Genomic DNA, 118,022 nt, shown 5'->3' with positions numbered 1-118,022 from the left:
AGGGGACGCGGGGTCGCGCCCCGGTCCGGGAAGATCCCACGTGCCGCAGAGCGGCTGGGCCCGTGAGCCATGGCCACTGGGCCTGTGCGTCCGGAGCCTGTGCTCCGCAACGGGAGAGGCCACAACAGTGAGAGGCCCGCGTACCGCAAAAAACAAAAACAGATTGTCACCAGAAGAGCTCGGGGAAGCCATTTTTATGCTAAAAACATGAGGTAAGTTGCTGATCGAGGATTTGGAAGAGCTGGGTTGAAACTCTGGGAGCCTCTTGCCCCTGAACCTGCACCTGCAACTAGAATAGGAGGTTGGGTGCCTGCCAGCTCCTGATTCTGAACCTCTGCTTGGCGCCTGCGGAGCAAAACCAGCACCAAGGGCACGACTGGGAAGCATCGGTGTCCTGAGGATGAGCCAGTTACTGGGCTCTGAGGCACGTCGACAAGCAGCTGGAGGAAGGGTGCGGATCCCCGTCTCTGTACCTGGATTTGGGTGCCTGGTTTGGTTTGGGGGGACCTTTGGGGGAGCATGATGGCATCCCCAAGGAGCTCAGCCCCACCCTGTGCTGGAGGCCCCAGCTCTGAGCAGCAGCGCGCTCACTTCCTCGCATGGCCAGAGCTGCCGTCCACCCAGCAAGCCTGCTGGGCGGTGAGGGATCGGGCATAGCTTTCTCTTCAGGAGACGCAACTTGGGGGCTGCCACTGGGGCAGCAATGGGCGTGCCTGTGAGTGTAGGCTACTGCCATCTTAGGGACCCCAGGGGAGAGCTCCCCAGAAGAGGAGGCGGGGTGAGAGGCCCGCAGAGGACGGAGGGACTCAGTCTTGGCAGTAGAGACCACCTGATCGCTTCTCGGCCAGCAAGCTCAGAGTGTGGACTGCAGAGGCACAGAGAAAGGGGAGGGGCTGTTGCCGTGGTCCCAGCACCCAGGGCATCCTCCTGCTCAGGTGTCAGGAGCTCAGCCCTGTCACCTTGTGGTCCAGGGCCCTCAGCTGTCCCCGGTGGCTGTATGACCTGCATGGGTGGGCGCTTTCTAGCTCTGGGGTCACGTGAGGTGTCTGGCCACAGGGTTTGTAGGATATGGGCCCCCAGACTGTGGTAACCTGTCCCCAGGGTTGAATCTTGGTACAGGTGCTTCCACGTGCTTGTCTGTCATCCAAGAGGATGCCTCCCAGCCTTCCAGGGCAGACTGGGCCTCCCGCAGTTCCTTTCTCCTTCATCTGGGTGCTCTCCAAAAATCCAGAGAATTATACAACTTTAGGTCCTTTTTAGCTCCTTGTAAACTCAGCAAGACCTGGCTTTTCCTCCTCAAAGGCTACAGTGAAGGTAGATTCATTCTCAGAATGCTTTTGGGGTCTCCAGGACACCTCAGGAAAACCTGATGTGGGCACTACAGAATGGCAGTGGCAGTAAAACTTTGGGAAGGAGAAAGTTAAGGCTACATTCAAATGGATACTGTTCTGGTGTACTTGCCAATTTTAGAGACTCCAGCTTTGTAAAAGGAGGAAGTCTGTGTGCCTTGTAAAGGTCTGGAAGAGTTATTTCTTCACTCTGCTTTCTTCCCATGCTCTGCGTCTCGTACATCAGCAGGGGCTTCAAAACCATGGCTTAGTAACTACCAAACTAAATTATCCCCTCGGACTGTAATTTTATTACCTCAAGGGGCTCTTAAACTAATCTGTTTTTCTCAGTATCCAAGCACAGAGTGTAAAAAGTATGTGTCCTGTTTTCCAGAGGCATCCACCATTAAGTACCCTCCTAGGAAATGTCCATGCATATTCAAATGAGAATTTTCCACACAAATGAGAACTGTGTTTTACAATGAGTTTTACTCGGTGTATCTCAGAAATGTTTCTCTGTGGCCGCGTAGGCATCCACCGCGTGTTTTCGCAGTCCACTGCAGGACTGCCATGAGTGAATGAACCTTGCTCTGGAACGGGGATTATGTTTACAGTCACAGGTAACAGAAAACCCAGTTGAAACTGGCCTAAACAATGAAGGGAGGCTTTTGGCTCCTGAACCTGGAAAGTCCAGGGGTGGGGTGACTTTAAGGGTTTGATCCGAGTGACTCAGTGATGCCGAGGATCCGGTTTCCTTTCCCCTGTCTGCTCTGCCTGTCACAGTGTTCCCATCACCCAAGGCAGAGGGAGGCAAGACCCCACCAAGGACCGCCTTGAGCCTCTGGTGAGGACGGCATGGTGGTCCCATTGAGGGAAGCCCCCCCCTGCCCCAGCCCCCTGTGCTTGTCCATCCCGCTGAAACCACGTGGTGGGGAAACCAGGCTCCTATGGGAGGAGATGGACATGGGGAAGGCTGCCAACCACCCCCATTAACTCCTGTGGGTGGACGTTTCAGTTACGGGGTGTTTTGCTCTTACAAGGGCTTATGAGAACCCCACGGTATTTTGTTATTAGAATTACTTCCTAGAAGTTTTTATAAGAAAAACATGTTTTTAAACAAGTTCTCCAGGGAGGTGGGCTGGCTTCATAATGAGCGGCTACTCGGGGCTGGTGTGTGTGAGGGCGGCCTGAGCACCAGGGAGGTATGGGCTGTTTCTGGGCCAAGAGGGGTAGTTGGGAGTGGTGCGGTGACGTCTCCTCCAGTAGCCTGTGGCCTGCAACAGCACAGCTTCCATAGGGAGGCTCAGCAAGGTGGCCCTGCAGTCCGCCTTTGCCTTCGGAGATACCTGGTCATGTGGGAGAGCAGTGGTTTGGGTGGCATCCCTGTGTACCGATGAAGACATGCACTGGAGATCCAGTACCACCCCGAGGTTGCCAGGGAGGGAGCTGCAGAGCCCGGCAGACCAGCCTGCGATGGGGCTTTGGGGTCCAGACGGCTCACTGCCTGGTTGCTGGAGAAGGGCAGCACACTCGGGTGGGCTCTGCCTGCCCACGTGGCCACTTCCCCAGACAGGCAGCTATGTGCCTAGACAGTGAACCCAGGGTAAGTGGGGAAGGGAGAAGAGGGGGTGTTGGCCCTGTGGGGCTGCATTCCCAGGGAGACCGGGTGGGGTTGTGGTGTATCTGTTTCCTCTGTAGCACCAGGCAGACTGCTTTGGATTAAGGATTAAGTGAGGCCTGTGCTGCAGTGGGAAGAGCACTGAGCCTGAGTTTGAGCTGGGGCTCGAACACAAACAAAAATCACGCGCACACACGCGCAAACCCAAAACACCTTAGTGCCTCCATTTTTCATCTGTCAAGTGGAGATCATTTTATTTCTTTATTTCACAAAGTTTCTGGAACCATTTGATGAGTTCGTGTAGATGAGAGCTTGGTAAACTTGGCAGGTGTTACCGACTCCGCAGCCACCTACTGCTCACTAGCCTTGTGGCCTTTAGCAAGTTACTTAAACCTCTTTGAGTCTTTTTTTTTTGTAAAATTGGGGTAAAAACACCCCAACACAGGGTTGTTTCAAGGATTAAATGGGTTGAGGTGGGTAAAGCGTTTTGACATAGGTCTAGATTACTTAGTAGGCACCCCCCAAAATTACTGCTAATGCAATTATTGAAGAAATTTTATCTGGAACTACCAGTCCCCACCAGGCTTAGCTGCCTGGGTTATGTGAAATACAGCTCAAGTTCCCAGCCAGACTGAAATGAAAAGACCCACTTCCCTGTCCTTTCAGGAGCAAGGCTGAGATCTGTGGGGAGCTCAGCAGGCATCTAGAGTTCAAGGTCTGTTTGTTTGCTCTCTGTGTCATGGCGGTGGGGAGGGGGGAGAAGGGGTTTCTTCTTGCCTGGGGTGTGGATCCTGCCAGAAATCAACACAGCCTGAGAAGTCGTTCCTGGGGCCCCCAGGGGAAGCAGAGTGGTCCTCACCTGTTCAGGGGGCCAGGCCATCTGCAGAGGCTGCCCGAGGGAGCCAACAGAGGGCCACAGCCTGCCTTCAAGGGCTCCAGGGGGGATGATCTGGGGGAGAACAGGGGTTAGAGGAGCTTGGATAGGAAAGAAGAAAGGGCTGGAATAGATGCTCTGAAACCAGGAAGATGACCTGTTTGGACAGGATGGGGAGGGTCTTGGCTGGGGAGACCCCATCTGGTCCCACTCATGGTAAGAACAACAGAGGCTCAGGGAAGTGCTGGGACCCACCCGAGGCCTCAGAGTGAGGCGCTGAGTCCAGGAGGTGGTCTGTGCATCTCCCACCTCTGACGAGTGAGGGTGTGCATCCCCGAAGCAGGGCAGCCTCAGCAGGACTGGAAGTGTGTGTGTGTGTGTGTGTGGCATCCCCGAAGCAGGGCAGCCTCAGCAGGACTGGAAGAGTGTGTGTGTGTGTGTGTGTGTGTGTGTGTGTGTGTGTGTGTGTGTGTGTGTGTGTGTGTGTGTGTGTGTGTAAGACATGTGCATGGAGCCCTGCTGTGCTAGCCCAGGCCCCCAGGAGAAAATCTTTGTGTCTAAGACCATGTGGGTTTTATTCAGAGCCCCATGTCTCCGTACGCTCCTGCAGACGCGTTGAACTTGTCTTCTGTTCCTCCAACCCTAAATCCCAACCACACCCAGCCGGCTCCTCCCCGTCTCGCCCATCTCAGCTGAGGGGACCACCATCCACCCAGGGGCCAAATCCAGGAGTGTGGGTATCACCTGGGCTCTGAGGATGAAATCGGCTCCTTCACAGTCAACAGAACATCCAGTCACCTCTTCTAAAGGTTAAACCTTTCGTGTGCATTCAAATAACTGCATTTTGAAGGGAGCTTACCTCCCCTCTCTGCAGATCTCAAAACCATTCTTGGAAGCTGCAGGGCCTGGGGGTCTTTGTAGGATTCTCATATAAAAATGAATCTGTAATGATGTTCTAAGAAACTAGGGTGTGCGGCCCAGCCCCCAGCTGGTGAACTCCCCTCCTTCCTCCCTGCAACACAATTCTTACACCCCGCAAAGGTGCATTTAAAGTTTTTGATCGTGTGTGGGTTTTTTTTCCTACATCCCCACCCCCCCTTCCTCCACCCCAAGGCTGTGCCAGGATAGATGTCAGCCACTGACCTTGGAGGCAGCAATACAGGTGAGGCTGGAACGGGCTCATCTAGGACCCACGTTTGTTCCTGCTGTTCCAAGTATCTGCTACTGAAGTGCGACAGTCAGACAGCCTCATAAAAAACCTACTGTGGGCAACACTGCTGGGCAGGGGGGTGGTATTTTTGACACGAGAGGAAACGGGACTTGCCTGGTGCCACACAGCTGGTGAGGGGCAGAGCTGGGTTTACAGCCCAGGATGTCTACTCCAAGGACTGTTCTCTCTCCCTCTGAGGATACTAACTCAAAAGACACAATCAGTGAGCACAGAAGCGGGCAGGTGTGTGGGGGACATGCACTGATGTGGCACAGTGTGAAGGCAGCACAGTGCTAGTGAAAGAGCCAGGAACCTGGGACTGTTTCCTCTGTAAAGTGGGGATAGTGATTCTTACACTGCAGCTTGGCTGAAAGTGCAGTGGTTCTCAATGTGTGGCTCCCTGGATCGGCAGCCACCGTGTCACCTGGGAACTTGTGAAACATGCAAATTCTGTGGTCCAACTCCGGGCCCGTGGAATCAAAAACTCGGGAAGGGAGCTCAGCAGTCTCTGTTTGAACCAGCCCTTTGACGATTTGAATGCAAGCTCGAGTTAGAGGACCATTGCATTAGAGTCAGGATAGACTAACCATCATAGCAAATGTCCCCTAAACTTTGATGGCTTTGAAAAATAAATGTCTTTTGCTTACATCACAGTCTCTGGCGGAAGGCTGAGGGGCTGGGTTGGCAAACACTCTGCGCAGTCTTTCAGAGACCCAGATTCCCTCCATTTTGTGACTCCACCCTCTGGTAGGTCTTTGAAGTCTCTAGTCTAGTCAGCTGGTGGCTGGGGAAGAGGGTGAAGATCCCGGGAGGGAGAATCTTAGGAAAGAGGCCTGGATGGCTTGCACATCACTTGTGCTCACGTTCTGTTGGCCACAACTCAGAAGCCATGTCAAACTACCAGGGCTGGAAAAGGCCTCGCTGTGTGTGTGCAGGAGGAAGAGGCGAGGCCAGGTATCGGAGGGCACCAGTGGTCTGTGCCCCGAGACCCACAGCTTAGGGAAGTGAAGAGTGGGACTGGAATCCCCCTCTGTAGGGAACTGAGGGCCCAGCCTGTGGATGGGTGTGTGGGATACCATGGGGCTAGAGATGTGGTCTGTGAGCAGATGAGGGGGCAGACGGCACACGAACTCCTGTCTGTGCCCTCCAGATGTGACCACTGGGGAGGTAAGGCACCGCTGCGTGGCCCCAGAAGGGCTGTCCAGCTCAGAACAAGAGTCCACGGGGTGGGAGTGGAGGATGGGAGGGCAGGAACCTGTTAGGGCTCAGTAAGACTTGGGTTTAAGTCCTGGAGCATTAGCAGCTGTTTGACCTTGACAATAAAATTGACCTTGGCAGGGGCTTCCCTGGTGGCGCAGTGGTTGAGAGTCCGCCTGCCGATGCAGGGGACGCGGGTTCGTGCCCCGGTCCAGGAAGATCCCACATGCCGCAGAGCAGCTGGGCCCGTGAGCCATGGCCGCTGGGCCTGCACGTCCAGAGCCTGTGCTCCGCAACGGGAGAGGCCACAACAGTGAGAGGCCGGCGTACCGCAAAAAAAAAAAAATTGATCTTGGGATAATAAAATTGCCTGCTTCATAATCTTGTTCTGAGAATTAAGTAAGCTAGGAGAAGAAAGCCCTTGGCACAGTGCCTGCTGCCTCACGGTGGGTGTGTAGGAAATATTAGCAGTAATCTCTGGTTGCTCTTCTGAGGAGGGCCTGGGGATGGGGGGCCCAGGGCTCACTGGAGTTCTCAGCTGCTTACAGGGCAAGGGCACTGCTTCTCCTCTCTACCGGGCAGAACAGCCTTGGGGCCTGCTGGGGCTGGGCTTGTGGTCTGGAGGTGACTCTGCAGCTGAGAGGGGCAGCAGGCAGGGCTGGCCGACTGTGTGGTCTTTAGTAGGTGCCAGGGGACCTGGGGAGGGCTGTGTGGGGGGCTGCCAGCGTTGAAGCCTGTTTGCCGTCTGCAGCCTCAGAGTTTCCTCCTGCCCTTTGAGTTAATAAGAATCCGTCCTGGGCTGAGACTGAGTCAATCTGTTATACTTGTGCTGAGTGGCCTGGTTCCAGGGGAATTTGGACGGAGTAGAGTATTTTCTAATTAGCAGGACTGGGGCTCCTGGAGAGGTTTTGGGGGCAGGGGTGCAGGCGAGTATAGGTCATCTGTCTGCATCAGAGTGCCGGCTGATGGAGACGGGGGCGGCTGGCTCAATACTCCCTCCACCTGAGGACCCGGAGCTGCCTACTGCACCAGCTGTGTGCAGGCCAAAGGACTCAGCATCCTGTGAGCAGAGGACTGGCCTTCTCTGGAAACCTCCTTTTCTTTGCTGTGTCACTGGCTTCCCGGGGGAGGCGATGGAAGGGGTGTTGGGCAGCAAGGAGATGGGGTGGCTGCAATCAGAGAGAGATCGGGGCCCAGGAGGACCTCCTGTGGGAAATGGGCCAGCAGGAGGGGCCCTGAGAGAGGGTCTGGCCCAGGTCCTTAGTGTCACGTCGTGTCCACTTCCGCAGCATCCTTGGCAAGACAATTGGAGGGCGAGCCAAGCCACTGCGGTGGTCAGGACACGCCGGTTGCAATGACCTTAACTCAGACAAGGTTAAGCAGAAGGGGACTCCTATGACAGGGAGGGAGGGTGGGACAGTCACAGAGAGGAGCGGGGCATTGGGGGCTGGAACAGACTTCACACTGCCCAGTGTTTTCTTCTCTCCATCAGTGTCTCCGCCTCTCTTCAGCTTGGCCCATCTCCCCTACTACACACAGACCCTCACCCCTGTGGGGAGACGCAAGAGCCAGCAGCCCCAAGTTAGAACCGTAGCAGAAAATCAGCCGATTTCTGCCAGTGTTTGTGTATCAATCCCTGGCCCAGGGATTGTGCGGGACTCAGGACTTTTTCCTTTAAACCAGAAGGAGTCTGGGGACACAGAATTAGCTACCGGCACCCACAACCCCTGCCTAATATATTGACTCACCAAGTTAGTGAGGAACCAGGTCCCATATGAAGGAGCAGGAAACAACTCCCACTGTTACCTACCGTGAACCTGGCCAGATGATTCTGACAAAAGCCCTGTGCAGCACCCTGATTACTTGAGAAGCTCTGCCCAGGCGGTCAGACCTGGCTGGCTGCAACCCTGGGCTCTGAAGCTGAGCTCATAAACTCGTGTGTTCGTGCTCTTGTCTTTTTGTTTACAAATGTCAGCATTGGTGTCCTCACCCTGCACAGGTACTCCGATCCCAGCAATTCCATGGTGGGGAAAGCCCCAAGCCCTCTCCCACGAACTCTGCTAATTCCTGGAACTCGAGCCCCTGTGCCTCCCACTCCTATGTCCCTTAATGGTCCCCTTCATGTCCCTCATCTGTCCTGGCAGAATTGAATAAAGTTCACTTTTTTTCTTTTCTAAATAAGAAACCTCACAGCAAGCGTTTTGTGAGTTAAATCGTTTTGATAAAGACCTGGGGCAGGGTGGTCCACAGTCTCGGGTGTGTGGCTGTGCCCCTCGCTTCTTCCACTGCCATCTCTGGGCTCAGGAACCCTGATTTTCAGTCCTGTGTTACATGGAGTAACGCAGTTCACCTCAGCTTGGCCTCCCAAATATGCATACCCAAACCTAGCATGGTTTGCAGAAGTTCACAGGCCTTTTCTTTTAACAGGACCTGCTTACTCTCCTTAGAAGGCAGTGAGGGTTAAAATACTCTTTTTCCTGATACGTAAAACTGGGACTATCCTACACACGCTTTCCCCCAAGTAATACATCATGAGTACACTTTCATGCCAACGGATATTCTCAACATTAATTCCAATGGCTGTATAGTAGAATCACAAGTGATAGGCAAGGATCTATTAACCCAACTCTGTTTATTGAACAAATATCCATTCTCCCCCACCCCATTATTATTATTATGATTATTTTTGCGGTACGTGGGCCTCTCACTGTCGTGGCCTCTCCCGCTGTGGAGCACAGGCTCCGGACGTGCAGGCCCAGCAGCCACGGCTCACGGACCCAGCCGCTCCGCGGCATGTGGGATCTTCCCGGGCCGGGGCACGAACCCGCGTCCCCTGCATCGGCAGGCGGACTCTCAACCACTGCGCCACCAGGGAAGCCCCCACCCCATTATTAACTTTCTTTTGATCACATACGAAATAATTACATATGTATTTGGATCACTGTCTGGACTTTCTCACTTCAATCTACCTGTTTTTGTCAGAACCGAAATGTTTGTTTTAGAAGTCTGAATACTGGCAGTATGGAGTTCAATATTCCACAATATTTTCTAGGCCGTTCTCGTTCGTTCATTCTTTCAGTTAACTTGTGGATCATTTTATTAAGTCTCTCCTCCACGTCCCAATTAAATTTCAGGTTTGGCTCGAAATTGTATTAAACGGATGACTTCTTTGAGGTTGTATTAGTTACGCATTGCTGCATGACAGCACATATACATCGCACACTCTTTCTGAGGGTCAAGAATCTAGGAACAGCTTGGCTGGGGGATTCTGGCTCAGGGTCTCTCATGAGGTTGCACTGAAACTGCCGGCTGGGGCCGCAGTCTCCCCTGACCAGGTCCTGTGCCAACCGCACTCACGTAACTGTTGGCAGGAGGCTTCAGTTCCTTGACATAGGGGTCTCATGACATGGTCTCCCCAGAGTGAATGACGAGAGAGAGAGAGAGAGAGAGAGGGGGGAAGAGAGAGAGGGAGAGAGAGAAACCGAGGGGGAAGCAGAAAAGTCTTTGATAACCTAATCTCAGAAGTGACAGATCATCACTTCTGGCGTATCTTATTGATCACACAGACCAACCCGGATATGCGTGAGAGGGGCCACGCCAGGTCACAGCTGCCAGGTGGCGGGGATCATCGGGAACCATCTTGGAGGCTAAGTAACACAGAGGCGAATTGAACATGTTATGGTAATAGGCCTTCCTGACTGTGAATGTGGTGTGTCTCTATATCAACTTAAATCTTAGGTATGCTCTCAATGAGGATTTTTACTTTTCTTCATATAGGTCCCCCACAATATTTATCAAATTTATTCCCAGAGTTTTATATCTGGTTCCTATTGTGAACGGGATCTCTTTCACATCGTATTTTCTAAGTAGTTGTTGCACTCATACAGGGACACTATTGCTTTTTATGGCCATGATTCTTCCGTGGAGCTTAACGGGTGACAAAGCAGAAATTCCTCTAGACTTTCACTGAGCCCTTGGATCGCAAAACTGAGACCAGGTAAGATCCTAAATGTGCTCTTGGGACCAGCTTCCTCAAGTGACTGTGTGCCAGGGAGGCGGGGGGAACGTAAGGACGGCCTTCCTGCAGCCTATCTTTTCGCGGTGCCTGTGCTCTGGGCTGCCTGAGGCCGAGGTGACAGGGTCCTCTGGCCAACACGTGACCCTAACTTCGAGGGAGCCCTGTGGTCAGGGCATGGGGGGACAGCCAGGGGAGGCGGCCTGTGGCAGGGCCAGTCCACCTAATGCTCCACAGACTTAGCCCATCTGCCCACGACTTCCAGGTACGAGTCTCCAGCAACCTCTCTCCAGAGCCCTATTCCGGATGCCTCCCCAGCATTTGCACAGGCTCTGGTCAACTCCGGTATGAACGTTCCTTCATCCGTTCTTGTTTCCAGTAGCTACAGTATTTATCCAGCACCTGCTGCACGCCAGACAGTGCTCTTGAGGACATCAGCAAAGCACCTGCCCTTGTGGTGCTTGTTACAAGTTGGGAGAGAGAGACAAAACCAAACAAACTGTAAAATGGTATTTTACAAAGTGAGTGATACGGGAAGAAATAGAGCCGAATAATGGGGGATCAGGACTACGGAGGAGTTAAAAGTTTGAGCAAAGACTTGAAGAGGGTGAATGAGCTAGCCGGGTTCTGGGCAGACGGACAGCCAGCACAAGGAAGCGGGAGTGGTGGCGCCAGGGGCTATCTGAGGGGGTGGAAGGCAGATCCTGTGAGCCTTGGGCTTCTCTGAGTAAAATGGGAGCCACTGTAGGGTTTTGAGCAGAGGAGTAACATGATCTAAGTTTTAAAATGATTTTTGATGGAAGCAGAGACACCTGATAGGAGGCTCTGGGAGGAGGAAATGTCCCCCAATTCTGCCCTCTTGGTACCCACTGGCAATGCCACTACAGTCCTCATCACCTCCCTCCTAGACTCTGGCCAGACTCTGCTGACTCTTCTCCCCGCCTCCTGCTCCCCTGTCTCAGAGAAATGTCTCCGAGTCCTTCTCCAGTTTAGGAACTCTGGCAACATGAACGGTTTATCCCTGCCAACGCTGTAGCCTCCCAGGCTACGGAGGTCTGGCTTTGTCTGCATGTCCCTCTCTGGGGGTGGGTGCCAGTGTGGACGAGGCTGTGCACATCCTGCCCCACGAGTACTGAACTCCAGAGGCCAATTTTCTTGGGTCACGTTTTAGAACTTCTGAAATACATTTATTTCAGCCACGTGAATTATGTATCTTAGTCACTGCATAAAGCAATACAGAATTGTCTAAAGTGGGCTTCCTCCCCCTTCCAAGAAGAAAGAAACCATGTGTGTGTTCTTCCATATTTTTTCCTTTGCCCATACAAAAATAATCAAACATAGAATTTAAAAACTGGATTACACCGTGCACAATATTCTGCGTGTCGCCTTTTCATTTTCCTGCCCTGGACATTTTCCCCGGCCAAAGCAGACAGATGGACTTCATTCTCCGTGACAAATGTTAGTGTTCCTCCCCAGGGGCCCTCCCCGCCCCACCCCACTGAGGGACATTCAGGTGGTTTCCAGTCACTTTCATAACAACATTGCGTGCGTGTACCCCGCCCCCAGAGGGAACTGCTTTAGCATACAAAGTTAAACACATCACATCGGCCAATAAAAAATGAAAACAAAATAAAACCAGTTGGAAGGCGGCAGAAAAGCGTGTGTGAATACCCCGGGGCCCCTCATCTCGTTCGTTTGCAGTCGCCGGAAGCTGCCTGGGCAGGAACCGCCGCGGGCTCCTTTGGTCTGCGCGCCTCCCGGGCCGGGGTCCGGGCCCTGGACAGCCATCGTGTACCCGCCGCACCGCCGGTCCTCCCGCACCCAGATCCCGGCGCATCCCGGCGGGCGTAGCCGACCTTGTGCTGCTCCCGGCGCCCGGCTCTCCCACGTGCTGCCGCTCCCGCTCGGATCGGCCGCCAGGGGGTGCCACAGGCCGGGCTGAGCGGCCTCCTCAGCCGGGGGAGGGAGACGGGCGGGAGGACGCCAGCCCAGAGGTGGCGCCGATCAGGGCCAGGCAGCTCCCACCGGCGCCGGCCCTAGAGCGTCTTTCCGGAAACCGGATCCAGCCCGCGCCCCGGCTGCGCTGCGCACTCGCCCTCCTGCCCCACTGACCTGGGATTACCAGGGAGCGCTCCGCCGGCTGCGGCACAAAACGGGCAGCTAGCGGGGCCCTTCCCAGCCGGCCGCCACCCACCCTCTCTCAACGGTGTCACCACCGCAAGGATGACACCTTCACCGCTCAGCCAGAGGACTGGACCTCACACCCACAGCAGTCGTCCCATCCCTACGGCCCCGTACTGTGCTGTCTCTCCCCTCTTCTTGTAGGCATCTGGTGGACCCAGAAAGTAAGAAGCTGCCCGCGGGAAGCTAGACTCCCTTCGTGCCGTTCGTGCCCTTCCTCCCCTTGTTTCCTCTCTGGACGCCGGGCTCCCACCCAGCCACAGTTAGGACAAGGGAGATTAGAGCTGTGCCGGAGGCTCGGATGGCCTCAGTCTAAGAAACTGAGCGAGCCGGGACGCCGAGCCCTGAAAGGTCTTCGGTGGGGAGGAGAGAGAAGAGGGCGGGTGGGGTCCAGGGCCACAGCGCTGCATGGCAAGAGCCTCTGTGTGGAGTCTCCAAGGTCTGGGTCACCCGGGGACAAGCCAGCCAGACCTGGGGGAGGGGCAGCCTGGCCCTCCGCACTTTTTGTGACCCCGTGGGATTAAAGCTCATCTGAACCCGCTTAATCCTTACTGTTGTGGGTCTACCTTGCAGGAGAAGACCGCCCACTCACACCCGGGTTCCATCAGTTTTGGGTGCCTGATCCACCTTTAGTCCTCATGGGGAGGGAAGGGGACATGAAGGTCACCAGCCCAACTAGGCCACAGTGCTACAAACCATCAAAAGATTCACAGTACCCAGTGGTTGTCATATTTGAAAGTTGGATGGAGTCCCAGGGTGGGTAGCCATAGGCAAGTTGCTTACCTTCTCTGAACCCCAGTTTGAATACAGGGTCAGCTGGAAGTAGCTCTGAGCAGCTGGTAGGGTGAACTTTGGGTCTCAGCACGAGCAGCGCCTGCCCATCCTCACGGCCAAAGACAGGTGGGCTCCCTCCAAGCAGAAAGCAACATCCTGCTCTGTCCAGGGTGCTTCGCATTCAGGGCATGGAGACGACAGAGAAGACACACTTGCATTCTTTGTTTGTGATCATCTCCAGGTACTTGCAAACAACAAAAAGATAAGCAACAACGAAAATTGACCCCAAATTGAGGGTTAATCTGTCAGCACACGCATAGCCTTAGAACCTCATTATAGGGAGAAGGCAGAGGATGTCTGCCTCCTTCATGTCCTTGAATTCCATGATCAAGCCCCTCGGGTGGCCCTACTGGTTCTATTTTGCTTTCTTCCTTGGCTGCAACGCAGAAAGAAGGAAAGCTCTTTTCTCCTCCAAGGCCGAGTGTTAGAAGCATTACCTCAGTAGCCCAACGTCCTGGAAAAGAGGAAGCTTGGCAATGATGGAGCAGGTAGAGCGAGAGGCCGGGCAGCCTAGAAGCTCCTGGCTGGCTCCTCTGGCCTGTTTGACGTTGGCTCAAAAGACATGGAATTAATAGGCAAAGCTGCCTCCTCCTCCTCCTCTTACCTGTGGAGGAGAGATCGGTTCCCAGTTGGCTGGGGCAGTGTCATTGATATAGCTGGTGTCATCGTTACCTTCCATGAACAGATCACTCGACACCTGCCAGGGCCAGGAAGGGCCGGGCCTGGGTTTTGCCCGCAGAGCTGGAGGCTTTCACTCTCCCATTGTCCCAGAGCCCAGGGGAGGTCAAGACACAGGCTCTGCTGGGATGTGGCTCTTGGTGACCCAGTAGAAGGACTGGACAGCTCCTGGTGCTGGATCCCCCTTGCAGGTCCTGGCTGCCTCTTGGCTTCCTGCTGCCTGATCCCTGTGGCTGTCCTGAGCAGAGGAGATGAATTCGTGGCTGGCCGGGAGCTGAGGCCGAGCGATGGTGCTGCACACAGAAGAGGCTCTGGGAGTGACCCTGGCGTGAGGAGCCAGGGGCGAGGAGCGGCCTGGGGTGTCCCTCCTGGCGTGTGCATCCCAGGTGGCACCATGCTGCAGCAGATCCTGCACGACATGTACATCGACCCCGAGCTCCTGGCCGAGCTCAGTGATGTGCAGAAGCACATCCTCTTCTACAAGATGCGAGAGGAGCAGCTGAGACGCTGGAGGGAGCGTGAGGCTTGGGAGGCCCTGGCCCAGTTCGAGGGACTCAGGCCCCCCAAGGTCAAGCGAGGTATGTGGGTGGGAGTCACCAAGGGGCTGACCCCTGGCCTCCCGGGAGGTAGAAGAGTTATCGATGTCAGGCTATGTTCTTCAAAATGGGCACTGGTGTGATGAGGGCTGGGGGCTTGAAACCCTTGTTCTGTGAGCATCCCTTCCCATTAGCCTGGGCGTCTATCTTTTGACTAGGTCTGTAGGGCTCCAAGGCCGCACAGGGAACTGCCTGGGGACCCTGATGGCATTGGGGCACAGGGACTTGCTTTGTCTTGTTGTGGAGGGCCCAGGTTCTGGGAAGACACCACTGGGATCTCAGACTGTGCTCAGACCCTGTTGGTGACTGCCTGGTGGGTAGAAGCCATGTTCTTTTTTTTTTTTTTTTTTTTTGCGGTACGCGGGCCTCTCACTGTTGTGGCCTCTCCCATTGCGGAGCACAGGCTCCGGACGCGCAGGCTCAGCGGCCATGGCTCACGGGCCCAGCCGCTCCCGTGTCCCCTGCATCGGCAGGCGGACTCTCAACCACTGTGCCACCAGGGAAGCCCGAGGCCATGTTCTTGAACCTCACCGGTGGTTCCGGACAGAGGGCCAGGGTGCAGCAAAGACACATCGCCCGTCCCTCGCTTGCGTGTGCGGCATAGTGGTTCCAGCACAGTGCCCGTGCCCCTCCTCCCTGTCCTTGTGTGCGAGGATGCTTTGGGTTGTGCTGGAGCCCCAGCGGGCCTCTGGAGAGAGGGTGTCAGGGAATGTCCCGCGCTAAGAGTGACCAACCCCAATGGCGATAGCAACTGCAGACAAGAAGCAAGGGTTCAACCCACGTTTCCGGTGGTTATTCTGCAGTGACGTGCCAGTCAAGGCCGTCGCCGGGGCGCCTGTGAGTGACGGCGCACCTGACGCAGGCAGGCTGCTGAGTTGCTGCGGGACTCAAGGTCCTGCCGGGAAGGGCACTTTACGTGGATGCTGCACTTCACAGTTTGCAAAGCCCATTCATCTCTCTCGTTCACTCCCCACAGCAACCCTCCTCTTGGTCTCCATACTGTTGACCAGAGTGAAGTGCAGACTTGATCTGTTTGTAAGTTTTCAGTCCAGGAAAAAGTCCTGTTTCTGGACTGGACATACAGGCCCCTTGGTGACCTGGCTCCCTCTCTCTACTCCAGGCTCACTGCTAGACAGTGCCTGCCATGTGCCGTAGGCCACTCTGGCACCCATCTGGACACCTTGCTCTAGCCTCTGTCTTTACACATGTGAGTCTTCCCATTGGGAATGTTCTCCCGCCTTCGTCCTCCTGACAAACTCCTTCAGTTCTAGCCCCTGCCTCCTGGAGTCTCTTGGGGATGCTCCTGGCATAGGGAAGTACTTGCTCCTCGGCACATAGGACCCGTCTTTGCCCTAGCACTTGCCACACTGTCAGTGTCATGCATTGTCTGCTCACCTGGCTCTCCCAGGGGACGCAAAGCCACAGGAGTGAGCACATTCTCCATTCTGTCTTCCATCCTTGGGTCCAGCACAGAGCTGGCACAGAGCGCGGAATCCCCTTTTGAACAGGACACAGTAGGACCCCAAGGAGGGAGAGCTCTGACGTGACTGCGTGTGGCTGGTGCCAAGGGTGGGGCTGCACTGGCAGCTGCATCACTGAAAATGACAGGCTGCCTTTCCTGCCCCACCCGGCCTGAGCCCTGGGGCCTCATGCTGTCTGTCAGGTGGCTTTTCTGTGAGGAGGACAGACGCCTAAAGCTTTAACTGCAAAAATGTTTTTACAGTGATTTGTCACACGTTGACATCTACATTTTCGTGTATAAATTATACATTAAACTCATTCGGGTTTCTGGTGCAGAAGACTCTTTTCCAGATAATTAATTTTCTGATTTATAAAGCATGGATAAGAGGAGGAGTGTGTGTATTCCAGATCAGGATCCCGCTCAGATCTCAGCTCTTTGCTTCCGTCCTGGTGTGGAGCTGGGCAGATGGGGAAGCCCTGAGGGGCAGGCGCGGCCCCAGAGGCTGAAGAGCTTCTTAGTGTGGGCCTGGGGTGCACAGTGCCTGCTTCCTGTCCTAGGATCACAATGAAGGGTTGCAACAACCCTCCACCTGGTCTGTGACCTTTAATATTTACCCTGTGCCTGTCCTCACTGAATGCCCCCATAGCCCTGTGACCCCATCTCAGATGAGGAAGCCACTGCTCACAGAGGTGACACACTCCATCCAAAGTCACCTAGCTGCTAAGAATGGAGACGGGATGTCCCCCCGTGACTTTGACCTTGGTCCAGTGGCTGATGTTTTTCTACTCATTCACTCCTGAACTTGGGACTTCCATTCGATGGACGATCTGTTCATGTGTTCATTTGTTCATTCATTCATTTATTCATTCAGTCCCTTAGCCAACATTACTAAGCGCTGACCTTGGTGAACTGGACAGAGCTTTGGCCCTTGAGTCCGTGGGTAGACAGATCAGATCCCAGGGAACATGCCAACGGGAGTGACAGGAGGGTGGCCTGGGGCAATGCAGCCGCACAGCAGCTCAGGACAGGGTGTGTGGGGACAGACTCCATGGGCTGGATCTTTTCTCTTCCTTCCTTTCACAGGCACTTCCTCCCCAGCTTTTGCCTCCCTCCCTCCAATCTGTCCTGAGGAAGCATCTGCTGTGTCCTGATGTGTGTGCCAGCCCCTTGGGATCCCTGAGCACAGCTTACTCGGTTCCGGTCAGACTGGAATGACCTTGCACCTCCTCCTGTCCATCCATCTCCCCAGTCCTGCTTGTCCCCTGAGACCTCTCTGCCACCCTCTCTCTTCTGAGGACACTTCCCAGCTCCTAGCGGGCCTGACCTGAGGGCTTAGCAGGGCAAGGTGCACCCTGTCCCTGAAAACTTCTCTGCTTCTCCTGCAGAGGGTAGGTGTAAACACTGGTGATAGGGCTTATTCCACTTTACAGAACTTCAGGGGTTGTATTGGTCCTGAGACACACATTTGGGGTCCACAGAAGTAAGCTGGGGTGAAAGATGACGGTCGTGGCTGGGCACACGTCACTCCCCTGACCATGCAGGTGTGTCTTTTTGTTTTCACCTTATATTTTGCTGAGAAGCTTCTGGTCTTCGGCCGCATCATGGAAGATACAGACCCTCAGCTTACATTGTTTTCCCATCTGCCGTCATGGTTGCTGTTTGTCACATTTCTGACAACACTTGAGGTCCAGTGGGAATTTGTGTTGTTTGTTGAGACTCTGGGAAGGCGGTTATCACATTACATTCTCGCTAGATTTAAGCCACGCCCATCCAGCATTACCATGACCTTCAACATTGTTTCCCCTTTTCGTGCCCTTTTGCCACCGCAGGAACCCACACCCCGTGTGAGGAGCTGCAGCCTTTACAACCCTTGGCCCCTTCTGGGCTGGCCCAGTTATCCCAGCTTTTTGGGGCTGGAGCTGGGTGTTGCCTGGGACACAGGACTCAGGACACATGTGTTCCTACTGCTGTTGTGACCCAGGAAGCTTCCCTGCCTGGTCTTGCTGGCTCTGCTGTGATTGGCAGTCTCTGTCAGTGTTAAATTGGTTCCTCGGTAACCATCTTCTTATCCATCTGGACGTCATCTGCCTGGGAACAAGACCTCTTTCCCCACCCTCCTTCCTGCTTTCTTCTCTAACGTGGCTGACACTGGCCACGCCACAAACCAAACCTGCAGCCTCACGGAGGTGCCTTATTCTCACCCTCACAGCCAGCCCCGTGCCTGCCCCAGTCCAGCCAGTGGAGGGCTCTAAGTCCAGCTGTCCAGCCCTCACTGCTTCCATTCCCCACAGCTGGGGTCAAGAGGCACCTCCCACCTGCTAGGCCCGCCCCTCTCTGCCCGCCCAGCCTGTGGCGCTCCAAGCAGCCCTGACCTGGGGCGGGAGGGAGACACCCGATCCAGCATCCTGTCTCGGCTCTCAGCCACTCCCGCTGGGCGTCTGCCCTGGACTGGGTGCCCAGGTGGGGCTGGTCCATGCTCTAATGAAAGCTGTGTGACACAGTCCTTCTCACTGGGCATCTGCCTTCTCTCTGTTTCCTGGGAACCATCCAGTAACCACGGCAACCTTGCCCGCTGGGCCCAGGCCCTCCTAGCCTCGGTGTGTTTCCTTTCCGGGCGTGGGAAGCAGTACTTGCCTGCAGACATTCCCGGTGCACCCATGTTCTCAGTGGTCTCCTGCCTCAGGCTCACGTCCTATGACTTTTCTCCCCAGAGCAGCCAAAGTGTCCTTTTAACACACTGATTAGCTCAGGCATCTCCCTGCCTCCGTGGCGTCCACTGCACTCAAAGAAACACGAATGCTTTTCGGGTGCCTCTGCCTACTTTCCAACCCGATTTCCACCCTTTTGGGTCCCTCTGTGTGGAATGCTCTTTTCCCAAATCCTCATGAGGCTGGGTCCTCCCCCTCATTCGTTTCTCAGTTAAATGTTGAGCTCTTCACTAACTACCTGCTCTCAAGGACCCCACCCCAGTCTCTCTCTCTTACAACATCTGGCCTGATTCCCTTCAAAGCACTTACCACATCTGAAAGTATCGTGTTTTTTGTTGTTGTTTGTTTGCGGTAAGAAAACACAACATAAAATTTACCATTTGAACCATTTTAAAGCGTGCGATCCAGTGACATTTAGTACATTCAAAATGTTGTGCAACCACCACCTCTATCATTTCCATCACCCCAGAAGGAAAGCCCGTATCCTTTCAACGGTCCCTCTGCATCCTCTCCTCCCCCAGCGCCTGGCAACCACTGATGTGTTTTCTGTCTCTGTGAATTTGCCTTTGTGGTCGTCATCTTCCTCTTTTTTCATGTATCTGTTTGCCTGTTTATGGTCTGTCTCCTCCGTTAGTCTGCACGTGCCGTGACACCATGGCTGCGGCTGCTTTGCCTCCATCCCAGCGTCTGGAACAAGGCTGAGGGATATGGTTGGGGGGCAGTTGTGGGCAGGGAGCTGCTAAGACCGTTGCATGCGTGGTGTGTCAGTGGGGCTTGATAGAAGAGACGGGTATCAAAGGATTTCCCTTTTGAGTAGAAGACTGTGAGCTGCGCAGTGTGACCCCTTCCCTAGACCTTGAAAATCTTCAGTAAAAGTCTAAAAATCCCGGTATACTTGTGTTTTGGGATATATTGTAGAAGCTGAACTACAATCTATAATATGAAGGTAGTGGCAATTCTGTCACCTTGTCATTCGTACTTACAACTCATTTCTTTTTCATTTCTTGTGCTAGGATTTTGACTTAGATTTTAGTTTGATCAATGCTACTTTTTTCCTTTGCATCCACTTAGTGTACATTTCCCTGTATCTTTTCTTCCCCCTCACTCCGCCTTTTGATACCATTTTGTTTTAAGGGAGTCTATTGAAACATGTATATTAAATAGCATATGTTAGTTTAGAACTTATTTTAAAGATAGAGTTGAACCCATTTTCTTTACCTTTATCAGGAATGAAACATTATCTACTGAAGATGAGAAACTTAAGGATATTTTAATATCCGTCTCCATGATTTTGTTAGCATAATCAAGAATTTTAGATTTTTTTGTTTACTTATCTTTCAAGACATTTTTTTATGCCAATGGTGGTTTCATAATCAAATCATAATAACAGTAATTACTTGGACACTAGCTCCACTTTGTATTACTCGTACCCCACATTTTTCCCTCTGAGGGGAAAGTGAGAAACATTTCATTCCCCCTTTGCCCCTTTGTACGAATGCTTTGGCCAACCCAGCAGCACACCCCTTGCTGTTCGGATTCTCAGCATGTCACACAGAAGTTATTAAACATCAAGGGAAATCCACATTTGAAGCCGTGTCCTGCACCATCCCTGTTCTTGCTGTCATATGGTGGTAGGCATGCTGATTTTCTTCAACTCCCTTTGTGAATTTTTCTGTTAGTTCCAACAGTTTTCCAGTAGATCCACTTAGAGGGTGGTGACTGTGTAGGAACATTGGGGAATCAGGGGCATGGATGCCCTGGATTTCTGGACTGTAGCTCTTTGGAGCTGTTGCTCATGGCCTGGGCACAGTGGAACAATGCTTCTAGGACAGTGCCATGCGGGGCGGGGGCTGGGGAATCTAGCCCCCCTGTTTTCTTACGGTTCCGGATTATCCACCAGTAGTGTCCCATCCCTTCTGTCAAGAAGATGTTTCCTGTCCATATGCAAATATTCAAAGAACAATTCTTTGGGGAGGGAGAATGATCTTTTTCACAGAGTATATGTGATGGGGAGAGAAAAAGAGCTGTCTGGCGGTGCAGGAGGGTGTCCAGAGTCCTGTGCAAGGTAGACAAGAGGTAAAAAGTCCCCTGTGGCATGATAATTGGTAAATTGGGGCTGAGTGTGTGTCCGAGGGACCAGTGAAGGCAACAGATGAGCAATGGGGGTGCTGCCAGCTTCCCAGCGAGAGCCCTGGAGTCAGGCAAGAGGAACGTCATGAGAAGTGTATCTGTGGTGACACCAGGCCATCCAGCTGACCCCAGAGAGGTGTCCTAGTGTCCGTCACCTGTAGATAGGCACTGCAGCTCTCAGATCCTGCCTGCTCTTCCAGACTTCCACACCCGAAGGGATGCTCCATTAGCTCATTTCCTGAGGGGCTCAAGGGTGGGAAATGACAGTGTCACAGATCACTTCTCCACCTTTTGGTTGGGTTGATGCTATTTTCAACATATCTCTAGCTTGGTGGAATAGAAGCAAGTCCCCTGGATTGTCATCTTTGGTCTACTGGGTTGACCTTGGAACATCACCTGTGCAATGGGAATAATAACCCTTCCCCAGCAGTTGTTGGCAGGGTTCAACAAGCTTCTTCAACAAGTGGGAAAGCTCCCGCCACCATGCGGAGCACATAAGAGCCAAGCCACGTCCACCTCCTTCCTTTCCTCACTGCCTCCGTCTGCCTCTGGCGGCAGATGCCCTTGGAATCTGTGCAGCCTCTTCCTGAATGTTCCCATGGGACCCAGACTATGGGCCCAGCTCCACCACTGCTTGGCCAACCTCAGTTTTTCTGGAGTCTCAGGGATGAGGGTGGGGATGGGACTTTTCCCGTGTCTGTCAAATCATTCCTCCTTGTGTGGTTACTTCTTAGGGTAAATTGCAAGAAATTCAGTTTCTCCAGTAAAAGGAGACTCTTGGTTCTTGGGTGCTGATAACCTTTCCTACAGGTGAAGCAAAGATGTGGCATTATGGTGGGTGGGAGGACTAGTCCGTGGGGAATTGCACAGTGTGTGGCCTGGGACCACCCTGGCTGTGACTGTGCAGCTGGGTGTGGGACCCCTGAGGGCGTGGAGAGAGGGGCTAGGGGCCAGACCACTACCCCCGCCTGGACTCTGAGACCCAGTGTGGGCCTGGCACGCAGTTGGTGCTCTGCCCAGGTGTGTGGAATTGACCTTGAGGGGGAGAGCCCACTTTCTGTCTCCTCAGCCCTGTTCGGCCTCCATATGGTGGACAGAAGGGTGGGGCGGCAGTGCTGGTGAGTGAGGTCCTCCGTGTTACAGTCTCAGCATTGCTGAGGGCGTCACTCTGCTCCCCTGCAGCTCAGTTCCTTCTTCCGTGAAGAGGGAAGGGCTTTCTGGGTGGCTGTAAGACTGAAGGAGCCACTGTGCAAAGTTCCCACGCTGGCCCTGGCTGGGGGCCTCTGCAGCCCACCAGCTCACTTCCTTTCCTCCCTGCCTTCCCCCGGCCGGCGCTGTGGTTCTGGCCGAGGCAGCTCTGCCAGCATCCACGGCTCCCCATCTCCAGTGCCGGCATTTGCAGAAGCTGCAAAGCCCCAGACTCACCAGGCAGGCAGTGGGAGGAGCCAGGCAGAAGCTGCCATGAGAGCATGTGGGGCTCTTGGTGCCCAGCAGGTGTGGGTGTCCCCAGGGGTGAGAGTGCAGTTTTCTTGGCTCTGGAGGGAGATCAGCCTTATGTGGAGCCCTTAACTGTCAGCTCTGAGCATCCTGTATCTAGAAGGAGAGAACTGAAGGTGTGGCCTTGTCCAGCTGAAGGTCTTTGGTAGGGGAGCCTGGAGAGGTTCCCAGAGAGAAGGCTCAGGTTCTGGAAGCTAAGGGGGAAGGGCCAGGGCTGCAGGAAGAATGAAGCCTCAGAGCAGCTGCATTCTTTGGAATGAAGGAGAACTCACCCAGATGGAACGCCTTGCCTCCTGTGTGTCTGACCTGTCCTGGGCCCTTTAAGTGCCTGTTTATCCCACCCCCTTAGGGACCTGAGGTTGGGTCCTTTGTATTTCATGAAATCTAAGATGCCATAGCTTGAAAGACACACTATTTTTATATATTACTAAGAAAGCTGTAAATTAAACCATGATACACCATTGTTTGTAAGATACATCCTGGTTTCAGAAATGTTAAGGTGTGTGTCTTCAAATTAATGAAATATGTTATTATCTCCGTTTGAGTCGAGGTGGAGTTAGAATCGGGTCCAGGCCTGCTGGGGCTCCAGTTCCCCCCACTGCAGTGCACACATCTTCCTCCTCCTCACAGCTGCTCCCATGGTGAAATGACATATTCCAGGTGATTAAAGACCAGTGCAGAAAAAGCAAAAACAAAATCATAGAAGTAATCAAAGAAAATATGAGAGAATAGTGAGGAGAGCGAAGGTGTCCTTAAAATAAGATACAGCAATAAAAATAAAAGGAAAAATAAAGATAAATATGACTAGATTTTAAAAATCTTCTTGATAAAAGACACCGAACGGAGTTTAAAAAGAGAACAAAGCAGGAGGTAAATGAGAGAAAAATATCTGCAACATTTATAACAGGCAAAGGACTTGTATCCAGAGAATAAAGAAACTTCCTAAGTCAGTTAGCAGAAGACAAACAGTAGAAAAGTGGGGAATAGACATGAACAAGCCATTCACAGGAGTGCAACTTCGAGTCACAATGACCATGTGGAAAGGTGTTCATCCTCACTAGCGAACTATCAGTACGTCACTGCAAATTAAAACAATAATACTAGCAAAAGTTAAAGAAGTTTGCTAGTAGTAATGTTGATGGGGATCCAGAGAAAGAGATACTCTCTCTCCTGCATGGCTGTGGAGGGACAGATTTTCTGCAGGTTCCCGAGGAGCTTGGGCCCACGGGGATGGGGTTCTCCTGTCCCTGCAACTTTCTCCTGGCTGCTGCCAAAAGCCCATGGGCTGTGTATTATTATTATTTTTTAAATTTTTATTGGAGTATGGATGGTTTACAATGTTGTGTTAGTTTCAGGTGTGCAGCGAAGTGAATCAGTTATACTTATATCCACTCTTTTTTAGATTCTTTTCCCATATAGGTCATCACAGAGTATTGAGTAGAGTTCCCTGTGCTATACAGTAGGTCCTTATTAGTTACCTATTTTATATATAGTAGTGTGTATATGTCAATCCCAATCTCCCAATTTATTCCTCTCCCCCTTTCCCCCCTGGTAACCATGTTTGTTTTCTACAGCCCATGGGCTCTTTAAACAGATGGAGTTTTGCTCAGCTCTGGCTGGAGGGAAGCCCTTCTCCTGCCTGTTGCAAGGCCCCAGCTGGGGATGCTGGGCTGAGCTGCCCAGGTGTAATTTCCTCCCCTTGCTTCAGGGGTGATCATGCCTGCCACCTCCCTCCTTCCCTAACTGTCCACCTCACTGCTTCCCTTTGCACCTGGAGGTCAGCAGGGGCAGTTTCTGAGAAAGGCCACCAGCTGGTTATCTCCTGACTCCCTGTAACCTGACGCCAGGTCTCAGCCCCACTAAGGGGAGCTGGGCTGAAGCAGCAGGTTGCAGGCGGCTGCCTGCCCCTCTGTTATCTCTCCCAGTGGCTAGTAGCATCGCTGCTTTCAAGGTTTTTCTCACGTAAAAACTAGCAAAGCTTCCTAGGATTCTTGCATTTGGAACCAGATTTTGCATTCAACTTTGGGGTTTAAATTCTTTGGGTACATTTCCACACCTGTTTCCCTCATGTCCTTTCAAAATGACAGGACCTCAGGGAGCATTTATTTTTATCCTATCATCTCACAGATGTGCTTATTGTCTGGCCACCACGGTCGGGTTCTCAATACATACCATAACTGATTTCAAACATCTGAAATTGAATGGCTGAGAATGTAGTCAACCTTGTTTCTGTGTGCACTTGATAAAGAAAGTATTCTGCTGCAGTGTGGAGCGTTCTATAGACGTCAGTTAGGTTAAGTTGGTCACTGTGTTATTTAGACCCCTATACCCTAACTGATTTTTTTCCCTATAAATTACCTTATCATATAAATTACCAGGAGAGTTTTTGTTGTCACAAACAGCTTTATTGAGATATAATTCATATACCATACAAGTCACCCACTTAAAGTGTACACAAGTCACCCATTTAATGTGTGCAACTAAATGGTTTTTAATATATTCACAGAGATGTGCAGCCATCACCAGTCAATTTTGGAATATTTTCATCACCTCAAGAAAACCCATACACCTTGACTAGTAGCTGCCAGACCCCTTTCTCCCTGCTCCAGCCCTTAGCGACCACTAATCTACTTTTTTTTTTTTTCTGCACTGGGTCTTCATTGCTTCGAGTGGGCTTTCTCTAGTTGCGTCAAGCGAGGGCTACTCTTTGTTGCGATGCGCGAGCTTCTCATTATGGTGGCTTCTCTTGTTGCGGAGCACGGGCTGTAGGCGTGCAGGCTTCAGTAGTTGTGGCACGCGGGCTTCAGTAGCTGTGGCACGCAGGCTTAGTTGCTCCGTGGCATATGGGATCTTCCTGGACCAGGGATCGAACCCATGTCCCCTGCATTGGCAGATGGATTCTTAACCACTGCGCCACCAGGGAAGTCCGCTGCTCATCTACTTTATGTCTCTATGGATTTCCCTATTCTGGACTTTCATATGAGTGGAATAATAAAGTATTGGACTTTTGTGGCTGGCTTCTTACACTTAGCATAATGTTTTCAAGGTCCATCCACAATGTAGCATGTATCAGTATCATTCTTTTTTTATGGCCAAATAATATTCCATTATATGGATGTACCACATTTTGTTTGTCCATTTATCTCTTAATGGACATTTGGGTTGTTTTCACTTTTGGCTATTATGAATAATGCTTCTATAAACATTCACGTACAAATTTTTGTGTGGATGTATGTTTTCATTTCTATTGGGTGTGTACCTACGAGTGGCATTGCTGGATCATTTGATAACTTTATGTTTAATAACTTGAAGAATTGGCAGATTGTCTTCCAAAGCAGTCGCACCATTTTACCTTCCCACCAGCAGCGTATGAGAGGTCCAATTTCTCCACATTCTCACCAGTACTTGTTATTATCTATGTTTTTGGTTAAATCCATCCTGGGAGATGTGAAGTGTTATGTCATTGTGGTTTTGATTTGCATTTTGCTGATGAGTAAAGATTTTGAGCATCTTTTCTTGTGCTTATTGGACATCTATATATCTTCTTTGGAGAAATGTATATTTAGAGCCTTTGCCCATTTTTAGACCGGGTTGTCTTTTTATTATTGAGCTGTAAGAATTTTTATACACTCCGGGCACAAGTTCCTTATCAGATATATGATCTGTAAATATTTACTCCCACTCTTTGGATTGCCCTTTTACTTTCTTGATGGCATCCTTTGAAACACAAAAGTTTTAAATTTCAAATTTTGATGAAGTCCAAATTGTATTGATATATATTTTCTTTGTTGTTTGTGCTTTTGGTATCATATCTAAGAAACCATTGTCTAATTTAAGGTCATGAAGATTTATACCTATATCTATATTTTCAAATTTGTTAACACAGAATAGCACATGATATTCTCTTTTAATCAGTTCTTGTTTTACATTGTCTTCTTATTCCTAATGCCATATATATTATATATACTGTATACACATTCCATATATATATATAAACATATATATGACATATAACATATATATATGTTTTAACTTAATTTAAGCATGCTAGGTGGTTTCTTACTTTATTACACTTTTCAAAGAACAAATGTTTGGTTGTATTTATAATGTATATGCTTTGCATTCACTAATATTAGTTTTTTCATTAATTACTTTCTCCTGCTTTTATTTTATTGTTCTTCTTTTTATGTCTTAGATTGAGAACTTAGTTTATTCATGTTACATCTTTTTAAAAAATTTTATTTCATATTTTAAAAAATATTTATTTATTTTATTTGGCTGTGCCGGGTCTTAGTCACAGCATGCATGCAGGATCTAGTTCCCTGACCAGGGATCGAACCCGGGCCCCCTGCATTGGGAGTGCGGAGTCTTAACCACTGGACTACCAGGGAAGTCCCACATCTTTTTTTAAAAATAAAGCTTATAAAATATCTCATTATAAAATATTTAAACATATAGGTAAAATGGAAAATAATATAATAAGTACTTATGGACCCATAATGTCTTTATTAAGTGTTAACTTAGTGCCTTCTTTGTTTTTATTTAAGTACGTCATATACAGTTGAGACCCATTTTAATGCCTTTCTAAAATTTCACTCCCCATCTCCTTCCCCATAAGCAAGCCTATTATAAATTCAACATGTATCATCCTTATATCTTTTCCATACTTTAATATATATTTTGTAAGCAATAGGTTGCTTAATCATTATATGAATGACATTATACTGTATGCAATCTGAATTTAACTTAATTTATTGGTTCTGCATTTTTTAAGGAGATATGTTTGTGTTGTTCAAACCTATTTATTTTTCTTGCTATAGAGTACTGCATTATAAGAACATACGATAATTTATTTATCTGTTTTCCTTGATTAGTCATTTATGTTGTTCCTGATTTTTAATATTTTGGACAATGTTTCCATGAACCTTCTTGTTCAGGTTTCTCTGGGCAACGTGTGTACTTGGAAGTGCTATTCCTTGGTAAAAATGAGTAGCATGTTCAACTTCACTAAATATTTGCCAAATATCTTCAAAGTGGTTGTATCAGTGCCTTCAGCCATCAACAATTTATAAGAATTATCATTGCTCCATATCCTTTTCAACAATCAGAATTTGTCATCACACTTTTTTATTCTTTCCAGTCTTGTAGGAGTGAAATGACTGTATTTTTTCATCATCATACACTCACAGTAAAATTAATGATGGTTTCACTGCTTGATGAAACAGTAAACCTTATTCATTTTATTGTATGACAAAATGGAAGGATGCATAAAGCATTTCTGAAGTATGATGGGTGTCTTGAGGAAAGGCACTGTGTGATTTTTTGAGTTATGTGCTGAACTAGCCTCTTTACTCATGGAATGCCATTTTTACTTGAAAGAAGACTGACAAACTATGTCTTTTTTCAGACTTGGGTATTTGCAGATGAATAAAGTGAATCTGTCACTTCAAGGAAAACAATGGATAAAATTTATTCCAGTGATAAAATTCCAGGTTTCAAGCAAAAATTAGAATTTTTGGAAAACTTGTATCAGCTACAATGAACTTATTAGATTCCCAATACATAAAGGCTTTTCTCTGAGGTTCATAGTAATATTAACAAACAGTTTTATGATATTATAAAATAAAATAGGTATTTTATTTTATAATATCATAAATTTGGAAGATCTGCTTGATTCAGTGAACCAATATTTTCCAAGGACCAATGAGGAATGTTGCAAAACCACACATGAGTAAAAGATCCATTCAAAGTGCAAAATAAACCAATGGGTTTTATTTTTTTTATTTTATTTTTTTTTTGTGGTACGCGGGCCTCGCACTGTTGTGGCCTCTCCCGTTGCGGAGCACAGGCTCCGGACGCACAGGCTCAGCGGCCATGGCTCACAGGCCTAGCCGCTCTGCGGCATGTGGGATCTTCCCGGACCCGGGCACGAACCCGTGTCCCCTGCATCAGCAGGCGGACTCTCAACCACTGCGCCACCAGGGAAGCCCCTGGGTTTTAATTTTATTTTGCTTAAAAATCTTTAAACTTTTTATTTTGAAGTAACTTTTTTTTTAGGCCACGCCCTGTGGCATGTGAGATCTTAGTTCCTCGACCAGGGTTTGAACCCACGTTTCCTTCAGTGGAAATACGGAGTCGTAACCATTGGACCGCCAGGGAAGTCCCAAGTTGCTATTATTTTAAGTAAATATATATTAAAAATTTTCTCAGTTTTAATTTTGAATATGGTAAATATTGATAGATATAACCCACATAAACAAAAATTCTTTGAGATACTCAATATTTTTAAAGAATATAAAGGGGTCTTGAGAGCAAATTATTTGATAACAGATGCTTTAAAGGATACACTGTATGCAATGAGTTAGCTTTTCTACAATGCATCTAGACTAGTACTATCTATATTCCATTCTTGGGAGAACTGAGAAAAAAAAATGACCATTCAAATTATGTTTTATAGGGCTTATTTCTCTCACAGGACCCTAGTAGAGAAAGATTGTTCTAGACATTAATAAGTTAATACATGTAAAATATGTTGAACCATGATTAGCAGATAAGCCTTCTGTATATGTTAGCTGTTACTATTGCTTTTATTAATTGGTGCAATCGTTTGACAGTTATGTGTATTCAAGTATCTTCTCTCAGTTGGTGACTTGATTTTTAATTGTCTTTATGGCATTTTTTGTGTGTAGAAATTTTAAGCTTTAATCTGTATTCAAATATATCAACATTGTCTCTCATAGTTTATTTTTTTATGTCTCATAGAAGAAATTCTTCCCTTCCCCAAAGTAATAATGATATGCATTTATATTTTCCTCTAAGAGTTTCCAAGCGTCCAAATGTTCCTTTTCACAGACTTATAAAACCACCTTTGTCAAGGTCATTGGTGACTTCCATGTTGTTGAATCCAATGGTCAATTCTCAAGTCTTCATCCCAATGACCCATCAGTAGCCTTTGACACAGCTGACCTCCCTTTAATTCCTGAAATTCTTTCTCCACTTGGCTTCTGGGATACTGCTGTCTTTCGGTTGTTCTCCTGCCTCGCAGGCTTCTTTGTCCTCATCTCCTTGGGGGTCCTCCTCCTATCTAGGTGTTGGAGTGTGCTGGGCTTCAGTCCTTCGACCTCTCCTGTTGTCTGTCTACACTCACTCTCTACCTGCTCTCGTCCAGTTTTGTGGCTTTAAATATCTATACACTGATGCCTTCAAAAAATTATATTTTAGTTCCAGCCTCTCCTCTGAAGTCTGTTTTATTCAACTGCCTATTGGATGTCTAATAGACGTCTCAAACTTAATTTAGCCCGAACAGAAATGTTGATTTATCCAAGCAGTTTCTTTCATGTTACTCTTTTCAGTAATATGACCATCCATTCCATTGCTTAAGCTGAAAAGTTAGAGTTTTCTTGCTCTTTTTCTTTCACAACTCATATCCAAAATTTAAGCAAATATTGCTTTTTCCTTCAAAACTATGTTGAGTAAGAGTGGTGAGAGTGGGCAACCTTGTCTTGTTCCTGATCTTAGTGGAAATGCTTTCAGTTTTTCACCATTGAGGATGATGTTGGCCGTGGGTTTGTCATATATGGCCTTTATTATGTTGAGGAAAGTTCCCTCTGTGCCTACTTTCTGCAGGGTTTTTATCATAAATGGGTGTTGAATTTTGTCGAAAGCTTTCTCTGCATCTATTGAGATGATCATATGGTTTTTCTCCTTCAATTTATTAATATGGTTTATCACATTGATTGTTTTGCGTATATTGAAGAATCTTTGCATTCCTGGAATAAACCCCACTTGATCATGGGGTATGATCCTTTTAATGTGCTGTTGGATTCTGTTTGCTAGTATTTTGTTGAGGATTTTTGCATCTATGTTCATCAGTGATATTGGCCTGGAGTTTTTTTCTTTGCAACATCCTTGTCTGGTTTTGGTATCAAGGTGATGGTGGCCTCGTAGAATGTGTTTGGGAGTGTTCCTCCCTCTGCTATATTTTGGAAGAGTTTGAGAAGGATAGGTGTTAGCTCTTCTCTAAATGTTTGATAGAATTCACCTGTGAAGCCATCTGGTCCTGGGCTTTTGTTTGTTGGAAGATTTTTAATCACAGTTTCAATTTCAGTGCTTGTGATCAGTCTGTTCATATTTTCTATTTCTTCCTGATTCAGTCTTGGCATGTTGTGCATTTCTAAGAATTTGTCCATTTCTTCCAGGTTGTCCATTTTATTGTCATAGAGTTGCTTGTAATCTCTGATGATCTTTTGTATTTCTGCAGTGTCAGTTGTTACTTCTCCTTTTTCCTTTCTAATTCTATTGATTTGAGTCTTCTCCCTTTTTTTCTTGATGAGTCTGGCTAATGGTTTATCAATTTTGTTTATCTTCTCAAAGAACCAGCTTTTAGTTTTATTGATCTTTGCTATCATTTCCTTCATTTCTTTTTCATTTATTTCTGATCGGATTTTTATGATTTCTTTCCTTCTGCTAACTTTGGGGTTTTTTTGTTCTTCTTTCTCTAATTGCTTTAGGTGCAAGGTTAGGTTGTTTATTCGAGAGGTTTCCTGTTTCTTAAGGTAGGACTGTATTGCTATAAACTTCCCTCTTAGAACTGCTTTTGCTGCCTCCCATAGATTTTGGGTCGTTGTGGCTCCATTGTCATTTGTTTCTAGGTATTTTTTTGATTTCCTCTTTGATTTCTTCAGTGATCACTTCGTTATTAAGTAGTGTATTGTTTAGCCTCCATGTGTTTGTATTTTTTACAGATCTTTTCCTGTAATTGATATCTAGTCTCATAGCGTTGTGGTCGGAAAAGATATTTGAAACAATTTCAATTTTCTTAAATTTACCAAGGCTTGACTTGTGACCCAAGATATGATCTATCCTGGAGAATGTTCCATGAGCACTTGAGAAAAATGTGTATTCTGTTGTTTTTGGATGGAATGTCCTATAAATATCAATTAAGTCCACCTTGTTTAATGTATCATTTAAAGCTTGTGTTTCCTTATTTATTTTCATTTTGGATGATCTGTCCATTGGTGAAAGTGGGGTGTTAAAGTCCCCTACTATGAATGTATTACTGTCAATTTCCCCTTTTATGGCTGTTAGTATTTGCCTTATGTATTGAGGTGCTCCTATGTTGGGTGCATAAATATTTACAATTGTTATATCTTCCTCTTGGATCGATACCTTGATCATTATGTAGTGTACTTCTCTGTCTCTTCTAATAGTCTTTATTTTAAAGTCTATTTTGTCTGATATGAGAATTGCTACTCCAGCTTTCTTTTGGTTTCCATTTGCATGAAATATCTCTTTCCATCCCCTTACTTTCAGTCTGTATGTGTCTCTAGGTCTGAAGTGGGTCTCTTGTAGACAGCAAATATATGGGTCTTCTTTTTGTATCCATTCAGCCAATCTGTGTCTTTTGGTGGGAGCATTTAGTCCATTTACATTTAAGGTAATTATCGATATGTATGTTCCTATTACCATTTTCTTAATTGTTTTGGGTTCATTATTGTAGGTCTTTTCCTTCTCTTGTGTTTCTTGCCTAGAGAAGTTCCTTTAGCAGTTGTTGTAGAGCTGGTTTGGTGGTGCTGAACTCTCTCAGCTTTTGCTTGTCTGTAAAGGTTTTAATTTCTCCATCAAATCTGAATGAGATCCTTGCTGGGTAGAGTAATCTTGGTTGCAGGTTTTTCTCCTTCATCACTTTAAATATGTCCTGCCACTCCCTTCTGGCTTGCAGAGTTTCTGCTGAAAGATCAGCTGTTAACCTTATGGGGATTCCCTTGTATGTTATTTGTTGTTTTTCCCTTGCTGCTTTTAATATGTTTTCTTTGTATTTAATTTTTGACAGTTTGATTAATATGTGTCTTGGTGTATTTCTCCTTGGATTTATACTGTATGGGACTCTCTATGCTTCCTGGACTTGATTAAGTATTTCCTTTCCCATATTAGGGAAGTTTTCAACTATAATCTCTTCAAATATTTTCTCAGTCCCTTTCTTTTTCTCTTCTTCTTCTGGAACCCCTATAATTCGAATGTTGGTGCGTTTAATGTTATCCCAGAGGTCTCTGAGACTGTCCTCAGTTCTTTTCATTCTTTTTTCTTTATTTTGCTCTGCAGTAGTTATTTCCACTATTTTATCTTCCAGGTCACTTATCCGTTCTTCTGCCTCAGTTATTCTGCTATTGATCCCTTCTAGAGTATTTTTAATCTCATTTATTGTGTTGTTCATCGTTGCTTGTTTCATCTTTAGTTCTTCTAGGTCCTTGTTAAATGTTTCTTGCATTTTGTCCATTCTATTTCCAAGATTTTGGATCATTTTTACTATCATTATTCTGAATTCTTTTTCAGATAGACTGCCTATTTCCTCTTCATTTGTTAGGTCTGGTGGGTTTTTATCTTGCTCCTTCATCTGCTGTGTGTTTTTCTGTTTTCTCATTTTGCTTATCTTACTGTGTTTGGAGTCTCCTTTTTGCAGGCTGCAGGTTTGTAGTTCCCATTGTTTTTGGTGTCTGTTCCCAGTGGCTAATGTTGGTTCAGTGGGTTGTGTAGGCTTCCCGGTGGAGACGACTAGTGCCTGTGTTGTGGTGGATGAGGCTGGATCTTGTCTTTCTGGTGGGCAGGTCCACATCTGGTGGTGTGTTTTGGGGTGTCTGTGGACTTATGATTTTAGGCAGCCTCTCTGCTAATGGGTGGTGTTGTGTTCCTGTCTTGCTAGTTGCTTGGCATAGGATGTCCAGTACTGTAGCTTTCTGGTCGTTGCGTGAAGCTGGCTGCTGGTGTTGAGACGGAGCTCTCTGGGAGATTTTCACCGTTTGATATTATGTGGAGCTGGGAGGTCTCTTGTGGACCAGTGTCCTGAAGTTGGCTCTCCTACCTCAGAGACACAGCACTGACTCCTGGCTACAGCACCAAGAGCCTTTCATCCACACGGCTCAGAATAAAAGGGAGAAAAAGTAGAAAGAAAGAATGAGTAGAAGTAGAAAGAAAGAAAGAAGGGAGGGAGGGAGGGAAGGAGGGAGGGAGGGAGGAAGGAAGGAAGGAAGGAGGGAAGGAAGGAAAAAAAGAAAGAAAGAAAGAAGATAAAGTAAAATAAAGTAAGATAAAATATAATAAAGTTATTAAAATAAAAAAATAATTATTGAGGAAAAGAAAAACGGACGGATAGAACCCTAGGACAAATGGTGGAAGCAAAGCTATACAGACAAAATCTCACACAGAAGCATACACATACACACTCACAAAAAGAGGAAAAGGGGAAAAAATCATAAATCTTGCTCTCAAAGTTCACCTCCTCAATTTGGGATGATTTGTTGTCTATTCAGGTATTCCACAGATGCAGGTACATCAGGTTGATTGTGGAGCTTTAATCCGCTGCTTCTGAGGCTGCTGGGAGAGATTTCCCTTTCTCTTCTTTGTTCTCACAGCTCCCAGGGCCTCAGGTTTGGATTTGGCCCCGCCTCTGCGTGTAGGTCGCCGGAGGGCGTCTGTTCTTCGCTCAGACAGGACGAGGTTAAAGGAGCCGCTGATTCAGGGGCTTCGGCTCACTCAGGCCGGCGGGGAGGGAGGAGCACGGAGGCCGTCGTGACGTCGCACCAGCCTGAGGCGCGCCGTGCGTTCTCCCATTCTCCCAAGTTGTCCCTGGATCCCGGGACCCTGGCAGTGGCGGGCTGCACAGGCTCCCTGGAAAGGGGGTGTTGATAGTGACCTGTGCTCACACTCAGGCTTCTTGGTGGCGGCAGCAGCAGCCTTAGCGTCTCATGCCCGTCTCTGGGGTCCGCGCTTTTAGCCGCGGCTCGCGCCCGTCTCTGGAGCTCCGTGAAGCAGCGTTCTTAATCCCCTCTCCTCGCGCACCAGGAAACAAAGAGGGAAGAAAAAGCCTCTTGCCTCTTCGGCAGGTCCAGACTTTTCCCCGGACTCCCTCCCAGCTAGCCGTGGTGCACTAACCCCCTGCAGGCTGTGTTCACGCCGCCAACCCGAGTCCTCTCCCTGCGCTCCGACCGAAGCCCGAGCCTCAGCTCGCAGCCCCTCCCGCCCCGGCGGGTGAGTAGACAAGCCTCTCGGGCTGGTGAGTGCCGGTAGGCCCTGATCCTCTGTGCGGGAATCTCTCCGCTTTGCCCTCCGCACCCGTTGCTGCGCTCTCCTCCGCGGCTTCGAAGCTCCCCCCTCCGCCTCCCGCAGTCTCCGCCCGCGAAGGGGCTTCCTAGTGTGTGGAAACTTTTCCTCCTTCACAGCTCCCTCCCGCTGGTGCAGGACCCGTCCCTATTCTTTTGTCTCTGTTTTTTCCTTTTTTCTTTTGCCCTACCCAGGTACGTGGGGAGTGTCTTGCCTTTTGGGAGGTCTGAGGTCTTCTGCCAGTGTTCAGTAGGAGTTGTTCCACGTGTAGATGTATTTCTGGTGTATCTGTGGGGAGGAAGGTGATCTCCGCGTCTTACTCTTCCGCCATCTTCCCGGAAGCCCTCTAGGAGATATTTTCTTGATGGCTATTTTACTCCATTAATTTCTAAGTTTTGTATTATTATTTGAGGACGCGGTCTATAAAATTTTCTCATAATTGCAAGATCAGAAGAAGAAAAGTATATTGTCAATGTTTAAGGAGTAAAGTTCTGTAGTTCTTAAGTAAAATTTGTTGACTATATTATTCAAATCCTCTATATTATTAATTTTAAAAATCTATTTGGTCTACCAGCCTCGTAAATAAATATAGCGAAACTCTCCACCATGAGTATATATACATTTTGAAATTCTCATTGTGTTGTTAGGAGTTTTTGTTTTATGCAGTTGTCTGCTATGTTGTTTGTTGTATAAAGTTTTATGACTGTTATGTCTTCTTTGTGGGTTGCCTCTTTTATAATTACGTAATCTACTTTTTTGTCTTGTCTAACACATTTGTCCTTGAATTTACTTTGTCTGACATTGCCACTTCTGCTTTCTTTTTGCTTGCCTTTGTATGGTCTCTTGTTAACTAGATCTTTATTTTTAAACTTTGTCTTTTTTACATGTGTGTTTTATTTAAATAGTACAGAATTGGATTTTACTTTTTTTTCTCCATCAAGAGAAGGAAGGATTTATTATTATTATTATTGTTTTTCCATGATGGAGAAAACTTGGGAATACTTTATCTAACCTAAATTCAAAAATATAACTGGCGGGGCTTCCCTGGTGGCGCAGTGGTTGAGAGTCCGCCTGCCGATGCAGGGGACACGGGTTCGTGCCCCAGTCCGGGAAGATCAGAGCGGCTAGGCCCATGAGCCATAGCCGCTGAGCCTGCGTGTCCGGAGCCTGTGCTCCGCAACGGGAGAGGCCACAACAGTGAGAGGCCCGTGTACAGCAAAAAAAAAAAAAAAAAAAAAAAAAAAATATATATATATATATATATATATATATATATATATATATATATATAAAACTGGCAGCATTTTCTACGGACAGCTCTCATGTGAAACACCCTTATGCCCAGAATTACAGGGTTAGAATGTTCACCAGTAGAGATTTAATTTAGTGACCATTCTAGTGGAATTTTAATTTAGTAAAAGAAGAGAAAATTGACTCTGAAGCTATAATGAAATATGCCTTGTTAGAAGTAGGGTCAAAAAGTGATGACTTAATTAATGACATTAAATAGTGTGTTTTTACTTTTTTCCTTTCTTTTTTTTTTTTTTTGAATTTTATTTTTTTTATACAGCAGGTTCTTATCAGTTATTTATTTTTTACTTATTAGTGTATATATGTCAATCCCAATCTCCCAATTCATCCCACTACCCCCAAGGAAGGATTTATTATTATTTGCAGCCAGTAAGGAGAACATCTAGGGTTTTCCCAAAGCAGTGTTTATCTTTTACTTTTTATTTACATCTGACAGTCTCAGATCTTTAATAGGGAAATTAATTCTCTTCCCATTTTTGTGTTAATTAATATACTTAGGGTTTAGGGATTCTGTGTTATTTTTCATTTGTTATCTGTATCATTTAGGGATGTGCTTGGCCATAAGTAACAGAATGCACGATTAATAGTTGCCTAATTAAATAAATCTTTCATATTTATTTATATTACCACATTTCATTGAATAACTACAGAACTTTATTCCTTGGAGTTCCTTATTTTTCTCAAATGATAAGAATTCTGGAGGTGTATTGCAATGGATAGATTAGTTTAGCTGCTCAGCAAGATCATCGAGGCCCCGTCTCCTTCAGTCCTTCTGCTTACTCATCCTTAGTATGTGGCTTTTCTCCTTATGGCTGCAAAAGTCCTCCAGCAGCTCCTGGCATCACTTCTTCATTCCACGCAGGAAGAAGGAGGTGAGGTAGAGTAAAGAGTGAAGGGGCTTCTCCTAAGAAGTGTTCACCTTTTTTTTTTTAATGTTTTTTTTTATTGTGGTAAAAGTCACATAATATAAAACATACTATTTTAACCATATTTAACTGTACAGTTCGGTGGCACTAAGTACATTCACATTGTTATGCAACTGTCACCATCATCCATCTCCTGAATTTTTCACCTTCCTAAACTGGAACTCTGTCCCCTTTAAACACTAACTCCCCACTCCTCCTACCCGCCCCCTCCACCGGCCTCTGGCATCTACCAATGTACCTTCTGACTCTACGAATTTGACTATTCTAGGTCCCTTGTATGAGTGGAATCAAACAGTATTTGTCAGCAACCTTAAGAAGTCTTCACCTTTTGTTTCGAGAATGAGTCCCCGTCACTGGGACTTCTGCCTGCATCTCCTTTGTCAAGAACGGGGATGCCTGGTCACTCCTAGATCGATTACTTGCCAAGGAGAATAAATTTACATGATGGGTTTAGACTAATTTTATTTGTCCTTGGAGGCTGGGGTAGACACCTGCCTCTCCTGAAACCAAGGGATCTCTGTTACTCCCCAAAACAAACTGGGATTTTTAGTAAGGCAGGAAGGTGGCTGGAGTGGGTGAAGAGGAAGTAACTGACGGTGCCTGCTATAATAAGTACACATTTTCTGTTGTTTTCTCTTTTCCCTTTAAGTATTTTTGCAGGATTGGTAAGCCTCTTATTTACTTTTGCCCACTATTAATTTGGAAGTTCTACAATTCTAGTAGTGGTTGCTTCCCTGCTTCTATCAGTCATAATTAAACTTATATTCCTCTATTACTATATTGCTTTAACATACTAAAAATATACCAATGCCGGGGGAATTAATGCTGCCTTCTGCAATAGGTAAATGCTGGAATTCCAGTGGGTTAACGTAATGAAGGTTTATTTCTGATTAGGTCACAGTTTGATGTGGATTAGGTAGCAGCAGTCTGCCTGGCTTGCTTTCGAACACTGACTCATGGATCAGGCTGTTTTTTGCTCCACCATCTTGGAGTCGTTTATTTCCCACTGAAGGGATGGGAGAGAGAATGTGGAAAAGGCACTCCGATTGCAACCAGCCTCAGCCTGAAAGTGGCACAAATCACTTCCCCTGACGCTCCACAGACTAGAATTCAGTCACGTGGCCCCATGGAATTGAAGGGAACCTGAGAAAAGTGGTCATCTGGTGGGCTCGGGGAGTGGAGCTGGGGTGCTGGACATAGCGTGGTCACTGTCACAAACTGTCATTCTGGTTACTCACTTGTTTTGTTCTTCTCTGCATAAATACACTCACCACCTCCTTAAGGGGATGCCCGCAAGTCTCACCCGGTCACTGCATCAACCCGAAGTTCACAGTCTACACGTGTTCTGCGTTAGGCACTCTAAGGTCCTGATATGGCTAAAAAGACATGTCATCCTAACACGGCCCACCTTTAAGACACGATGTACAGTGGGGGAGCAGGGTCAGAATATCCGCTATGGAAAAGGGGGGAGTGTGAGCCCCACTCAGTCACTAGTCTATAGCATCCTGAAATCCTCCAGGTCAGGCTCTGCGAGGTCCCCCTGCCCTGGCAGTGAAGGGATGGCCTTGAATGGATGCTGTCTGTGCCCTGGAGGCTCCTCTTGTTCATTATTCCCCTTGGCCACATCCAGAGTGAGTGTTGAGGGTCGCATCCTCCTTGGACAAGTATAGCCTTTGAAACCTGCGCCCTGGTCATCGAGGCTGGGTGCCCAATGGTTGTTTAAGTCTTGAACAATCAGAGGCTTTTTTAGTCCAGACTCAGAGACTTGGGAAGCTTCTGATCTGTTTGCTTCCATGTGCCGGGAGCAACATCGAAGATTCTTCTCGAGACATATTTCGCAAATTGCCTGTTTTTCTTTGCCCCTTCACCCTGATGCCTCTACCTTTCGACTGAAGGTCATCTACGTTAGGCTCTTCGAAAAATAAGTGTGAGAGATTGCAGTCTGAGTGTGCTTGTGAGGGGCAGAGACAGGGTTGGGAGAAAATCACACAAGGCTGTTGTTCAGGAAATGCCTGTGAGAGAAAAAGGAGCAGGCTGGGAGAGCCGTGGCATGGCACTGCGGGCGTGACCTTGAGTGAAGGAGAGGGGGACGGCAGGTTGGCTGGAGGTGTTCCAGGTAACCACGCAGTCCAGGGAAGGTTTGTCAAGGCCTCTGGGGAGTTGCCCATCAGTGGAGTCCCATGTCTCCCAGGAACCAGCCTGCCATGCTCAGTCAAATGCTGGGAGCCTCCTCTGGAAGCATGGCCTTGGGCAAACACAAGGGCATAGGAGCTGAAGTGCACAGTCACTTATGCTCCCTGTTGTGGGATGTCCATGGAGCACATTCTCATGACCATCACAGAGATCTGTGTCCTAGGGCCCTTTATTCACCTTAAAAGTTTTACTGGGCCACTCATGCAAAACCTTTAAAAATCCCATCTCTTGCAGTTTGGGCCCTAGAAAGAGATGGCTTTTCCAAACCTACAAAGTCCCGGATTTCTATATTCTCTTTATTCTCTTTCATTTCTACTTGCAAAATGCTCAATTCTTCCTTAAACTTAACATCTTGCCAAACACAGCTCCTAGCAACCAACCCACTACCAAAGTTCTATTTTCCAGTATCTTCCCTTAGCGGGGGGACAGGTTCAGAAGGCAGGAGGGTCTGCCTTTTAAGTGATAGTGTCTGATAACTTTACCAGGTGCTTTGCTCCTGCATCACGTGGATCTCCAGCCATTCAGCCTCTAAACGTCACTGGTAAGGCAGTGACACTTAGTTGATATTCCTGATTCAGCCAGTACGCCACTTTAGATTTCCATTTTAGTCATGGTTATCAATGGAATCTGTTAGAACAGGCAAACTGAAAAATCTCAGTGACTTAATCCAACACAGGTTTATTTCTTGCTCAGGTTACAGGCTGATGTGGGTCAGGGAGACTCAGGGGCCAGCTGCTTCATCTTGCAATGACACCATCTCCAATTCCTTATTTCCAGCCAATGGACAGGAGAGATAGAGATAGAGATAGAGACAGAGATAGAGATAGAGATAGAGATAGATAGATAGAGAGATAGAGGGAGGGAGGGAGGGAGGGAGAGAGAAAGAGAGAGAGAGAGAGAGAGAGAGAGAGAGAGAAAGAGAAGACTCCCGGGCTCCTAACTGCCTTGGCTTGGGAGTGACACAAGTCTTCCTTCAGCGAGTGCTGTCACCTGATGTCTTCTGTGCTGAAGATTTCAGGGTCTCTGGGCTTCGGACACCAGTTCCAGCTTTGAACACCTGCTCCAGCAGACTGACTTGGCTGACATATTGCTCCCTAGAGGGAGTGGGAGAGGGAGATGGCTGTGGACCTGCACTCAGGTCAATGTCTCTCTGGCATCCTCTTTGCAGATGACCACGTTTTGTAGGGTGGCGTGGTGGTTGTGCACCCCTGGCCAGCCCAGGTCATTCCTGACTCAGTACAACTCAGACCTGTTTCTCCTTCCTTCCTTGTTCTTCCTGTGTTGTGAGGCAGCGAGTGACAAGCACATCCAGTGGCTCCTGGGGGCAGATGGCGAAGTCTGGGTCTGGGTCATGGGAGAAGGTCCTGGAGACAAGCCCTACGAAGAGATCTCTGAGGAGCTGATTGCAGAGAGGGCGCGGCTGCAGGCACAGAGGGAGGCGGAGGAGCTCTGGTGAGAGGTGCCAATGGGTACTGGGGCGGGTCCTGAACACTGAGGCTTGGGGTGGGTTCACATTAAGGACAATAGGTTACGGGTGGGAGGGAGGGGGCGCCAGGCAGCTGGCTGGCTGTTTGGAGCTCTGCTAAGATTAGGGGACCCAAGCACTAGTCTTACATCAGGTAGACCTTTTGGGTTCAAATCCTGGCTCCACTAATTCGTGGTGAGCTGATCCAGGGCCTCAGTTTTCACATCTGTGGTTTGGGCATCACAACACCTTTTCTATATGGATGTAGTTGGATTTACTGAGATAATGCGTATGATATCCTTTTGCTTCTTTCCTCACTGAGTTGTCCCAAGGACAGCAGAGCAATTTGAATTCACTTTTAAAATCTGCTTGTTCCTCGTCATGTTACCTCCATTTCTCACACAAGATGGACAGTTGAGCCCCTACTGATACTGGGGGGTCAGACTTCTTTCATAAACCACATTTGACATATTTTTTGCCAGACTTGGAAATTTGTATGAAGTTGACTCCAACATTTTTCCCCCAGTTTTTAATGACAGTGTTTTAATCATAAAATTGTAACGTGTCAACAACATTGAAAACTGTAAAGAATCAATTAAATAACAACTCAGTACCCACCACCTAAGATAACCATGGTGAGCATTTGGGCAATACATGCTTTGTAAGCTGCTTTATTCACACCTCCATAAATTGATTAACATAGATCCACAGTGTTATTTAAGATTACTGTATAGTATCCCATTACGTGAGAAACCCAATTTATTGGTCTTGTTGAGGGACATTTGGGTTGTTTGCCACTTTTTATGTTATAAAAACCCTCTGATGAGCTTTTCCCTACACCTTTGTAAACTTGAGTGAGAAATGGGGTTTCTGAGGTTTTATCTTCTGGCTTCCAGAGCAATTCTGGTGATTTATACTCCCCACCTTTGCTAACACTGAGTTTTGTGAACCTCAGATATTTGCCGTTCTGATAGACCAAGAATGATTGCGCATGGTTTTTATTTGAAGCTCTGTTGGCATGTGGTCCTTCAGTTTCCCATACCTCCTGATACCTGCTGGTGTTCTCTTGGAAGGAGACAGAAGGAGGCAGAGATCACCAAGAAGTTCCGGGATGCTCTGGCCAATGAGAAAGCCCGGATCCTGGTGGAGAAGTGGAAAGTGGAGACGGAGGACCGCAAGGCTGCCAAAATCCTGGAGGAGCGCATCCATGAAGAATTCAAGGTGGGCCAGTGCCTGGGCATCTGTGTGAGGCCACCTGTTCTAGCCCCCAGGCCCCTGGGGTTGATCTCTGGTTTCGACCGGTCCTTGGCTAATGAGTGCTTTATGAGAACAAAAATCTGGCATGTCTGAGCAGGAAGGAACTTGACACACCATTTGGGCCAATCCACTTCCCCTTGAACAGATGAGGAAATCAGGGTCAGACAGGGGAAGAGACTTGCGAAGGCTGTGTGTACTGGTGGTTGGGGACAGAGCCAGGATCAGAACTCATCCCTCTGCATCCCAACCCAAGGGTCCTGAAACAAGGCCTGAAAAGAGCTGAGTTTGTGGTCAGACCAGCCTGGGATCCAGTTCCAACTCTATTGCTTACTGCTGTGTGACCTTAGGAAGCTTAGGAAGCAAAAGGGTGTGGCTGCTGAACTTCTCTGAGTCTTCACTTTCTTGTCTGTAATATTAGGGTAGTAACAACACCCTACCTGAGATTTTTGGAGGATTCGAGGAGATGAAAAATGTATATTTTTTGCCCACGTTAGGAGATTGTTTGTAACCTTGCATATCTACTCATTCTGAGAGAGTTTGGAGCTGTTAAAGGAGCTTTACTGTCCTCTGGCAAGAAGCTTAGGTTTCCCGAAAAAGAAAAAAATTTTTTCCTGGTTCCTATTTTGAGATTTTTTTTTTTCCTACAGGAATAATACATTTTGGGGGGATAGGAAGCTCAGAAAATACTATAAACAAAAAGAAAAAAATGATAATCATGCTGAATCTCAACAATTGTATTATTTTGTGAATTGTATATTAATGGCATTTGCTCATTTTTGAATTTTTAAAAACTTTTCCCCCCATAATGATTAGATAATGGGGACATTGACCCCTTAATATCATTTCTATTGCAAATATTTTTTCTCAGTGTTGTTGTTGCTATTTTCTTAATTTTGGTTATAGTGGTTTGGGATGTACAGAAAGTTAAAATTTTTATTAGCCAACTATATCGATCATTTTCTTTATTATTTGTTTTATGCATAGAAAGATCTGTGCCATCACAAGCTTATAAAAATACTAATCTACATTGTTCAATATATCTTTCCTTATTTCATTTCTTTGCACTTAATTTTTCTTCACTCTGGAGTGTGGTATGATGTATGGCTCTCACTTTATTTTCTTCCAAATGGCTAGCCCGTTATCCTAACATCATTTACTGTGTAAACCATCCTCTCTCCTCTCACTGGATTTGCTGCCTCGATTCTTACTTACTTTGGGATCTTTTCGTGGATTTTTCTTCCTTGACTGATTATTCCTGAGCCAGATTTAATTGTTTAATTATATGCAGCTTTAACATAAATTTTACCATCTATTAAAGTCAGAGTCTATCATTACTCTTCATTTCTAAAATGTCCTTGGCTAATCTCATCCATTTTTTCCTGTTAGAGATACTTTTGAAATATTTTCTCACTATCCCCCTCCCCCCAACATCAAAAAAGCAACGTGGTGGTTTTTATTGGAATTGCATCAATGCTATTGCTGTATTTGTGGAGGATGAACATTTTTATAATATGAACAAGTAAATCTTCTTGTTCAGGAATGTGGTATGTTCTTCCTTTTATTCAAAGCTTCTTTTTTGTCTTTGATATAGGTTTTTTTTTAAACACCTGTTAATGCACTGGCCACCAATCCCAAACATTCTCAATGACATACGTACCTGTGGGCTTCTAATTTTTGGACTTTGGTAAAATTTATTGTTTTATTTAGGTGCCCTACATTTCTTTCCTAATTAAATTTTAGGCTTAATATTTTTTATTGCTATTGTGCTCATTATTTTTAAACTTATTGCAATTGCTATTATATATTTATATATTGTTACTGGTCTCCTTAGTTAACTTTCCTATGAGTTGCATTTTTTTCTAGGAGATTCTTTTGAGTGTTTGTTTTTTTTTGGCTGCACCATATGGCTTGTGGGATTTTAGTTCCCCGACCAGGGATTGAACCCGGGCCCTCAGCAGTGAGAGCACGGAGTCCTAACCACTGGACCATCAGGGAATTCCCATCTTTTGAGTTTTTAAGTGAAGCAATATTTACTCTAAAACACTTTATTTAAAAAAAAAATTCAAACTTGAAGAAAAGTGGAAAGAAAAATAAAATGAATACTCATATATTATCCACTTAAATTTACCAATTATTAATATTTTGCCACATTTTCACTCTCTTTCCTTCTCTCTCCATGCATGCAGGCACACACACACACATACAGATACATGTATGCACTTTTTGGTTGCTGTCATTTTGCTGAACAATTTGAGAGAAAGTGGCAGACATAGTAACTCTAACCCAACGGTTAGCAAACTATTTTCTGTAAAGGACCAGATAATCAATATTTTGGGCTTTTTGGGTCTGCCTCTGTCACAACTACTCCCCCAGACCATCGTAGCACAAAAGCAGCCACAGACAATATGTAAACAAAAGGGTGTGGCTGTGGTCCAGTGAGACTTTCAATAATGCATGTCAGCCAGGTTTGGCCTGGGAGCCTCAGTTTGCTGCCTCCTGATCAAACCCTTCAGCAAGGATCTTCCATGAAAAAGGACATGTCCTGTCATAGCCACAATAATCATTATCACACTGATTGAAATTAACAATATGATTCCATAATAGTAACTCAGATCTAAGCCACAGTGGAGAGGTATTTAGGTTGTATTGTTGGATTTTGCATATGATTATTTAAATCTGCTGGGGAAGAAAAACAATACTTTTTATATGTCTCCAACAGCGAAAGTCACCTGTTCCAATCTCTGGACTCCCTCCTCCCTAGAGGTGAGCTGAGTCCCAGATGCTGGGAGGGTAGCTCAGTGGAGCTGGGGTCTTGGGGCTCAGTTCCCAGCAGAGATTTTCTGGTTGATGTTCTTCTTGAGGACCTCAGTGATCGACGGATATAAATTGTGGGCTGGCTGTGTGTCGGGGTTCATGGAAGGATCATAAAGCTCTGTGGCCAGGCATCAGGTTCACTGAGGGACCCAAATGCAGGCTTTGGTGTTATTTCCAAAGAAGGTTGTTGTTATTATGTGTTTGTTTGGGTTTTAAAAATTAATTTTCTAAGTGTGGATGTGTTTAATATACATAATAACCCTGACGGATATGTCTGCATTTTGAGGAGCCTCAGAAGTGCAGGTAGCATCTCTGAGGCCCTGGAGGGGCTCATTAAGGAACATCAGATCAGACTCTGGCATTGGACAGTCCATGTTTATGAGCTGGGATATTTTCTGTCAGAGCTGTCTGTAAATGAACTACCCGTGTATTGTGACGAGCTCTTCATCACAGGAAATGGTTACGTGTAGGCTGAAAGTATCTGAAAAGGTTTCTGTGGTGGATTAAATATGCCTCTCGGTAAGTTTTTGGCCTCACCTCCCTTTGAGAAGTGGGGTCTGCTTCCCATGCTCTGAGTCTCCGCCGGCCTTGTGGCGAGCTTTGGTCTGTAGGATGCAGTGGAAGTGACTCTGGGTAACTTCTGAGGACGGGCTGTAAGAGATTTGTAGCTTCTACCTTTGCCCCTCTGGCAATGCTCACTTTTGGAAGCTGCCTCATGAGAAGCCCTCCTTGCCCTAGACTGCCAAGTTGCAAGGACACCCAGGCTAGAGCCAAACAGAGGCTACGTGGAGGAACACCGAGGCACCAGGCACGTGAGTGAAGCCTTCATGGTTGTTCCAGTCAATGACCTCAACCAAGTGATTGACCTTGGCTGACACAATGTAGGGCTGAAGGGCCACCCAGCCAAGCCCCACCCGAATTAATAGTCCACAGAATCACAAGCACATATAACGGTTGTGTTTTAAGCCACTGAATTTGCTGATAGCTTGTTGTTACTTAGCAATAGATAACTGCAACAGCTTTGCCAAAGGGATTTATGCATCGGGCTAGAAATTGGTTTAGATAGTTTTTATGTGTCTTTCAACACCAAGATTCTAACATAATGTGAGTCTTGCATGCAGCAATGCAGCGATAACATTCATCTAATTTAATACTTTTTTCCCCCCTGAGAACCTAAGTGCAGGTTGTTTGGGGGAAGGTGGTGGTGGTAGTAATAAACTCCCTGCTCTCAAAAAGCTTACAGGGTGCCAGGGGAGAGGCAACTCTATGAGCAGCCCTCAGCCCTAACCACGCCCAGGGGACCATAGAGGGCGAAGGTCTCTCCAGGAGTCTTGCACGAGCAAAGACGGGAAATGGAAAGGAGATCTGTGGAACGATGAATGGTCCGCTGGGGGCAGAGAAAAAAGCACACAATGGGTGGAGCCAGATGTAAACGTGGAAAGGGAGGCTGTGGAGTCCTTGGATGCTACGCTAAGGAGGTGGACTGTTTTCTGTGGGCAAAGCAGACCTGCGAGGATACAGAGGGCCATGGTTGGGTCAAGTTTTATGAGGATAACTGGTGGGGATGGTGTGATTCAAGTGATGAAAGTTTGCAGGGAGAGAGAGGCCAATTAGGAGATCTTTGCAGTGGTCAAAGTGGGAAATAAGGGTCTGGACAGAGTCTGTGACTATGGAGAGATAGAAGGGGATGGGTAGAGAGAAACGGAGGTCGTGAAATCAACAAGGCTTGGCATCAATTAGATGTCGGGATGAGGGAAAGCAGAGAGCAAAGTGTCTGAGCCCCAGGCTGAGGGATGGGTACAGGGCACCACCCTCTAACAGTGGGGACCTGGGAAGGAGGTGCAGACTTGGAGGAGAGAGAATGTGCTTGGAATGGCTGTGCTGAGGGGGTTTTTTGTTGTTGTTTGTTTGTTTTATTTTATTTTTTTACCACCCAGAAGGGGGAGAGGGGTGGGGGCTAGAGGAGAGGAGAGAACCTGGATGAGAAGCCTGGTGGTGGAGGGAGGTTGGCTGGGCTCACTTTGGGCAGCCTGTGCTGAGGATGTAGACGTGTTCTGCGAATTCTCCTGGTCATAGGAAATTCCTTTTAGAAAATGGGGGGAAAGCAATCTCAGAACCTTGTGTAGGGTTAAAGAGGGAACTTCAAAATAGGAGATACAGACAGCTAAAAACATGTTTAAAAACCATTCTGTTGTGGCTGGTACCATTTGAATGAGATTTACATAGAAGTTTTTTTTTTTAGAAAAAAGGAGATCATGAGGCCAGATAAAATTTGCATTTTTTCCCCTGCTTTCTTAACCCATAAGACTGATTTTGAATGCTTCTCCCTCTGCTTCCGACCACAGAACATGGGTTAAGGATCCCGCTCTCTCCCTGTCCCTCAGGGCCTGTGACCTCCTTTCTCCACCTCCAAGTCTCCTGCCCCCTCCCGCCTCCTCCCAGTTTCCCTGATGAGGAAGACAGCGTACAGCTAAGTTGTCCTTTCATTTTTCTCTGTTTTCTATTCAAGGCCACTCTCTTTTTGTTTTTTCTCCTTTAAGGCTGGAGTTCATTTTGGCCACCTCGTGACATCCTCCACAACTAGAGAAACTATCGCTGCCTTATTCCCAATCAGGTTATAACCGGTGGGAAAACCTTCCAATTTCCATTTTCTCTCGAAAATTGTAGGCTTTATCTGAGTTTCTCTTGGACAAGGCTGGCATCAACCAGACAGCGTGGTGTGGTTTACCCTTTCCCCATCACGGATCGTCACAAACCCTCTCTTCATCAATTCGTTAATTCACTCACTCTTTCGGTCAGTGTTGTGGAGCACCCAGTATCTGCTAGGCCCTGTGCTGGGAACTGGCGATGGAGGAGTAAACGACACAGGCCTGGCCCTGTCCTTTGGGAGTACATCATCCCACAAGGCACAATGGTATCATTGGGGCCAGGCTAAAAACGAAAACGACTCTACCTTCCAGAAAAAGCATCTGTCTCCGTGACATTTTCCATTGGGGTGAGACGGGCCAGGCCTCTGTGGGCTCCTGCGGTGTGCTGTTACTGATGGGTTATCAGGAGAAGGGGGATTGAATAAGCTGGACAGCTCAGAGGGCTTTGGGCTTGCCAGAAAAAAGCAATCGACTCCTAAGGTGGAAGGCGGGTGTTTTTGCCTATCTGCCTTTTGGCTGCATTGGCCTTTGGCTGCCAAGCCTAAGAAAGATGGCCTTTTCTTCAGTCATCACAGGTGCGCCAAATGACTCTGAAAGCAGCAACAGTGAAAGTTTTCAGGCAGTTTTAGCTGTGAAGGTTGAGCATTTTAGCAAAACCAGGGTGAGAATATGTAGGACTCTTTATTTGTAATTGAAAGCGTTTGCTTTTGTCGACGCATCTCTGTGAAGAGCTTGCCTTTGTCACGGTAACTTACCAGCTGCTTTCCTTTGAGATGGAGGTTGGTGCAGGTTTCTGGCTCTTAGGTGTTGTCTCAATCTCAGGAGGAAAGGATTGAGTGAACAGTGGCACTGCCATCCGTCTATCTATCTGTCTATTTATTTATTTATTGGGAGTAATTTTTTCCCATCTTTATTGAGGTGTAATTGACGAATCAAAATTGTATGTGTTTAAAGTGTACAATGTGATGTTTTGATATACAGGTACCTTGTGAAATGATTACCCAATCAAGCTAATTAACATATCCATCACTTCACCTAGTTACACTTTGTGTGTGTGATGAGAACACTTAAGATTTACCCTGAGACAATTTCAAATATACAATACAGTGTTAATTATAGTCCTCATGCTGTACATTAGATGTCCAGAATTTATTCATGCTGCATAACTGAAACTTTGTGCCTTTTCATCAAACACAGCTTAAGTATCTATAGACAGAAGAATATATAAAAGAAGTAGTATATATGTATATACGGTGGAATATTATTCAGTCTTAAAAGAGAAGGAAATCCTGCCAGTTGTGACAACACGGATGAACTTGGAGAACATTATGCTAAGTGAAATAAGCTAGACACAGAAAGCCAGATGTTGCATGAGCTCGCTTAAATGTGGAGTCTAACAAAGTCGAACTCGTAGAAGCAGAGAGTAGAATGGAGGTTGCCGGGTTGGGGTCGGGGGAGTGGGCACTGCCATTGACCTTGCTGCTTCATGTCAGCACAGCTGGTTGGAGTAGGAACACCGCATTTAATTTGAGGTGGTTGGTCAGATGCTATTTATCTACGGTACGCCAGTCATGACCCTTCAGTGTCCTAAATTGTGTCCGCTTAAATACATATGTTGAAGTCCCAACCTCCAGTATTTTAGAATGTAACTATATTTGGAGCTAAGGTCTTTAAAGAGGAAATTAAGTTCAAATGAGGTCTTTAGGGTGGGCCCTAATTCCCTATGATTGGTATCCTTAAAAGAAGAGGAAATTTGGACACAGGCATGTATGAACACAGAGGAAAGACCATGTGAAGACACAGGGAGGAGATGGCCATCTATAAGTACTTTGTTATACACCCCTTATCCTTACAAGGGAGTAGGACTAGGGGGTTGAAGCCCCTCTGGCTCTGACGTGCCTTGACTGCCTGGATTTTCCCTGAAATCCACGCCTGTCTGGAAGACTCCTGGGGGCACATGATGGATCTATAGTCCCCGGGTGGAAGCTGTCTTGGTTGGTGCCCTGTGTATTGCGTGATGTGGTGACCACAGTCAGGTTGGGGATTCCCGGGGGAGGAATAGAAACCTACTGTATAAACTGTGAAGTGCCGTGCCAGTGTGGTGCTTCATTTTTGTGCTTCTGAGATGCTAGTGACTGATGAAGGTGAAATACAGCTTTGGGATAAGATTCAACTTCTGCTTTGGAGTCAGACAGACCTTGGTTCCACTTTTGCATCAGTCATAGACTCTCTGTTCTAGTATTTCCCATCTTAAAACTAGCCAACCAACACACCGTCCCTCCCCATTTCTATCTTAACCCCACGTTCCCCTCCGGCTGCCACTTCCTGTCTCTGCTCCTTTTTTACAGGAAATGTCTTGAAAGGGTTGTCTGCGGTCACTCCCCTGCCTCCGCCACGCTGCCTGGATGGCTGCCCATCGCACCACCAGGGCTGCTGTTGACAAGATCTCCCATCACGTCCTGAGACCACGTCCTGCTGTCCCTTGTTGCTTCTCTATCCTTATCTTTTGTGATGTCTCAGCAGCCTGAGCTCAGCTTACAACTCCCTTTTTACTTGAAATGCGTTCCTCCCTTGGCTTCCCCCACGGACGTCGCCCCTTCTGGGTTTTTATCTTACCCCTTGGTCTGCCTTCTCAGTCTCCTTTTCTGGCTCCAGCTCTTTCTCCCAACTTTAAAATGGCTCAGCACCCCAAGACACCCTGGCTTTTTTCTCTTGATCTACCTTCTTTCTCACATTGATAACATCAAGTCCATGGCTGAGAAACATCACCCCCGAGCAGAGGACCTCTCAGTCAACATCTGCAGCCTGCCCTCACCCTCAAGTCCTGGGATCACGCGTCCCACTGCCCACGGCAGGCCTTTGGATGTCAGATGGCGTCTCAAACTCATTAAAGATAGAATTTTGTTTGGTTTCCTTCCAGCCACAGTGGATAATTCTCTACTCAAACATGCCAAACCTGTTTCCAGTGCTGGGGCCACTGCACCTGTGGTTCCCTTGCTCTGGAAATTTCTTCTCCCTGAGACTCACTCATCAGCCTTCTTATTATTTAGGTCTCAGATCAGTCCCTTTTGAGAGGACTTCTGGTCACGCAGCCTACAGTAGCCTCCCAGACTCTATCACTTACCCTGTTTTAATTCTCTGCACGCTTTATTATTTCTGATATATTTTTTATTTTACTTGATGAGTGTTTTTCTGTCATTGGAAGGCAAGCTCCGAGAGAGTGGTGCTGTGTCTGCCTTGTTCATGGCTACATCCCCCGTGCCTGGAGCAGGCTGAGCCTCCTGGGTGCTCAGTGAGGATTTGGTGAATGACTAGATGAAGCCGCTCAAGTTCTTTAGCCCTTAATTCCTGACTCCTAGAGAGTGGGTCAATAGGAAGTTGGAATTTTGTCTATGTTTTAGAATTTAAAAAAATCATTGAATTGGAGAAAAGTCCTCAATCTGTGCCATTTCAGAAGCAACAAAATCCTTGCCTTTTTTTTTTTAAATGAGGGACTCAAAACTCACAGTTACTGTCTTCTTTTTTTTTTTTTTGATCCATTAAAATATCAGTGGACTGAAAAAGTTATGAGCCACAAAAACAGAGAAAATGAGAGAAGGGAAGAACAGATGAGAAAATGTCCACAGAAGTTTGGTTTCTGGAAGACAGAGGGAGAGCGGTGCGGGGGTCAGCGGGGCTCCTGCAGGAAGAGGGCTGGTGGCACTGAACCGACTCAGTCCAGAGTCCCCACAGGCTCGGGACTTGGGGGCAGCAGATACATGAAGGATGGCGCTGAGAATGTGGGATTGGTGGCAAGTTTCTATGTGGAGTGGCTGGACCCTCAGGTCCCTGCTTTCACCTGTTTCTTCCAGGCTACTTCATCCCTTCCTCTAACCAGGAGGAGATGGGGAGTTGCAAGGGCAAGGTTGGGGCTCAGCATATCAGGCTGAGTGGAGAGAGCAGATGGGGGCCAAGTGGGAAACAGGGGGAGCAAGCAAAGGTCTGAACTCTGAACAGTGGGACCTGCAGCCAGGGTTGCCTGTAGGGTGTACAGGGCTGGCAACTTTTTTTTTTTTTTTTTTGGTGGTGGTTTTGTCTATAGCAAATTAAGAACTTGAACTACATAAAATCAGCCTATCAGCTCTATTCTGGTGGCCCAATCTCATGTGATCCTATGATAAAAATATTGTCTTGGCCAATAGGATTCATCTGCTTGCTGGGCCACCCTTCTGGAACCAGGGCCTGGCCACTGGGCCCCAGGATGACTCCATAAATATGAATCCTGGAGCTCCTTGGGGCACTTGGTTAACCCCTTGCATGGAGGAGAGGGTCAGAGAGCACCTTGAAGGGGAGAAGCAGGCACTAGGACTCATGTGGGACCTGGTCTGGGCTTGGGGCATCTTACCTGGACCACACTGCTGCCCCTGCCAGTCCTGGGGGTACTATCTCTGGCCAGTCTTGGGGGAACTTGCAAGGGAAATTTGCAAAAAGACACCTCAAAGCATCGGTTTCCCATGAAGTGTGGGGCTTAGGTTAGGGGTCCTGCTTGCTTGAGTCTAAGGGCTGTTCTACCTGCAGCCTGCATCCCACCACAGACTCCTGGGATGCTGGTGGTCTCATACCACCCAGGTAGGACAGAGAAGACAATGAATAGTCTCAGAGGAAGGACCTCCAGATACTTACATTTGAGGGTCCTCAATGAAATGGCTGATCCTTCATCCAGTCTTCCTAGAGTTAAGCCCATCTCTCAAGGAAACCCTGACTACACACTCTGAGTCTCTGTTTCAGATACATACTTACTTTTTCTCTTTAATGTGAGCAGTCAGGGAACATCAGACATCAGAGGAAAGCCTCCAACACGAACGACAGGCGCCAAATAAAACAAACTTAAAAGAAAACAAAAAAGCAAAGAAGAGAGGAAACAGATCTAAATCAGAATATGGGGGAGAAAAATCTCTAAAATCCTCAGAGACGAGCTATTGCATTCATGACACAATTTCAGGATGCAACGAAGCAAAAAGAAACAACCAAAGAATAAGAAAGAGGGCTTGGGAATTACAAATGTGCTAGCTGAAATAAAAAATTCAGTGGAAGGTTTGGGGGATAAAGTCAGTGAAATCAGCCAGGAAGTAGAACAAAAAGACAAGAGACGGAAAATAAAAGAGAAATGATAAGGCACTTATAGGGTCAAATCAGGCAGTCCAGCAGTTGACACATAGGGGTTCTAAAAAGAAAAAAGCAAAATGAGAGGAGAAGAAATTATCACAGAAATTCTAGGCAGCGATGTATTAGACTAGAAGAACCTGACACTCCAATCAAAAGCATCCTGATTGCCTAACACAATCAATGAAAGAAAATCCACATCAAGGCACATCTATTAAAAAGGTTCAGGGACTTCCCTGGCGGTGCAGTGGTTAAGAATCCACCTGCCAATGCAGGGCACATGGGTTCGATCCCTGGTCCAGGAAGATCCCACATGCTGCGGAGCAACTAGGCCCATGCACCACAACTACTGAGCCTGCGCTCTAGAGCCCATGAGCCACAACTACTGAAGCCTGCATGCCCTAGAGCCCGTGCGCCAAAACTACTGAGCCCACACGCTGCAACTACTGAAGCCGCGCGCCTAGAGCCTGTGCTCTGCCACAAGAGAAGCCACTGTAACGAGAAGCCCGCACACCACAATGAAGAGTAGCCCTCACTTGCCACAACTAGAGAAAGCCTGCGCGCAGCAACGAAGACCCAACGCAGCCAAAAAAAAAAAAAAAAGGTTCAGAATTCAGTGATAAAGAGAAAAATTAGTGCCTTATGCAGAAGAATGAGAATCCAAGTGCAGTAGTGGATGCTGGAAGACAAGATAGTAAAGTCTTGAAACTTCTGCAGGAAAAAATTTTTTTTTTTTTTGCCTTACGCGGGCCTCTAACTGTTGTGGCCTCTCCCGCTGTGGAGCACAGGCTCCAGACGCGCAGGCTCAGCGGCCATGGCTCACGGGCCTAGCCGCTCTGCGGCATGTGGGATCTTCCTGGACCGGGGCACGAACCCGCGTCCCCTGCATTGGCAGGCGGACTCTCAACCACTGCGCCACCAGGGAAGCCCAGGAAAATTATTTTTAATCAGATTCTATGCTTAGCTAGAAGTTACATGTGAAGGTAGCATATAGATATTTTCAGACAAGACTCTATATAGACGTATAGATTATATATAGATCTATCTATAGATATATATAGATAAATACATACATATATATATAAATATATATTCAGACAAGTGTCTCTCTGTGCATCCTTTTCTGAGAGGTGTTGTGAGCTATGTTGCTGCAAAATGAGGACGTGGACAAGAAAGAAAACATGGAACAAAGAAACAGGGGCTTCAACTCACGGGAGGCTGAGAGGCGAGTCCTGAGAGGACAGACGGACAGGAGACCTAGATGGCAGCCAGCTGAGATGGGGAAGGAGAGGTGCATCTGGGGGGCAGGCGTCCCTTGGAAAAGATCACTGCTGTATTGCCTGTTATAAAAAAAAGCACTTGGTTAAACACAGAGAAAGATTTACTGCAGATCTTAGAGAAGTTTGGCAAAAATTCAACACTCTACTTCAAGATAAAGCAACTAGTAACTCAGGAAAGAAAATTATTCGAAAGAAAAAATCATCACACTGCCATGTTTTACTGAATTTCACATGCCATTAATTGTAAAATCTATGATTATTTTAAGAAGAAAGAAAAAAACTGTTGGCTATGAAAAAGGCAAGTAGTAAGTTGTAAGACATACATATTTTAGAGATATTAGAAAGTTAAAAAATGTAATTCTTAGAATTGGTGGAAATAGCACCCTATTTGGCGTTACAGTGAACTATATTTAGTTCTGCACCCATCTTTGATTTAACCACAAATTGTGATGTAAATCTATTGTGAGGGTAAAGGAGAGGAAAAGTATGGGTATGAACCTGTGTGGGAAATATAAGTGCTAAATACTCATGTACCAAAAAAGAAAGGTAGTAGTTAATGTCTAGAATTGATAAATCAAGAATTAGCAGCATTATTCAGACACGGATGAAACCACACGAAGGAAAGCTAAAATAATCGAGGATGGTGACCTCTGGGCAGTAGATGAGGGCGGGGTAGGTTGGGGTGAAGTGGATTGGAGAATTGATGTTTTTTTTACAACACGCCTTTTGGCATATAATGCATGATTGACATGTGTGTTCATGTTGCTTTGATTAAACAAAGGTAGAGGAAAATACACACACGGCCTTTTTGGAGCTTGAAAGCAGGATAATAATTGGAGACTTGGGGCCCCCAAACCTGCTCTCTCTCTGAAATATCTTCGCTGACAATAAGGTTAAGATATAATCATATCCTGCTTAACTGGCCCCCAGGAAGACCAGGGGCCCCTCCCCATGCCTCCCCTCCCCTCTTCCCCCAGAATGGAAGTGTGACCAAGGGTGGCCCAAAGTCCTCTTACTATTGCAGAAAGCTTTAGAGTCTACAAATCGTTCACATATTTCAGGCCACTTGATCCTTACCATGGGCTGATTGGGTGTAAGTATCACTGTTTCATGTGCGTAGAGACAGAGCCTGGAGGGGCACCACTGGCCCACCTCTTCCCGTGACAGCTCAGCCCTTCCCTGCCCGTGCCCTGTCACCGTCACCTAACGTCATTCTGTCCCCGTGGTATCTTAGAGGAAAGAGGAAGAGGAGAGGAAGCGAGGAGAAGAGCAGATTCGCCTCCAGGAAGAGCAGAGGGCGAAGGAACTCTACTGGACCCTGAAGCAGGCCCAGCTGCAGAGCCACCCCAGTGAGAAAGAGGAACGCGAGTGGGAAGAACAGCGTGAGTAGAGCTTGTCTCTTGGGGACTGGGGGGCCGGCCTGCCTTCTTCACCCACTCTCCTCCCACCTGTCTATTTGCTCAGTCATCATTCCAGTTCACTCAATCAGCCCAGAAGCCTTTGCCTGGGGTCAACCATGTGTGTGGTCCTGCTAAGGACCCAGGGGGTACGGGCTCCATCCTCAAGGAACTTACTTGCCTGTTGGGGAGGTTTCTTCTACTAAAGAATAAAACCCTACATTTACTGAGTTACCAATATTTTTCTGACTCTGTGCTAAGCCCTGGGGATCCAGAGATGAGGGATCACGGTCCTTATCTTGGGGGAAGTCACTGGCCAGACAGGAGATAGACACACAGGCTAAGGGCTTTGAGGGAAAATGCACACGTTCTGTTGGAGCACATGGTGGCTATCCTGGTGCTGTTCCAGTTGAGTTATGAAGTGAGGCTTGATGGCGGTGTAGGGGTAACAGACAAAGAAGCTGGAGAGGGCCCTTGGGAAGGAGTGCCCAGAATATGACAAAGAAATGTGGTGTGCTTAGGAATTTAGAGGTGTATGGGGTGACTCTTAAACTTGGAGAGTGTCAGGGGTGGTAAGAAGTTAGGTGGGAAAGAGAGGGTGGAGCCAGGTTTGCAGGGTGGTGTTTTAATATGTTCTTGAGATTTGCTTTAATCAGGTATGGTTAGACATTCAGACATGGAAATGACGGTCTTGCAGGAAGAAGCTTTTCCTCACAGATTCCTAGACATGGAGAGCATGGCATGCCGAGCAGGGCCACATGGGGAAGCACGAGGGTGAGTCAGGAGACAGAGGGAGCAAGGGGAAAAAGTGGGCAAGAGCCTTCACTGTGGTTTCTTTGGAAAAGGTAAGGTAGGGCAGGGTAAACAGGCTTAGGATTGGCTAGTATGAATAATTTCAGCAGGCTCTGGGGTCCAGGGGCTGCCTCTAGTTCTCTGATACCTGGCCCTGGGGTGATTACGGCAGATGGATAGATTGTGGAGTGTAAGAACTAGATAAAAGAGACGGTTGGAAGGTGGGCTTTGCATTGGTTAGTTTGCATTTGAAAGGCACACTTGCCGGTGAGTCCTCTACTAGAATTGGCTAGCTCTTGGAGGCGCAGTCTCTGAAGGATCGGCAAGGCCCCAGATGTCAAAACTTCGAAAAATACAGAAAATAAAAAGGCATGATTAATATGGGTGGACACTGGAAGCTTCTAAAGGTGAGTGACATGCTTCAGGCTGGGTTTGGGAGTGAGAGGACCTCGGGCCACAGCAGGGAGAGCAGAGATGTGAGGTGTTTTCTGCTGGCCAGCATTCTGGTCCTCAGCACTTCTTAGTCACCTGCCAGATTCATTAAACAGACTTAAGAAAATTGAGATGTCATTCACGTACCATAAAATGCATCCTTTAAAAGTGCTCAATCCAGTGGTTTCTAGTAGACTCACAGAGTTGTGCAACCATCACCACTGTCTAATTCTAGAATATTTTCATCACCAGAGAAGGAAACTCTGCGCACTGGCTGTTACTTCCCCCCGCCCCCACACCCCTGGAAACCATTAATCTAATTTCTGTCCCTGTGGATTTGCCCGTGATGGACGTTTCATATAAATAGAATCATACATTATGTGACCTTTTGTGTCTGACTTCTTTCATTTAGCACGTTTTCAAGGTCCATCCACATTGTAGCATGGATCAGTCATTCATTCTTTTTTATGACTGAATAAGATTCTAATGTGTGCATACACCACATTTCTGTTTATCCATTTATCAGTTGATGGACATTTGGGTTGTTTCCACTTTTTGGCTATTATAGGTGATGTTGCTCTGAGTATTTGTGTATGTTTTTGTGTGAACATATATTTTCATTTCTCTTGGATATATATCCAGGAGTGGAATTTCTGGGTCATAGGATAACTCTATGTGTAACATTTTGAGAAACTGTCATACTGTTTTCCAAAGTGACTGTACCATTTTACATTTCTGCAAGCAATGTGTGAGTGTTCCAAGTTCTTCATATCCTTGTCAGCACTTGTTTTTCGTGGTGTTTTGCTTTATAGCCATCCTAATGGGTAGGAAGTGCTACCTCATCGTGACTTTGATTTGCAGCTACCTAACGACTGCCACAAAAATACTGAGGATCATAAGAAACTATTATGAACAATTATATTCCAACAAATTAGATAACCTAGAAGAAATGAATAACTTTCTAGAAACATACAACCTACCAAAACCGAATCATGAAGAAATAGAAAATCTGAACCGTCCAGTTACTAATAAGAATATTGAATCATAAAGTTATATACGGGTATTCAACGTCACAGGGGTCGGTGCCGCTGACCCCGCATTATTCATGGGTCAACTGTATTTCTTTTGACATTATAGAGGTAAGCTTTTTTGTAAAGTCTCTTTGCTTCTACTGAGAGTTTTGAGGAAAACTGGAAGGAAAAATTAATATCAGTCCCCAAATAGAAGATACCATGCCTGTTCAAAAGCATGTTTTTCTACACAGCAGGAACCAGGAGATAACTGTGGGTGGCAGCCTTGGTGTAGCGGTGTCCTTTCTTCATGAATGAAATTACTTGCCAGGTTTAGGTGCTGCAAGGCATCGATTGGCTCCCTGTTTTGGTATGAACTCATGGCATACTGTAGCGTTCGGGAGTTCAGCGGCCTGCCGATCTCTCAAAGGATGACCGTGACGTCTACTATTGGAAAGGTCAAGCAACATTTTGATTTTGATCTTGAATGTCCAGTCTCATGGGTTGGAATTTGGCCGATTGGAATTAGGCATATACGGTTTTGGTTTTTGCATGGGAATTCTTGTAATGCTTATAAATGAAAATGAAATCATTCAACCATCTTAAGTCAGACAAAAATAATAATAATAAAAGAAACATACTGGCCTTGGAAAAAAACAAAAAAAGAATGTTGAATCAGTCATAAAAAATCTGCCAACAGAGAAAAGTCCAGGAGCAGATGGCTTCACTGATGAATTCTACTGAACATTTAAAAAAGAATTAATACAAGTCTTTCTCAAAATATTCCAAAAAATTGAAGAGGAGGGAACACTTCCAAACTCATTTTAGGAGGCCAGCATCATCTCATACCAAAGCCAGATAGAGACAATACAAGCAAAGAAAATTACAAGCCAGTACCCTTGATAAACATAGATGCAAGAATCCTGTAATATTTTGCTACAGAATATTTGTACATTTGGAAAGGCCTTCTGGAGGAAATGGCATTTGGTTTGGGAAATGTGGGGATGTAAATAAGGCGGGCAAGGGCATTGCAGCTGAGGGAACAGTTCTGAGCAAAAGCAAGGTCATAACGTGCATAGAACACGACACATGCTTTGATGTGGTTGCAGCCTGGGGTTCATGGTGGGTAATGATGGAAATGAGGCCAGAAAGATAAGATGGGCAAGAGCGAACGAAGAATTCATTTGTTTAAATTTGGAATGGATGAAGAGATGGGTGAAAAAAGAAGGCAGGACAAAATTTATACTGAAAAAAATAGTGAACGATCACAGAGTGAAGTCACACGAGGCTACTGTGGTCTGGGGAAGGAGCAATGGGCTGGGAGCCCGGTCCTAGCTCTGCCACTTCCTGGTGTGTGACCTCGAGCAAGTTCTCGCTCTGCTCCGTTTCTCAGTTTCTTCATTTGTGAGCTGAGGGTAATCACAGAGAGCTGAGGGTGAAATGAGAGGGAGGAAGCACAGGTGCTCTCTAAGTTGTGAAGGGCTGTCACTCACGAAGTGTCCCTCTTTTTTGTAGCTACACAATGAGATGGAAAGTTATGGGCTGGGCTGGTGTTTCATTGGTGACGGAGGATGGAAATCATTTGGCCCCAGTGCTGCCTGATTGCTAATTAATGTACTGTGTGGCAACCGAAAATGGAAAAACCTACCCTGAACAGAGAAAAGATGTGATCATTCAGGCCCATGATTTGGGTTCCTCATTTTATGCTTTCTTAAAGAATGATGAGCTAAACCCTGGAGGCTGTCATTCAAATCCAGCAAAGCCATTCTGCACTCAATTAACTTAATATGAAAGATATAGTGGGCCATTAATCTACTGGGAGCAGCAGTTTTCGATAAAACACCTAAATTAAATTCTCCAAGTTAGAAAAAAAGGGAATTGTTCCCTTTAATATCACTTGAATACAGAGTTAGTTATTCAGTTCAAACAGCGGAGCAGGCTCTGGCTTCTGAGAAGCTCTGAATATATCAGGCAGAAATTCACTTAATAATTTCTCAACTGTGAATTTGGAAGAGTGCGAGTTAGATAACCTTTAGTCATCCAGAGATTCAGAGATGAGCCGGCCTGACTTGGTTAACGGTATCATTTACAAAAATTGGAGCTGTGTGACTGTTCACTCCTCCCCTCCCTCTTTGAGCTGTGTGATCCCGGTTGTGGGCCCCCCCTACCCATAACTAGCACTCTAGTGTCGCACGCCTTGTGGGGTTTCGGTCAGAGCTGAGAAAATATGTGCTCGGGCCCAGTAGGGAGTCCAGTTATGCTGGTTCTGTTCTCTTCGCTCATAAAAGGGCATGTGCTCTGGAGTCTGGGTTTAAAGTCAGTGATTCTAAAATGCTGTGCGCTTGACACAGGCAGAGCTTGAAGGGGCCTGTGGAGATGGGGTGTGGGTCTGCCGACGGGGTGGGCAGAGAAGAGTTTTGGGCTTGAAGGAAAGCTGAAGGATGGCACGGAAGGATTTTTTTTCTCTCTGCTGACGGGATGGGAAATTGTGTAGTTGCTCCTTGGACGTAAGTTTGAACTGATCCCCAAACTCCAGGTGCCATGTATTTTTGGCTTTACAGCTCAGAATGATGCCAGCGTGAGTCCCCACATGCCTGATTCATGTCCTGCTCCCCTCTTGAACTACTCAGGAATCCCTGGGCGCTTTATATTGTCCCCAAAGTGAAGTCTTTCGGAGCTTCACGCTGGCATGGGGAGCGCTCTGGTCTTAAGGAACCCCTGAAGTTCCTCCTGGTGGCCACAGGGGGCCACTGTTGGCAGCAATCAGGATTGCAAGCAGAACAAGGATGGTTGACAGGTGATCTCAGAAGCCTCGGGGTGCAGGTAGAGACAGCCCCTTACTTTGGCCTTGTTTAGCTGTTGGTGAGCCTCACTGGGTTTCCCCGAGGCTCATCAGAGCTCACTGTCTTGGCACCAAACACGTCACCTCCCCAGGTGACGGCTGCTCCGGCAGGTTGAGTCACCAGAGGCCTGTATGTATATCCTTCAGCATCTGGACCACGTGTTTCCCTTCTCCCAGGGCTCAGGAAACGTACCCTTCTCACGAACTTTCATTTTTCCCATTTCCCTGACAAGAGCTCCTGACTCTACCCAGCCCCCATTCTTACACCACTTCCCCACCTTTTGTGCCTTAATGGGGCTGGACCCATCCTAAAGGTGGTATTCCAGTCCCCTTATCTCACAGTCAACATGATCATAACAACAACAATAGATAATATTTAATGAACCTCCTTCATTTGCCCGGAACTGTCCAAGCCCCATCTATGTACAATCTCATTGATGTCTCAAAGTAACCCTACGAGGCCCTCATTTTACAGATGAGGAAATAAAGTGTAGGTATAGTAATTCAAGTTGTCCAAGGTTCCCATGAAGCAGAAAATGGAGCAGAATTTAAACACATCTACACACATACACAATTTAAATCTTTATTGGTGCCTTTTCCTGTATATAGGATTAGTCACTAATTTTCAGAGACATTGTGCTATTCACCCAAGGGGTTACTACAAATTGATGTTGCTTTGAAGCGTTTGGTTTCTCGGCAGGCTGTAACTGGCTCATCTGAATTCTATTCAGCACTGAGTCTTTTCGATCTGGGCAGAGGTAGGGAGAACCATGGGCAAGTGCTCTAGAGACGGGTCTCATGATGAGCAACAGTTAATGATCTTCCAGAACCTTGTGGCCCCTGGACCTTCCCCCCTGAATCCCATAGGCACCTCTCACTCCACACATCCAAACTCCATCCTCCTCTTCCCCCACCTGCCTCATCACCTGACTGTCAGAGGCAGAAACTTGGCTGTCATTCCGGTCTCTCTTTTTGCTCACTGCCAATCCCCAAACCACCAAGTTGTAAAGATCTGACCTCCTCAATATTCTCTGAATTCACTCCCCTCCTTCCCATTGTCCTGACATTAACCCCATTGCTCTTTGCCTAGGTTTCTGGTTTCCAAGCCTCTATTCTTGTTCCTGTCAGATTCATTTCCAACACCATAGCCAAGTCAGTCTTTGAAAAGTGCAAACGGGCATCCTGCTCTCCTGCTTAAAGCCTTTCAGTGGCGTCCATCACGCTTTGGTAAAGCACTAAAATTAATTAGCCGGTATTTATTGGTCTCCTAAATGGCCTTTTCTGTTTCTGCATCTTCACCTCTTGTCCCCTCCCCACAGGAGCTTCCCCCCAGCCATTCTAAGAGGGATGCTCCAACTCCCGCTTGCCTCTGGGCCTCTGCCCCTGAGCTTCCTCTGCCTAGGATAGCCTCTCCTTGGCCTCTCTTTGTTGAATCCTGTGTGTCCACCAGGCATCAGCTTAGATGTCCTTCTCCAGAGGATTTCTCTGCCTGGATGAGGTGTCCCCTCTCTGGGGCCCCACGGCACCCTGTGCACACCCCACACAGCTCCATTCACCATTTGCTGGCATGTTTCCTCTCCCAGGCAGTAAGCTCTCCAAGGGCGTGGACTGTGTCTTGCTGGCTGCTCTATCCACATCCCCTAGCCAGGCAGCCAGCTGATACGGTGGAAAAAAGCACTGATTCTGTAAGACGCTACACTGCCATCTACCAGGAAATTGTCACATCTGTACATATCAATGATGGTCATGGGCGACAGCGCCCCCTGGAGTTGTGCAATGCACAGCTCGGGCCTGCACGGCATGGAGCTGGCACAGGGAGGCACTATACACACGTGCTGAATAAGTGTGTTTTTAGTGCCCGAATGTGTTATTTAAAGTGTTAAAAACCCTGCCTCTTGCAATGACTAGCCTGGCCACATCTCTGGAGCTATGCAACTGCTCCCAGAGATGCTGCCAAGAGGAAACCCAACTCCTGCTGTTTCTCTTCAGCATTGGAGAACTGAGCAGGAGCCTGGGGCACAGGCAAGGACGTGATTCCAGAGCAGCCTGGCCATTCTGGCAGCCCTTGGACGAAGCAGGGGGTGGTCTCTATTTTCCATGGAGGGAAAACTAAGACCCAGAGAGATGAAAACTTGTCCTGGGCTAGATAGAGAGTTAGGAGCAAAGTAAAGCAGAATGCTCAGCTGTCTCCCCACCCCCGAGCCTGGGACAGCTGAAACTCCCACTCTGGCATGGGTGTGGCTGGACTCCCCAGACTGTGGGACTTGGTTTCTTTTGCGCAGCAGGGCTGCAGGCCAGGCAGTCCTGGAGGGTGGTGTCTTAGCTCTGGGAGGTGGTCCCACGCTGGGCAGATGTGGGTGCATCCTCGTGCTAGGAGAGCAGAGATGGAAGGGATCTTTCCCCCTGATCTGCAGGTGAGAGAACGGAGGGATGGCAGCAGGGACACAGCTGGGGACATTTCTAGCTAATGGTGACACCCTGCTGTGCTCTGGCCTCTTCATTCTCAGCCTGGTGCTCCCCAAGCCAGAATGTCCTTTTGTTTTTTTCATTTTAATTGTGGTAGGGGACTTCCCTGGTGGTCCAGTGGTTGAGATTCCGTGCTCCCAATGCAGGGGCGCAGGTTTGATCCCTGGTCAGGGAACTAAGATCCCGCATCCTGTACGGCACGGCCCTCCCCCCACCCCAAAAAAGTAAAAAAAACCAAATAAATTGTGGTAAAATATACAACTTAAAATTAACCATTTTTAGGTGTGTAGTTCAGTGGCATTCATAGTGTTGTGCTACCATGACCACCACCCACCTCCAACGTTGGTTATCTTCCCACACTGAAACTGTCCCCATTAAACTAAAACTCATTTCACCCTTCCTGTAGCCCCTGGCAGCCGCCACTTTCTACTCTGTGAATTTAACTACTCTAAGTGCAATAAGTGGAGTGTAAGTGAAATCATACAACGTTTGTCCTTTTGTGGCTGGCTTATTCACTTAGCATAATGTCTTTAAGATTCATCCATGTTGTAGCATGTGTCAGAATTTCCTCCCTTTTTGAAGGCTGGATACTGTTACTTGTATGTGTATCCTATATTTTCTTTATTTATCCATCGATGGACATTTGGGTTATTTCCACCTTTTGGCTATTGTTAATCATGCTGTTATGAACATGGCTGTACAAATATTTGTTTGAATTCCTGCTTTCAATTCTTTTGGGTATATATCCAGAATTGGCATTGCTGGATCATATGGTAATTGTATGTTTAATTTTTTATGGAATTGCTGTACTATTTTCCACAGCAGCTGCACCATTTCACATTCCCACCAACAATGCATAAGGGTTCCAATTTCTCCATGTCCTTGCCAATACTTGCTATTTTCATCTTTTTTTATATTTAAAAATTAAAAAAATAATAGCTATCCAAATAGGTGTGAAGAGGAATCTTATTGTGGTTGGTCCATTTTTTCAGTCTCTAAATTCAGCTTTTCTTCTGGTCCTCAGTGTTTTCATGCTGCTCAGCTGCCTTTATGTATTTCTGAGAGATGAGATGGAGAAAGGAGACCCTGGAACCTACCTTAGAAGTGGAGATGGCCATGGCCTCCCTTTGTTCTGCATGCAGTGCAGGCCCTGGGAACTTGGGCCGTGGGAGGAAGCCGGTGACTCGGTTGGGGCCCTCGTCTCTGCAGTGCGCCCTCCGGGGACAAGGACTGTCCGATACCTGCTGCTTCAGGGCACAGATGCTTATGGTTGTTTTCAATGGGATAGAAGAAAAAACTTCAGATTCTGGCTGAGGGTTTCCATGGCAGTCATATGATACAGTTCGAATCTATCCCGGATTCAGAGAAGGAACAGAAGCAACCTTTTAAGATTTCAAAGCTGAATTTAGGGTAAGCTGGGAGTACCTGGCAGTCCAGTGGTTAGGACTCGGCACTTTCACTGCTGTGGCCCCGGGTTCAATCCCTGGTCGGGGAACTAAGATCTCGCACTGCTTGTAAACAGACCCAGATTTCATGTGACCGAGCATCAAGGGTGCCCCCTCCTTGACTGGCCAAGAATTGTTTATGACTACATTTTGAACATGGGAATGCCAGGGCTAATGAAAATAAAAGTTTTAGCTAACGCTTATCATGGTGCTTAAAATGTACCTGACACAGGTCTAAGTGGTTTATATTATTAGCTCTCTTAACAACTCATAACAACTTTATGAGGTAGGGACTCTTATTATGTCCATTTTACTTTTGAGGAAACGGAAGCCCAGGGTGATTAAGTAACTTGTCCAGTGTCACACAGCTGGTAAATGAAGTTGAGATCTGAACCCAGGCAGCTAGGTTCCAGAATCAGGCTTTGGGAAATTTGAAGAAAGGATCAAGTTCAGAGGCCTGATTTAGTAAGACATTGCTTTAAAAAAAGTACTTCATAGTTTATAGAATTTTATGTTTCATTGAATCTTCATAGTAACTCAGTGTGGCAGACATTCATGTCATTCTCATTTTGACAGAGGTGTAAAGTGAAGCCTAGAGGCATAGAGCTTTCTTAAGAAAGCTGGCATGGGGTGTTGGTGAGGATGGGAGAAGAGGGAACCCTGTGCACTGTTGGTGGGAATATCAAATGGTGCAGCCGCTATGGCGAACAGTATGGAGGTTCCTCAAAAAATTAAAAATAAAGCTACCATATGACCCAGCAATCCCCCTTCTGGGTATATTTCCAAAGGAAATGAAATCAGGCTATTAAAGAGATATCTGTACTCCCGTGTTTATTGCAACATTATTCACAATAGCCAAGCTATAGAAACAACATGAACATCTGTCAACGGATGATTGGATAAAGACCACGGGAATGAAGGAAATCCTGCCGTTTGCAACAACAGACATGGACCTTCAGGGCATTATGCTAACTGAAAAAAGTCAGAGAAAAATACTACACGATACCACCTATATGTGAAATCTAAAAAGCCGAACTTGTGGAAACAGAGAGTAGGATGGTGGCTACCAGGGGCCGGGGGTGGCGGGGTGTGAAGGGGGAGGTGGGGGAGTTAGGGAGATGTTGGTCAAAGGGTACAAACTTGCAGTTAGAAGATGAATAAATTCTGGGGATCTAATGCACAGCCTAGGGATTACAGTCAACAATACGTTATATGCTTCAAAGTTGCCGAGACTAGATCTTTTTTTTTTTTTTGCGGTACGCGGGCCTCTCACTGTTGTGGCCTCTCCCGTTGCTGAGCACAGGCTCCGGACGCGCAGGCTCAGCGGCCATGGCTCACGGGCCCAGCCGCTCCGCGGCATGTGGGATCTTCCCGGACCGGACCGGGGCACAAACCCGTGTCCCCTGCATCGGCAGGCGGACTCTCAACCACTGCGCCACCAGAGAAGCCCCGAGACTAGATCTTAAATGTTCTCACCACACAAAATTAACTATGGAACCTGACGGAGGTGTTAGCTAATGCTATGGTGGTAATCATTTTGTAATATTTTAAGTGTATCACATCAGCACATAGTACACCTTAAGCTTACATATGTCAATTATGTCTCAAAAAAAGAACACGAGAAAAGAAAAGGACCCAAGAGAGCCCTCTCGGAGCTGCCGTTAACCTGTCTGACTCCACATCAGCCCCTGGGCGGCAGGGCTGGCTTCCTGTTGCAGCCTCAGCTGCATCCTCACCTCCAAGTGCCCTCCAGGCCTCTGCCTGGGCATCACGGTTGGTCTGAGTCGGTGGACACAGCTGCACAGGGGAGAGTTCGCAGAATGGTGGGGAGCTTGGTGGCGCCTGAACACAGAGTGTGGGCAGGAGCTCAGAGGCCCACTGGGCTGGGAAAGAAAGTGGGGCGGGCAGGATGTTCCTTAGGGGCCAAGGGGTTTGCCCTTTGTCCTGTGTGCATTGGGAGCCACTGAAGGCTTCTGAGGCAGACAGTGGCAAAACTAGAGCTGGCTTTTAGGAGGCTGGGTTTAGTCCCTCTGTGACCCACAGCTTGTGCACTCTCCTAGCCAAGTTCCAAAAATCTGTCTTCGTAGTTTGCATGTGACTTCCTTCTGTCACTGAGTGTGACTGTCTCTCGGGCTGTCAACACTCAAAGGTCACTGGCCCTTAGAGGGCACAAGCTTCTATGTTTAGTTTGTAGTCTAGTGACCGCAAAGCCTGTGCTGGGAAACCTGGCCTTGTTTGAGCCTGTGGTAGCAGGCACTATGGTGTTCTTAGTACCTAGAGTGGAAATATAGGGTTTTTTTCCCCCTGGGGTGGATTCCTCCTTCTTTTTCTGGAAGAACTCCTATTGACCTTTCCAGACCCAGTGGAATGCTCCATCTCCTTTGGTGGCTCCTGGCTTCCTCATAGAATGTGAGTGCTACCGCCCCTAAACTCTGACAGTACTTGATCAGTCCCTGTTCTCTTTGTGCTAGAGATATTTATTTGTCTGATTTTCCCAGCTAGGCTCTGAGTGCCTTGAGGGAAGCGTCTGGTCTTTGCTGTCTCTATATCCAGTTCAGGGCCTGGCAGAGTTAAGTACTTAATTGGGCACAGTCGTCCAAGCATATTATCACCTGCTGACTGATACATATGTATTCTAGGCACTAGAATGCATCAGTGAATAGACCAGAGAAAATTCCCCTCCTGCCCTGGAGCTCTCAGCTTATTAGCTCCTCTGCATGTGACTTCCACATCCATAAATACCTTCTGAGGGACAGACTTCCCGCTGCCTTCCTCAGATCTGGGGGATGTTGTTTCGAGGGTGGACTTTGACAACTTGAGAAGGAGAAGCGCTTTCTTTCAGCATGAGGGCCATGTGCCTTGTATCCTCCAAATGCTAACAGAACACAGTTCTCTGACTGGTAGGTTGTAGGTGCTCGCTGCACAGGTATTGGATGGAGATTGGAGTAGAATTAGACTGTGGGTAAGATTTTACTCCCGGGGGGAGGGGGACCTGCTTGGGCCAGGGCAATCCCAGGTCTTGCACAACGAGAAGGACACGGCCAGCTCCACGAGTTCTCTACAAAAGGATTGGATTTTAGAGGCAGACAGGGGCCTGACACGATGCAATCAGACTACAAAATAATTGGTTTTAATTCTAGACCGTACCTGCAGCAGGTTTTGTCCCCTCTCTCGGCACTTTCCCAGCCCCAGGACTCCCTTTTGAGTTTTAGAAGCAGCAACTTGCAGATGTCCACACTGCCTTGAGGAACATGAAAAGACAGAGGCCAGAGAGAGGGGCCTTGTGGCATTCTGGAACCTGTGGCGTGACACAGCTGTCAAAGGATCCCCTCCTTTCCCTCCAACACACTCACCCACCAGCTGTCAAGGCCACAGGAAACCAAAGAGAAAGGGCACTGTAACTGGGACTCCAGAGTTTCCAGCAACTCATCCTGTGGTAGCAGACAGGGTGGTTCCCGGCCAGGCTTGGCCACTGACCCAGCTGGGCAAGTCAGCGTCCTTCCTTGGAAAGCAGTTTCCACGTGAATAACATGAGGAGGTTGGATGGGATGGTCTTAAATGCTCTTGTGGCTTTTTGTAGGAAAGAGCAGGGGCTCTGGTGTCAGATACACCTGATTTTAAAATGAAAGGAAGCTTGAGAGGTGGGGTAGAGTGGCGTAGAGAGCTGCATGGATTTCAGAGCCAGACACACCTGGGTTCCGACCCTGGCTCTGCCCCTTATTAGCTGTTTAACTTCAGACAAGTTGCTTAACCTCCCGGAGGCTGGGTTTCTGTGCAAACATAGTGATGTGCCCTCCTCCCTTGGTGGCTGGAGGAAGCGTCTATAATGCGATATTGCAGGGAGGGCCCGGAGCTCAGGGCTTGGCACAGAGAAAGCTGTAATCAGCATGGGTGGTGGCAGTGGTATTTGAGATGCTAACCACTTCAAGGTGGACAGGTGTCCTTGAGGCAGGGCACAGGGTTTGAGAAGCTGCTCTGAGCAGGGCACTCCAGGAAGAACTACACATGGAGGTGTAAATTTCCATCCAAAAGTTGCTTGCTCATTCTGGAACAGGGCCACAGGAACAGCTGGACCACCCCAAACTGTCATGAGTGTCTTTATCCCACAGGGACAGGCTAACCCAGGGCTGCTGGCTCAGGTTGGGCCCGCCATTGCCGGGTGCCAAGCCTCCACGCAGCACACGTGGGTGCATCCGGATGAATCCTGGGATTCTGGGTGAGTCCCAGGGCTCCTGGCCATGTACTGGCTTGCTCAGTGCGTGGCCTGGGCTGCAGGTCTGCGTGAACACGCTCTCTATTCCTTTCCAGTGCGTCGGTCCAAGGCGGCTGATGAGGAGAGAAGGCGCCGAGCCCAGCGCGCCCGGGACGAGTACCGGCGCCACTCCCTCCGCGCCATCCAGAAGGGCACGGTCGCTGGCCTCAGCTCCAGGTTCCGAGAGCTCGGCCAGAGCCACGAGCAGGAGGCGAGACTCTACCACCACCTCCTGGGCCCGGGGCCGCCTTCACCCCTGGCCGTGCCTGGCAGGTGAGTCGCGGACCTCGCATCCCGCATCCACATGCGCGGTGTGTCTGGGGGAGGGCCTCCGGCTGGGGCGTAGGGCACCAGAGATCCGGTCCGGCTCTGCCTCCGACTTGCTGTTTAATTTGGGGCTAGTCATCTCCCCTCTGTTGGCCTCAGTGCCCTAGTCTGTGTAATGGGGCAGGAGTTGGGGAGAGGAGTCGGGGTTGGAGATTTCTACCAACTCTGGAGTTCTGGGAGGCTTCACCTCTTTGGGGTCTAGGATTCCTTTGAGAATCTAAAGAAAGCTGTGTACCCTCTTCTCTGCGAAATGCACATATGTAAATACCCCAAAACGTTTGCATATAATTTCAAGCTCTAAAAGATCCGTAGACCCCAGGTTAAGAACTTGTAATGTAAGACCTCAAATGGGTTAAATGTGGCCCAGCAGCCTGGAACCAGAACTCGCTGCTGCTTTTTGTAACCACAGGTGATGCTGGTGCATCCCGGGTTCTGATAGCCGGTTGCAGATGAACGCAGTTGAGTGCAGGAGGGTCCTTACACGCTGGGCTGATGAGTGGTTTGGCAAGGGCGCTCAGGTGACTGACTGCCCATGATTGCTGGGACGGAGGATCAAGAGGTTGCCTGGAGCCTCTCGACCTGCCGCCTGTGCCCACCTCAGGCCAGCCCTAAGGTTGGTTCCCCTCCTCATTATTGCTGATTGTCTGCTGCCCGAGGGAGGGCTCAGAGGCTGGATGGTGAGTGCCTGCTGCTCCCTGAACCACAATAAACCTGCAGAAGAGTCCATTCAGCCCCAGACGACAGAGGGTTGTCTGGGTTTTGCTTTGATTGGGATCTAGGATTATTCATAAAACCCCCTCCCTCTCCCTGCAGCCTAGGGAGAACTGACATCTGCATTCCTTCCTTCCTTCCCTCCCTTCCTTTCCTCCTTCCTTGTCATTTATATGATTCACAAACCAGAAAGTTTAAAAAGATACATGGAGGAAAGGCTGACTCCCATCCTTGCCGTCCATCTACTCAGTTCCCTCTTCCCCGCACAGGGAACCACTGTTCTTAGTTTATGTGTCCTCCCAGTTCCTTTTTGCAACTGCCAAGGTGAAAAGTTGTATCTCCTTCTTTTTTTTTTTTTTTGCATAAAAGTTTGCCTATCATACACATGGTTCTGCATCTTGATTTTTTTTCCATTTAACTATAAATTTTGGAGGTCTTTACATATCGATTCTTACCTGATTATTTTTATTTAGTTTTCTTTTTACAGCTGCATAGTATTCCACTGCCTGGCTGTGCTCTAATTTATTTTTCAAAACCTCTATTAATGGGCATTGGTGTTGTTTGAAATCTTTGGTTATTACCAACAGTGCCCTTAATGAGTAACCTTGTAGACACGCAACTATTATCTACAAGAGAGATTCCCAAAAGTGGGGCCACTGGGTTAGGGGCTACATGCATGCACTTATAGTATTGATAATTCTCATCAACTTGCCCTCCACAGGGGTGGTACCAATGAACACTCTCATCCTTTAGCCTTGCCAGCAGTGCGTTGTCAGATTTTTGTTTTGTATGAGACATAATATCTCAGTGAAAATTTAAATTTGCATTTCTGTTTATGTGTGAGATGAAGTATTTTGTATATGTTTAAGGGCCTTTGGTATTTCTCTATCTGTCTGTTCATTTCCCTTCCTGCCTCTTCATTGTGTTATTGGTCTTTTCGCCATCTGTTTCTAGGAACTCCTTAAGTATTAGGGAAAATATTAGGGATGCTTTTCTTTGTGATAAACATTTTTTCCCCTCAATTTGTCATTTGTCTTTTATGATGATGTTTTCTGTCATGTGGGAGTTCTTTATTTTTATGAGGTCAGATTTTCTTTTATGTTTCCTGGATTTGGAGACATAGTTAGAAAAGCCTTCTTCCTCTTGTGCTTTTTTTTTTAAAGGAGACATATAATTTGTCCTTCAGGCCCAGAAGACAGAGCTGCATGAACTGTGTTGCAGTCTGGCTCCAGGCTCGCTGTGTGTGGCTGTCAGTAGAGGAGAAGAAGTGACAGCCACAGTGTGCTGCCTTGGGTGGAGCAGGGGGATCAGGGACCATGCAGATGGAGCGGCAGACCCAGGCACCAGAAGCCATGCCTCAGCCTCCTTCCTGTGGCTGCCCCATGGAACAGGTCCCCGTGGCCTCACTGCCCTCAGCACTGTGGTGCTGGCACCGGCGGCCAGCCCACGCTTGCCCGGTTATTCCGGGGGCAGACACATTGTTGATGGGAGAGAGTTCCAGGTGCAGAAGTGAGGCTTCTGGCCAGGTGGCCTCTTGGAGCACTTGGTCCTAGCATTTATATTCTGGGGAATCAGATTCTCTGCTTAGAAACAGAGGGACAAGAGTGAACGAATTTTCCTTGCTGTTATTTATAACCTCCTCTTGCCTTCTAAGGAGAATGAGTCCTAGAAACCAGAGGATATTTCTTCCCCCGAGCACAGTTATTTATTGGGGAATGCAAGTGTGAAGGAAGAGGCTGGGGCAGGGCTGCAGTGTGCCGCTTCATAAAGAGGAAGAGCACCTGAGTTTCCTGAGAAGAGGGAAATCCTCAAGGGCAGATACAGAGGAGCAAAGCTGGTTGGAGGGGTGTTAAAAAAAAGCCTGCAGAGGTGGCAGCGGGAAGCAAGGGGTTTGGAGAACAGACTCCACTGATGACGGCTTTAGGCTGTTCAGTGGAACCTCACCCCCTGTCTTATTGCATCTTTTCTAAAATCTACAGTGTTCACTACTGTGTGTGTGTGTGTGGATTCATCTTAGGGCAGGTAAAAATAGGGGCTCCTTCTGGGGTTTGCCAGGAAGTGCTGGGCTCAGCATCGAAGTGTTGGTTGATGCGGGGGAAATGCAAAGACTTGGGGACATCGTGCTGGTGTTTATTTCATAAGAGACGACGACAGCGGTGGTGAATTCTAAATGCCAGTGCTGTGAGGTGGACAGACAGCAGTGACAGTGTGAGCCTGTGCCAGGTTGCTGTCGCTCAGGGGGAAGGGTGAGAAAGCTGTGGTTGTTCATGCTGGGCCCAAAGTCTGCTGAAGCTCTGTTTTCATCCCACATAGCAGTGCAGTGTGATCTTGCTGCATATCACCTCAACACACAGTGGTGTGTGTTGTTACGGGGAATGTGCTGTCAAACCCTTACCGGGCTTCATGTCAGTGGGTCTCACGTGGCCCCGTCTCTGTATACATTCAGGAGCCACAGTATAACAAGTAAAATCTGGGCTTGCTTATGAGAAAATATCAAAAAGCAGCTAATTTATTACTCAGACCTTCTTCAGGTGCCCCTCTTCATCTCCCTCCCAGGATCTTCAATTCCACACCTGCTTCTCCATCAAAAGTCAGCCCGTGCAGCGACTCTTTCCTCCCCTCTCCCTTTCCTCTGTCCTTTTCCCTCTTACTTCTTGGTGGTGAAGCTCAGCCGTTTCCAGAGCAGATTGAGGCTGTTCACTGTCCTGGTTCTGCCTCATAAAACATGGAAGGCTAGCTGGTCAAGCCAGGTGTCCCCTTAGACGGCAGCGGTGGGTGAGACGGGGAGGGGCAAAACGAGAGTCCTCTTCAGTGCGGGTTTGGGGAGGGAGGAGGACACGCACGTGTGAATAATTTTGCTCCGATTACATTACGATCCTTCTTCGTAGACGCTGCTGTTTACGCCCTGGCCATTCTAGAGGGCAAATATGCCTTTTCTCTCCCTCTGACATCCCCTCCTATCCTACTTCGCACTCGCACCTGCGTGGCTTTTTTTCAAACTAAGTGACAACAGTTTTCTTTTGGGGAAAACAATAACAGCTGGTACATTATGACCTGCAAAGCGCCTTCAAGTACCTGGACTCATTTAATCCTGTCCACAGGCGTGAGTGTGGGCGTCGGGACTGTTCACTCTCACAGTGGTCTCCCCCACTCCCTCCCCCTCCTTCCTTCCCCTCTTGCGGCCCCCTGCTCTCTCCCTGACTCTGCCGCACTCGGTCTCTGTCTCAGCAGGACTTGGGAGCGGCCCCTGTGTCCCGTCTCCAGAGAAGTCATAGTGCGCTGGTTTAAGGAGGAGCAGCTGCCTCGCCGCGCGGGCTTTGAGAGGAGCACCAAAGCCATCGCCCCCTGGTTCCACGGTAGGGTGGCTTTCCGGATCCCTGGGGCAGGGGCAGATCACTTCCACATCTCAGCCTCCCTCTGGGGTTGGTGCGGCGTCCTGAAGGGCCACCACAATCAGAGGAGTCAAGGACTTTAGACTCCGCTAATTCCGCTCCGGCCCCACGAAGACTGGCCGGTCTCCCAGGGCTAAGGCTCAGCGCTCCTGGCTCACCTGCCTGGGGTGGAGTAGAGAGAGGGCCCACGTCTGTCCTTTCTTTGCTCACTGAGTGTGTTGAGCTCAAGGCACAAGCTTTGATCTCCCCAGGGCGTGCGCTGAAACACTGAGTGACCTTGATGGAGATGGTCAGAGACCAAGCGCAACATCTGTGAGTGCGAGTCCAGGGGACTGCAGGCCCCAGGGCTCTGGACGTGCACTGCCCTCTCTGCTGGGAAGGGATGAACGTGGCTCTTGCCTACTGCCCTCACCTCACAGCCTCCCTGGCCATCCAGGGCTCCTCAGAGGCATCTTCTGTCTCTGCATTGGGCCTGGTAGGTGTGTGAGTCCCCTCAGGGCCTGAGGAGTGAGGTTCATCTGGGAGCAATGAGAAAACCCAGCCACACGAGAGGTGAGGCTAGCCTTTCTGGTTAGCCATGGGCTCCAAGGGGCCGGGGCCCTGTGTCTTAGGCATCTCTGTACTCAGCCCTCACCTCCGCTTCTTACCTGCTCAGGGATCAGGTAGAGAAACGCATCCAAGACAAATGAACCCTCTTTCTCTGTTGCCACTGATGTTGAGTTCTTCACCTCAGTAGCATCCCCATCGTGTCAGTCAGATTATGCTTAGTGATGCTACAGTGAGAAATGATCCCAAAGTCTCAGTGGCGTCTGCCAGCCAAGACTCATTTCTTACCCATGTGACACGCCCAGTGGGAGTTGGTCGTGAACTTTAATCTGGGCCTCAGACAGAAGGAGTTGCCTCTACTGGAAACGCCAGTGATCTCATGACAGAGGGAAAATGAGGGGCATGGCCAGGGACACACTGGCTCCCGGAGCTTCTGGCTGGAACTGACGTGTGCCATCGTTGCTCACATTCCTCTGGCCAGAGCCAGCCTGGCATCTGTGGTACGGATAGTTTGGAATGGTAATAGAATCTGTTGGGACCACCATCTACTTTCAGACCCCTTCCTTCTCCTGGGCCTCCACAAACCTAACAGAAGGATGGGGTAGCTCTTTATGGCTCAGAAAGTCGACAGTCGACGTTCACGTGTGGCCTAGCTGTGTGTCCCGGGAGCTGGTCCCGGGGATTCCCTGCCTCTAACTTCTGTCCCTGTTATGTGTCCCTGTAGCCCCTGTGAGAGGTTCCATTTGCATCACTGCTTTCCTGTTCATTTGTATATTATCATAATCATGGAAACACAGAACTAGCATCCTGGGCACCTGCGTAGTGCAACTTAAAAGTTCTGTCGCGGTTGGGGTTTGTCAGAACCACTGGCTGCTCTGCTGCACTTGTGGCAGCCAACGGAGAAGGCACGGCAGAGGTGCTTACATTTATCTTTAGCTTTATTTTCTATCCTGATGAAAAAGACATGTACTTTTTATATTGTCACAGAAGAAACAGAACCATGATTTTTTTTTTTTTTTTTTTTTTTTTTGTGGTACGCAGGCCTCTCACTGTTGTGGCCTCTCCCATTGCGGAGCACAGGCTCCGGACGCGCAGGATCAGCGGCCATGGCTCACGGGCCCAGCCGCTCCGTGGCATGTGGGATCCTCCCGGACTGGGGCACGAACCCGTGTCCCCTGCATCGGCAGGCGGACTCTCAACCACTGCGCCACCAGGGAAGCCCCAGAACCATGATTTAAGTCTCGAAATTTACGTAACTGATTTCGTGTTCTTCTCACAGTTCCACCATAAAGCGTGCAGGAACGTTGCTAGTCCACGGACGAGAGCTATGTGTCGAAGTTTTCATTGATCTGTGACAAGATGAAAGGAAAAGGCTCACATATGGAGGGTGGCCAACTATCTTTGCTTGAAAAGGACTGTGTTGTACTCGAAGATGATATCCTCTCCTCAGTTTTAGTGTTAAAATGTCCTATGTCTTATGAATTGATGGTGATAGTAAGCAGTATTTTTTTTTTATATATTGCCTTTGCTCAGAAGAGCAAAAAGGGAGCGGCCCCATGTTGGTTTCCACCCTTTTTACTTATACCTAAAACCCCAAAGTCTGGAACTTCTGGTATGGTCCAACTTCTCTTCCGACGTAGCAATTCCCTACAGCATCCTTGGTGGGACCCCCCCCCATGTTAATCTGTCCAGGAGAAGAAACCTTCTGCCCCACAGTCTAATTGGTAGGGAGTCCGCTGCCAGTTGGCTGGGGCTCTGCTCTCAGCTGGTCTAGGCTGGGCGTCTTCGCTGGGGCGGCTCTGCCCCGTGTATCTCTCAGGCTCCTCCTGGGACTGGCAGGCTAGCCCAGGCATGCGCTTCTCAGGAACCAGAGAGCACGTGGCAGCACGTTAGGCTCCAGAAGTCTAGCCTCCGAACCAGCACCCTGTCACTTTCACCTCGTGCCATTGGCCACAATACGTCACAGAGTTGAGGCGCTGGGATAAATCTTCTGCTCCTTTCGTGTGAGGAACTGCAAAGCCATGCGTCAAAGGGTATGGAGACAGGGAGGGGAGGAGAATTTGAGCCGATAATGCCATCGATCGCAATCCCAATATAAATCTTTCCTTTCCTGGGGAAAGCTTTCCTAGTTAATTTAGATGGATTTTAGATGCAGGTTAAAAAGGACTGCTGTGACTTCTATTTTCTTCCCTTCTATCAAACGTTATTTGGATGTGTCGAGGTGTAATCCAAAGAGCAATGTGGGCAAGGAGTCTGAAGATCTGGGGCCCCTCTAGAACCTCGCAGCTCTGTGACCTTGGGTATGTCCTTTAAATTCCCCATCTGTGATGATAACATTGACTCCACAGGATACGTATGAAGATCAAGCCAACAATGCGCTCTGTCCGCCATAACGAGCCGTTGGCGTGAGTGCTGACGCTCTGAGGTGGGCCACTAGAGACCCCACCTCCCCGGGGAAACAGTTCGGGGACGTGGGCTCAGAGCACAGACCGGGAGGGAAGGAGGAACTGGCTCCCCGCTGGGACCACGGGGTTCTTGATAAAGTCCCCTCTGTTAAAGAGAGAGAGAAGATGTTAAAGTCCTTCCTCGTTTCTCCTCGGTTCATTGTTATGTTCCAGTGGTTTTAAGAGAGACTTCTGGTATATACAAAAATACTCCTGGGAAAAGCTAGTGCATATAAGCTTGACGTTGGGGGAAAAAAGTATCTATTTTTGGACTTCACCATGTATCTAAAACTATTAAGAATATCCTCTGTCTGAACACTGGCTCAGTCAGAACCCATTTCTTTTCCTGAGAAAAGAAAACAGTCTAGAAAACAGTCACACTTGGTCCGTGGTTCATTGTCCTGGCAGCAACCCACTGGCTGTCTGTGACTGGCCCTTAGTTAGGGCTTGGCGGGGAGTGGATGGGGCAGATTCCCGGCTGCGCAGTGGATGGTGGAGCTGGGGCTCCGGAGTGGATCTCCTGATGGCCTGTCCTGCATTTGGGTGGGGTGTTCCCATCATGCCTTTTCTGACAAGCACCATGTGGATGGTGCAGCCTGCGGGGGTCCAGCAGCCGGGTGTGGCTTTCCGTGCAAAGCAGAGCTCCTAAGTGGAATGGGCACTGCTTCCTACCTGCCCATGCTGCGACTTCAGGGCACACGAGGAGGAGAGGAGTGTTGAAGGTCCCAGGGCTGCAGGGTTCTAGGCTGGGTCCCTCCCTTCAGGTTCCTTGTCCACCTTGCTCTTGACCACAGCGCATCCGAATGTCTTTGAAGGGGGGAGGGGGGAGAATGTAGAAGTCATAGCATTGTTAGTGATTATTTGGGGAAATGTTTGTGTTGCAGAAGGGGGGAACAGAGCCACTACTCCCCAATCTCTGGAGTCCTGTCTGGAGAAAGGGAGATTATTAAAGGGGCTCGGGGGCTGGGAGTTCTAAAGAGACACATTTCACTTCAATAGAAGAAAGGTGGTTGCAGCTACTATTGGGCAGCAGGATGGCTACTGGACTCCTCAGATGGGTGGCCCGAGGGCCCTTGAGAGCTTTCTCTCCTTAGCATCTGGGATGCAGTGTGATTCTGCTGGCATTGCCCCAGGACCTCCAAAGTTTTCTCAGGCGGTCAGGAGAATGGGGAAGGCTGGCCAGGGCGTGAGGCTGGCCGCAGAGCAGGCGCCCGGGCGGGAGTCTGCGGGCTGTGGAGCGAGGTGTTCTTCTCCCAGCGACTGTTGTGCTTCTTCTCCTTATTTGTGTCCCTATTACTGATGTTGTTTGCGGTCCAGGAACTGAGGCACAGCAGTGGGCACCCCGTCTGGATGACCCTTCCAGGAGTCCTGCAGGGCGGCAGCCCCTAGGAGGTGGGAAGGATTGTGCCTGGGGAGGCCGGGGCTGAGTGGGAATGGGGTCTCGCTCGCTGCCCCCGGCCCCGGTCCCCCACAACTGCATGCACCGGGACAGCACATCCTCTCTGAGCTGCACCGAGCAGGAAAGGCTTGAACTGGCTGATCAGTGTTCATCACTGGCTGCTGCCGTGAAGTCTTGTGTGTTTGCCTGGCTGTGTAGACGTGCAGGGTGGTTTGACGTGCACCATCTCACAGGTGCTCTCAACTTCTCCTCGAGCTGGTCATGGTTAGCCCTTTACAGATGAAGACGCTGATGACCAGAGAGCTTGAGAAGTCACCCTTATTCACCCAGCAGTAAGCATGGGAGCTGGGACAAGATGTAGGGCCTCTGGACCCCAGGTTTTCTTCCTCCACTCTGGTGGCCCCTTGAATATGCTGCTCGCCAGGCAGGGAGCTTGGGGCGAAAAAGCGCCTCCTCTGGATCCACAATCCCTTACTGTATATTCACTTGAACTTCTGTTACGCACGGCCCTAGTTCTTTCTCTTAAATCTCACCCCTCCTCAATCCGTGGGCCTTCCAGAGCAGAGCTGCCACTGGTCTCCTGGCCCAGCTTGAGGGGAAATCTGGGAGCGCCCTGTTTGGTCTTTGGGGTCATTCTCAGGGGCTAGAGTGTCTGGGGCTGAGATGGAGAGAGTGAGCCAGCTAGGCTCTTGTCCTCGGCTTTCAAGATCAGTGGAAGGATAGGAAACTACGTGAGGCTTTGGAACTTGTTGAGAGGTGGCAGCCGGAATGGGGGACCCGGGTGGTGTGGACCCAGGCACCACATCCATGTGAAGCAAGGACTAGCTGAAGAAACCAGGGGTAGAGAAAGTGGTGGTGGTGTTATAAGGATTACATGTATGGTTTTTATAAAGTGTTCAGAACTTGCACTAAATGCTTCCACTTGTTACATGGAATAAATCAACACGGTAGCCTTTGGAGACGCATATCGGGGTTTGAAGCATGTAAATGTGGCTTCATACCCTGAGAGTATGCCACTGCTCTCACTTGGAAGTAAAGAGAATGATGACATCAAACGACTGTGCACAAAAGGAAGATGGTACATATTTAGCCTTCCCCACAAAAAGTAAAAGTCTGAATTTTTTTTCATTCTAAATATGATACCCATCTTGAAATTTTTTTAAAAGCTGTGAGGGGTAACACGTGGGTCATTTGGAAGGATGATTAGCATGTCATGATCCATCTCGTCAAGTCAGATTGCTCATTTTCCTTTCCTGAGCAGAATTTGGAATGGAAAATTTCCACCAACTCTGATCCCAAATGCAAACATTTCTAAAGAAGAAAAGAAGTAGGTCAGTTGACCTACTTTTCTCTTAAGTTCTTGCTTAAGCTGTTTCAACTAAGAAATAAAGGAATCTTTTTCCTTCTTTTTAAAAGAATTGTGCACTGGCTATAGGGTATCAAAAAAAAGATTACAAAGAGAGCGAAATTATTTTTTGCTTTAGGAAAGCATCGACTGTAATGGTGTTCCCAAGATTGTAACTCTTTCCTTTCTGCTCTCTATAATTCCGTGTTTCTGATTTCAGACCCTTGGTGTCTTGTCTACCTAACGCTTTTAGTCTGGATGTTTTGCTGAGATTGTTTTCTGATGCACAGCTGTGGGTAACTCAGATGTGTGGGAAGGGACAGGGGTTGGGGGACCTAGATGGCTTGGATTTGATAGAACTGATTTTTTATTTTCTATCGGGATTAAATAGAAGCACAGAGTGACAATAAACTTGATTTCTGTTGATGTAATTGATTTAATATACTTCTGACAGTCTCATCGTATTTCTGGTGGTTACAAGAGATTCCTCCTACCTTGCTAACTCCGGGAAGTTTCTATCATAGGCTAGACCCAGGAAACTGCCGTTAGGTTTTTTTGGCTCTGGGACCTGTAGTCTAGTTTCCCACCAGTCCCCAGCCCCAAGCTCATCCCAGCCCTCGCACCCAGGGCTCCAGCTCATGCCAGAGCCCTTGGCCTCACATTTCTGTGACAACAGGCATGGGGTTGAGGTGGAAGACTTGGGGTGGGTGGCACAGCTGCTGTGTCTTCAAACCACTAATGTCCTCAAGGTCAGCGGCCTCAAGCAATGGAACACTGGGTGAAAATCGCAAGGTGCTGGCTTTGGTTCAGTCTGATCATCTTTTTAGCAGTTAGCTGTCCTGAGATGGGATAAACTACCTCCAGGAGCTGGGAGCACCCACTGCTGGGATGTGTAAACAGAGGCCAGATGGCTCTTCAGTCAAGACAGTGAAAGCGTGCGTTGTCCAGTATGATGGGGATTAGATCAGATGACACGACTTTTCTCTCCCACCCCTTCCTACCGTGAGCTCTGCCTTCTCTGTTTATCTGAGAAACAAATATGGCGGCTTTGACACTTGCTAGAGAATAAAGTATGGTCACTACAGTAGTTGAGAAGCTTTCTGGAAATGACTTATGTAACACTTATGCTTAATTATTAAAAGTTTATCAGACCCGGGGCTTCCCTGGTGGCGCAGTGGTTGAGAGTCCGCCTGCCGATGCAGCGGACACGGGTTCGTGCCCCAGTCCGGGAAGATCCCACATGCCGCGGAGCGGCTGGGCCCGTGAGCCATGGCTGCTGAGCCTGCGCGTCCGGAGCCTGTGCTCCGCAACGGGAGAGGCCACAACAGTGAGAGGCCCGCGTACCGTAAAAAAAAAAAAAAAAAAAAAAAAGTTTATTAGACCCAAATTACCTTCTGTTTAGTACTTAAGTTCTTTATACATTCACGTGTCAGCGTCATTTGCTTACAGCTTTCGTTTAAAATAGTGATGCTGCTTTTGGGTGTTGTGATTCACACTCCCCCTCATCAGCCCCCCGGGAGTGCATGGGGCAGGAGGGTGTCCCCTGCTTTAGGATTCAACCTCCTGGAAACACTTCCTGCAGGGGATCAACATGGCTTGCAATTAACGTGTGTTTTCTCCTGTAATCGTCACAAATATGCTGTCCGCCCCCTGCAGACAGTAAGGCATTACCAACATTTGTGTAGCCACATTTCAAGTTTAGTTAAGTGCACAAAGAAAATGCACTTTTATTTTTCTATAATTTCTCTGATCTCATGAAGTTATCACCAACTTCTTCTTCCCTGCTTCCAGGCCCTGTCCCCTGCATGGGGCTGTGGAGGTGCCCAGAGGCACCACTTGGACTGGTGGCATCCCTGGGCAGGGGGTACCTGACCTGGTACCACTCCTCCGTCAGGTGTGCACTGGTCTATATCCACAAAGTGTGGTTGGTTGGCCTCGTGTGGGCTCACACTGGCTTTTATGTTTTACCTGGTAATTCAGTGACCATTTCCTTTGTGCTAGCTTTGTGTCCAGTAAATATCGAACATCCAGTATGTCATTTACCCTTTGCACAACTTTCTGGAAGAGGTAATAATACTAGCAGTTAGGTCCATGGTGCTTACAGTATGTGGGGCCCTCTTCTAAGCACATCACATACTTTAACTTCTTTGATGCTCATACTAACACTGTGTGCTTGCTACTAGCATTAGCCCCGTTTCACAGATGAGGAAACTGAGGCATAGAGAAGTGATGCCACTTGCCTGCGGTTCACTGTCAGTAAGTGGGGGTGGTGGGATTCAAACCCTGGTGGTCTGGCTCCACAGTCCACGCTCCTATCTGTGACGCACTGTGGCATTGCTGCCATCTCAAGGTAAGGAACTAGAGGCTCCAAAGGTTAAGAAACTGCCCTGGGGCACGCAGTGCCCAGGAGAGTCAGTTCCTTTCCAGTCCAGGATGTCTCCTTGAGGATGAAGAGATGGCTGTTCCTTTAGGAGACATCCAGCCATCTCTGGGCCGTAGGGACAGCTGTTTCAGCTGCCATGCCTTATTCTTGGCTGGGGCAAGTGTCTGCTCCTCGTGCAGCTGGGGCCGCCTCCCATAGACTTCCTGAGGGATGCTATCCCAGTCTCCACAATAAATGCAATAAATGGAGTCCTCATGGAGTAAATGCAGTAAAACAGGGAGTTGTCAGAGTTTGGGGTTGTTGAATTCCCTGGGCAGGGGCACCAGGGAGCAGGCTCCCTGTGTAAGGCAGTTAAATCATTTGTTGATTATTAATATTAAGCTTCTGTTGTCTGTGAGACACTGTACTAAGTACAGGGCATGTGGTGGTGAACAAAACTGACAACTTCCCTCCCCGAATGGCTTACATTCACTTGCAATTAACAGAAAAATAATCGTACTGGTATCCTCAAAAGAGAATTTATTGGCTTATGTGACTGGAAAAACCCAAACATCAGGCCAGCTTCAGGCTTTGCTTGATCCAGGGAGCTTAAGTTTTTAGCAACTGGCCTCTCTCCATCGCTCAGCTCTGTTGCTCTCCATGTTGTTTTTATTCTCAAGCAATGCATCAGCCTGTGGTTGCATGTGTGCGTTCATTCTCCTAGGTTCGAATCCAACAGAAGATAGGGCATACTTTTCTCTCAAATAATTTCTGGTATTAGTCCCATTATTCTGCCTTGTTGGCTCTGGTTTGGTCACATGCCCACTCCTGAACCAATCACCATTGCCAGAGGGATGAGCTCTCTGATTGGCTAGGCTTGAGTCACATGACCATCCCCAGAGCAGGGAAGAGTCTATCCCATTGCAACTGTATAGACCGAGTGGGATGGTGTGGCCTCACAAAGGAAGCTCACCATTCCCTTGCCAGAAGAAGGGCAAATGGTCCTGAGTGGGCAAGACCAATTATGTCCACTATATTGAGGAAAATAACTGGCCTAGTGGAACTCACAGTAAGTGAGACTGGCGTGAATCAAATAATGAATTTATGCTTCCAGTTGAGGTTAGTGCTACACAGGATCCTTGTGTAGCCAGTTTCAGAAGTCGTTTTGCTGGGAGGTTGCAACAATGTCATGAACAGCGGCATCAGTGATTTGAACCTGGCATGTCAGCTTGAAGCAGGCAGTCATGGGCATGGGATGGTGCCTCTTGTGCATAATATATCTGGAACCAAGATGCTTGTCCAGAGAAACACTCGTCTCAGCAGTTAACTGTGGCTAAATTTCATTTGGAGTTATAAAAAATGAAGGCATTTGAACTCATTCATCACAATCTGTGTGGCTTTAGGATGCTCTGAGAAACTGTTGAGAATGAAGCGATTAATAATTCCAGCCCCCTTAATGATACCATCTGGAAAGTATGGCAATAAGAAAGGGGAAGGAAAGTCACAGAAATAAATGAGAAAGGTAATGGAGGAGTTGTTGGCCGGTGAGGTGTAGCTTTGGTGAAAGCTTTAAGAAATACGCATGTCAGATAAATTGAGACCATAAAAAGTAAACGTCCTGTCTGGCCTGCCTGCCTTTCTTTTCAGTGGAGAAGCTCTAACAGAAATAAAAGGAGCTCATTTGGTTACTGAGGTTCAATTCCAAGCTAACGATTTCAGGGACGGAGGTACGGAGGTGGCAGAGGGGTTGGGAACTGAATCCCGGGTCTGCTTTAGGATTTGCTAACATGTGGATTTATGGGTCCATTAGAGCAGAGGGTCTTTTGCAAGTATGCTTAAAGTGCCTTTCCTTTCCTGGGGCTGCCACCGGTTAGCACTGATGGAGCAAATATTGAGTATTTTGATAGTGAACGTGGAGTAGTTGGTGTTTGAGAGCATGTGTGTGGAATCCAGGGAGATGATTAGGCGAGGTGGCAGGAAGAATGCTCGGGAATTGTGCTCGAGGTGCAGTAACAGACAGAAGTCAGGAGCACTGGCTCCACTTCACAGGTGTGCTGGCTGCAAACTCCTGCCTGTGATGTTAATGTGGGGGTGATGGGAGCCTGGGCTTCTTTGCTGTGCCAGCGTACATGCTGCCATCTGCCTGCCCCACCTTTTCACCCTCGCCTGATGCAACCGTGGGGAAGGGGGCTGCTGCCCTGAAGGGCCTCTGTCCCCTGACCTTGGCCCTGTCTTTTTGGGCAGTGTCCCCATAGAGGGCGCTGCAGTTAGTCGGATTGCCTCTGACCTCCCGAGAAGCCTTGGACACATCAGGGACCTGTGGGCCCGCTCAGGTCCAGTGCCCTGTTCCCCTTAGTCCCCATCAAGGGCCTCCATCTGTATGCTGGGATTCTGCCTCAGTTTCCAGGTTACACCTCTGTTTGCTTCTGCCGCTGACCCTGGTGAAAAGCAGGGCAGAATGAAAACTTAAGGAGTGGAAACATCACCAATCCTTGGAAGCCCGTGTGCTTCTCACCAGGCAGCCCTCTTCCTTCCACCAGATACGATCCCTGTCCTCAGTATTTTGTCCATCATTTCTTTGCTTCATGTATTGTTTATATATTGATCTCCAAACACTAGACTGTTTAGCTTTGTGAGTTTTTTAATTTAATATAAACGGAACTATAGTGTATTTATTTTTCAGTTATTGGCTCGTTTCACACTTCACTGAAAAAAAAATTTTTTTTCTCACTGCATTTTCCCACTTCTGTTGTTGGAGAACAACAGAACAACAATGCCTATCTTTTAGTGGTTAATTCAGGTGATTTAACATGCATACTTAATATATTATAAAGTTAATATATATCTTTACCCTCTTCCTAAACAAACAGATTTTTTAAACTCCAAGCACCCTTCTCTCAACTGATAAGATGTTGTCCAGTATTATAGTTCTATCTTATTCAAACCCTCAAATTACCCATTATTATTATTATTTTGTAAGTCAATATATATTTTTATTTATTTTTTCACAAGGACACGATTTTAATAGTTACTTATATTAAGATGCAATGTCTGCTAAATTATAAAAATTGCTTTAAAAATATATTGACTTAATTGCACTCATTTCCTTTTCTTTATGTATTGACATTTTTCAAATACTGCATATTGAAATCAATTCAAAACATGATCATTACAACATGTGGTAAATAACTTCATATCTACCTAACATTGTTCTCATTCAAATTTTAAACTAATGCTTAGCGTATTAAACTTTATTGATGAAAATACTACATTCACATATTTCATAAAACCAGAGCTAGAAGGGCCTTAGAAAATAATCACACTTGCATGAAATGCTGACAAATAATTTACATATAGTTTCTATACAGTATTCTGTTCACACCATGTATAATCTTGACTTTACCAATTATAATTATAGATACACTAATGTTGAACTTACAATTTTAATGTAAGTCAATATATATTTTTAAATTGACCTACAGTAGCCATGCTCATCATTCCTTCTAGCATCTCAGATTCTCTGTGTAGGATTATATTTCTTCTAATTGAAGTATATCCTCTAGAATTTTCTTAGTAGTCAAATCTCAAAATTTTTTTTTCTGAAGGCGTCTTTATTTTCCCCTTCACCTTGAAAGAGTTTCATTAAACACCATTATTTTTTTCTCTGCACTCTGAAAATATTATCTCATTGTCCTCTGGCTTCTATTGTTGCAGTGGAGAAGTCAACCATCAGTTTAATTTTTTATTCTTTGCAGGTAATCTGCCTTTTCTCTCCGGTTGACAAAATGAGACATTGAGTAGCTTTGTGCCATTTCACTGTTATGTGTCTTTGACTAATATTCCCTCCTCTTCATTCTCCTCTCTCTTTTTTGGGATTCAGCTTATACATGTGTTAGACCTTTCATTCCATTCTCCATGTCTCTTAAGCTCCTGAGATGTAGATTAAACTTATGTCACATTTATATAAATATCCCATGGTTGTGTCATTCTTGGTCTTCACTGTGACGCTTCACTCACTTACCCCTTCTTCTCTCCTCTCACCTCATCGTCACTCCTTTCTGCTCACCTAGCATCTACCCAGCCTTCAAGGTGCACTTCCCATCCCCCTTCATTGCCTCTATAAATCCTGCCCTGACTTCTACAGGCCTCATTAATTTCCTCCTTCTTGTGTCTTTCACAGCACTTGCTGTCCTCTGCATGAGATAACTTGGTGTAGAGCAAAGAGCACTGGACTTGGAGTCCGAGGACTTGAGTTCAAATTCTGGCTCCACCACTTAATAGCTCTGTGACCTTGGGTAAGTCACTTCTCTTGCTGACCTTCAGTGTCCTCAGTTATGAACTGATGACGGTAGGGTTGTTAGGAAGGCTAAATGAGATGAGGGCCACTGAGTCCCCAGATACTGCTCAGTGCTGGCTTTGATAGAAGGCCTCTCATGTGACCCTTGGTGTATCCTTTTGCCTTTCTGCTTCAAAACAGAAACCGTTTCTGGTAGCCTAGTGGCTTGGGAGCTGGATACCAATGTCACAACTGTGGAAATGGAGCTGTGAAGCAACACTTAGGTGAAAAAGCCCTCAGTGAGTTGAAATCCCTGGCTTGTATGACTCCAATCCATACCTTTCAATCCATTTTCCACCCTTGAACATTCTCACATTCTTCTGTTTAGGGAAGATCAGTAGCTCCCCATTGCCCTCAGAATTAAGTCCATAATCCTTTTTAATGGTATGGAGAGCACTTTGGGGCCTGACCCTTGCCAGCCTCTACACATCTTGCCACTGCCCAGCTCCTACTTTTTAAAACAGTTCATTAATTTTTGGCTGCGCTGCGCAGCTTGCGGGATCTTAGCTCCCCAACCAGGGATTGAACCGGAGCCCTCAGCAGTGAAAGTGCAGAGACCTGACCACTGGACCGCCAGGGAATTCCCCCCAGCTCCTACTTTAGCCTTCCCTCCAGCCACGAAGAATCGCCTGCTCGTTCCTTTTGCAAACTGCCCTCCTTTCCTTGCCTCTCTGTTTTAACCTTTCTGTTTTCAGTCTAACTGGAGCTTCCATCCCTGGGCTCCAGGGCTGGGTGGGTCGCCTCCCTGAGCCCACGCCCTATAGCCTTTATTGCCACTAGTTACAGCGAGCACCACCCCTCCCCCGCCCGCTCTTAAAAAAATTTTGCTAATCTTGATTTCATTCCAGAGTCAGAGATTCTGGAAGGCAGGAATTGTTTCTCATTTAATACTGACTCCCAGGTGCCCAGCATGGGACCTGGTTCCTAGAGAGTTCTTGATGAATGTTTACTGAAGGGAGGAAGGAAAAAGGAAAAAAGGAAGGAAGGAAGGAAGGAGAGAAAGTGTTTCTGGAAAAACTACATTTCCTATTGTCTGGGGGTGAGAATTGGCTCAGAAAGAACGTGTAGCTGCATACTCCAATAATCATTCCAGAGCAACTTACCCTGGAACATCGTCTGGTAAGGCCATCCCCCTCAGCAGAAGATCCTAGTCATTAGCAGAGTTAGAAAGTTTCCATGATCCCAACGGTAAGCTCACTCCCCAGCCAGAAGTGGTGAGGTGAGGCCCTCCCCTCTTTCCCTGGCCAGGAGGTTGTAGAGTATTTCAGAGAGGAGGTGGGATGGGATGGGATATGATTAATGCTAATTCCTAGTACACTTGGCTTCGAGGTGATCCAGAAGAGAGAGAGCGATGGAGAGCAGAGTGAACGGGGCAGGAAAACCTAACAGCCTCTCCTCACCATCATCCTACACGGCCCTCAGCCACCAATTAATTCTCTTAGGAGTCAGGTTTTCTGTGAAATTCTTTGCCATCCTGAACTATGAGGCTGTATCACCTTTGGTCTTGGGCCAAATTACAATTCTGATCCCCAGGTAGGTATCAAAGAGGGGGCAGAGTTCACAGATGCTTACTATTTGAGATACCTGGAGAGTCTCCCAGGAATATCCCAGGCTGGGGCCCAGGGACCCAAGTGGTCCCCTTCAGAGGAAGTCACCTTCAGCAGCCTCTGTCTGAGAGGACTGTGCGTGCGGGTAGTGAGCAGCACAGCTTGGCAGTACTATGACCATTGCTGCTACCAGCTCAAGGTAACATCCAACACTAGCATGTGTGTAGTGTACTCAGTGTATCCAGTGCAAATGAGTTACATTGTATCGGGTAGTCATTATGTTCTCAGGCACATTCACATGTGTGATAAGCACATTTATGCCTTAACGTAAGGAATTCTCAAACAACCGTATGATGTAGGTGTTATAATCAGTACCACTTAATAGATGAGGTCACTGAACTGGGTTTCAGAGGGGCTTAAGTGACCTTCCCAAAGCCACCTATTGATCAAGTCCTTGAGCTGTGATTTTAGTCCATGTGCACGATCACTGCTCCAAACAAGCCCCCAACATTCCAGGCACTTGGAATACAAAGATAAGATTTCTGTGTCTGTTCAGGTCTTCCAGAAGCAGAAGTCCAAGAGCTTTATTGGAGGAAATGTCTGTGAAGGATAAAGGGGAGACAGAGCAGGACAGATGGGGAGAGTCTTCTGAACATGGTACAGGTCTGACACCTGTGAAGGAGCAGAGGGAAGGAAGGACAGATTATTGGGAGGAAGAACCTGATATGGGAGTGCAGCTCAGAGAACATCTTGGTCAGGTTGATGGGAAGCTCTTGAGGAAAGACTGCTTGCTAGAGGAGTCCCACATTGGGTAGGCATGGCAGCTCTGGTACCCCTTGGGCTCCGTCATAGTACCCCTTGTCCGAGTCAGGCACATAGTACCCCCTGTGCACAGTGGATCCTGAAGGACTAGCAGCTGGAGGCTGTCAGCTCACCAGCATTGCTGCTCCTTGAAGCAGGGTCTCTCTGTAAGGGAGGCTGAACAGAACACTCCCACGGCCATCACAGGCTCTGTCCTTGAGCTATTCCCAGCCACTTTACTAATATACCATAGAGTTTGGACAGAAGGTTATAGAAGTCCAGAGGTGGGACGTTCTAGGAGCCTCCTGGGATAAAAATGATTTCCTGACGGGGTTAAGCAAGTTGTACACTGAATAAAGGGAAGCCAAGGGGGCTAGTTTGGGGGGAGAATGGATTGAAATACAGAAAAGTGAGCTTAGCCATTTTGGCCCAGGGAGGCACCTTTTTCTAGTTCAATCACCCAGAGGGACATCTTTTTCTAACCCACACAAAGGTAGAGTGTAGGTGACCAGCAGCCTGTGATTCCTGGGAGAAAAGAGGAATCCTTCAATGAGGATTCAGGGTCAGCTGGGACAAATCGGGCATTCAGAGCCTGGTGTCCGTTGTTCCTGAGCCAGGCTCTGCCAGACGGAGGTCAGTGGGAAGCCCTTCAAGGGTTTTAGATGGCAGAGATGCATGGCATTGTCATTTTGGGGTTACTGGTCACTTTTGCGTATTAAAAAGTCAGGTCATATTTAAGTTTGTTCAGTCCTCCGCCCATTGTAACACTCCCCTCCTCTCCAACTCCCAAGTCTAGGCTGGGCTTCAGCTTGAGGTACTTGGAGTTGGGACAGAGGTGACATCTTCTGGTCCTTCTTCCTCACAGCCCTTGGCTCCATCTCTGTTTCCCCTTACTTACCTCCTTGCCCTAGACACCTTTAGGGTCTAGGTCCTCTGGTATTGGGCCAGGGAGGAGGGTGGGGGACAGTGCTGAGTCTTCTGACAAACCCTGGGCGTGCCCTTTCGGCTGGTCCTCTTCTGGCTGTCCCTGCCTCTCTGGCTGAACCCACCGAGGCCATCCAAGGAGCATCCTCCCTCCTGCATGGCATGTATGTGTGATTCTTCGGGCACCCCGCGGTGGGAGTGCTTCCCACCCTCTTCTCTCCTTCTCTCTCCCTGGTTTTCTGCTTATACAGCCTGGTTGGGGAGCGGGTGGCTGGCTTGATTGCCTCTTGGTAAGTCCTGGGCAAGGAGGAAAGAGGTGGCCCCCATTTGTGTTGGCTGTCTTAAAAGGGGGACATGTGCCAGTGTGGTTGCTTCTGTGTCCTCTGCTTTGGGCACAAGGAAGTCCTGCCACACCTCCTGTTAAGTAGGAAGGATATGGGAAGGGAGTGTCCCTACAGTGAAGCGTGGCAATGGCACCAGGGGTGCAGTGCGGGGGAGTCACAGCGTGCAGTGCCTTCAGGGTCATGATGATGAGCAGCCCATCTACCTTCTACCCTCTGCTATGTGACTGGCAATAAATAATCCCGCTGAATGAATGCAGATGGCAAACAAGTAGGTGTGTAAGAGGACATTGTGTTGCAATTTACCTTTCCCCCAAATAACAGCTGAGAGCAGGAGCCCACATTTCTATAGCTCTTCTGTTTATGAAATTAGTTTCAATTCTTGGTCTCACTTGAAAGTCGTGATGCGCCCTTGAAGTAGGTAGATTAAGATTGCCACGTAAACGTCAAAGGACACTGGGGAAGTTGAGGGCTTGGCTGAAGGTCCCATGCGCAGGTGAGGGCAGAGGTGGGCAGGTCATCTAGGTCTCCTGACACCCCTCCTCTTCCCACCGCCGCCCCCTCTAGAGCCTGACCTACCAGACACATGGCCTCTCGTTCACTCCCTAGAGGAGAGCAGCTCCTGAAGAGCCTTTTGGGGGATTGACCCTGATGTACAAACACCTCCAAGGTCAGACCTGACTCTCCTAACTGTGGTGAAATCACATTGTGTAGGACTGCAGAACCTGAGGACGTTTTGTTCTTTGAGCCGAAGTGGAGCTTAATTATGTGCCCCTATTAAGAAACTGTTTGCCTGGTGTCCACAGGTAGACAGAGAAAGTCTTTTTACTTCTTAAGAGGAAATACTGTTTTCAGGTGCTCACTCATGGGTACCAGAGAGATAACCGAGGCAGTAATCGTAAGTCATTCCGGTCTGGTCATTAAAGCAGTACTCTTAAGACTCTCCACAGGGCAATTCTTGTTGACTTGTATTTGTAATCGATAGGTGCTATAATTCCAGCTCATTACTAATTCTTTGCTTACCCAGTTTTACCCAATTAATCCAAATTAGTGTGGCTTAATTTGGGGGAAAGCTGCTAAATTGGGGTCCGAGTAGCAACTCTGTCCCCAGGCTCACTGCTAGTTGCTCCGGGCCAAGGTGTCTCCTCAGTAGAATAAGTGAAGTGCTGGACAGCTCCTGAGGCCCCTCCCTTCTCTAGACCTTTGACCAAGGCTGAGGGGCAGGAATGATCTGGGGAGGGTAGCTGGCTGGGGAAGGGGTTGCAGAATCTGCTGACTTGTTTCTTTTTTTAAAAAAAACAGGAATTATCAGCCGAGAAGATGCTGAAGATCTCCTTGAGAATATGACTGAGGGCGCATTTCTGGTCCGGGTCAGTGAGAAAATCTGGGGTTACACCCTCTCCTACCGCCTGCAGAAAGGGTTCAAGCATTTTCTCGTGGATGCCTCTGGGGATTTTTACAGCTTCTTGGGAGTGGACCCCAATCGCCATGCAACGCTCACGGATCTCATTGATTTCCACAAGGTATCTCTCTTAGGGGTGCTGATGGGGGTGGGCAGGGAGAGGCAGGCTGTGGGCATTCTAAGAGATGGGGATGGAGAGTGAGCAAGCAGCCCCAGAAGGTCCTTAGGGTCACAGGGATCTAGACCATGCTGGTAGAAGAGACAAGAGGTGGTCTAGACCAGGCTCTGGGGCCACTGCTCTTCTCTGGCTGACCCTCTACTCATGCGGGCACCTCAAACGCCCGTCTCCAAGCCGCTTCTCACCTTGAGTACCTGAGTGCTGCCTGCTGTCAACACTTAGGGGCTGGTTGACCTGCCTTCTGTCCCAGCCCATGTCTCAGCCCCAGCTTTTTCCAGGGTGTCCCTCTTGAGGACATTCTAGGCAGGCCTTCAACAGCTTCGTCAAGTTAGCTGGGCAGGCAACCCTGTGGTTAGAGAAGCTTTTCAGTTACAATGCCTCTTGTTCCAACGATAGCTTTGCCACTTAGTGTGTGTGTGACCTCAGGCAGCTTCCTTAGTCTCACTGAGCTTTAGTTTGCTAACCGGGCAAATGGATGTAAATAATACTTAACTCAGATCCTGTGAGTGTTAAATGGGGGGATGTACATAACGGCGCCAACTGTGAAGTGGTATGTATGCATGTTCTTGTTTCCCACAACTCTTTTTCTTATTTGGTCCCCTGTCGTGGACCTCTCATTGTGACAGATGTTTTCTTCCAAACGATGTATATAAAAAGAAACAACTTTTGTGTTAATGTGGCTGTTGGCATTAGTAGTAACTGGGAGAAAGCCAGAGGTGAAGCTCAGTGACCCGGAAGTGGGGGGCGGCTCAGGATTCCGGGAGACAGAGCTGTGGCAGCTCAGGGGTCCCCCATCTCCCTGAGCTTTGCAGGCGTAGAAATGTTCACAGCATTACTTGACCGCCTCACTGGGCTTTTGCTATAACAGAGACTCTTGGATTTGTATTACTTTTTCTTCATGGATGTCCCCAGGGCTCTAGGGCAGCTCTTAACTTGAACTTATAAGTAAAGCACATAGAAAACCCCCAATTACAAATACCTAGATGCTGGGAGGAGAGGACTGCTCAGAAAACTAGGCTAACCAGGATCAAAGCAGATTTCTACTTGCATCAGAAAGAGCCTTCTAACAACTATAGGAAAGAGGAAGGAGGGGTGCGTGGATATTGGTACCCTCTCTGTGTCGATCGCTCTGCCTGTTGCTGTCATCCGTGTTCTCATTTAATCTTCACCATGGCTCTGGGAGGGAGGCATATTAGTCCCATTTCATAGATCAGGAAACCAAGGTCAGGGAGTTTGAGTAACTTGTCTAAGTTTTCATGGCTGGTACCAGCTAGATCCAGGAGATAAGCCCCAGGCTGTCTGCGTCTAAAGCTTATGCTTGTTCCTCTAAGCTGCGTTGTGTGCTCTCTCTGTCCAATACAAGCTGCTTAGCAGTGATGATCTCCTTGTCCCTGGAAGGGTGAATGTCCGTCTCTCAGAGATGCTATGGACAGGTTCCTGCATAGGAAGGCTAGACCAGATGTCTTTGGAGGTCTTTACCCTCTCCCAAATGTAGGGTCTGAGGCTGGCAACTGAGTTTCTAACACTGAAGAGAGATCTTGTCTATGCCCCTGTGTAGATCTGGTGGTCAGCTTTTATAAATTAACATTTTAATTACACAATTAATTTATGATTTCATTCTAAGAAAAATCAAATAACAGTAAAAAGCGAAAGTCTCGTTCATTTCAAGCCCCCATTTTTATCCTCCATCTTGAATTACCAGTCTGCTGTTTCCCTATCCAGGTATTTCCTGGGCATTAATGTAGAAATTTATGTACATGAATTTTTTTGTTATGCATATAACAAAATGTATGTCCATAGTTTTGTTATTTTTCACACAAATTGGATAATCCTTTACCAAGAGCTTAGCAATTGGATTTTTTAAAACTTGCTTAATATTTCATAGAATGTATTTTTTGAAAGCATGGTCCCCGAGATCGGGCTGCCAAGTTTTAAATCCCAACTTCATTACTGTGTGTGACTTTGGGCAACTATTCAAATTTGGGACCTTAGTCTCCTCCTCAGTAAGGTAGGTTTAAGAATAGGACTCACCTCTCAGGGTCACTGGGAGGTTTCAATAAGATATCACTGTGTAAAGCACTAAAACAACACACCTGACATTTGTAAGCTGTCAGGACATGCTGGCTGTTATGACATACACCTGTGGGATCTTTTCATGTCCCACCGCATCCTTGCTGTGGATGTATCTTACAGTTTCGTGCTCCATCCTCCTCTTCCTTGTCACTTATGTAGCTTCCAGGTCTTCGTGATCGCAAACAGTGCTGCAGAGACTTGCTTGCATGTGTCACTTTGGGCACATGTGCAAGTCTTTCTCTGGGATGGATCCCTCAAACTGGAATTGCTGGATAGAAGAATAAGCACATTTTATTTTGAAAAGATCTGCCAGATTGCCCTCCAGAAATGTAGCGCCAATTCATGCTTCTTCCCAAACTCTATGAGGCTGTTTCCCCACACTGCTGCCAATACTGGGGATTATCAGTCATTTTAATGTTTTCCTATAAGATGGGCAGTGTATCTCACTGTTGTTTAGCTTGTATTCCTCTGATTACCACTGATGCTGAGGATTTTTTCATGTGTTCAATGGCCACTTGGATTTCTTCTGTGAGTTGTGTTAATGTCTTTTGTCCATTTTTCTCCTTAGATGTCTCTTTCTTATTGATGTGTCAATTCTTCTGGCGACTAAATTGCTCTTTAGTTACGTCCATTCTGCTCTCCAGGTCTTCCACTGAAAAAAATTTTTTTAACTTAAATGGGCATCCCTTTCATTTCCAGGTTTTTTAACTGGTTCTTCTATTTTATAATAGTCCATTCTTGTTTCATGGACGATTTATCTTCTTATTCCAGTGAGGAGATTAATACGCATCTCTTAAAGACTCTTTCTGTTTGCTTTATAAACCTGATATTTTCTTGGGAGTCATTTCGATTGTTGAGTTTGGCATCTTTCTTTTATGGTTATGATCTTCCTTGAATGTTTATAAATTTGGGGCTTTGAGGGGATCTTTGAACTTTGAAATTCCTGTTTATTCATCCGTGGATATAGTCCCTGTTTCCCAAATCCAATCTGTTCATGAAGTGAGGGACGGAATTGACGGTGAGTAGTTCATCCTTGGGCGTGGAGATGTCTGAACTAGTTGGATCTCTTTGGTTTCCCAAGGAACTGCGTGCCTCTCCTCACTTCCTGACCTGCCTGAGGCAGAGCCCTCTGCCACCTGGAGTTCCCCAGCCTGTCCCACTGACACTTGTTCTTGCCCCTGCCCCACATTCACTCCTCTGACAATCTCATCCTGTATTGCCTTTGGTTTTCAAGTGTTCGCCAACATTTTTGTTCTGTTGGTGGTCCTCCTTCTTATTTTCCCATGCTTTTATGGATTTATTTCTTTTTAAAAGCAAATTTTCCCTGCCATTTCTATAAATTTGAATGCAGAGGAGGCAGATACATATTCTTAGTCTTTCTATCTCGAACTGGTCTCTCTCTGGTGGACCTTTATTTCCTTTTTTTGATTATAAGTGAATTTTCCGTTTTTTTTTCCTTTTAGGAGGAAATTATCACTGTTTCAGGGGGAGAGTTGCTGCAGGAACCCTGTGGACAGAGGGACAGCCCACCAGACTACCATCTGTTGTTTGAATGATATTTTTCCCCTTCTCAATCGGACTCCGTGGGGCATCCTATTTTTGAACTCAAGAACTTCCCAGCTCAAATTCTTATGGCCTTCTGGAAGATCCACCACCATCCACAGGGACAAGTAGATTAGCATATTTCAAGGAATATGAAATATATGGTGTACGTGCTGCTGGTTCCTGACCCAGTGCCCAGGACAGAAATTGCTAACAGCTGGTGCAACTCTTTCCTGAAAAATTTAGATACAACCTCAGAAGATGAAGCCTTTTTGTCATGGCTGCCCTAAACTGAATTCCTAGAATACAAGGATCATGTTTTAATTATACAAATAATTCCAGTGCCGAACTCTGAGTTTAACATATGGTAGACATTCAATAAATGTTTGTTGAATGACTGCACTTCTTCTGAAAGTTTTCCAACACTCATCAGCAACGATTTCTAGTAAGTTGTTTTCTATTTGTCACTGTTTATAAAGTCATGGGGATTAGAGAAGAAATATTGTAAAGGATTTATATGGAAGGCATAGATACTGTGTTTTAAATGATACTCATTGTCACTCTCATTGATATTATCAGTGGAATTACCTAAGGCGTCTGAGCCCCAGCTTCCAGAAGAGATGACTGATACTGCCCTGCCTTCGTATTTCCCTCTTCTGCCATCCCTCCTCTGTCTTGGAATCATATCTTGGCCCTGGTTTTGCAATATTGAGGCAGTGGTTTCATGTATTCCTACAGATATGCCTAAGCCCCAGGGGGAATTATAAATTCAAGAATGGCTTGTAGACATCTGATAAGGCCTTTGCTTTCTAGGATGTGGTCCTGTTTATGCAGGTTACTCAAATGATTACCTCTGCCTTCCTACTTCTTTTGATTTTGATTCTACTGTCCATTTATACTGAGTGTGTTCTTCATATTAACAAGAAGACTCTCCCAGTAACTCAGTAACTTTCAGCGATGGTGTCTATTTGTGCATACTCGTATTTTATATTTATGGATTTTATATATATATATATATAAAATATATATTTGTATATGGCATGTTATCATGGGATTATTTTAGGCTCTAGAATCAAGAAGACTTGGGTTCAAATCTCACCCTGAAACTGACTAGTATAATAATGCTGGCAGCATTGTATTTGGTGGGAATAAAAGGATGAATGGACTCTGTGGCCATCAATGAACTGGTTACCTTACTTGATAGTTGTATCAGGCATCTCTTATGTTCTACTCCACTCCTTGCCTCACCTGTTCCTCAGATCACCTTGGCCACTTGTTTCACTCCAGTTGCCACCGCTGAAACCAGATCTGCATGGCTCTCCCACCGTGTTGATCGGCCAATGGTGCCTTGCCTCGTGTGGTGCTATGGGCCTCTCTTCTGTTACTGCAGAGGCATTAAGACGCCATGCAGCCAAGGAGAGCCTGGAGGTTAACTCCCCATGAGGGGAACCTTTGATCAATGGGAGACAGAGGATGGTGATCAATTCTTCTCCCTTCCTCTTCCCTTCTGGAGGGACTGTTCTGAGAGGCAGTTCTTCACATGCAAGACGTATCAAGACAGTCCTGCAAGACTGAGCAACTAGTCACGATGAAACCAAGCAGCGGCCAGATCAGTACCACCCCCTCCTGTGTGTTCTTCCTCCCTCTCTGCTTCACTCCCCTTTCGCTCTCTCCTGCTCCCCTGGGACTATGCTCCTGCGTGAAGCAGCAGCACATAAGCACCTGCTGCAGGCTCAGCCTTTTGGGGAAGCCAGGGTAAGGACCCATCATACAAACGTGCTCAATACTATCAAATTTGCATGCTGACTCCATGTCCTCTCTCCTATCTACCTGCCTCACAGGGCCCCTGGATGAATGCAATAAAGTGATGGAGGGAACCTGCTTTCTGAACTGTAAAGTGCTTTAAAACCTGATTATTATTATTAAAATTACCTTCTTTCCATTAGACTCAGAGAAATCAAATTAGAGCTTTGGCTGCTACTTACCAACCATGTGACTTTGTTCCTGTTACTTAACCTCACTAAAGTTCAGTATAACTGAGGAGAGAATTTTCTATATGGCCGACACTAGGCCTTTTGGCAGGTCAGTTAAATGATAAATACGAAAGCTCTGTCAAATGGAGGGTATCGCTGATGACGACCGCTTTAACGGCAGCAACAGTTTCATGCTTAGCAGGGACGTGTCAGGGGGATGTGATGTGATGTGATGTGAAGGTGTTAGAAGAAACTAACAAGAAGAAAGTTCTCACTCCAAAGCAGCTTTGAAAGTAGACCGAGATGGGTTGAGAACCTGATTCCCCAAGCTGGTGTTCCTGTCACCCCTAATTAACATGTGAGAGACAACAGCTGAGCTTTTCCACGCCTAATACATTTATTTCCTTTTATCTGGGGCCTGCACTTTCTGCACATCTCACAGATTTTAGGTTTTACCTGGCTTTAAAATAAATTCCTTGTAAGTTGTCCTGCAAATGAAATTACTGTCTGGAAAACTGCAATCTCATCTTGAGAGTTTTATTATGCTAATAAATGTCAGGATACTCAAATAAAGGAATTGTCTTTTTTTTTTTTTTTCCCTGAGCCCGACAAATATAATGAAGAACAGTCAGCCAGCTACAAGACGCAGCAGAGGGAAAATTTACAATCTATAACCAGAAAGAGGAGGTGTAGAAAACACTGTGCAGCTTAATGGAAGATAAATTTCAAGGGCTGGAAGGGTATCTTGGGGTATAGATTTGGGGAGGTCCCTGTGTGGTAGAGTTGGACCTGCACACTTGGGGAGTGGGGGGGATATCTAAGAAGCATGGGCTGAAAAGGGCTACTGAGAGGGGATCCTTAGAAGGGACACAGGGGCAGGAAGACCTGAGTGCCTGGGGAGTATGCCCCCTCCTGTACCCTCAGCATAAATTTGGAGGCAGAAAGACTCTTGTTTTGTGACGCTAAGCGTGTGTCTCCAATTCTCTGGGCCACAGTTTCTCCACAATGCCTGTCTCAGAGTGTGGCTGGGAAAATAACGTAACATGAGATTGAGATTAAACTACAAATGTTGTTTCAGTTCTGTGTGTGCGCGCGGGCTCGTGTGTGTGATTCTCACAACTATCGTGAGGGAGACAATGCTATCATCCCCATCTTGCCTTTGGGGAAGGTGAGGCAGGGAGAAGTCCAGAACTTTCCCAGGGCCACTTAATTCTCTGGGAAGTTGTATTACAGCACTGGGATTCATCAGGCTGGCTTTGGAGTCTGCAGAGAACTTACACCAGTGCTTTTCAAACCGAGGTGTGCAAACGAACACAGCTGATGTCCTTAAAATGTCCTTCAGCGGCTCTGGGGTGGGGCTTGAAGTCGTGCATGTCTAACAAGCTCCTGGGTGCTTGTGATGCTGCGTGACTGTCAGCCACAAGCCGAGGAACAAGCCTTGCAAATTAGAGCTGCAGGCCGAATCCGGCCTCTCTGCCTGTGTTTCTCCAGCCTGAGAGCCAGGAGTGGTCTTTACATTTTCAGATGGTTGGAAAAAATTAAAAAGAATAATATTTTATGACCTGTGAAAATTACATTAAATTCAAATTTCAGCGTTCACCAATAAAGTTTTATTGGAATACAGCTTTGCTATTTGTTTACGTAGTCTTTGGCTGCATATGGCCGGCAAAGCCTAAAATATTTACTATCTGGCCCTTTACAGAAAAAGTTTGCCGACCCTGGCTTTAAATTATGGTGCATAGGTGAGGAATTCTTTTGCTTTCTTTCTCTGCTTTATCTAAATTCTACCCTTAGGAAAGATTTTGACACCATCATTTATATGTCAGAGAAACCTAAGTAAATGTGTTACATTTTAAATTTGAAACTCATCTCATCTCTAGTAGTTAAAAAGGAGGCTGGTTTCTTTGTCAAAGAATTTTAACCAAATGTAAGCAAGTACTATCACGGTTATACAGATACTTTACAAGGGTGCAGGATCTTTTGCTTTCTAGAACGTACCATACTTCCCTACACTTAACTGTGTATGTATTTGTTTTGCCCTTCAGCCTGTGAGGTCCTGGAGGCCAGGTCATGCCATTTACCTATGTGTTTTATGGTGCCTGGAATAGCCAATGTTGTCGAATTGCATTTGCTATGGGTTGGGGACAAATGGGCTGTGTGAATTTCAAAGGGCTGCTTTCACCTTTAGGGGAGCCCTATGGTTGAAAAACCCAGGCTGGGCATCGTGACTACTTTGGGTTGGAATCCTGAATCCACTACTTTCAGTTGTTAACAAGGAATAAACAAACAAACAAATGAGACTGATAAAGTCAAAAAAGCTCTGCTAACAGCTAGTCTGAAGTGGGGGAACTGAGAATTTAAACAAAAATCCCATCTTGGCAAAACTGTTCTGTAACTTGCAAAACAGATAAGCTGAACCAATTAAACAATAACTCCCCATTCTCCCCTCCCTCCAGCCCCTGGCAACCACCATTTTACTTTCTGTCTGAATTAATGTGATGACTCTAGGTACCTCATGTAAGTGGAATCATATCGTATTTGCCTTTTTGTCCCTGGCTTATTCCACTTAGCATAATTTCGTCAAGGTTCGTGCACGTTGTGGCATGTGTCAGAATTTTTCCTGTTTAAGGCTGAATAATATTCCATTGTATGCATATACATTTTGTTTATCCATTCTTCTGTTGATGGACACCTGTTCTGGCTGTTGTAACGCTGCTATGAACATGGGTGCATATCTGCATGACGCGTGTTCTGAAGAACTCCTTGGTGCTCCGGCAACTCTCTAGTTTACAGATTCTGACCAATCCCTGCCAAGGTCATTCTGTGATCAACTTCAGCTCCCCCATCTCAACAAGTGACCTTTCCTAGCTCCCACGATTACCTGGTATGTGCTCCCCCTTGCTGCAACAAGCTAATAAATCTAACTTTGATTATATGTGTGTTCCAAGAGGGCTTTAAAAAGATGACACCTGTAAAGCGTGGGGTCCACAATAAACACTTAATAAGAGGTGAATGTCTCCTTTCCATTGACCATGCTAAGAGCAGCTGTGTGAGTCCCTGTTGTGGGCAATATTCCGTGTGCATTTATAACGTCATCCCACAGGATAAGCTCGTGGACTTGCTGGGCTATGAGCTCTTACTCCAGGAGACTGTGTAAAGTGGAGGATGGTGAGGTTGCAGAGCCAGAGCCAGACTCAAAAATGGTTGTGCCAGCTACTCTTCTGAAGGGAAATTTGTTATCCTGGGGGCACCAGTGTCAGAGGCCCAGCAATCAAAGGGACCCCCTAGAGGGGAGCTGAAGGAGAAAAGGCCTCAAGGGCACCCATGGTCTGTAGAAGGAGGAGGTGGCCAAGCTGGTCTATGGTCGACCCTTAACCCATTCACCAAGGGGCTTCTCCCCTCTGTGGACACCCCCTCTTTCATCCCCCACCCAGGCAGGACGTGGCAGCAGAGTGTAGAGGGAAGGGGAACTCATTGGGGATCACCAATAATGGTAGAAGAACAGAAGAGGCTTCCAGGGAGAGGAAAAACTCGCACAAGCCAAGGTGCGTGTGTGTGTGTGTGTGTGTGTGTGTGTGCGCGCGCGCGCGCGTGTGTGTGTGTGTGTGTGTGTGTGTGTTCGTTCTAGGGAAAAAGCCTTAAAAGCCCCTATGATCCATGGGGTCCTTCAGAACCAAACTCGGGGCTGTGTGTGTATGGCGGCGGGGGGGGCTCTCTAGCATATGGTAATCTACCCCTCCCTTATCACACAAACTGAACATTTGCACAACCAAATTCATCATAAGGGACACATTCTGCCCAGATTCTCAGTCATCCACGAAGCGTCTTGAACACTCCTGCGAGCCTATGGGGCAAGAGCAATCTGTACCGATAACTTGGGTGTTGCCCAAAAATTCTGCCTGGACTTTCCATAACTTGTTTTGTTCCTCATCTATCTTTTCCTGACTCTTTTAATCGATATTACACCTTGCTGTTTGTGCTGGCATGACTCTGGTTAATTTCTTTTTTATTCTCACGTCTTCATGGATTTTTGGTGGGTTTCTCCATTTGGCTTGTTCTGATTGGCTGTAATTATTGCCTTTCATTTTGCCGTTCTTTAGTGATTCTTTTCCCTCTGAGCAGCTGCTGGGCAATTTAATAAGGTGGGGGGCCCACCCCTTTATATGTGGCATGTGTATTGTTTCCAGCCTCGTATTTCTACTGGTAGTTGGTTGTTGAACAGAACTACGGAAAGTTCTTTGAGCTAATGGAACCTCTCTCCTCATTTCCAGTTTCTACGGACTCTTGAAAAGTAAAGACCATTTATGGCTTACAAGCAAACAAAAACAAACAGAACAACCAAAATAGTACGCTGAATACAAAAATTAGTATTCGAACAAATAACTAAAATCCATGAAAACGTCTGTGATTTAGTAGCCCGGAGCCTGACTCTAACACTTCCCCAAGTCTGCCTAACAAAATATCATTTTCCATTAATCGCTTAGCAATTTGTTCAAGAGGCATGGGCTCCCTGAACATGTGCACCATTGGAAAACTAGTTAACGATGCTCTGCATTAGAAACATTCTTCACCTTAGAAAGCAGACGCTAACTCATAGCTGAAACATCATTTTAGGAACAACTTAACTGTTATTACTTAGTAATACCAAGGGAGGAATACTTTGTGTTAAAAGCACTTACCTGACACGTCTATAAAACAATGGAGCCCAGGCTGGTAGGTGTAGCACACAGCGCCCTTAAGAGAAACGATCAGTATTCACAATGAGATTTATGTTCTCAATTAAGCAATTCAATTATTGGTTTAAGGGAGGTAGCATTTCTCCCAGCAATTTAAAAAGCCTCTTAACACTAATTTTTAACCAATTGTACTCAAAAGTACAATGGTAACTTAAAAGGGAGAAAAAGTTAGAGACACATTTCATAGGTTCTCACAAGCTTTTTGTCTTGTCTTTTTCTTCTTCAGATGGAATCTTTTTTTTTTTGGTTCCATTGCATATGTAATTTGTCTTTTGCCACAGACACTTGAGAATGGCCAAGAAAAGATTGAGGGGCTGTTGGTGTCTATATTAGCTGGGGCCCCAACAGGAAAGAAGAGGGGGCCTCAACAAAGGGCCATTTGATGAGGTTTCATTCACAAAAGTGGGGGGCGTAGGGGACCCACAGTGGAAAGTGCAGTGACTTGTGTGTGCCTTGGTGGCGTCCCAGCTGTTACCCCACAGCCCCTCAGGATGGTGGGGTGTGTGGGAGAGCAGTTACGGCATGAGGAGGGAGATACGCATACAGATGGCCATTTTGAGCAGGTCAGGACTGTGTCCAGGGACAGAGCCAGCCTCAGGTGACCTTGCAGGGAGGCAGCTGGGGCAAGAAATAAATACCTTCACCCTCCTCCCTCCTTCTAATCTCTGCTGGGCACCCCAGTGGCTGAACCAGCCTACATCCAGAGGGTCTGAAACGCTTGGTGAAATCTACCCAAGTCAGTCCCCCAAGGTGGAAGGGCCAAGAGTGTACTGGGTTGGGGGCAAGGTTAGTCCGAGGGTGTCCCAGCTCTTCTTGCCAGCCATGGGTCCTCTCACATATTCAGAGATAGTGTCTCTGCCTGCTCTCCTGTTCCATCCACCACTGGCACCTTTCTAGGTCCATTTGCAAAGTCTGTTAATGGACCTCTTTATCTTGCTTTGAAGACAGAAGCCATATCTCATTACCCAACCTCCAGCTTTTAAACTTGGCTGTAGTGTTTCAGTGCCTCCACCACGAGGTGACCCTCACATTTCCCTCCGTGCCCGAAGAGGTAGACAGCCTGGTGGTGGTCACTGGACCCCAGGATGGAGGACCTCGACATCCTCTACGTCCTGACATTCCTTGGTTATGCTGCTTTTGATGGACTTTCCAGCATCTCAGTTTCATTTTTAGCAATGAGCCCATTCTTGGTACATTTCTGTCTGTGATCATTTGAAGTCTCTAGTTAAAGGTTTATTTCACTTCTTCTAACTTTCTTCACTTTTCCCACAGTGTAGAGTTTCTCATTTTTTGGGTCTCCAAAGACAAAGTAACAGTAGGTGACATGGGAGATTCATCAGAAAAGCACACACTTGGAGTCAGTACACTCTGAGCATCCCTAGGGGTTCTTCACCTGGACCTGTGGCTCAGCATTCCTGCACGGGTCCTTCTGGGGCTGGAAGCCAGGGGTCTGCTGCTGGGACACTGTGGAGACTTTGGGTCCCACCCACCAGGCAGCTCTGTCCAGTTTCTCTGTGTAGTTATTTTATGGTTTTGGCAGAACGAGGGGATGGCCGTTCAAAATGACTGCTGTCATTTCCTCACTGGTTAATCTGAGCATGGGATGAAATTTCTAGTGTAATTTCTGGCAGATTAGAAGGAAGAAGTGAAGCCCAACTACAGTTTGGACTTGAGGCAGAGTCTAATTTGACTGTATTTGAAACTTTGCAACAACAAAAAGGAAACAAACTAGCAAAGAGAGGAAAGGACCTCAATTGTCTTCTTATGTCTGCCCAGCCAGTAAATTGTCTATGCACAGAATTACATGGTGGGAATGAATAGGAAGATCTAAAGCAGTTTCCAGGGATCTTAAAAACAAACAAACAAATAGACAATAATATTTCTATTCTAGAGATGCTGACACCTGGGTCTGGGCTGGGGCCTCTGCATTAGTCTATTTTAAGGAAATGGAGTCTACGTTGCTGAGGTTAAGTGTCCCCACTCCCCCCCACCCCCTGTGGGGCACAGGACAGTGTGGACGTGCTGTCTTTGTGATGATGGATGACACTTACAACCTTCATAATTCAGGTAGCTGTGCAAGAAATGTCACTTTAATTTTCTGTAATTGAACCTAATTTATATCAAGTTCCCATTTTCTGAATAAAATGTGGTTATTTCAGGTTAAAGTCAGTCAATTCACAGGCCCTTTTCTTCCCAGGATGGATTTACAGCACTGGGGGATTTGTGACTTACCCTGGTGTGTGATGGGGCTGCTGGGGGTCTACCATTCAGGAGATGTTCCATCCTAGTCAATACCCACTGGTGTATCTAGACCTACCTTACCTCTGAGGTCTGTCCTGTCTTCCTGCTGGACCCTGGCAGAAATTTCCATTGAGTTCCCAGCCATAAAGTTCACACTGTACCTGCTGAGAGTCTTGCCCTGGCTTCAGAGCCCCTCTAGGTAAGCCACACAGGAAGACGTTTGCCTGCTTTCTGAACTCTCTCTATCCAGGTCTGTGGACACTCTGTGACACTGCCTGACCCCATCCTTCTGGGCACTTCCATGTAGCCTTTATACTTATATATGTGAATCTGCAAGGTGGGCCATCAGGCTGGAGACCCAGGGAAGAACTGATGTTGCAGTTCAAGTCCAAAGACCGTCTGCTGCAGAATTCCCTCTTGCTCAGGGGAAGTCAGGCTTTAATTCCATCCAGGCCTTCAATTCATTGGATGAGGCCCCTCCACATCATGGACAACCAGTTTTATTCAAGGTCCACCAATTTAAATGTTAATCTCATCCAAACACACCCTGACAAAAAGGTCCAGAATAATCTTTGGCCACATATCTGGGCACTGTGGCCCAGCCAAGTTGACATAAAATTAACCATCCCGGTGGCCCTTAGCTCCAGAGGCCAATGGTGGTGTTAAGCACTGGCCTGCTGATGACACGACCTGGGCCATGGTGACCCTAAGCAGGGCCTTACTTGGTGGTCCCTTCTCTTGGTGCCCTGCCACATTCCCGGGGCTACCATCTATGCCTCAGACTGGAAGGACCCAGATCTCTCTAGCATCACAAATCAAGCCTTTGCTAAATCACTCCACCCTCTTCTTATCCTAAAATGGGAGAGGGAGACTGCCCCTTCCCCCTGCCCCACTGGCTCTGCCCTCTTTCTCTGAGGTTGGCCAATTCAAAGGCATAGGATTAAAAACAGCCCTCTCTCCAGAGTCAGCCTGGATGAATTCTTCTGGGGACTCTACTGTGAAAGCGCATTCGTCAGGGGCTTACAGGCCTGTCCAGTCCTGCCTTCCCCCTGCTAGTAGGCGACAAGAAGTGAGCTGCTGTGGCAAATCGCCCATGTCCTCTGGGTATCATACATGACTTCAGAAGCCATCTGTGTCAGCTCCAGCTTCTAGCCTCTTCCCAAGGGAATGGGTAGCTGTGGGCCACAGTGTCTGAGAACTCCAAATGCTTGTTCCCCTTCTAGAGACAAGTGCTCACCCGACATTGAATCCTTTCTGACGACGAAGGCCCTCTGACCTTGCGAACTCCATGAATTCTTTCTCTCCTTTGTCTGAGACCGTGTGGCCAGGAGTTGCAAGATAACGAAGGGATTATAAATCCCAGATTGGAATTCCTGGACCCTTGCCTGCTTGCCTCCCGTCAGGGTCTGCACTCATCCCTTTGCTTCATTTTGCAGCCCGAAAGCAAGATGCCCCTTCTAGCCAGCATTTATTCACTTTTCGAACACTTCCTCGGTGCCTCCTAAGCTCCTGCCTGTGTTGGGTGCTGGGAACGTAGGGACAAATCAGCCACAGGCAGCGCCGTCGAGGGGGCTCCCAGTCTAGTGGGGTCACTGGAGCAGATGGCATCAGAGCTCCGTCCCATCCCCTCAGACCCCATTTGACTGTCGCTGCTGTCAACATCGTGCTTTCAATAGCTCGCGCCTGCCGCTCTTCTTGGAGGACTGTGCTGGGGCAACTGAAGCCACCTTGCAAGGACGTGCCTTGGATTTATATTGATACCTTCCTTCTTCAACCCTGGTTGCCTTTAACTCATGCCTGTTGCGCATCAAGTGTGGGAACCCAGCCCCTTGCCTTGGTTTGAGGCAATTCTGAGGTGTAGTTTGTGCTCTTGAGGTCCCCTGTGGGGGTCAGCTTGAAGGCACCTCTGCTTCACTTTCACCCAAGATCTCCCCCTTGCTTGGCTTTCTCTTCCTCCCGTCCTGTTTCCCCACTCCCTCACATACCTTCCCTGGAGAGCTTCCTTCATAAATTACTTGTATGTGATTTCTCCTCCCAAGGTCTTCTTTTTTGGGGAGTCTGTCCTAAGGCAGGCGCAGAAACCTAGTCAGAAAAATATAAAACCACACAATCAAGTTTAAGGGGTGCTGGGAGCACAGCTCGGGAACACAGAGAAAAGTGTGTCGGGGAAGTTTCGGCACCACTGTGATGCCAGACTTGTAGCCTTGTGTCTGTCATCCATCTGGCTGCCTGGCTTCTGAGCCCTTTACCTGAGTGTGTCTGACTGGAATACAGGATTCCACCACAGAAGTTGAAAAGCCCAATACCCCCATTTCCTGCCCTCCTGGTAAGAAGGGCAAAGTCCCCCAACTGGACAGATCTGTCTGGGACTTGCACTGCAGCTGCTGAGTTTCATTTCCTGGGTCGGTGATGGTGGCAGTGCGGGGGCAGGGCCAGCCTTCCAGGGTGGTGGCGTGGGTGATGCACACACCTACGGCTTCCAGTGCTTGCTGGTGGCAGCAGAGGGGTCGTCCCTTGGCTGTTTTGCTCTGAAGTCTTGGCTGTGGTTCTGACTGTGATTTCCTCAATTTCCCCCCACCTGCCCAGCTGTTCTCTCCCGCCTTCTAGCTGGTTCTGTCAGCTCCCTGATAGCCTCTGATATGTGATTTCACTGCTTACGTCACCTGGGAAAGATTCTGTTGAAACCAAGATCCTTGACTGGTTCTTGAGTCAGAAGTTTGGGGAGGATTGAGGAAAAGGACAAGGGAGGGGCACGTGAAAAGGTGCAGAGGTGTAACAGGGCACGAGGATCTGGGAGTCTGGAGTTACTGGGGATGGAGTCAGGGATGGGATGGAGAGCGCCAGGGCAGAAGGCTTTTACGGGCTCTGCTATGGAGATGGGGTTCCATTGGTTCAATCACTCTTTGCTTCAAAATGTAACCCAGATGGGGGGAATGGGCTTTTGACGCTTCGTGACCTAAATTCTTTGATGTAAAATAAACCATAGTATATTTTAATTACAAACAAATATTTCTGTAACATCTGCTGCTTCTAAATTCCTGGGTCCTTGGGTCCAGAACTAACTGTAGAGAAAGGGTCCCAATTTATCTTGAATTCTAACTCCCCTCACATAAGGGGAACCAAGGTAAGTGGGATGATCCTTTTCAAAGCAGTTCACATTCTGCGTTTAATCTGGATGCATTATTTTCATCACCTCATTTTACAGATGAAGAAACTAAGGCTCATGTAACTTAGAGGGTTTTTTGAGGTGGCTCCGTGACAGAACACTGATGCTAGTGTGTGAATCAAGACCCTCCCGCTCACAGCACTAAGTCTCTTCCTACGCACTTCTCTTAAGATTTTATCTGCAGGTCACGTTCCAGTGTCTGCCTAGAGCACATGTGAAATACGGCTCACCTCCAGTATCGCGAGGAGGCATCAATCTTACTTCTTCTGTATCTTTCCGGTTTGGATGTGAGAGATGTACATTCATCAGGGACGCCTGAGACGACTGTTAAGGATTCAGCTCTAACTGACCAAAAGCCTCAGGGTTTACAATTACAAGTAGATCTAACCTTGGCAGTGAGGGTCTAATAAATGAAACTGTGATGTCCATAAGTTTGAGATGCTATGGTTTACATGTTTGAGTAAATCAAAGCCTTTTAGCAGTATCCACGAGCAGTAAGCTGCTGAGGACGTGAACCTATTGGGAGAAAACCCACGTTATGGTAATAGACACTATTTACCGAACATCCATGACGTACTGCATACCATCCTAGGTAGGTGTAAATGGCACTTGTACAATCCACGCAAGACCCAGTGAGGTAGGCGTGGGCATGCCCATTTTACAGACATAGAAGTCAAGGTTCAAGATGACTTAACCACATTTGTCTGAGATCATACAGCTGGTAAGTGGAAAACCTGGGGTTCAGACCATTCTGTCTGACTCCAAAGTCCAAGCACTTCCATCTACAATCTTGCTACTCAAAGTGTGGTCCTTGGACCAGCAGCACCGGCATGACCTGGGATCTTGTTAGTAATGCAGCATCCCAGGCTCCATCCTAGACCCGGCTAATCAGAATTTGCATTTGAACAAGATTCCCAGGTGATGTCTGTTCACATTAAATTTCAAGGCACTGCTCTGGGCTTCACTACCTGGGCTTCATATTTTCAGGATCTTGTGGGTGCAGTTCTGATTGCCATAGTCTCAACTGAGCATGAACAGGACAAAGTCTCATGGAGCATCTTCCTTCTCCTCTATGTAGAGAATTGCTCTACTTCAGCCCCATATCGACGAAAAGGTTTTAAACCGCTGGAGACAGCGCCAGAATCTGTAAAAGGGAGGGCGGACTGGCCTGTGATATTCGGTTTGGCCAGCAGGGGGCACCTGCAGTATCTGCCTAGGCAGCGTCCCCTGCAGCAGGAAAAACGGGTGGGAAGCTCAGACCATGGCAATAGGGAGGGTGTAATGTAGGCATACTACGGTGAAAAAGCCTTACTCTCCGCTTGCTTAGCCTGGGGGACCTAGCTCTGTGGTCCAGAGGTGGAGGCAGCTTTTGTCAACGTGTGCGTTTCGGGGTAAGTGACGGCACTAACCCCTTGGAAAAGCCCACGCACCTCTCCGCAGCCTGTAAACCTGCGCATGGACGCAGGAGCATGTGGACAGGGCTTGGGGGTCGGGGGTGGGGGTCTGGGTTCTAATTCTGCCTTTGCCACGAACTCCCAGTGTGATTTTCGGCCTGGATTCCTTTTCTCAGCCTCAGTTCCCTCAGCTATCTGAGGAATAAGGTGCATAAGATCACCTCGGGTCAATTCAAGCTGCAACATTCTGCTAAGTCATAATTAAAACGCCCCACGAGAACACTCTCTATTTAAAAGAATTATTTTGTCAAATCAAACTGTGCAAAGCTAATTATCACTCCTTAATTCATCTATTTTATAACTTTCACCTTTATTCTGCCTAAGATTTTTTTTTTCTGGTACAGAAGTGAATATTTAAAATATGAAAAGAAATCACAACAAAACACAAATTTGAATAAGTTGCCAAATACCACAAACAGCCTCAAATTCAGAAAGACGGTACAATATTTTCACTAAATAACTCTCTAACACATCTCTATAGTGCTTTCAAATTCCTACATTTTTTGGCTTCATACTCTTTGATCATATCTCTGTAAAATTGTCATTTGATAATATTTTGCAAGCAAAGAATTAAAAAGATAAGCTATTGTTTCCTCTAACAGAGTTGGTCAAAATTTATGTTTTAGTCTTGATATTTGGGATGTGTAAACCATACGTCTTCAGACACAGACATACTGTAGTCTCGCTACAGGATTGTGCTATACAAACAGGAAAACAGAAGAAACTGTATTTCACCCAATTCCCATCAACCCAGAGAAAATATATGGTGCATTTATAACTTATACGCTGTATTCTTGAGTCTATTCTTGAGAGGAGAGAACTTGCATTTTGACTAAACGTCAGTGAGAATTCTGGCCGCCACCATCAATTGTATACCTTTGATGACTTGAAGACTTCTTCACAGGTTGACTTCTGGCTCAGTACATCTTAAACCTTGCATCTCCTCCGTTCTCCATTTACTTCTGGTGCCAGGTGCAGTAGGACATGTTCCTGCGGTGACAGGCCTGGGGGTCTTATACTTTCATGACAGGTTGCCTAATGAGTCAGCGTGCAGAGTATTCCTGGAAGCCGTTCCTACACTCCTGCTTTATCCAAAGCTCTGGAGGAAACTGGGGCTGAGATTCCATTGGGGGTGAGATCCCATCCCTGCTGTTGAAGGATTTTAACATGCCAGGGGGTGGGAGTGATGCAGGCCACGGGCTATGGCTGGGCAAGGCTTTGCTCTCATCTGCCCCCAAAATGTGTCCGTGGAGGATGGGGCGACTAGAAAAACTTCTTTCACTGCTGTTAATTTTTCTTCACCTCTTCTGAGCTGGTTCAAACCTCAGTGCCATTTTCCTCCTATCTGATGCGTCCTTTCTTTCCATTCACTGTTTTTCTCACCACGTTCCGAAAGTCTGGAATTATGAGTAGGCTTCAATAGCTGAATCCTACTTTTCCTTCTCACTTCAAACCACAAATTGAGACATTAACCTAAATGGAAGCTAATGGCTTGGTTATTCCTGTTTTTTCTAGAGAGTATTCCTTAGGTAGGCTTCCCTGCCTCTTGCCTGTGCTGGTGATTCTCCGCCTAAGTTTTTGTTTGTCTGTGTTTTTAAATTAAACCTCAAATGAGGATGTAGAGAGCCAAATTCAGAATGAGGGAAACTCTATAGGACAAATAACCTGACTTCTTTGAAAAAGAAAAGGCATGAACAAAATAACAGGGGTGGGAAAGAAACTTCTGGATGAAAAGAAACTTAAGAGACGTATCAACCACATGCCATGTGTGGACACTGTTTGGATCTCCATTTGAACCAATCACCTATAAAAAGAACATTTGTGAAACATGTGGGGACGTTTGAACGTGGTCTGGAAATCAGCTGATACTAAGGAATTCTTGTTAATTGGTTGGGTGCGAGCTAGCCATAGTCTGGATTATGGTTCAGCACATGGTCCTCTCCTACGACCCATGTCCCCCAACCATGAGGGATCTACGGGGAAGGAGGAGGCAGGTGCAAAAATCCGAAGACGAAATGGCAGTGGCCTCAGTCCATGGGGTGGTGGTAGGTTAGTGGGAAGGGATGAACCACAGAACCATTTTTCTCCGCCCAGTTTCTCCCATCATCTCCTCCCATTGTTATACCTTTTCTTGTCCTCGGGCTTTACTTCGTTGCCTCTTCTTAGGAAGCCCTCCTTTTGGCCTTACCCTTCTCTATACTCTACCCTACCTTTGACCTGCCTGCTCCCGGAAGCTGTCTCCACCACAGCACCCACTGTCGTCCCTTCTCTGAAAGTCCACTGTACACCTTGAATTTACAGGCATTAGTGTACAGGTCACCTTTGGTCACCTGCTTATCTCCCCCGTTGGCCAGACTTGGGCCTCATGTGTGCTGCACCCACCTTATTCTACATGCTAAGAAAAGGTTTGCTACTGAAAAGCACACCAGGCAAAGATATTTTATCCTGGAAAGTATATCTGCATAGAGATGGGGTGCCCCCATTAGTGCCTTAACAACTGGAGGTGAGTTTGGAGGCAGTGAGAGTACCAGATGGGAACCTGCAGGCCCCCTGGAGGATGAGGGATGTGGCTTTATTTCATCATGTCCCATCCCCGATCATAGCACTTCAAAGATGCTCTCTTGGATGATGAGGCGGGAGTCCTGGCAGGTAAGACATTGGTCTGCTCCACCGCAGGGGTTCTCAACCCGGGGCACACTAGAATCACCTGGGGTGCTGAAAAGTCGATCCTCATGTACAGCCCTGCTCGTCCCTTGAAGACTCATTAAAACAAAATCTGTGGGGATGGGGTGTGGACCCAGCCACCTTATTTTCAAAAATCCATCTAGGTGATTCCAGTTGCAGCCGAGGCTGAGAGGCACTGGGCTGTGGAAATCTTTGGCCCACTACAGAGCTGGGATTTAACGGAGTCATTTACAAAGCTGCCAGCTGTTCCTTGTTGGCTGTGCCAACAGAGAGAACAAGCTTACCGTTTTTTATTTCTATGAAATACAGTAAATAATCTCAACAGTATGCAAGGGAAGGTTCTTAAAGCCACATGCTTCAGGAGAAAGTCAAAGGGGTGGAAGAGAGGTCTTTTTGCACACGGGAAAGGGGCTGGGCAATCATTTCAGATGCTTTCACCTTCCTTGTTTGGGGTAGGAGCTGGAGCATGGGGTGGGGGGTGGGACAGCAGGCAGGTGAGCAGGAGAATGGGAGCCTAAGGAAGAGCATCAGGCTTGAGATTCACAGGTGCAAGGCGAACACAGTCTGAGAAGGACTTGGCTGCCTGGAGCCTCAGGTCCCCAACCTACCACCTCCCTCTACCTTGGAGTTAAAGTGCCCAGAGGACATGACCCAGTGAGGCGTGGCTGGGAGCCGGGTGGGGCAGGTGTGGGTGGCTGAGGGGTGCTGGTAAAAGAAGAGAAGCACCAACCAGCTTGGTGACCCTCTGCCACCACAAGCAGGGGTCTGTCTCGCTCTTAGCGCTTGCTACCCTGTGTGACCACTGAGTGGGCTAAAGGGAGGAATTATTTCCGTGATACTTGAGGTACAAAAAGTGACACATTTCCTAGTTTTTCTAAACAATATAAAATCCAGCTCTGAGCTTCTGCTCACCCAGCCATTCCTGCGTTCTCCTCAGACAAGCGCCCTGATGCTTCCATGAACCACGGCGGCTGCCCGTTTCCTTTTCTCTGCTCCTTCTGTTAATGGCTGTCACTGCTTCCCTGGGAAGGACCCTGTGATGATGGTCTGGTTCCCACTAGGAACAGAAACCCAGACCCTCCCCTTCTGCAGCCCATCCTGAGGGGCTGAAACGAGACTCCTTTCAATCCCCAACGTTCAAGGCAGAAAACGCCTCACCTAAGACTAGCTGTTCTCATTGGATGCCTCTGGGGAACTGTAAAAACTGATGCCTGGCTCTCACCTCCAGATTCTCTGACTTAATTGGTCTGGATAAAATCTGGGCATAGTGATTTTTAAAAGTTTCAGGTGACTCTGACTTGCAGCCAAGATCGAGAAGCACTGCCAGCCCAATTCTCTTTACTGCGTGTAGAGAAGAGGCACAGACCCAGCTGCCTGCAGAGGCTGAGTGGTTAACATCAACACAGGATTACCTGGGGTCTCCCACCTGCCCAGATCCAGTGTCTTTAAAAGCCCTGTGCAGGCTGCAAACAGTGGCTGCAGGGTGGCCCTCAGTGGCCAGTGAGGGACCATTCACCCAGAATTTTTAAAACAAAAGCTTATTCATGTACATAGCCAGCCACAGGTAAAGGAAGCCCAAAACTTCAGGAATGAAAGCCCTGGCTATCTCTTCAGGGGGATAAGACACAGTTATTTCTAAACGAGGTTATAGTGTATTTCTAACAAATCATCCTGCTACACTGGTTTACTTGTCCATCTACCTTCAACGCCAGTTCCACAGGACCAGGGGCCACGGCTGTGAGTTTCCTGCTATACTGATACTTCACAGGCCAGAGGCTGGCACTCAGCCAATCACTGTTGCAAGAGCAGACGAATGCCTAGATGGATGGATGGATGGGTGCGTGGATACACGATGAGTACATGGACGGATGAACCGGAATCGCTGCCTCCTGAGAGGCTCTGGAATACCAGCCTCTCACTCAAGGTTTATGGTTCTTTGCGCAAGCTAGAATTGGCAAGGGACATCTGGAAGCAGAGCAGCCTATAAATTCAACTTTTAAAAAGGCCAGAGCCTCAGAGCCCCGGAAGGCTTTATTTTAGCTATTCACAGGGCTGCAGCTTAAGATTTTAGAAGAGTAGCCACCTTGTCAGCCTCTCTACCTTGTGACCTGCAGACCCCACGACTGAGTGGGAAGAAAGTGCATTCTTTTTTTTAACATCTTTATTGGAGTATAACTGCTTTACAGTGGTGTGTTAGTTTCTGCTGTATAACAAAGTGAGTCAGCTATACGTACACATATATCCCCATATCCCCTCCCTCTCGCCTCTCCCTCCCACCCTCCCTATCCCACCCCTCTAGGTGGTCACAAAGCAGCGAGCTGATCTCCCTGTGCTACGCGGCTGCTAGGAAAGCGCATTGTGATGAAAGCCATCAACCTCGAAGAGTGATCCTTCCCATACAAGGATTTATAAGAAAAAAAATGCCACAGTGAAAAGAGTAAGATTTCTTTCATTCTTCTCCAGCTCCTTTTATTCCTGGAGGGAGTACCTTTGAGCTGCCTTTTCTTTCACTATTGTGTTGGTCTTTTCTCTGCAACCGGTACAGAAGGGAATCCCCCAGGACAGAGACACCTCGAGCTGGGGGGGAACATGGATGTGAGTTGGCTGTATGCCAACTCCTGGCCTGAGCTGGTTTCACCCCGGCTGTGCCTAACCAGCCCGCACACCTGCAGGCTTCTCACCTCTCTTCTAGTCAGTGAGGAGAAAGCAGTTCATGTTCCTGCAGGGCAGGCCCCCTCCAGCCAGGGATGGTGGCTATGGGCCTGTCTGTAGGACCATGCCTTGGGTGGCTGGCGGGTTCTCTTGTTTGCTCTATGGAAGCCTTCGGAACCTGATTTTGCTCAGGCCTATAGGACAGAGGGGTGAAGAGTCCAGTAGGAACGCGTGGGTAGGCAGTCTGTTCCGCGCCCTTACCCCTGGCCCTCGCCCAGGCAGGGACTGAGGCTACTGAACCCTGTTTTTAGACGTTGTCATGAACCGTAAGCCCGTGCCTGATGGGGTGTAAGTGCTCTACCCCTGTTTGAGGTAGTGAGTGCACCAGATGATGGCTGAGGTGTGCCCAACGTGGAACCTTTCTAAGGAAGGGGGCAGTCAACCGTCCTTCCTCAACACACGCTGTGCTGGATGCTAGGACCATAAAGGACCCAGTGAACCCATAAGGGGCAACTTATTTTTTTATTTTTTTGCGGTACGCGGGCCTCTCACTGTTGTGGCCTCTCCCGTTGCGGAGCACAGGCTACGGACGCGCAGGCTCAGCGGCCATGGCTCACGGGCCCAGCCGTTCCGCGGCATGTGGGATCTTCCCGGACCGGGGCATGAACCCGCGTCCCCTGCATCGGCAGGCGGACTCCCAACCACTGCGCCACCAGGGAAGCCCGGGGCATCTTATTTTGAGGATGTGAACTTTCTCTGTCGGAGTCCTGCTCTGTGCTAGGCTCGGTGCTTTACACATTTTATTTTCTTTAATCCTCACAACAGCCCTGCAAATGAGCACGATCACCCCATCTTAGAGAAGAGGAAATAGAGGCCCAGACTCATACAGCTAGTAAGTGAAGGAGCCGTGCTTAAGATCTTGGCGTGTCTGATGCAAAGCCCAGTGGCTGACACCCAAAGGCTCTGAAGAAATTCCTGAGGCTCCTCAGGGCACATGTGTACATAAGAGATGGGAGGAGAGGTGCGCAGGCAGGACGCCGACCTTGCCAGGCAGTGTCAGGAGGAACAAAGCTGCTGAGAGCCTGAGACTCACAATGAATAAGGACAGGTGGGCTCAAGGGCTTATTCATTTTTTCTGCAGTTAGTTGAACAAGGACAGCATCTGAAATGTGAAGTTTGGGGCAAGGCTAATAGATGGAGATGAAAGAACACTGTTTACCTTCCCATTCTCTATGGGGGGCATCCATTCATGTATTGACGCAATTTGGATGAAAGAACAAATACAGTGGGGCATTAAATAGACTCCCAGAGACAAACTGTATCATTTGGATAAAATAAAATGAGTTTTAACAGGAATAACTCCTGAGTTCACCACTAGGACCGTAATATCAGGTAGACAAGTGCAAGCCAGAAGGGGCAGAGCTTTAGGACCTGCCTCAGAAAGGCTGGAGGGTTTTAGTCTTAGGGCTCATGACAGCATGGTTTCTACTCGGAGAAACAGCAGAACCAGAGAAAAGATGGGTGTTTTTGCTCTGTGGAGATCTCATCTGCATGGTTGAGATGATGTTTGGTCAATTGGAATATGCATACAGAAGCATTCATTCATTCATTCGTTTGTTCAGAAATATTAGTGTGCACCTGCCAGGGTCAGGCATTCATGGATTTCCTAATGTAGAGACGGATAATAAACAAATGCAGAAATGACAAGACTGATTCAGATGCTGACCTAAGTGTGTGACCAAATTGAAACAGGGGCTATGCCAGAAAGTAACTGGTGGGTGGAGGCTACTTTTGATTGGGTGGCCAGGAAAGCCCTCTTTGAGAAGGTGACATTTGAGCTGACATCTGAATGGCAAGAAGGAGCCAGGCGTGGAGGTCCAGGCAAAGGGAGCAGCAGTGGAGAGCCTGAGGCAGGGATCAACCTAGTGTGTTTGAAGAACAGAAATAAGGAACTGAGCTTTAGTCCTATTAGCGTGACATATGGCAGGGATGGCTAACTACTCCCCAAGCTTTTTGCTTCTTCTGGGTGCCCAAGTCTTGTATATTTTCTAGCCACCCTTGACATTAGGTGTGACTGTCTGATTACATTTCAGCCAACAGAATGTGAGTGCAAGCAACAGACGCCCCGCCCAGTCCTGGCCTCTGAAAATCCCCCATGCCCGCTCCATGTCCTTGTCCCTTCCGCTGGTTTGATGGAAATGAGCAAGGTGGGTGACATTAGGAGCCATGTTTTGAAGGTTTAAAAAATATCCTTAGTTTATTTTTTAGAAGGGCAGATCGAGATTCCTTTTGGATACATTAGGTTTGAGAGGCCATTTAGACTTCCACAAGAATCTGCCCACTGTGAAGTTAGAAGGCACAGTCTATAAGACCACCTTCACTCTGACACCAGTTGCAAGCTCGGCGACTTTAAAAACTGCCTTGTTTGCGGGGGGCTCCCCTGGTGGCGCAGTGGTTGAGAGTCCGCCTGCCGACGCAGGGGACACGGGTTCGTGCCCCGGTCCGGGAAGATCGCACAAGCCGTGGAGCGGCTGGGCCCGTGAGCCATGGCCACTGGGCCTGTGCGTCCAGAGCCTGTGCTCCGCAACAGGAGAGGCCACAACAGTGAGAGGCCCACGTACAGCAAAAAAACCCACAAAAAACAAAAACTGCCTTGTTTGATAATTCACTAAAAGGACTCACAGAATTCACTGAAAGCTGTTATACTCATATTTATGGTTTGTTACAAGGAAAGGACACAGATTAAGATCAGCCAAGAGAAGAAGCTCCTAGCAGAGCCCAGAACTACCAGACATGGAACTTTCATTGTCCTCTCCTCACGCAGTCAGGAGAGCATTGCTCTCCCGGTATTAATGTGTAACGATATGCACGGAGTTTTGCCAACCAGGGAAGCTCATCTGAGCCTAGGTGTTTGGAGTCTCTCCTGGCATCAACTGTGTAGGCATGATCGATTGCTCATGTGGTCGATCTTAACTTCCAGTCTCTGGGGTTCACTGATACCATGGAACTCAAATCCCCTGCCCTAAATCACATGGTTAGACTATTCTGCATGACCCAAGACTCTCAGGCAAATAAAGACACTCATGTCAGGCGTGACATTTCAAAGGCTTAGAGATAACCTCCCAGAAGCAAAGGGCAGAGACTAGACCTCTTTCTGGGCAAGGTTAAATTCTTTACTTCACAACATCCAAAGAGAGATGTGAAGTAAACAGTTGGATGTACAAATCTGGAGCTCAACAGAAATATCTGAGCTAGAGCTGAAATGGTTGGGAGGTGGTCTTCAGCACAGGGATGCTATTAAAAGCCAGGGGTAGATATGGGAAATTTGAGGGCCTTGAACAGAGCCTGGGCACCCACCATTTGGAAGTATCCAAAGAGCCTGAATTAACAAAGGACACCAATTGGTATCAGCCAGTGAGGTAGGAGAAAACTAGACACTTTCAGAGAGCCTCTGGTATAGCTATCTCTCTATTATCTATCTATCTATCTATCTACCTATCTACCTACTTACCTACCTATCAAAATGGTTAAAGGTGTCAGAATCATAGATACAAGAGAGTTTAAAGGAAGGATAATTTACTAGTATTTAATGGAATGCTTAATATGCATTAAGACTTATGCTTGCATAGTGCACAAAACTCTTTATCTTCTTTAAATTCTCCATTTTATGAAAATTGCTAACATTTAGTAAGCGCTTAATATGAGTTAAGACTGGTGTTCAGTTATGCACAAGACTCTATGAGGTATCTTCTCTATTAATTCTCCATTTTACAGAAGAGGCATTAAGTCTTACGAATGTAAAATGACTGGACCAGCGTCAAGCTCGATTCTCTCCACATCTGTCTGACTTCAGAGCCCTTGCAATTAAGCACAAGGCAACACAGCTTCAGTCTGGGCACTGGGGACTGAGGAAGGAATGAGGGGTCCTTAGTGAGGACAAGAGGTGCTTTCTTGAAGGGCCACCATTTGAAAGTAGATGTAAAACTGCTCTATGTAGCAGCAGAGGGAAGAGCTAGGGTCCACCCGGGTTTACTGAGAAGAAGATTTCATTTGACACAGAGAAGACTTCCCGTGGCTAGGGATCTCTGAGTCAGGCTCAGGTGGTGTGGGACATGTGCTTGCTGGTGAGCCATGCTCACAGAGCGGGGACGTGTGTCCTTTCTCCAGTTCACCCTGCTGCTCCTCATATGTGGGGTCCAAGCTTTGTTTCCTTCCATGCTTTCTGAATCATTAAGTGTAACCCAAATACCACCATCCCTCACTCCTGTAAAGTTTTTCTTCTGATGTCTTCACTGCAGTTGGGTGCGTGCCATGAGGTGGTTGCCACATAGAGCTATACTGAGCACTAATTATGCGCCAGGTGCTGTGTTAGAAGTATCTCAACAATCCAATGAGGTAGACATTATCATTCCCATTTAAAGGTGGGAGGAGAAAAAACAGCGACAGCAGCTACTGTGTTTCTCTTTGAGAAACAGCCTATAAAATTTGATTATCCCCAGCTCCAAACGAAGCATGGCCACTGGACTAGTACCTAATTCTTAGACTTGCCCATGCATGGAGTAAAATGGGATATTGAATGCTTATAAGAAGTTATTGTCGCGTTAATGCAGAAGCTCAGAGTGATCACACTGTGAAATTTACCTGGCAGCTCAACAGTGAAATTGCAGCTAATTAATTTTGCCTGACTTGATGGAATCCTCCTCATTCTTTTTTTTTTTTTTTTTTTTTTTTTTTTTGCAGTACGCGGGCCTCTCACTGTTGTGGCCTCTCCTGTTGCGGAGCACAGGCTCCAGATGCGCTCAGCGGCCATGGCTCACGGGCCCAGCCGCTCCGCGGCATGTGGGATCCTCCCGAACAGGGGCGCAAACCCGTGTCCCCTGCATCGGCAGGCGGACTCTCAACCACTGCGCCACCAGGGAAGCCCTCCTCCTCATTCTTAACCCTCTCTCTGCATTTTGCCAAAAGATGAGTGGGGGGATATGGATGGAAATGTAGTCTGTAACCTGCAAAGTAGCTTCTGTGTGTGACCACCTGGCTTTTCCTCTGTAGCCCACACTGGGTATTCAAGCACAGACATCCTCTTCTCATGGGGGTCTGGGTGATAAGAAAGCTGGAGGCTCTTAGGGGGTTTTATTTATTTGCAGCAGGGCTATGGAGGAATTGAAGATAAGGAGTCTGGAGAAGGAAGGACAAGAGGATTTAAGAGTCCAGCTGTGCAGATTTGGTGGAGAAATACAGAGAATATTTTTAGAGCTGGAAATGTTCTTAGAAGTCATCAATTCTACTCCAGCCTTCCCTTACAACATTGTGGCAATCTTTGAGTTAGTTTGGACTGAGCCTTGGGAACTT

At 47.4% G+C, this 118,022-nt stretch overlaps 1 protein-coding gene and 1 non-coding gene across 3 annotated transcripts; one reads left to right on the top strand and one right to left on the bottom strand.

Annotated features, from left to right (window-relative positions):
- Positions 1-14,123: 14,123 nt before the first annotated feature.
- Positions 14,124-94,107, top strand: SH2D4B (SH2 domain containing 4B). 2 transcript variants are annotated; one of them, XM_060033714.1, is made up of 8 exons: positions 14,124-14,521; positions 40,143-40,306; positions 41,393-41,540; positions 54,695-54,842; positions 68,153-68,369; positions 72,363-72,490; positions 89,874-90,094; positions 93,688-94,107. In XM_060033714.1, exons 1-8 carry the CDS (start codon positions 14,330-14,332, stop codon positions 93,778-93,780), a joined length of 1,311 nt encoding a protein of 436 aa, XP_059889697.1. In that variant the 5' UTR covers positions 14,124-14,329; the 3' UTR covers positions 93,781-94,107. The 2 variants fall into 2 exon arrangements, with proteins under 2 accessions (XP_059889697.1, XP_059889698.1); XM_060033715.1 differs by lacking the exon at positions 89,874-90,094 and having other exon boundaries at positions 72,366-72,490.
- On the bottom strand, positions 43,499-43,571 carry TRNAE-CUC (transfer RNA glutamic acid (anticodon CUC)). Its single transcript has one exon. It is a non-coding gene; the product is annotated as a tRNA-Glu (tRNA).
- Positions 94,108-118,022: the final 23,915 nt, after the last annotated feature.

The sequence above is a fragment of the Delphinus delphis genome, chromosome 16 (assembly GCF_949987515.2).
Source record: "Delphinus delphis chromosome 16, mDelDel1.2, whole genome shotgun sequence".
In the NCBI taxonomy this organism is placed as follows: Eukaryota; Metazoa; Chordata; class Mammalia; order Artiodactyla; family Delphinidae; genus Delphinus; species Delphinus delphis.
Note: the sequence above shows the minus strand (reverse complement) of the source record. Positions and strands in the feature narration are given on the sequence as shown.

Bases quoted from the DNA above. Each gene is read 5' to 3' on its own strand.
- SH2D4B (XM_060033714.1), top strand. From the start codon at position 14,330: ATGCTGCAGCAGATCCTGCACGACATGTACATCGACCCCGAGCTCCTG. The intron at 41,541-54,694 runs GTGGGCCAGTGC...GTGGTATCTTAG, and splicing joins GCATCCATGAAGAATTCAAG to AGGAAAGAGGAAGAGGAGAG. The intron at 72,491-89,873 runs GTAGGGTGGCTT...TAAAAAAAACAG, and splicing joins CATCGCCCCCTGGTTCCACG to GAATTATCAGCCGAGAAGAT.